Below are 144,179 nucleotides of genomic sequence, written 5' to 3'. Positions count from 1 at the left end.
AAATTTAAGTCAGCATTTTCTTACAGTGGTACCTCTCCTATAGGGGAACGTTCGAATAACGTTAGACAAATGTTAGAAAAATGTTACAATAATGTTAAAACGTTTGAAAAACGTTAGAGCAACGTTAGAATAGCGTTAAAATAAAGGAGAATGTAAAAGTAACGTTACAATAACATTAGAGCAACGTTAAAATAATGTTGGGGGAATGTTAGAATAATGTTAGGGGAACATTAAAGTAACGTTAAAATAATGATAGGGGAATGTTAAAGTAACGTTAGCATAACATTAGAATAACGTTAGACCCAGAAACTCTATATGCTTTGACTAAAAAATACACAATTCAGATGTTGGTTTTTGTTCCTTGTAAAACCTTTACTAAGTATATGGTTCAAAAATGGATGCAAGATGAGCCTGAATGCTGTATTTCCTTGTATCGTTTCCATTAGACAAATGTGTACTGTAATCCTTCTGTGGATCAGTGACAGTTGCTCCCCATGCTTGATTTTGTGACACCATCTGTGTAGGTGAGATGTTGTGAAAAACAAATTAGCATTAATTAGGAGAAAAATCCTTTTTTATTTGTCCCTCACAGTGTTAGTATATATATTATATATCATTTTAGCCTTTCTCATAGTTTGAATTATTTTTTATTTTTGTATTTTCATTTTACTTTAAGTTTAAAGTAATTTTATATTTCAGTTTTATCTTTAGTAGTCTATTTAGTATTTACTTTCAGATAGTTGCCAATGTAAAAAAAAAAAATCATTTTCATTTAGCTTCAATTTTTTTCCATCTAATATTTATATTTTATTTCAGTTTTATTTAAATGACTTAAATGATTTAAATATTTAAATAAAATGTTATTTTAATAGTTTTAATATTAGTAAGCAACACTGTTTCCTTGGTACAAGTTTCAGAGGGTTTTTAATGCTTTGATTTAGAATAGAAAAGAAAATGGAACAGTTTTACACTCAGGAGAGTTTCCTCAGGGAAACCTATGGACTTTAAAATTGAAATTCGAGTGATGCATTAAGCCAAGAGGAAAAACTACAAATGAAGACGCTAGCATATTGCAACTAAACAAGGGCTCAGATTCATAATGAGAACAGTGTTGAGGACATTGCTCACAACACTCAGAACCTTCCTTTAAGGTTTAAAGAAGCATTATGTGGAGGAAAACTTGTTCTTCAGTAGACCTGACAAACAAAATTAGAATGAAGCACATGCTTATACAAACCTCTGCATTATTCATCTCTGCCATTTCACTTTATTCTTCAGCTTCAATGCCCATGTCTTAATGAATAAAAGCTTGCTTTCTTCCTTTTGTCACACTTTGACAGATGGATTGGAACTTTAAATCCTTTAGGCTTTAAAAGGTTTTTAATCAAATATTTTTTTAAGATAAAAGCTTTTGATCCAAAATAACATGCGTTGAGAGATATAGGCAAAACAACAACGTAACACATCCAAAGTGTGCTATAATTGACAAAATGCTTACATTTTTCAACAATAGGCTCCTAATTATGATTTATATGTATGTGAGTTTCCTCTTGTGAAAGGACTGCTAAAGGATTACATTTTCAGCCATGTTTAGGATCAAGTTCGCATGAAATACCAACGCTATCTCACGACCAATTCGTACGAATTCATACGAGTGATAAAAAGGTGGCTAATTCGTACGAATTCGTACGACCTCACTCGTACGAATTTGTACGATTTGTCTAAACCCATGTGATGGGTAGGTTTAGGGGCGGGGTCAGGGGTAGGTCATTCGTATGAATTCATACGAATTGGTAGCCTAGAAATCTAGACGCACCCTAGCGGCAGCAAAATGTATTTCGCAGCCAGGTGGGTCTAGCAACTCTCAATAGACCTTCTAGCTGGAAAAACCTAAATTGGGTCAGGCCAATCACGTCGTGTATAGAGTAGGCGGGGGCGGGCTTAACATATGACGACAGAGTCGCGACGGCTGCTACTTGAAAACAAAGAATGACGGCTGCTGATGGAGAACAACGGTCTTTCAAATCGGCTTTGGCCGCGACTCTGGAGGACTTGTAGTTAAGTTTTTCTTTGAGAAAAGAGCAAAGAACGGCACTTAAGTCATTCTTAAAAAAAGGAAGATGTGTTCATCGTTTTGCCGGCCAAATATGGCAAAAGTTGAATATATCAACTAGCTCCGCTGTTGGGAAAACGCTCTGGTTGGTTGAAGCGCTGTCCTATTGCGTGCAGAGGGAATTTGAAAGACAGCCGTTTATCCCGCCCCTCGGATTAAACCGCGTCTATGATGAGTTTCCAGACCTAACATCTTGATGTAGGTCTGGCTTGCCAGGCTAACGAATTGGGCAATTCGTAAAATATGTACGATTTAGCAAAAATCGTACTAATTCGTACGAGTGAGGTCGTACGAATTCGTATGAATTAGCCACCTCGTAGAATTTGTACGAATTGCCGTGAGATCAGGCTGGAAATACAGTAAGAAAGTCATGTTGACATACACATCCACCCATTCCACCCTTTCTGCATCACAGTCTTCAGGCTCAGCACAAGGACTTCTGAAAGATCAATTACAGTGGGCGAGCAAAACACTACACAGGAAATTAGGGAAAGCATAATTTATTTACATGACTGCGCTATGATTAAAGTAGCCTAGAACAACAAGCAGCAGGGAACTGATTCCTTTTTTTATCATCTCTGTTTTCGCCAAACAGTGCAAGGAACAATCAAAGAGTTTGCTTGGCTTTGATCTTGAAAATACATATCATGTTTTCTCATCCGAGCATGACTGTCGGTTAAATATGTTTAATCGCCCCCAAAGAAAACAGATTATCAATTTTACGTTGGTGCCTTGTTTGTTCTTGACTTCTAATAATTAACTAATAATGAGATGGCAGCGCAACTGTTTATAGGCTCTGTGCAAATGAACCAATTGCAATGTTAATGTGAGAAACTAAGTTTATTTTTCCTCATGCAATCAGCACATTTGTCTTTAAAGAAACATCCTCTGGCAACGATACTGTAAATAGCTGTAAATGTGACTTTGACTGTCCTCAGCAATGATCACGTAGACACTGACAGTCCTGTCAAACAAAATTTACTTTCAAGTCTTTTCTACACTCTTAGAAAAAAAAGGTTCAATGGGGTTTTGTATAGAACCCTTGTAACAATACTGACATGGAAGCAGACGGGGAAAAAAATGATGTAGAGGACCCAAGTGCAGTTTATTATAATGGTGATAATCCAAAAAAAACGTGAAACATAAACCATGAGTTAATCCAAAGCATGTAACACAAAATAAACATGAGTTAGAAACTTTACTAGAAACCATAATCATGGAACAGCATTCAAACTTCAATACATGACAAACAAAGTAACATGGCAAACATGAAGGCTTAAATACACAAAGACTATTGACAACAAGGAACACCTTAGCAATCAAACATTGAACCAAACAGAAAGTGACACATAATCAGGAGAAGCACAAGACATGATCACATTATGGCAAGGGAAACACATGAAAAACAGAAAACTGTGAGAATAACAAAATAAAACACATACTGTAAAAGGTGAACCAAAACCCAAAACAGACGTGACAACCCTAGGGTTCTTGACTCAGTTTTAAAGAACACTTTATGTCAAAGAGGTTCTATAATGGAGAAATGCCTTAAATGATTGCTTGATTATTTCATGTTTAACAGTTTTTTTTCTAGTGATAAAGTATGTGTACGAGTTGTTTAATTCATAAAAGTAAAAATGAATCAACAAAATTAATTAAAACTAAATCCATAAAATCGTCCCATGATGGGAACCCATAATATGAAGCGCCTGACAAAAACCTTTAAGGTTCTACACCCTACAGAACTTTTCTTCTATAGTAGTTTCTTTATTACAATACATGAGATCTTCAAATACCATAAGCCCTCATTTTTTTGTAATTCGAAGATATTCTCTCTGTATATTCAGATGGGCCTTTCTTTAACACACAATATACATATTCATTACGTGGCTCTCTAGTACTTGATTCTGATTGGTCAGTTGCAGCCTTCCGCAGTCAGATGTTTCACTGTTGCCATGACAACTCCGAATATCAAATAGCTCATCTGGGTAACCTAAATTGACGCTACTTTAATGTCTCTCATATCTGCTAAACAAGAAGCTGTGCCTTAATGCATTGTTGTATTTTATTTATTTATTATTTTTTGCAAATGTCCATGCATACTGCATTCATTATCAAAGCACTTAGAGGTTAAATTGAGAAAGCATGGTAAACAATTCACTGAACAGCAATGGAGCCTATTAACATACTGCAACTTAGAACCATTTGCGAGGACACACAACATTTATAGTGATATGATGGCATGGCATATAATATAATATGTGAATGTAAACAATAAGGAGTTTAAACAGACAATGATTTTTTTAATAAACCAGTATATACATTCACAACAGCAATTGTGGCAATGGATTCCTATTATTGTATCCAGTTCTATCCTTCCCAAGGACTGATCTGAAATAAATATAAACGGCCTCTGCATGCCTTTTAAATCTGTTCAAAGTCAGTTACTTCAAAGAGATTATTTCTTGCCACCAACAATAATACAACAACAAGACATACAACCGAAACCCATAGGTATAGTAATGTACAGACTGATTTGACTAATTTTATTTATGGATATGAGATTTTTGACATCTGCATAGTAACTAAGTTATAGGAAAGTAGCAGTTTTCTGTATTGCAAGGGGCCTCACTGTTATTTTCTCTTATTGTTGATCTTGTGATCAATTTTTATCTAATCTTATTTGGCATCTCTGGTTCAGTTCACATACTTTAATCTGTTTCTTGGTGTTTGGGACTTTTATGTCCTATGGATTTTTTTATTTTATTTTTAAACCAATACATTTCAGTTCTTTCATTTTTGTTATATGAAGGTCACATTAAAACAGACTTTCAGTCTTAAAATATTCAAATTCATCTTAAACATATGAATATTTATTTTAAATATGATAATCTAAACAAAATAACAAAAAAAGTCATTTCATTTGTGTAAATTATTTCCATATTTTTTACATTCTACAGTGCCCCCTGGAAATCTGGTTGTAGCCGTTGATAGCTTCCTTCCCATCCAGGTAGTGTAGCCACTGTTCCTTTAACTTTGAACTTGCGAACTATGCTTCCAACAGTCTCTAGGAACATTTGGTGCTTTTGCTATTTTTTGTATCCTGTTCCTTGTTTGTGAAGGGCGATGATATCTTAACTTTTTGGACCATTCTGTTGACTTAGCCATGTTTCTAACATGCAGTCAAACGTGACACTCAACAAACCTAGCCAGTTCAGATATTTCATGTGTTTTAGCTCAAGTACACCTGGTGCAACTAATGAGGCCCTTGATTAGTTGCATCAGGTGTGCTTCAGACAACAGATTTGCACATTTGTGCTGTTGTTAGGGGTTTTATTCAGGGGTTGAAAAATTTGCAGCATTTTATAATAATCTGCAGAAGACATTAAAACTTGCATTTTCAGTTCAATTTGGGGAAACCACTTGAAACATTTGTTGTGTTGAGCTATTTCAATTTTGTTCGATTTGTTCATTGCATCGATTACAACTGTAATTGTGTATATTTAGGATACACAAATGCTAGCTATAAAATTAAACTTGGCAAAACAAAGTCAGGCATTTTGTGTAAAACATTTTTTAAATGTCATTCCCACTATGTTATCAGACACAATACATAATTTTCTGTGACAGAATTCATTTGTGATGCATGTAAATACACTGTTTATTTTTGTTTGCTTAAAAATATATTTCCCCCAAAAAAGTGGCTTTAGTCAAAGAGACACACCTCTGCAACACCCTTTGACATATAAATCAAAGTCCTAATAACTGGAAAATTATCTTGACAGATTTTTAATCTACAGTGTAATGGTATGGTCAGCTTGTTCCTCAGGCTTCTCTTACTCAACTTTGCCCCTTTCTCTCATCCTATATGTTTGTGTTGAGTGATAGAGGCAAGGTCAGGCTGGATGTCCTGAGGTTTATACATCTGATCAGTCCCCCACATCAGCTCTGTGACTCAGAAAGCTTCATAAAGGTCAAGCTGTACCTAAGGCTGCAGAGAGCCATTTGCTAAGTATTTGAAGAACAGGATTAACCTGGTCACAAGGGTACTTTACTGATGTATATTTGCTAAATTGTTGCAAAGCTGTACATACCGTACACAAGTCATTTAGTGTATGCCGTATCTTAGACTTATTTTATCTGAATGCTCTTATGAATATCCACCAGCTCCCATGTGGCTTTTAGCAATCTTGCAATGTTTTTTTTTTTTTTTGTCATTTTACATTAACTCATAAGAGATGAAAGGTGCTTTGAAAAGCAGCATCCTTGAGAACTGCTGGGCCTGCAAACCTCTATTGAACCATGAACCCCTATTCTGTGGAAATTTTCTTACCGCTAATGGATTTACTTATGCAGCACACAAAAGTCTGGGGTCGTAATATGATTTTGTTGGGATCATCACTATGAAGGAAAAGAAAAACGCTGCCAGATCTTTTTGAAAACATCTCTGCATGTAGGCTACACTAGTAAACGCTAAAAGCTTTGAGGCAGAGTTATTACTGTTAACTAAAACAAAAACCATAAAGGAACATTTTTATTATAAAATAAACATCAACTGAAATAAAATAAAATATAAAAAAAGCCTAAACAAGGCAACATTTCTCATTTATGTTTAGTTTAATTTGAGGTCCTAAAACTAAAAACCAAAACTAAAAATTACTAAAACTTTAACTAAAACTAAAATGAAAACAGAAAATATAAAATATAAAAATAAAAACTAATTCAAAATATTAACACAAACTACAATATCAATGTTATTATACTGCTTAAAGGTCTCACTTCTACAAAAACAGCACAAACATCAATACTGCAACCATATGCATCCTCAAATAATGATATAACCAATATACTGAAAGATAAATGAGAACTGGGTCTGCCATGCTCAAATGTCAAAAAAGAGACACCATAAATGCTAAAAAATATATAATAAAACGGAATGTTCCAGTCCTTGATTCTGATTGGTTGAGCCGCGTCCAAAGCCGTTGTAAATTACTCAACAAACATAATGTGACCGCATTACATTAGTATTACTGCGTAACTGCCGTTTGTGATTCTTTGTTGCTGCATGTGTTGCTTAGCAACCTCTTTGGAACTACATGCTTGGCGGATGAATAAATGTGTTATAACCTATTTTTTACAGTCTATGGTTATAACGTTATAGTTCAGTATGGCGTACCACAAGGCTCAGTTCTGTTGCTGTTCACTCTGTACATGCTACCCTTGGGAGATATCATTAGGAAGCATGGAATTAGTTTTCACTGTTATGCTGATGATACTCAGCTCTATATTTCTTCACGCCCTGAAGAAACTTACCAATTCACAAAATTAACGGAATGCATAGCTGATATAAAAAATTGGATGACTAGTAATTTCCTACTACTTAATTCTGAAAAAACAGAGATTCTAATTATTGGACAAAAAACTTCCTCACGTAATAACCTAGAATACTGTCTAACACTTGATGGCTGCTCTGTCAAGTCTTCATCGTCGGTTAGGAACCTGGGTGTGCTCTTTGATACCAATCTTTCATTTGAAAGTCACGTGTCTAGTATCTGTAAAACCGTATTTTTCCATCTTAAAAATCTATCTAAATTACGTCATATGCTCTCATTGACAAATGCGGAACAATTAGTTTATGCGTTCATGACATCAAGGCTAGATTATTATAATGCTCTTATGGGTGGTTGCCCTGCACGCTTAATAAACAAACTACAGCTGGTCCAAAACGCAGCAGCTCAAGTTCTTACCAGAACTAGGAAGTATGACCATATTAGCCCCGTTCTGTCAACACTACATTGGCTCCCTATTAAATATCGTATAAATGTTAAAATATTGCTGATTACTTACAAAGCACTAAATGGTTGAGCGAGCTCTTATCACATTATAGTCCTCCATGTCTATTGCGATCTCTCAAAATTCTGGACAGTTGATAATACCCAGAATATCAAAATCGACTGCTGGCGGTAGATCCTTTTCCTATTTAGCACCAAAACTTTGGAACAGTCTTCCTAACATTGTCCAGGAAGCAGACACACTCTGTCAGTTCAAATCTAGACTAAAAACACATCTCTTTGACCTGGCATACACATAACACATTATAGACTTCTAACACATTATATAATTCAATGTTAGGCTGCATAGATTAGGTCAGCCGGAACCGGGAACACTTCCCATAAATCCTGATGTACTCGTTGCATCATTAGAAGAATGGTGTCTACGCTAATATTAGTCTCTCTGTTTATCCCGAGGTTTACCGTAGTCCGACGGATCCAGGCCGTATCCAGATCTGATGAAGGACCTGCGCCTGGACGTGACGACAGCGCAGTCCTGAAGTGTCAACTAGTCTCTCCCCTGTGAAGGCCTCCTTCCCCTCCCTTTACTTCTCTACAGATAAAGCGTTGTCGGGATAATTCCGTTTTGCGTGGCTACGCGGAAACAATACAAATTCTGTATTATAAATTTTAAGGCCAGACAAGTAGTTTGTTGAGGGCTGGTTTGTAGGGAAGGACTACACGCCTGCGCACATACAGTACCAGTCAAAAGTTTGGAAACATTACTATTTTTAATGTTTTTGAAAGAAGTCTCTTATGCTCATCAAGCCTGCAGTTAAAAAAAACAAAAAAAAAAAAAAAACAGTAATATTATGAAATATTATTACAATTTAAAATAATGGTTCTCTTTTTTAATATACTTTAAAATGTAATTTATTTTTGTGATGCAAAGCTGAATTTTTTGTAACAATATACACTACCGTTCAAAAGTTTGGGAACAATAACTATTTTTTTTTAAAGAAATTAGTACTTTAATTCAACAAGGATGCGTTAAATTGATAAAAGGTGATGGTAACGATTTATATTGTTAGAAATGTTTTTATTTTGAATAAATGCTGTTTTTATGAATAAATGCTGTTAACGTTTTACTCATCAATGAATCCTGAAAAAAGTATTCCAAAAAAATATATTAAACAGCACAACTGTTTCCATCACTGATAATAACTGAGTATCAAATCATCATATTAGAATCATTTCTGAAGGATCATAAGACACCAAAGACTGGAGTACTTGCTGATGAAAATTCAGCTTTGCATCACAAAAATAAATTACATTTTAAAATATATTAAAAAAGAGAACCATTATTTTAAATTGTAATAATATTTCATAATATTACTGTTGTTTTTTTGTTTTTTGTTTTTTTTAACTGCAGGCTCGATGAGCATAAGAGACTTCTTTCAAAAACATTAAAAATAGTAATGTTTCCAAACTTTTGACTGGTACTGTATATTCAAACGTGCATACCTATAGACTGAACTCGTAATACGCATGTGCACGCCATCAGCGTTCTCACAGGTTCGCGTTTTTAAAGTTTGCGCAGAGAGAACTTAAGAGTTTTCTGTTAAAACGGTGTCGTGTTAGCGGCCCCTAAGTTAATAACTAATGATCGTTGCGATGGAAGTGAATCAATCAAAACTAACTTTAGCTGGACAATAACTTTATTCTAGAGCTGCTATAAAGCCAAAACAATCTCTGTTATTTTAATTTCCTATTATCACTGTACAATCTACATTGTTAAAAGTGCTATATAAATGAAGATGACTTGACTTATATTTTTTGTTGCTGGTGTTTATTTTATGAATGAAATAAATATTAAAATAAATATTTTTATGGAGTTTTTATAAAAGCAATAAGCCCCACAAAGCCGTGTTTTACAGTGGATTTAGAACAGCTCCGCGTCGTGCCTAACAACGCCCCTTAGCTGTTCTAAATCCACTGTAAAACATGGCTTCACGGGGCTTATTGCTTAAATATATATATATACATAAAAGCACCATATTACAGCTTTTTAGAAACCCGATAGCTCTGTTTGAGAAACAGGCATTTAAATCTATTCACTTATTAATATTTGTGATCTGATCATTGAGTCAGTGAGTCAACACTGAATCAGTCCGATTCATGGATGAATCATTGTTAATGTTTATTCTTGGACAGCATGTCAAAAAAATATTTTCCACTCTTCCATTTGGTAAAGTGGCTTATGGAAGGGAGATTTTCTTTAAATAAATGCCAATGTCAAAGCTTTCGCTATTTCATTTCTCCTTTCCCCCTCAGTCTGTAAGTGGAAAACAGGATAAGTCAGAGAGGGTTGTGAACGGCGGGTGACCATGCAGCTCTACTGTCTTAATTTGGAGGAACAGTGCACTCTCCTAAAGCACAGACAGGAGAGGACAAGAGAAAGACAGTCAGAGACTGACACATGAATGACAGACTTGTAAATGCAGAGAGCAATTCATTAAACCTACCTAAGGCTTGATGAGCCAGAAGTGAATGCGCAGATGTGCCAATTTGCCAACTGTTCAATGGCCCAAGTGTAATCATTAATCATTAAACTGATAGAAAGTTTCTTTTTTTACTTTTAACCAGACAATGTTAATTAAAATAGATGAAATAAATTTGAATGGTTAACGGAATAGCAGGGATAATTGTAGTTTCATGTTGTGACTCATTTCAAGTGACCAACCACAGTTCTTTTCGCTGTTACAGGAGGTTTTAGAGCAGTTTTTCTGAAAAAGAAGATACCACAATTACATGCTGGAGTGAAAACAATTTGCATAATGCTGTGGTAGACTCCGTGAAGACTTGAAAACAGCAGAAAAATTGCAGAAAATGCATATAGGCTTTGGATTTTTCATCATAGTTCTGGCTGTCCAAAAGTATAGACTATTTCACATAAATTTGAAAAAATAAATAAAAATGATATACCATGATGTATTTTTTTCAGGACTCTTTCATGAATAGAAACAGCTTTTATCTGAAATATAAATCTTTTGTAACATTGTAAATGTCTTTACTGTCACTTTTGATCAATTTAATCTGCCTTTTCTGAATAAAAGTTTTCAAAAAGCATTTTAATTATCCATACTTTCTCTATAGGTCTCCCTCCTTAACTATAAAAAACACATTCTGGTGAGTTAGGAATCGGTTGGAGGCTTGGTTCACTTGGTTCTTTAGTTCACTGGTTTAAATGCCTGACCCACATTCCCATCATGTAGCTGTGTTCAGATGTGGAGAATCAAATGGGGCGAAAACAAGTTTGTCAGTTGCTTGTCACGCTAGACACACATCCCTGGAGAATCAAAAGACATTGTAGTAAGTTAGAGATAGTCTTTTATCTTTCATTCAATGTTTTCAGTTTAGATTATTGCAACACTTTGTTTTAATAATCAATGAATGTATAAAAAAAAACGTAATTCAGGTAAACAGTAAGACCTTTTGAAAAAGGTCACAGAATTTCACACCCATTAATACTGACTAAGACTATTGATTTGGAGTATTGATTAGGATCGTACTTTCCCTCAAATATGCTGGTGAAGCACAATGAATAATATATTTCAACAATCCTACTTCTTCAGACTAAATGTATTTTCTGCCTTCACAAGATTTTTATTCAGTATTACCAGAACAATTTATTCTTTGTTTCCTTGTATTGAACAATTTAAATTTCCATTGATTTTAAACAATGAAACATATGCAGCAGCGCTGAATGCAATGCTCAAGGCTGCACAGACCTATCTAGAATATGGATTAGGCCATGTCTCCTATTGGAAGTGACAAAAAGAATATTCTGCAGTTCTAATATTCTTCACAATCATGTTCTGTACATACAATGGACACCATGCTTTCATATGCAAATCATCAGTCTCTTTTTGGTTAGAAGTGACTAGATAATGACTAGATTGTTATCATACCCACAAGGGACCTGAGCAACACCAGAAGACTATGACACATTTCCCGGACGCAAGACGGTTAAAAGGGGTACAAAGGGCTGTTAAGAGTAACAAAACTGCATCATGTACAAATTTATTACATAAAAGCTTGTGAGGAAGTCTGCAGTTGTGTTATGTTTATATATATTCCCATTGATTTTTCCTAAATCACATTGTCAGAATGGGGCAGGAGCATTTAATCTTCACCATTACAGTTAACAAGCTCTGCTTTCAAGACCCCTTTCATAGACACATGCATTCAGTCATGTATGTGCTTATGTATAAGCCAATAAACTTTCCTTGATCTATTTAGATCCATAACTTGTTAGTGAGCTACTGGACAAAGATGCCCTTTAAAAAAGCAGATATAATGTCTATCTCATGGCACTATCGGGTAATGTGGAAGCATAATAGATGTGTTTGTGTGTTTCAGTTGAAGATTAAAGAATGATAGCTAGGCTCAGATTTCAAAGAGAGTAAAGGGAGTGTTGTTTCTTTAAATATCCCCCAAAAAACTTCTTCTCTTCACTGTGATCTCAGTGCAGTCTATATTTCACATTAAGCAATACTCTTTTGTGTATATACATTTAGAAAAATAGGAGTGATATGTAAAATACATCTAGATTCTGACAAATACAAAGACTATAATAGTACCATACCATACTACTACCAGTACCATATACATACAACTAGTTATCGGCCAATAAGAGATTCTTATTTCATTCACTGCAATTGGCCAATAGATTTTCCAATATTAGCCTATTTCCAATATTGTATATTTATTATATTTATTATGCATGCACATTTACACTATTTTACACATAGTTTACTTTTGGCATCATTTAACACCCTACAACACTGTAGGAGAATCACACCAAGATGTAAACATGGGATCGATGTTGGCATCCAAAAAGATGTTTATTATAAGAAGATGTGCAAAAAGTGGAAATAAATATGGTTAAGAGCACAAAAAAAGCAAAGGCTATTAATAAAAAGAGTCTTAAAACAGTATACTCCCCTCTTCAACAAGAACATCACTGCACTCAAGCAGCGCTGTACAATAACTGTCACGATCCACTCACAGGAAAAGAGGAGAAGATCCAATAGCAGTAAGTAATATTTATTGGGGAAATCCGTACTTGTAAACAGTCCAGGCAAAGGTCAAACTCAATGTAAGCAATCCAAAAATACACGAACAGAACAAGACACAGATGATCAACAGACCTCAAAGGTGGTGTGACGAATAACAAGGACTCCGTAACAAACACTAAAACAGACAGGGTATAAATACACACAGAACTAACAATCATGATGGGGAACAGCTGGGTACAATGAACAGTGATGAGTGCAGACAAGGATTGTGGGAAATGCAGTTCCTAATGAGAATAACACCTAGGGGGAAGTGGACCTCTAGTGGACACCAAGGGAACACAAACCAGACACTGTGACAATAACCTTGTACAAATTTACTCTAAAACCACTAGTCCCTTGCTACTAGTGACAGCCATCTTATATACATCTTACCCGCTCTTACTAATTTGAACACACCATTTTTTAATAGTACCTCACTATATGTACTGAAAAAAAATGACATGATCAATAAATCATGACAACATGTGTTTTTATTCTCATTAAAATAAGTTAAGCCATTTTAAACTTTTTTTCAGTTATACGAGATTCAACTCATTTTTAAGTCAGTTTTCATTTAAGTTGAAATGACTTATACAGTTGATTGAACTTAAAAAATGTAGCAAGTTTTTTTTACAGTGTAATAAATAAATACATAAGGTGATTAAGAACAAGAGTAAAAAAAAGATAAAAAGGATGGATAAAACCAAAACATACATTTGCACAAACGTTTTCATAAATTAGCTAAAATGAGTTCTCCCCTACAGGTTCGCACTTTCTTTAAGTCCACGCCCACTCAGCTAAAGTAGGAAATATAAACCAGAAAACCCCACGTAATTATTATTAAATGCGTAAGAACAGTAAGAATACAGTGATGGATATTGTACTGTATATGTGATGCAAACTTACAAATTGAAATTTACTAAATTCATGAAGCAATTAAAATAATGTATTTTATTTTAAGATTTTATATATATGTGTGTATTATAATTTATTAATAAAATAGTACATAATTTGTATATCTGCCATTTTCAGAATTTTAACAAGTCATATTCCATATCGAACAATACCAATATATTCTGATCTCTAATGTCATCTGATAACCATTATGGTACCGATATATTGTGTTTAATGACTCAAAATCTGCAGGGAAATTATGTAAATGACAGCTCTGACTGGATGGTGGCACCACAGGAACGTTCCCTTCTGTTACGTACTGCTCTGAGACACAAAGGTTGTGGATCCAAATGCAGTGTTTATTTGAAAGGGTAATCCAGATAACAGGCAAGAGGCACAAAGTAAGCAGTCCAAACAAACAAACAGGCAGGCAGGCAGGCAGGGAGGGAGCACAGGCAAAAGGGTAATCCAGAGACAAGAAATCCAAAACCAAGAGACATAAAACCAGGAAAACGCTCAGAGATGCAGTGTAAACAACTAACAAGACTTTGCAGGGAATGAATGTGAAAACCAGGCTTACCAGTATATGGGGTGAGCTAAACAAGGTAAAGACACACAGGTGAATGTGATCATGGCTGATTAGTCTGGGCAAAGGATTATGGGAAATTCTTTCCAGGCTTTCCTGCAGCTCAGTAGAGTAGAGTGTTGGCGCTTGCAATGCCAAGGTTATGGGTTTGATTCCCAGGGAAAGCAAGAACTGATAAGAATGTAAATGTGTACCTTGAAATGCAATGTATGTTGCTTTGGATAAAAGCGTCTGCCAAATGTAAATGGGAAATGTAGTTTGTGGATGTGTGGTGATTGTAGGGGTTGGAATGCCCTCTGGTTATCCCGGGCACTCTCAATGGTGATCGTTACACCTTCATTAGTGACTATCCTAAGGCAAAGAAAAATAATAGTCCATTTCACACTTTTAAGGGCCCTTCAAAAAAATAAAATAATAAGGCACTGGTATAACATCAACTGTAATATACAGAAATATCTGCGATTTATGTGTTGCTTGCAAAAACCTAGTCAGCAGCAGGGTTTAAACTGGACGATGCTAACAAGCCAAACCTTGACCCCTTGGTGTCACACCAAGACCTAAATAGACCTAAAAAAGTGTGAGACTAGCTCAGGTGGCTCAAATTAATGCAATATGGCGAGGATAAAACAGGCTCACTAGTCTGGAAACCCCAGTGAAACTCTGTTATCGGGCACAAAAGGACCAGAGCACAATAAACTGTGTCCCACAGACCAAGGTGTGTCGGTAAATTAAATGAGCTCTCACTAATTAAATGTGCCATATGCTCCTGTGCTCCTAAAACAGCATATGCTCTGGGAAACAGTTGTCTGTGAGAATGAAGCATAGAACTGTGTGCAAAGAGACACCACACCACTTGCGTATGGGATTTAGTTCATTTGATGTGCATCTGGTTTTAACTGGGTTTGTAGGAAAAAAACTAAGGCACTGTGATGTTGGATGAGCCCTGAGCCACTGCAGCTCTGCTGGGATCTGATCACATGTTACATCTGAGGTCTGTTTTAGATGACACTCATGCATCACACGCTTAAAGAAACAATGAAAATAAAAGCCTGTGGATTGAATTTAACATGCCATATATTAAAGCTGAAAGTTGTAAAAATTTTCCATGATGGACCAAGTGAAAAGAAATAGATCACTCGAGATTTTCGTGCACACTCTCACTTGCTTTTCAATGAAGGCTAATTAAACACCACTGTCTCAGAAGCTCTACAGAACATCAATTGTGCCTTTGTTGTTGGTCTGTCCTCACCAACTAAATGCTATGAAGCTCTGGTAGTCTGGTCGATTGTGTTCCCATGTACAAAAGCTAGGCTTCTCAATCAATGAGCTATCTAGCTCAGATGCATCAGCTGGGATTATCAGTGTTGGGACTTGCTTTGAGCCAGCCTAGAGTAAACCCTAATTAATGTCTGGCTTTTAAACAAAGCTCTTTTTAAGGATGATAAGATACAGAGGGTATTATGATTAATTCACAGTGAAATGAACTGATTTTAAGTTGTTTTTATAGCAGGGCTCCAAACTCATTTGATCAGTCTGTAAACTTAATTATAGTTCAGGTGCATGATTAGCATTAGAGTTTATCGTGGTTCGAGAAAATGGATCAGAGAAAAGCTATATGTGATGCTGGAAGCTATGACTAATGAAATGAAGTCGAAAGCACAGATGGAGTATTAATATTAATCAGGATCTGTCTGAAAATGGACAGATATTCAAATGATCTAATTAGCCATAGATCAAAACAAACAAACATCATAGTTTCTTCTAAATTTGTTACTGCCTTCAGCTTGTTATATTAATCTGGATATGCTTATAAGCACCTTAGTTTCAAACTCTTCTCAGAGAACAAACATTGTTATACCTATATCATACTTATAAGGGCCATTCACACCAAGGATGATAACTATAACCAGAACTGTTTTACAATCTGTAAACCAAAGGTTTTACTTTTACAGTCTTAAAGTACAGTGCTATGCATAAGTTTAGACACCCATGCTAAAGTTGACTAAAAAGAGGAATAAAAATTCATCTTTTGGAAATTGAACTTATTGCCTTAATTAAAAAAAATTGGAAAAATCCAACCTTTAAGGACACCAATTTTCTTTGTGAATGAATAATGTATCGTAAATAAATAAATGTTCTTCCTTAAAATACAGGGTGCATAAGTCTGGACACCCCATGTTAAATTCCCATAGAGGCAGGCAGATTTTTATTTTTAAAGGCCAGTTACTTCATGGATCCAGGATACTATGCATCCTGATAAAGTTCCCTTGGCCTTTGGAATTAAAATAGCCCCACATCATCACATAGCCTTCACCATACCTAGAGATTGGCATGGTTTTATTTCACTTAGCCTAATAGCTGGTTTGATTTGCATTGAGAGATGATCTTATGAAAAGTACTCCATGCCAATCTCTAAGTATGGTGAAGGCTATGTGATGATGTGGGGCTATTTTAATTCCAAAGGCCAAGGGAACTTGTGTGGGTGTCCAAACTTATGCACCCTGTATTTTAAGGAAAACCACTTATTTATTTACGATACATTATTCATTCACAAAGAAAATTGGTGTCCTTAAAGGTTGGATTTTTCCTAATTTTTTTAATTAAGGCATTAAGTTCAATTTCCAAAAGATGATTTTTTATTCCTCTTTTTAGTCAACTTTAGCATGGGTGTCTAAACTTATGCATAGCACTGTACTTGTGAAATGTCTCAGTTTACATATGTAACTCGACGCTGCTTCATGGTGTTGACACTATGGGAACGCTTCTGCGTGACCGGTGTCTGAAGCACATGTGAAAACATGCCAATCTTGATTGGCTGACATGATGTCAGGTGATGTAGCATAGCGTGTCAGTAAGACCATAAAAGGGCACCTACGTCAAAGAATCCCCAGCTTATTTGTCTTCAGGAAGCCATTTGTCTGTTTGCATTTGTGTGATATCGTTCATCATATATATTGTTTGCAGAAGCGTTCTTATAGCATCAACGCCATGATGCAGCGTCGAGTTCCATTCGAAAAGGAACTGCTTCTATTTTGTATTTTTCTCATTTAATTTAGAAAAATATATTTTACAAATAAAAGTTTACTTGAACATTTAATATGAATTTGAATAACTATAACTATAAAGTTTTAAAAATTGTTCTAATTCTATAGAATAGCAAAGTACTGTACAAACCACAACTATAACGATAACGTCACAGAGGAACAATATTGTTGGAATGACTTTCATAATGACTTTTTCTAGGTGAACAATAAAAACTTTGACAGCCAATCAGAATCCATCCGACTTAAAACAACTCGAGCACAATGAATCTCTGACTCGCTCATACATGTTTCTTTCCAAAATTAATCTGTGTTTTAATGAACTGGTTTCAGTGATCCAATGATTCACTCATAAAATGTTGCCACCTACTGTATTGGCGTAAAGATGTAAAAAGTGTAAAAGTTCCAAGGCTGTTGGACTGTGTATCAGCAATATTGGAAGGCCTCTCATCCAATCAAATTTGAAGAACCAACTGTATATTGTGCATTAGCAGATCTTCTTGGATATAAACATAATTTCATATAAAATGACCCCATACTAAATCTGAACCAATAGAGCTGTGTGCACTTGGACTGTGAAGGATTACTGGCCTATTTTTGCCACAAAGCTAGCCCATATCTTTATATCTGTCTGAATTATATGTCATACCCTCCATAAAACAGACTACAGAGATAGCAATCATTCAAAATTTATCATAACAGAGCTCTCTGATTATATTTACAGAATTCAATTATTCTGACACAGACAGATGGACTGCTTGTCCAGGAGAGGGCTGTCATTTGTTACCTTCAACAGTTGTGTCAGGCTGAAGGGCTTCTGGAACTCAACTTCTGAGGCTACAAACAAAAGAACAAAAAATATGATGGCATGGAGTTATAATCATAATCAAATTGCCAAGTGATGCAGGGTGTGCTTACATAATGTATAAGCAATCTCAAATTTACTGTAGTTATGAGTATATGAATCTGCAAAGTCTAATAGTTCATAATCATTAATGTTAGAAATTAATAATTCACTGGAATTTAACTGGTGGAGACCCCAAAATGGGTCACAAGTCTGTTCTAAAAGGGTCTAAATGCCATTTATAAATTGCAATTAAGCAGGTAAGCATGCACAGTTAATAAAAAAAAAAAAAAAAAAATGCTTCCCATATCTTGAAACCAATATTATCGATTTGACTGTAATGACTTTTTTTTGTTGTTGTTGTGATTTTCCTTTTATTGTGACAGGACAGTAGAGAGATGACAGGAAACGAGGTGGGAGAGAGACAGGGGATGGGATTAGGAAAGGTCCACGAGCCGGGACTCGAACTCAGGCCGCCACAGCGCAAAGGCACTACATGTCGGCGCACTGACCATGAGGCCATTGGTGCCGACACACTATTGACTTTTGTACACTGGAATACATTTTTTTTTTAATTTTCTGCCACAACATTATCCGTTAAGTTTCTCCTAAAGTTTAACCCTAAGACACAACACAATGCATTGCGTATTTCAAAATATGAATATGATCCCTGTGAAAAATCAATACAGAAAATTCCTTCATAGTAACATTGGGACGTATTTTTATGGGTTTTTCTTGGAGTGTAGAGCTGCTTTTGAAGTTGTTTCATAATTGATGAACTTAGCAACATTGACTCTCATTGAACAGAACTGAATCAACAATGGATCTGGTTTGAGCTGAATAATGACTCTATTGAGCTTTTTTTTTGCCGAAACTGTGTTTCATAATTGATGAACTTTGCCACATTGGCACTGTTATTGAACTGAAGTGACTCACTATTAAGCTAATTGAACTGAACAATGACACTATCTTCGAGCTGTTTTTTCCCTGTCTATTACTATGAAGTTGCTCACTTTTTGTTGAAGTAAAAACAATTTGTGTTGTATAAAGCACTATATAAATGTGAATTGACTTGTGTTGTTGTCAAAATCTGCGTGTCCATTCAAACAGTATTCTGCTGCAAATCCATGTGTCACTTGGTAGAGACAAATTAGGCAGATCGTGAGCTTAGAATTATTTTGTTACTAGTTATTAATAAAATAAAAAGGTTCCATCTCACAAAACATAAACCGAGTTGGGATTATAAGGTTCTATCTCCAGTAGATTCAATATCCAATCAAAACTCTGAATGAACACGGACGGACCAATCAAAACCCACCTCTTAGCTCTGTAGCCTGGACACAGAGCTAAGGGCTGGACATTATCCTGGACATTTGAAGCCGGCAAAAGATGGCATTTCCATCTTTCTATCTTTTTTTATAACGAATCAATCGTTCTTTCTTTCTCTCTTACTAATCTATCTATCTATCTATCTATCTATCTACAGTATCTATCTATCTATCTTCAAACTGTTTCTATCTATCTTCAAACTTTATCTATCTATATATCTATCCTTAATAACTATTCCATCTTTCTTTCTAACTAATCCATCTTTCTTTCTTTCTTTCTTTCTTTCTTTCTTTCTTTCTTTCTTTCTTTCTTTCTTTCTTTCTTTCTAACTAATCCATCTTTCTTTCTTTCTTTCTTTCTTTCTTTCTCTTTCTAACTAATCTATCTTTCTTTCTTTCTTTCTTTCTTTCTTTCTCTTTCTAACTAATCTATCTTTCTTTCTTTCTTTCTTTCTTTCTCTTTCTAACTAATCTATCTTTCTTTCTTTCTTTCTCTTTCTAACTAATCTATCTTTCTTTCTTTCTTTCTTTCTTTCTCTTTCTAACTAATCTATCTTTCTTTCTTTCTTTCTTTCTTTCTTTCTTTCTTTCTTTCTCTTTCTAACTAATCTATCTTTCTTTCTTTCTTTCTTTCTTTCTAACTAATCCATCTTTCTTTCTTTCTAACTAATCTATCTTTCATTCTAACTAATCCATCCATCCATCTTTCTTTCTTTCAATGGTTATATACATTTATTCTTTGAAATGTGGGGTTTTATTTGTAAAAGTGGAGATAGAACCTTATAATTCCAAACAGAATCAGAGCTCTCAGAATTATAAGGTTCTATCTCCATTTGGGCCATCTTAAAAAATCCCATTTCCAAATGTGCCAGGATTTTGATATTCTATCCTCAAAGTACCTGTAGGGTGATGGTCTTGTTGAGCTATAATAGTAGGTTATACTACATAACAGTTTTGCCAGCTGGGATGTAAAAACTTTGATGCTCAATATCTCAGAACTACCCTAAACGGAGATAGAACCTTATAATCCTAAGCTCACGAGATGCTATCATGAACAGGCTGTGCGACATGCCTTCATCCTCGAACACCTTTAAAGAGAAGGAAACCAGATTGTAATGGTAATATTACTAATTAGTAATATCAATACATTTCAGTGTTTGAGTTTAATGTCATTTTTTTCCCCTCTTCTACAATAAACGTATGAGTTCTAGATTATTCTAACTGCTGATTATGTTATGCTATCTTCTTAAGATGAGTTTATAAATGAATAACTACATTTTTTTCAGTTTACTCAATGTTATATTTGCAAGCGTAGTACACAATTTAGCTTACGCTTAACAGCGTTTGAGCACAGCCACTTTATTGGCTCGCCTTCCCGCTCATTGGAGGTCAACACCATTTAACAGATGCAGCTAATAGCAGTTGCTTGAGGACACCAAACAATATACTTTCTCATAAAAATAAATTATTAGTGAAATTTACTGTCCTCTAAAAGGCTCAGGAAAAATCCTAGCTTGACAGTTTCATCACCTTCACTATAGATATTACAGTGAACCAGTTTAGTGCTTGGTTTCAAGGAAGTCCTGGAGAGAGCTTTCCGTTAGCATTTCTGTTCATTTCAAGGGCAGTAGCTCGGCTAGAACAGGAAGTATGCAACTTGTAAGACAAAGACTGTGCTTTTGCATATATGGTAAAAGTCGGTATGCTAAATGTTAGTAAAAATATTTGTAGCATACTAGGATATGTATATGGACTCAAATATGAAATAGACATTGAAAACTCTTCTGATTTCATGGGGTCCTTGCATAAAACATGTCCTATATGATGATTTCAGTATTCCACAATACCCATCACTCCCCCGGAGACATTTCAGTCAGAGAGTTTTCCTTTCTCCCATGTGTGTGTAATGTCTGGGCTAATAAACACAAGGTAAATGTAGTCAAAAGACTTCCCTGAGTGAAGTTGAGGCTGAATTATGGATGAGTTGTATGAGTTGTATGAGCTGTATGGAATTCATTGTGGATTTGCTGACAGTTCTGGTGCACCTTGATCCAGAGGGAGAGAACGAGAGAGAAAGAGAGAACATTTGGGGAGAGAAGTACAGTAAATCCTTCCCCCCTCATCCTACTATAGTCACTGCGATATAGTGCTAACCCTTCACTAGTCCGTCCAATCGTTTTATCCACAGTGTGAATTTACTGCAGGCTATATTCCTGTATAGTAGTTACCCACATTCACTGTTTTGTGTGTATATATATTATCATTGAGAAATTTTTAATTGCAAAAATTACACACACCTGTTGGGTTTTCATGTTTTACAGTTTGTATATTCTATCCCAAAACCATAAACCTTCCCATCACAGAAAACGTTTTGAATTATTACATTTAAAAAAAAAAAAAAAAAAAAAAAAAAAACACCACCACCAATGCGCAGCATTTTGCTTGTAAAATGTATAGTTAGCTGTGCTAGTGGTGCATAACAATTTGCACAGTACAGAGCAATCCTCGACTGATTATTCCATGAATATTCCTTTTAAAAAGCAGACATTTCTTTACAATAGACTTCGGCATGAGTTTAATCTGCCAAGTGTTGATACCTTTGCATATCTGGTTGACAATACACACTAAAAGTTCACAAGAAAAACTACCACTCGCTCAACGGCATTGCAAATACCTCAGCAACCCTTAATTATTTATTAAAGATTATATTGTTTCTGTAATATATAATAGTCCCATGTATATTGTAGATGTCAAGTTGGTATATAATGAGCTTATTCTCTCCATATAATACAGTGGAACCAATTGTGTTCTGTGACACATCTGCTGGGAGTAAATTAATTAAAAGTAAATCAAACTTCCCATCATAATGGTGACTTCAAACGAAAGTCTTCACACTATTATTCCACAATGCGGTATATAATATGTTGTTGTTTTTATAGTAATTTGTTTGTTATAACAGAATATGACCTACCCTGAATTACAGTAATACTCTGAATGCAATATTTTATTGTGAGAAATAACCTGACTATCCTGGCAATTTTCTTTAGTGTTTTGTACAAAACAACAACAACAAAGAAACCCAAGAATATCCAAGCTTGAAAATTTCAAGGGGCAATAATGGAAACAGACTGCTATGCTGTCAGAATGAGTCGTCTCATCGCATGCTGCAGTTCACACGCATATGACGCTGCAGCATAGCTATTTTTGACACATATACAATTCGTAGTATAATGGTTGAAACTGAGCATGTGAGTATGAGTGGCTGCTTAACCGTGCCATTTACTGTCACAACACAAATTACAGCTTTTAACCGAGATATACTGACAGAAACAGTGAGACATTTACTCACTAGCTACTGTATCTGCACTTTGGAGAATATTATCGTTTGAAAAGTTGACTTGTAGGTAATCATCTTTTCATGAAGGGAAACAATTCTAGAAATGCCTGGAATGTGATTTAAACAGAAAATAAAGTGTGGGAGGAGTGAAAGTGAGGGTGAAAAACACTGACAGAACAGATGCTAAGTTTGCATAGTCGTATATGCACATGGAAACTCACACACGCACACATACATACACCTACACACCCCTTTACCGCTCAATCCTGTTCTCAAGCTGCATTTCTTCCATTCCTGCACTCAGATTCTCTCCTTTTTTAGCAGTGAAACATCATGCTCTCCTCCTATGGCCCTGGGCCCACTAGACACTATAAAAAGATACTGGCTCATGAAATATAGAGAGTGTTCGGGATTCAATTTTATGGTGCCTATTACTGCAAATTGTAATATGGCTAATTACTCCTCGCCGTGTAGGATTGCTTCAGCAATTGTCTCGTGCCCCAATCACACGAAATTTCAAGCAAATGGCACCTGAGGGGCGTCAATTGAGCATTCATTATTTTAATTATGTGGACTTATGATTTACCTTCGCAGACGGAGAGAACAAGGCAATTTGAAAGTCTTAGCCTATGATTTCCTCATGGGTACCGAATCTATTTTGCACAGCTTTTCAGATGTACCAGTTTGAGACAAGCTAGAGAGATAACACTTTTTCTTTTCTCAAACCAATGTCGTTATACAGATAAATGATCTGACGATTATGTCTTGGCCGTTCATAAATTACATATTTTTATTTGTACCCCTCTTGCAGCTTATTGCCTTCAGAGCACTTGCCAAATCGGTCTTTGTGAATCACAGTGTTAAGCACAGTTAGCTTGGAGAGTTATTCATCTTAAGTTTTACTGCGGATATTGAAAATCTGAGAATGAGATGGATGGAGTTGCATTTTAAGACTAGTATGATGGAGGGGGCAGAAAATATTGGATTTATTTCACACTTTTTAGGACTGATTCGATTATGGTTCATCGCTAATTTCAATAAAAATGGTTGCCGTATGAAAGTATTGAAGTATTTCTACCGTGTAAAAATCACAATTTGACACATTCTATAAATTATTAAATGACATGCTCCAAGCAGAGCACAAAATAGCAGTCTGCATTCTGAATGTGAAAGAAATATAGTATAAAATATGTAAATATAGTAATATTTTGTACAACTTTTGCTACATTCATTTTTCATGTTCATGATTTCTGCAGCAGACTTATTTTTCTCTCCCACAAATCCGTGCCTGACCTTCATGTGATCAGTTTTCTAAGAAAAAAGGGGTCATCCGTTTCTCTCTCGGCAACAGAGCATATGCTAGACTCTTGACCTGTGGCCACTTCACTTCCATCTCTTCATGCTAATTCATTACTTACATACACAAAAGCACACTGTACACCCCCCACGCATTGTGGATTTGCTCTGAACGTTCGTTACCGCCATCCTCTGAGGTCTAAATTTGTCAGCGGGGTTAAGAGGGACAGAGGGGGCTGATATTGGCTGAAGAGATGGGCGATTAACTGTGTGGCTGACTCAGGCGGCTGGTGTCTTTGTATGTCAGGGCACGATGGAAAAGCCAATGAAGCAGTTCTCAGAGGGTGTCATAAACTCTGCTTTATTGCTGGTTTGTGTTGCCTTTGCAGATTAAGTTCAAAGAGAGATGGTTTCTCTTCTCCCTCCATCTTAAATCCCATTTCTATTGAGTTTCTTCTATGGATATATTCTCAGGGCCTCTGAGAAATAACCCTGCAGTCAGCAGCTGCAGGGTTGAGAGTGATTGTAAATGAGGGAGGATTACTCCCTCAGGGTGCTTTTAACCCCTTAGACTCTGGATAGAAGTAGGCTATGTCCTGACATAGAACCCAGTGGTTACATTTAGCTGGGCTTTCTTTAGATGATAGTGACTCATCTCGCAGTATCTGTGTCTTAAGGTGATTTTGCAGCCATTTACTCACGATGCTTCTCATGAGTCAGACTTGTTTTTTTTTTCTTTGTCCAAAACATTAAGTAATAAAATTGGGCTCTGTCATGAAATTAGAAAATCTTTTATTATTTTCCAGCTACTTTTATAAGTATATACTACACTACAACAGTGAGGTGTAACTAAAAATAGTGGCTATAGCTAATTAACTGCATTGTTCAGTATGACGCTGGTTCACTCGGTAGTTTAAAATAGTGTCAAAAAGTACAGCATAGTAGTCTTACAAATCACCCCCGTCGCTGTTTTTAAACACAATTTGTTGCAGCCAAAGCTTAAAAACTGAGCAAGCATAGGTAATAATAAACTAAACTCACCTTTTTCTGCCATAAGCAGCACTAGGAAGTCCGCTTTATTTTTAGTGAACGAGAGCAACCGATTCATTCCTTACGCAAAACTGCCTATCTATCTATCTATCTATCTATCTATCTATCTATCTATCTATCTATCTATCTATCTATCTATCTATCTATCTATCTATCTATCTATCTATCTATCTACTGATCTATCTAACTGTCTGTCTGTCTGTCTGTCTATCTATCTAAAGCTGCTTTCAGCTTCAAGATAGATAGATATATAGATAGATAGATCGATTTTAGGCTAAGTGATTTCTAATTTTAGTAGGCCTAGTTTATTTACTTTGATGATTTTGTGTTCATGTTCCTTGTGAGTTGATGTTCCTCTGCAAAGTCTGGTATCCAGTCTAATATCAAATGTCGCATGAGTTTATAGTTTTACTTAGAAGTAAAGTGACTAAAGTCCACGTTGAAAAAGCTAATTTGGCTCGTTCTGCTTCTATAGTTAAAACCGCAATGTTTAGCTACGCTTAGGCTACATAATGTGATACCAAGAAGCCAGAGCTAATTCTTAGAAAATATATTTTTGACATGATTAGCATATTTGTTCCTGATCTGCAGCCTATAGCCTAATATATTGGCAAGCTCATTGCTCATACATTGATCTCTTTATCTCTTCCTTTGCTCTTCTGGCAATTTTATATTGATATATTAGTTAAAGGGGTGGATGATTATGATTTCACTTTTCTAACTTTAGTTAGTGTGTAATGTTGCTGTTTGAGCATAAACAACATCTGCAAAGTTCCAACGCTTCAAAGCAAATATTTTAAAGGTGAACTATGCAGGGATTTTTTAGCTTAATTTACCTTAACTAAACAGCTTCTGATACATTGGAATGGTTATATGACTTTTTTCGGGTTGAATGGTGGTCTTCTCACACCCCCCTAGCGCCTTGAGCGGAAAAACCACCCTTGCAACTTTGGGCCGGCGTACCTCAGTGGACATGGCTCCGTGCGTTCGCAAGCTTCTTTGAAAACAAATGCACATGACAGGAGGGAGAAGATGAGAGGGGGGCGAGTCGCCAAAGAGTTTTGACGACAGTGTTGTCAAATATCTATTCCGAAGCTGTAGGGGGAGCTCTAAAGAGAAACATCAGCTACATAAATTCTTCAACTATCCATTCAGAAATGTACTGTTGCATTCTACATGTTGTCACTTCTTCATGAGTCTCTCCATCATTGTATGACTCCGGTTTGAACGTGAAGGCTAAAACAAGTGTTTGAAATTTTCAGTGCATGTCTGTGTGAGGTAAAAGGACACAAGCTGTTGTAGCTCCGCCCTCTGTGCTGGGAGCAGCAGCTCATTTGCATTTAAAGGGACAGACACATAAACGGTGCGTTTTTGCTCACCCTCAAAAAGTGACAATTTTAACATGCTATATGAAAATATATGTGGGGTATTTTGAGCTAAAACTTCACATACACACTCTGGGGACATCAAAGACTTATTTTACATCTTGTTAAAAAGGCATTATACCACCCCTTTAACGACTTGTTTGTTGTTAGCATACTTTGTTACTTATTAAAAGCTGATCATTATTAACTAATTTACTTAACAGTTCATGGTTTTATTATTTTTATGATTCATTTTTATTCTTTACTAATAAATCAAATCATTTTGATTCATCACTTCTCCATCTGACTGGATCTCACTGCATCAGATAGATAGATAGATAGATAGATAGATAGATAGATAGATAGATAGATAGATAGATAGATAGATAGATAGATAGATAGATAGATAGATAGATAGATGGATAGATAGATAGATAGATTCATGTTTATGTGCCTTATGACAATATGTGAGGAAATAGTACTGTCATCAAGCCTAATGCTATCTATCATCCACTAAATGTTAATACCAGGCATCTTTGCTTTGAAAACAAAGGGAACTGACAAAAAGAGAGTCTGAACCGCATGGCCATATCCCTTGGTAATCACTATTTTGGTTTCCAAGCTGAAGCTGGACTGCTGACGTTGAAAAGATGATCAGCACTTCACCAAATGCTCCAGCCTCAGCAGAACACCACGAATGTCAAGTTTTAAAAGAAAGTAGAAAATTGATGAGAAAGCAGACCATAGAAAATATCATAGAGAAGCAGCAAACACCTACATCAAAACCAATGCTTCCGATTCATTTCTATTTGTCACCAGTCCTGCTTAATTATTAATAAAAAAGGTCAGTGTGTTTGTGTATTACATAGAAAGCATACAGTGAGGAAAATAAGTATTTGTACACCCTGCTATTTTGCAAGTTCTCCCACTTGGAAATCATGGAGGTGTCTGAAATTGTCATCGTAGGTGCATGTCCACTGTGAGAGACATAATCTAAAAAAGAAATCCAGAAATCACAATATATGATTTTTTAACTATTTATTTGTATGATACAGCTGCAAATAAGTATTTGAACACCTGTCTATCAGCTAGAATTCTGACCCTCAAAGACCTGTTAATCTGCCTTTAAAATGTCCACCTCCACTCCATTTATTATCCTAAATTAGATGCACCTGTTTGAGGTCGTTAGCTGCATAAAGACACCTGTCCACCCCATACAATCAGTAAGAATCCAACTACTAACATGGCCAAGACCAAAGAGCTGTCCAAAGACACTAGAGACAAAATTGTACACCTCCACAAGGCTGGAAAGGGCTACGGGGAAATTGCCAAGCAGCTTGGTGAAAAAAGGTCCACTGTTGGAGCAATCATTAGAAAATGGAAGAAGCTAAACATGACTGTCAATCTCCCTCGGACTGGGGCTCCATGCAAGATCTCACCTCGTGGGGTCTCAATGATCCTAAGAAAGCCCAGAACTACAGCCCAGAACTACACGGGAGGAGCTGGTCAATGACCTGAAAAGAGCTGGGACCACCGTTTCCAAGGTTACTGTTGGTAATACACTAAGACGTCATGGTTTGAAATCATGCATGGCACGGAAGGTTCCCCTGCTTAAACCAGCACATGTCAAGGCCCGTCTTAAGTTTGCCAATGACCATTTGGATGATCCAGAGGAGTCATGGGAGAAAGTCATGTGGTCAGGTGAGACCAAAATAGAACTTTTTGGTCATAATTCCACTAAACGTGTTTGGAGGAAGAAGAATGATGAGTACCATCCCAAGAACACCATCCCTACTGTGAAGCATGGGGGTGGTAGCATCATGCTTTGGGGGTGTTTTTCTGCACATGGGACAGGGTGACTGCACTGTATTAAGGAGAGGATGACCGGGGCCATGTATTGCGAGATTTTGGGGAACAACCTCCTTCCCTCAGTTAGAGCATTGAAGATGGGTCGAGGCTGGGTCTTCCAACATGACAATGACCCGAAGCACACAGCCAGGATAATCAAGGAGTGGCTCTGCAAGAAGCATATCAAGGTTCTGGCGTGGCCTAGCCAGTCTCCAGACCTAAACCCAATAGAGAATCTTTGGAGGGAGCTCAAACTCCGTGTTTCTCAGCGACAGCCCAGAAACCTGACTGATCTAGAGAAGATCTGTGTGGAGGAGTGGGCCAAAATCCCTCCTGCAGTGTGTGCAAACCTGGTGAAAAACTACAAGAAACGTTTGACCTCTGTAATTGCAAACAAAGGCTACTGTACCAAATATTAACATTGATTTTCTCAGGTGTTCAAATACTTATTTGCAGCTGTATCATACAAATAAATAGTTAAAAAATCATACATTGTGATTTCTGGATTTTTTTTTTTTAGATTATGTCTCTCACAGTGGACATGCACCTACGATGACAATTTCAGACCCCTCCATGATTTCTAAGTGGGAGAACTTGCAAAATAGCAGGGTGTTCAAATACTTATTTTCCTCACTGTATATAGGCTAGACAAATAAGCATTCAAAACCGATCATTAATACTGCTACACCAGTTGTCCTGCATAATACTTTACCATAAATAATTTGTCATAAATAAATAATTAAATGAAACGAACACATTATGTATCATTATGAACCACCGGTTCCTACAGTAATGAAGAATAATTTATTTCACCATAGATTTTCTATTTTCTCTGCATATTTATTAACTGGCAGTGCGGCCGAAGAATTGCATTTAATCATCATATACCTGAGATGAGTAACAGTTTGTTTACACAGCATTTGTCCAAAATGTAAAAGTGTTTGCAATTAATGAAATGATTCACATAGAATTAATGAATTGCTTAATGTACAGGATGGCATGAACAACAACACAAAGTTACCAAGACATCATGAAATTCAAGAGTATTTTAAGACTAAAGGCACAATTCCATATTCCCACACACCATAATATCTGCATTTCTATTCTCAATTTTTTTCTGGAGAATCTGAGTATTGTTTATTTGAGCCCAACCTTCCAAAATATGATGTGTTCATGGATTTAGTCATTTAATCCATGATATGAACTAAAACAATAATTAGCAGAGCCACATTAACCCAAGGGATCGAATGGGCTGCAGCCGTGCTCAAGCTCAAGGGGGCCCTGTGAACAGGAGATAGCATATTAATTAAAGCTGCAGTCCGTAACTTTTTTGGGTTAAAAATGATCCAAAATAAATTTTTGAGCAAGTACATAACCAGCCAGTGTTCAAAACTATCTGCTTGCCTTAGCTCGATTCAAAACTGTAAGCTTGCAATAATGTTTTTAATTCCAGTGGTACTGATGGATTTCCGCGGGAAATTCGAGCATGTCTTTGCGTCATTACATCACACATAAAGGAGGAGTCTCGGCTAGTAGGCTATATTGCGTGTGAGGATGTTGGAGGTGGAGATTTATAGCCTTTTCTCACAGCACTTGATATAATTAAACTTATCAATTTAATGGCGGATCCAGAAAGGTTCAAACGACAATCACCAGTGACAACTGGAGATTCACCCGTTGTAAAACGCAAAAGACTTCGGACTTCGGAGTGGCTAAAGAAAAAAAAGAGAATGCAACCGGGCCCATGCGAAAACAAGGATAAATATCGGAAGGGCTTTTGAAAGGTGGCGTGAACTCAGACGCAGAGGCGGCTTTTAAAAACAGACGCAGAGGCGGCTTTTTTCTGCTGGACAGGTAAGACATCGCTTAAGTGATCGTTAGATTTAATCAGCGCGATTTACTGCAATGCTTTTTTTCACTTAGTTGGTCAGAACAAAAGTGGATGTTAGTTACTTGTTCAGGTGACATTTTCCGGTGAAAATTCTTATGTTGGTCATCCTTCCAAAAAGCAGAATCTGTGATTCCGAATGACAGTATCCACACCGGCGTGGTGACTGACAGTCACACATTCTCCTAAAAAAATTGGATTCATCCGCGCTGTGCTGTGCCGAGGCACAACCCACGTAGAGTTGATAATTCGCGGATAACTGCAATTGCAGATTTCGAACAGAGATGGCGACAAAGAGGAAAAACTACAAGTCGGCAAGTCTGGCAGATTGAGGGGACTTAGCCAAAAATGTTTGTTTACTACTCTCATGCCCCTCCCCCACTACCACCAAGCACCCTCCCATCGAGTTCGTGCTCGTCAGTGCGTGTGCACCAGATTTTCTGTGAACGCACCCGTCTCTTCAGCATCGAGGCATAATTTTCTTTTCCTTGGTTGTTTTGGACCTCCTAGCTCTGGTTGTTAATCGAGGAATTGGAAGCTTGTTAGTAGATTTTCTCTCCGCCATCACGCTTCGTACAATCCAACACACCTGCGAACTTCAGCCGTGTGCATGTGTTATTGTAACGTGCGCGAGATGGGAGGGGGAATCTGTGGCGTGTGCACGAACTGTGACTGACAGTCAGATCTCACACAACCCTGCGCTGATTGGACCAGAAGAACCGGGAGCGGTGGATTTTTGTAAAACAAATAACAGGCTCCAGGTGGAAGTAGAAGCGCGTTTTTTTTTCAAAAACTGGCTGATTTATGTTGTTCTGTCGGAGCATAGTGTCGGTTTCAGTGAATATGATAAAAAAAAAAAGTTGCCGACGGCAGCTTTAAATCAGGAATTTGATTTGTATTCTGTAGTTTTATATCTGTTATCCTCAAATTGCAAAGTAGCTCGATAGCTCCAAAGTTCTTTTCCCAATGTTGACACTGCACTTAGAAGTAATCCCTGACTCTGACATACAAATTCCCAAATGCCATCAGAGAGAGATCATTTATGACGTTGGGGCTTCTAAAAAATTATTTGAGGTGGATGAAAACGCATTGAACTGTCTGCCAGTGATTTAAACTGAACAACATGACCTTCTGTGCCGACTTGATTTTATTAGGGACTTTGCTTTTAAAAAGAACATGGAAAATGAGTTTTCAATGGCGCTGAGTGGCATTTCAGTCATTTTAGATCTCTGCTTGACTGTTTATGGGGTTGTAAGGGCATGTTTGCTGATCAACATTCATACTTAAGGCCATTTATGGGCTCGTCCAGATAACACATGCTCTTGACTTCATTTGACCAGCTTTGGCATGTGTTGTCACTGGCAAGTCTGCTGTGCTTTTTGTCGATAATCGGTAGTGGTTCTTTGGTCACATCAATGCACATTTACAAGCTGAAAATTATAGACATGGATGCTCTTTTATCATTATGCTATTCTAAAGTCCTGGCTCATGAATATTAATTACTTTATGTGACCAGGCACTTAAAGGGATAGCCCATCCAAAAATGAAAATTCTGTCATAATTTCTTCAAACCTGCATGACCCAAAACAAGATATTTAAAAAAAAAGTTGGTAACCAAAAAGTTTTTTTGTTACTACTGACTTTTTTTTGCATGAAAAAAAAAACACATCTGGAAAAACACACACATAATATCTAATGTTCCAAAAAAGAAAGAAAGTCATAAATGTTTGGAAAAATATGAGGGTGAGAAAATGATTTTCATTTTTGGGCAAATTATACCTTTAAGGAAAGTTACAAAGCACACATAAACCTAATTATTATTCATGAGCTAAATTTCCCCCAAAGTAGTATCCATAATGTTGCATGCATTTTCATGGATGGAAGCAATTAACACAATATTATGTAACCAAATATACTGGTTATATTAGCCCTGTTTGGTTCAACGTATACATTGAATGCAATATAAGTCGCTTTGGATAAAAGTGTCTTCCAAATGAATCATTAGTTCACATAAAAGTTAACTTCACTACGTCCTGGGCTCCATTAAACTTTTTGTAATATTCCTCAGTTCATCTACAGACTGGACAAGCTTATAGCCTAGTAGGGCAAGAGTTCTGTTACACAAAGATTGAACTGTCTTAACAATGTCAAAGTTCAGATGTACTCTCCAACTCTGAGCTGTGGCTTTAGAGTCTCTTGTGGTGGAGTACTTATAGTTCCAATCGGAAGAAGAAGGGATGGTGCCATTGGTGTTATGAGCAATCCATGTGAGAACTTTTTGATGCAAGTCCAGCCCCAGAAATCGATATATCTCCTTGACCTTTTCCTCAGGATTCAAGGCCAAGTCTTCATAACGCACCAATAGATACCTCCCTCTCAGCCATGTGGGGTTCTGCAAGCCGGTCTCCACAGAATACTCAATATCTCTGCACGTACTTGTTATCTGCGTCAGGTCCACGTACCGCGGTTGGCGGCCAGTGGCGTTCCAGATCTTCCAGGCCCTGAATTTGCCTACAAAAGCAGTCATGCGGGATGCAAGAATGGCTCTGGGGTCTCTCACCAAATGGACGATTCTCAAATCTAAACGGGGGTCTTCTGACAGCGTGCGTAGGTCGCCTACCTCTGGGATACGAACTGTTTTTATAACCACGTGGCTTCGTGCTTGGCAAGCCTGAGAGGCTAGAGTGAGGTTTAGCGCCTGGCACTTTTTCGGGCACCAGGATTCATCCGGTTGCCCTGCTAGAATCTCCTCGCCACCCTCCTGGCAGACAGGCGGCGTGCACAGGGCATGGCTGGAGCTGCGGCGGAAAAAGGTCCCAGTCATGTGATCCTGTGGTTCAGGGCGAATGTAGCTCTCCAGGAAGCTGAAGTCACAGTTGTAGAGATTGAGCAGGAGGTCTCGGTAGGCCCCCAGAAGAGCTCTGCCATCCAAAGCCCTTTGTAGGCGGCTACTAGAATTGGTAAAGGCCTGTTGCACATGATAAAGAGGCTCAAAAACATAAAATATGCCAGGATTTTGATTGAAAAGCTGTCCGGTAAAGGAGGAGCCACTACGGGTTTGTGCAAACAGAAGGATGTGCTTTCGAGCGGTGGCAGTGCTACTGCTAGTCTCAGCAGGGACATGGATGTCATTGCAGAGAGATTTCCATCTCTGCTCTGGGGAAGAGAAGTAGAGAAAGTGAGATAATACGGCGCTCTGAAACCACAGAGGACATTATAGGGCCACAAAAGACCCAATTAGTTCAGCTTTATCTTTAATCAATCAGTTATTTGGGTAAGAAAAAAAAAATACCTGGAGCTTTAGTTTGGGGGAAAAAAGTTTCATTTTAACAAAAACTTTAATAAAGTGCAATTTTAAAAAACATATCCTCACAGCAGAGAGAAGATGTACAGCAATAATAGTTGTTTTGAAGACTTGAATTGCCTCCTTCTGCGATGGTAATCATTTCACCATTTTGGAGCATTATGTGAAAAGAAAAATAACGCATAAAACTGAAATTTGAACAATGGCTGCATTTCTTCACATATGAAAAAAGATGATGTGACTTTTGCTCAAAATGAACAATTACTATATATAGCAGGAGGGTGAGAGAGACTGATAACGAGTGTAATTACGGCTGATGAGAGACTGATTGCGCATGGCACATTAGGTTGTGCGAGTCGACGCTTTCTGGAAGTGCAAACAGCTGGTCCGTGAGGACATATTACGTTAGATTAATGATGAGATAATTGTAGAATTAATTATTGATATTCCATCTCTCGCTCCTTACAGCGGATGCGATGGGAATTTCCAGGTTGCATTTCTACCAGTTCTCTGCTAATGTCTTTCCTTACAAACTCACTCATTACAGAAGTGATGACCTGAGAGAGATAAGCCTATAGAGAGAATGCCATCCGGAACCTTCAGCATAATCTTGTCAAACCAGCTAAAGCTACGTCTATAACCAAGCATGAATTTTAATTGAATTTAAGTCTCTATACAAACTATAATTTAATGGAGGGCTTAAACTGTGCTAAAAATGAATCCCGGCACTTGGACTTGAATGCAAATGAAATTGAGGACATATCGCAGATGGGTCATTGCTGTTATTCAGTTTTTGAGCTTTAAAAATTCTAAGATTAATTACACAATGGCAAGAAAATTAACAGAATGAGCCATGTTTAGAAATTTTAATCATACCATAATATCATGTCATTTTTTCTAACAACATTAGATGCTTTAAAGTGTGAAAAACCAACTTCTAACAAACTAGATAAACAACTAACCAAAAAAATGTGCTAAATTAACAGAATACATTATGCCTTATACTACTGTAGGCTACTTGCTGAAAAGTAAAACTGAGGATATGTGGAAACTAAAAAATGACTACCGATTAAAACAGGTTTGTTTGAAATATTTTGATTAAAGAAACAAAATGAAGGTATTAAAAATCTAGAATATTTCTTAAGGAACTGGCAGATATAAATAGTGGAAAACCTTGCTGATTTGTTAATAAAAATACATGTAAATAAAATCCATCAGTAGGGTATTGTAAACCTGATGCTATTTGAATAAAAACCACACATTTCCACTTCCAAATTTCATTTTCCATTCTGGGGGTGACAGTACTATTCTGGAGGAAAGCTCATACAATGTTAAATGTCACTGTGAAAATCTAATTCTTCATGTTACAGGACAGTGACTCACCTTTACCCTGTCGTCCTTGGCAGTGGGCGGAGTCTTGGCATGGGCCACTGAAGGAGTCATGGAGGGAACGGATGGCAGTGTACTGCACCCCCAAGGATGTGCACACGAGAAGCAGTAGAGTCTTCCACGAGCACTCCATACTTCTCCGTTACCATCACATTCTTCACTCTGTGAGGAAAGCATGCACACTTACATTTACTTTTATTTTGCATGGCTTTTACTATAATAATAATATAGCATTCAGGAAGGATTACACAGTTTTTTTCTCTCAATTTTTAGACTTAAATGCAAGTGCATATCAAGAAGATTTGTTTAAAATATGCATCAAATTGCAAATAGTGTGTCTGCTTTGCATTTGATAATCATCACACTGAGTGCTTGTGGAGTTCCATCACAAATAGGCAGATGTGAGATGCATTATCAATGTGGGAGCTAAAACCTAAACAAGGAGTTGTTCGGAATTGGGACTTTAATACATATTTTGATTATTCTCACAATCACAGAGTAGGCTACTTGGCCCTATTTCCATACTATTTCCATATTTAAATAAGTGCAAAACCATAACCACAGTAATAAAGGCTGCCATTTCTGTCACCTGGACTAGTGTGAAATAAGTTGCTTTTTAATAGTTGACAGCAGAATGATTTTTGAGGCTCATTTGAGCCTAGCAAACAAATTACAAAGTTGATACATCCGAGTAAGAAATAATTCAAATAGTTTGCCAAATTTTGCCTATTATTCTATCATTGTGGTATAAGAGCATATAAAAATGCTGACGTTGTTTTACATAAAATGAAAACAGAAAAATAATATTAAAAAAACTACAATAGTATCTCAGTGATCTTAAAATTACACTGTTCCTGTTCAAGCAAGCAGTTCTTGGCCAAAATAAGCTGTGATGTGGACAAACATTTGTCGTTTTGTCAAAGATCTGTCCATTAGCATGTGCTTCGAAACAATAATGTGAATTCTTCTACCTCTGAATGCCTATTATTCAATTCAAAACTTTTAGAATTGCATCTCAGTGTTAGTCATAGATGACAACCCAAGCTAGTTGGTCTTTCTTCAGCTAAAAAATAACAACCGTTCCACTTTTAAATTGCCCAAAACCTGCTCCAAATCAATGCGTTTCTGCAGTTTCCAGTTCACGCTGGTTGAGGTGTTGCTATTAGAAATGCAATATCTGCAACATATTCTGTGCCTCTCATCACAGTCTCATTTCTCTTCAAATGATGGAAAATACCATCTTAAATAATGCAGTGCCTATTTTAGCAGCGATGTATGTTGCCAAATGTTTCTCTTGAGCCAGCCGTTAAGAAACATTTCATCAATCAAAGGTGGCACAAAATTGGCAGTGATGGCCTCCAAGTACAATTTTCTCTGTTATTCCATGAATTTATATGGTCTGTGGTATCAGTGATTTTGTAAGAAGAAAAGTAAGAAGCAGAAATCCCATTTCACACATTCTCTTCTGCAGCTAATATAAATTAACAGCCATGTCAGAAAAAAAATGTAGCATGGGAATTCTGGACGTTTTCAGAATTTCAAACACATTGTTAGGGCATACACTTACTGATATGACAATCAAGCACTCAACAAACTCCTTATCAACGAACAGCCATTTTGGTTGCCTCAGGTTCCTTGAACTTTGCATGAAAAAGCTCTTGCTGGCCTGCTAATTGAACATTCAATGAGGTGGTTTCCCTGTGCTCTTCATTAGTCCCTGAGAGGGGCTAGTCACCACTGCAGCACACTCTTAAAATAAAGGTTTTAATTGGCATTTATGGTTCCATGAAGAACCATTAACACCCATGAACCTTTCCATTCCACAAAAGTTATTTATAGTGGGAAAGGGTTCTTCAGATTTTTAAAATGTTCTTCAAACTAATAAAAAATGTTTATTTTAAGAACTGCTCACTGAAAGGTTCTTTGGGGAACAAAAATGGTTCTACTATGGCATTGCTGTAAAAGAAACGCCTTTTGGAAACTTTATTTTTATTTTGAAGTGTATAATGACAGTTATATACGGCTATTGGCACAAGAGAGCTGTTTTACTAAAGCACCATCAAGAGACTGATAAGATTGTTTTGTTTCTGTGACGTTGAATCCATTAATCTTACAGCTGTGTGACCTGCTGGTCACATTTTTGTGAACCACTGGTTGGGTCAACTCTCATGTTTTCTGATAACTGCACTTTCTTTTATAAGAAAGAGGCCAAGAACACATTATGATGGCTCTTGAAATGATAATAAAAAAAGAATCAATCTAACATATACTTCAGCGTCTAGATTGCAGTAAAGACAGTCTTTCTCTCTTCAATCATAGAGATATTGAAAGCCTCATTGGCTTCAGCTTTTATAGGACTTTCAGGCTTGTCTCTTATACAATAAACTCTCTTATGAATCTGCTTTTTCATCCAACAAACTGATTACCATATTGGGAATATAGGATGTAGGGGGGAAATTTATTTCCATCAGGTACACATATTGAGAGCTACGATTAGCTTTCTCTGCCATTTGACAAAATCGCTCCAGCCACATCGACCAACACAATCAAGACATCATGCACTATCAGACATGAAAGTGCTACTGAAAGAAAATTGATATCTATTCATCTGTCACATTTCTCCCCTGTAAATGTCTTTGGGTCTCCTGACCTTGCTGTGAATATACTGTCATAATCTGCTTTAAAAACTCATTACAAAGATGACAGATGCTTTCACCTCACCTAAATGAGTAGAGAATTAATTAAATATTTGAATACTTAGGAGTACAAAAAATCATCTCAAAACTCACCACAATATAAACTTAAGTTTACTCCCTGCCAAAAATAGAAATCAATGTTTTGCCAAGTTCTCAACCTACAGTATACATGATACGTCTACAGCACATTTTTGACCACACTGAATTGAATCACAGGAATGAAAAGACTTTTAACTTTTGTTTTTATGACGAGCAGATGGATTTATTCCCTTGCAAATTTACCATTAAGATGTTAATACAAGACTAGAGAGATATGGAGGATTCCAAAGAATGTTATTTATATGTGTCCAAACTCTTTATGTGTGTCTACATGCCTACAGGCACAGTATTATTCAAGGTTAATGTGTGTTTATGGTCAATATAGCTATAGGCAAAACACTAATGTGAGCGACAAATCAATAATATCCCAAAAGCATAAATCCTACAGATACAGTATCGATCAATAAATAACCATCAACAAGTCTATAGTGCATTACTAGCCTAAAATGGTTTGCTAATTAAGACAGTCTCATAGCCTGACCAAGGTATTCATGGTCTCCAAGCCTAACCTGCTGAAAAGTACCCAAAAATCCCCTTAAAACCAGCCAATAGACCATTATGACCAGGGCTGGAGACCATAATAAGACTGGCAGTGCAGTTTAGTCCGGTTTGCAATATTTTTTATAGAAACAACATTGATATGGTATAATGCATAATCTTTTACTTTTCTTACTGTATAATCCTGTTAATTGATTTAAAAATGATTTAAATATTTTATCTTATTACACTTATAAAACGAATCATACTTAACTCTTTTAACAATGCTGCCACTTTAATTACACAAATAACTTATTAAATATTTTACAAGCATCTTACTGGTAGGCTATAGTGTAAATGTCACTGATCAGAATCAGGACTGAGCTATTCGCAGTTTACATTTCTAGTTTAGTTCTCAGACTGAACTGAACCCAGCCACATCTGTCAAGAGCATCACTCACACAGCCTCCGCTGACACAACTTCTTGCCCAAGCTCCGGGAGAGGATGTAGGCTATCAATCATTTGCAATAAGTTAGTATGATCAGTATTGCGGGTATAATTTACACAGCAGACACACAACAAAAACCTAATGAACGAATTTAGATCGGAACGGACAGTGAGAGGACGATCCACGGATATCTTACCATTCACGATGCGCTGAAAGATTCCACGCATGGACTCGATCCAGTAAAGTTGTTATTCAGATAGTCCTGGTTCTCGAGTCAGCCCACCTATATATCAACCAAATGATACGTGTGCTGAGCGTCTGTAAGTGACAGATGGATAATGTTGGCTTTCTGAAAACGCAGGGGGTGGGCAGCGCGCGTGGATAACCAGTGGGGTTTTCTCTTCCTCTGTCATTGGTTTGTCTGCGTTCTGAAACGGGCATCAGAGAAGACAAGATTCTGGTTGCTTGTACCTGACGTAGGCTACTACAAACCAGTTGCTTTTTGACTTTCCTTTTTTGAACAGTTCATTGCTTGTAGCCTACCTATATAAGGGTTCACTCAAAAAGTTAATTTCTGGTAGGCTATTTATTTACTCATCTTCATGTCGTTTCAAAATTTGATGATTTACTTTCATGAGGAACACAGATTAATCATCCAATGTAGCCTAGCCTATTGATCAATCTTTTTCCTCATGCAGTGACAATAAATGGTGATGAAATAGCCTATGCCAAGCAAAGGGATCCTAAGCTATATAGTCAATAGATCAAGTTCTTCAAAAGTAGCCTAATAGCTTTGTGTAAAGAGAGCGACATTATTCATTATTTCCCTTGTGCGTTACACACCAGAAAGCATCAAGATATGTGGCGTTCACGTTTGCACGTCTTCCGGTCTGTATTTTCACAGCGATCTTGCGTATTTATGAATGAACGGCTCGTTTTAAAATCTTCCCGGTCGATTGACATTAGTTAAGACATCTGCTTTAAACACTACAATACTCATGATAACTTTCGTTAACTTTAGGCTACATTAAGTAAATCCACTTCAAAAGCTAATTACTCCTGGACAGCAATGCCATAGAAATATAGAGAGTGACCGCAAAGACAACAGTCTATGGCTGCGCCCTCGTTTCTCTGGTGCATAAGGTTACGAATTCGAGAGATCGAGTAAGCGAGTGTAGGCTACTGCATTTACAGGTCAGTCCTATAGGCCTATTCATAATAAAAAGTCCGCTGCGATATCTTGTCCTTTTAACAGTTTCGGCCTAAAACGTGCCCTGAAACGCTAGTCATTTGTCAGTTGAGTTGCGTCTTGCTTTCGATATAAAAGTCTTCTCTACTTGTCTGACAGACTCACTCATTAAGATAGTATTCCCGATAGCCAACAATACATTGTATGGGTCAAAATGATGGCGAAATAATGTAACTAATGTTACTGTTCACTGTTTTTTTTCCAGCGGAAGGAAGGCTTTTACTAATTTTACTTCATGAAAGTTGCATTGATACATATTTTTTGGCTTTAATATTTGTATTGTGTGGTAACCGCTATATAGTGCTGTATCGTGAATAATTAATAATAATAATAATAACAACAACAATAATAATAATAATACAATTTATTTAAACATTATTTAAGGAATAACGTTATGTTTTTTTTGTCCATGGTTTAATTTGGTAAATCTGTTTTGCAACACTTCCCCAAAAAATAAAGGGATAACAGTTTAAAATTTGCGAGTACATTTTAAATGAGCTGCTTTTTACTTTTACTTGAGTAGATTTTTAGACTGGTAATTTTACTTGTACTTAAGTAACATTTCATTGAAGTAGTAGTACTTTTACTTCAGTTGAATATTTTATTACTCTTTCCACCTCTGACTATAGCAGTATAGTCTTAAACAGTTTGTAGTTCCGCCAATAAGCGACTTTTAGCGACTTTAGTTCCAGACTTTAGTTGGCAGGTGTATTCCTTGCACATGTGCTCTGTGTCGCGTGGGCTGCATCTGAAAACGCATAGGCTACTTCCCTAAGCTATAGTAGGCGAAAAACAGTATGTGGCAAAAGAAGTAGGCCTATGTCCAAATTTACAGTACTCATAAAAGAGTAGGCAAAAAGTACCCGGATGACCTAATTCTTCCGACTAGATTCTGAAGTGCACATACGATGGACACTTTATCCCATGAGGCCACGGGAGAGGATTTATGAATGGCAGTGAAGCAATGGCTGCGTCTGAAATCGCATATTCTCTTGAGTAGCCTAGGTTATTTTGAATAGGCTATCAAATTTAGTAATTAGTAATTAGTGAATTACTACTTCACAACCGCTAAAAAAAGTATGTTCTATTTAGTATGACGCTAGCTGGTTGTGAAGTAAATACATATTCAAAATAAGAACCTACTCAAGAGAGTATAGCATATGCGATTTCGGACGCAGCCATGGCTACCAAAACCACGGACTTTGATAAAGACCCAGCTTTCCCTTAATTATTTAAACGGCGTGAGGAAAACGGTGTTCGGGTTTACATGAGTTTCAGAACACTGCTTTCTACAAAAAAAGAACAAGAAAAAAGTTTCGGCTCAATTGAATCTGTTCTCTAATCACTCATAAACAATCCAAGAGAGTCATGGCAGATTTTAGTAAATTACAACTTAATCGTGTTCCTCACACTCTCTCTACCATATGGCTTCAGAAGAATAGTGTGCATGAGTCATGCGGATTATACTTTTATGGTGATTGATTTTGCATATTTATGGAGACTTGATGCCTTCAGTCACTATTCATTATTATTTTCCTGCAGAAGAAAGTCAGGTTTGGAAGAACATGAGAGTGAGTAAATGATTTTTCATTTTTTGGTGAAAAAAAATTCCTTTAAAAGGCGAGAAGTGTTTAGCAGCTTGCAACATTAGGTCAAGGGTCATAGGCTAATTGATTCCAAGGGAGAATATATATGGCCTGTATACCCTGAATATCTAATTTCTTTTGCCATATGTTCTTAATTTTTTTATCTGATTTGTAATATATCATGAGTTTGCAGGCAAATGAAAAACAGTCCAACTTCACCCAATTAATTTTTAGCAGTCTAATAGACTGCAAAGTAATTCCTCACCAGGTTCATGGATATTGTAACAATTAACTTAGACATACTTCGTACAAAGCTCTGATTTTATTAAAAGCACAGACTAACCCAAATCTACTATAGCTTTAAAAGTATCATCAGTGATAGACTTTGCTGGAAAGCTGGGATACTACATTCTGATGGCCATTATAACAGCTCACTCGTCTTTATTGATAGACCCCACCCCAGATACCAGGCTTAAAATCACCTCAGGGTAGTTCGCCACCAACACAGAGCATGAAAAGATTAGCACAATCACACGCAAATAACCATGCAACAAGCTATAGGTGCAATAATTATACACCCACAAAGCATAGGGAGAAAGACATGCAGCCCAAGGCAGAAGGAAACTGAACCTGCAGGTTCACCAACACCCTGAGGCACACATGACCAAAACGTTATTTACCTTAGGCCAGGGTTCACCAATCTCGGTCCTGGAGGCCGCTGTCCTGCAGAGTTTAGCTCCAACACACCTGTTTGAAAGTTTCTAGTATGCCTAGTGAGACCTTGATTAGCTGGTTCAGGTGTGTTTAATTGGGGTTGGAGCTAAACTCTGCAGGACAGCGGCCCTCCAGGACCGAGATTGGTGAACCCTGCCTTAGGCAGCTGGACCCATAAAAACAGATGAATAAAGCTAAGGAATGCTTTAAGAGATGGGAATCAACAAGATGAAAAGAAACTGGCTATTGTAAAAATAAAAACCTGCACTCTTAACTGTCAATTCAATGCACTAATTATATCCCCTATCCCGTGTGAATTTTATAATGAGGAATTTTCCTATACAAATTCAAGCTCGAAGTTTTAAGTTTTAAATTATTTTAATTTGTGGGTTTTCCTCTGTACATTTTGTGATATGAACACGTTTAATCAGCAAAGAGTGTAATTAATGTTTCACATAGAATGTTGCGTTATTTAATAACCCTTCTCTGTTGATTTATGTTTTTAGGTTTGTCAACCTCATTCATCATTTGAACAGCCATTATCTCACCTACTCCCATCACAATCTTGTTAACATAAGTTTTAATTGATGGACATTCCTGATGATCCTCCCTCCTTAATTTCAGTCCCCTCAGAAAGCAAGAGGACTTCTGCCGCTAGTGTTTTTTTTGTCCTAGAACTCACTCCTAGCTCATAGTGTTTGTGTGTGTGTCTGCGTTTTTAGTACGGTTAGGCTGTTCCAGGGCTATTTTAGGGGCCATATCCTGTCTGCACAAATACTCTTGGTTGGTTGAGTTTATTATTGTGATTTTTTTTTATTTAGTGTACTGTTGCTGTATGGCAAAGTCACATTGCCTCATGACACATATTTGAGTTATAAACATGGCTCATCTCTAGGAACTGATATTTTTGGAAACATACATATGTGTCATGATTACTTAATGAAAAAAAGAAAAAGAAACTGGACACTGAGATCTAATAGGTCGGTGAACATTTTGTGTTCCCCTTTCTAAAAAGGAAAACGGCATTCTTTCATGCATGCATTTTTATTTAAAATCAATAGGCTAAAAGGTCATTCCTGTAAAGTCTAATGGCCAGTTCCATCGCCAGAAACGCAATGTTTAATTTTCTTCACAAAAAATGACACCCCCCAGTGGACATGCACATCATTACAGGCCTGATAAAATCTTGCAGCTTTTTTATCAGCAGGGGTGCAGCAAGCATTATAACTGAGGGGGGTGACATGCCTTTCATACGCTTCAGGTATGTCTTTCAACCATGCTGTCATTAAATGAGTTACACAAGACACTCAGATAACCTACAATTAACATACAAGACAACCTTAAACAGTAAATAAAATCAAACTTAGGTATTAATGACTAATATAAAATTAATATTAAGGGATAACAGAGTTTTCAAAGTGTTAGAAATAAAGGACAGAAGTTACATGATGTGTGTCATTTGTGGAACACAGTGTGTCTTTTGGCATAATGCATAATGACAGTTAGGATTTTGACAGCCTATTTTGACAAGTGAAAGCAGATGTGGCCCATCTAAAAACTTGCCTGTCTAACTGGTCTACATTACTGGATGATTCATAATTAGGGACTTCGTTATGAAACATTGACATACTGTAAGAACAGAAAGGAAAACAGTATAATTAGATGCGTCACAATGCTTCGATCAGGCAAAGGGAGTCTAATCAGTTTTTTTTTTTTTAAAGCACTTTTATTTAGTCCATCAACACCTCTTTAAATGTTTCTTTGTGTGTCACTCAGCATGTTCTGCACGATTATGTTGCTGTGACATGTTCAGTTGGTTATCAAGAACGTTATATATTCCAGAATCCCTTTTTAAACATTCAGCAATCAAGGTGTTATTATAAAAAGAAAAATCCATTAACAAAGCACTGGATCATTTAAATCCATTGGATGCATTGAGAACGCACCCGTGTTGTAATGAAAAAAACAAATATGGATTAAAGCTTTCAAACAAGCATGGCCATAACTCAAATGCTTTTAATATTTCACAAACATATACGTTGGCAGTCAGCCCAGCCTTGGTGAGAATGCGTTGGTCGTATCATGCACATTAACAGAGCTGTTTCTCTAATCTGTGTTTCCACACAGGACCACCAATGCAGCTTTACGTGACATAACCGTGTCCATCAAATCCGTACTGTGCTCTCTAGACACCATCAGCCTTTCTCTGCTGCTGTTTACACAGCCAGCTGTTAGACTAGGATGTTACATCCAGCAGTAGATTCAAACTCTGTTGACACATTAATGGAAACCGAAGAGAAATTACAACAGGAAATGTACTACACGTCCCCAGTGAGGAGGAGAATTAAAATGTTTACGGATGTGTTTGCACATCTATTGTTTATCATTACCAAGATCTCTGTCATGGGAGAGATGGTGTTCTAACGGTTCATTAGCACTAAATGATCAGACGTGATGCCATTTTGAACAATAAATGCATACATACTTTATAAAGCATATAGTTAAAGCAATTGTTCACCAAAAATGTTGTCATCATTTACTCACCCTCACAATGTTCTGTAGGACAAAAAAGAAGATATTTAAAAAAGAATATACAAATATTTAAAAAAGATATATGTAAAAAAAAGTGGAATGAGGGTGAGTAAATGATTTTTAATTTTTGTGTGAACTATCACTTTAAGACCCATATGTTTGCCTCCCTATGCAATGAGCTTTGATGCAGGCTTTATGGTGTGTTTATTTTTAAAGCGCCATTTGCTTACTGTGTGCTCAAGATTTGACAGGGAAACAAACCAGCCGGTCCTGTCTTCATTGCACAAGAAAATGTCACGTGTTTCAGCTGTTTTACATTACCCTCATGCCTGAGACTTGCACACAGAAGGCACTTTTGTCATCCATTCTAGCATTTACAAGAAGATTAATTGTCAAATGTGTTGAAATTGAACACTGTTTTGCAGCACTTAAACACACTTTTGAGTAAGTCTTACAAATATGCTTTCCCTCCTTCAGGTTGGTTGATGATGAGGTGAAAGACAAAGGTGAAATTGTACCATAAAGGTATAGTCTACTGAAAAAAGAAAAAAAAAAAGAAAGAGAAAATTCCATCATCATTTACTCAATGTGTTCCAAACATGCATGATGTTCTTCTGTGGAACAAAAAAGTCGATATTTTGAAGAATCCTGGTTTACTGAAAAGTTTTGGTTACCATTGACTTTTATTATGTGGGGGAAACAGAAAAAGAAAGTCATACGGGTTTGGGATGTCATAAGTGTGAGTAAATGACAACAGAAAGATTTTTGTTTGAACTGTCATTTTTTGGTGTACTATCCCTTTACATTGAGTAGTTTCCCCTAATTTTCCCACTTACATTTTTCATGAAAATAATGCACAAATGATTGTGTAAAATAAAGCAGTGGAAGGATCAAGAGTAGTGACCTCATACTCTACGTCTTTGGGGATTTAAGTGCTCTTCCTTCCTCTTCAAATAGTTCAAGACCTCTTCCTTGAACAGATGCAGATCTTTTCTTTCTCATTTTTATAAACACCACAATACCAACCAAAACAGCCAGTGCTAATAGGCCTCCAAGCCCTGCACACACAATATATTTTGTCTGGCTAGTCTCAGGTTTAGGTTCAGGTTCAGATTCAGATTCAGATTCAGATTCAGATTCAGATTCAGGTTCAGATTCAGACAGTCTACGAGTTGACTGAAATTTTAGATTGGTGACTTGCATAAAGAGACACATGTCCATGTATTCTTCCTCCATCACCAATGGATGGAGTTCCACCTCATCCTCTTCATAACCACCATCATCATTTAAGTCAGTATCCTTATCATCATAGCTCTCGTCATTATCTAGCAGCACCACGCACCAGTACGTCCCATTGTCCTCCATTTTTGGATCAGTAACGATGAGATTGGAATTTATCTGTGAGAACATTAACCGACCCTGTAGGTCTTTAGGTGGAGTTAAAGAAGGATCCCCCGAGTCCATTATTAGGATGTCCTGCTTACCAGTGTTTCGATACCACTGAACGCTAATGTACTCGACTTTATTGCTAATTGCTGGTAAAGACATGAAGTCACATTGGAGGAGCACATTCTTATCTCCTGCAGAAAATGAAATATGAGTTGACTCAAGCAAGGGGCACACACTCACAACATACTCTTCAACGAGAAATGTAGAGAAACATTTATAGCTCCCAGAATGTTCTGAGGTGAGAGAGTGAATTACTAGGGAATAGTCTTCTGAATTCATGCTTGTCGACACGGATATCTGATTCTCGGTTTTCCCTTTGAGGTGTAACGGTGCAGATGAGTTAACTTGTCCAAAAGGTGTTTTCCAGTGATTCTGTCTGAGGTGGTCTACTGAACATGTAAGGACTATGTTCTCCCCTACAGAACGATAAACACTCTTCATCTCAGGATCTTCTGGTAGTCCTATGGTTTGGAAACTCCTGCATTGCTCTCTCTCCATGACCAGGCAGAAAAAACGAGGTCTGTCCTCAATCAACTCATCTGAAACATGTAAAGATGAGCCTTTGTCATGCACCTGGATAAGGCTTTTAAACTCAGCTTGTAATGGCTCCAAAGAAATCTGAGTATCCATTAACAAAGAAATGTTGTGCACATCTCTGTACCATTTTACTGTACCGTGTTTTGTGGAACCCATATTACATACCAGATCTGCACCTGTTCCAGCTGTCAGTAAAATTTCCTGTGAGCCGAACTCCTCGTTGCACACGTAGAGATAGTGTTTACGATAATTTTCCATAGTGTTACCGCTCCAACACTCTCTGATGTAGGTTCCAGAGTCGGAGAACTGAAGATTTGTGATCTTCAGACCAAGCAGCCCTTCATATTCATTGGTGGTATTGATCCGACCCTTAAAGGCATCAGGTGGTGAAATTAAGGGTTTTGTGTACTGACCCAATAGCTCCCTTTTTCCAGCAGTCAGTCTGTACACAGCAATGTCATCACCAAAGCAAAAACCCATCTCCAGAACCCCACCAAGCTTTTTAAAAATGGGCTCTGGGTCTTCTTCGGCGAGAGTACTCGCCAACAGCAGAGCAAGAAGTATCACAATGTTCCTCGTTTGGATCATCCTGTTCTACTTTGTCCATCCGTGAGAGTGCTTTCTGCCTGTTGCCTTCCACATACTCAGAAATCTGAGTAACCTGTTTCTAAAGTTTGGCATTAAGATCCACCCACATTGGGATGTTATCTTTCTTAGGAGTTTTTTTTCCCTTCTTTCGTTTCTCAGGTGCAGGTTTTCTTGCTTTGCTTTCCTCATACTCCCTTATAACCCAGAGCACATGGTTATCATTTATCTTTCCATTCAAGGTTCGTCTTTTAATCTTGTGTGCAGTTGTTGAGGGTTTTATCTCATGAATCAAGAAAATTTGAAGCATAGCATTGACAAACTAGTTTGCTTTCTCTCTCTTTAGACTATATCTTGTGTATGTCTTTGAGTATTTATTCCAAGAAAAACTACAAGGCACTCCAACCACATTACTAATGAAGCATAACTGAGAAAATGCTCTGTGTTAAAAAATAAATAAAGCAATTCAGTCTATTAGATCATTCTCAGTGGAAACTGAACATATGCTTTTCAGATCACAGCTTCAGTCAACCATTTCAGCAATGTTCTGCAATAACCTGATTGTTTGCATACAAGGAAAAACATTCACGAGTGTAGATCTTGTACTTACAACATATTGCAACATACACATATCTGGCAGAGTGATTAAATCAGTAAATAAAGTGTACTGCCATGTCTAATTGATTGTTTTATTATTAATCACTCAAGTCAAGTTTTAAGTTGGGTTTTTTTTGGAACTTAGTCATCATGACTTTAAAGTCACAATGGATTTTTTTTTTTACTGCAGTATTTATTATAAATGATGTATCCCATCATCATATCATTTTTTTTTAAATTCAGGTACCTTCATAATCTTTAATCAAAATAACTTCCCCTCACTCTTGCTGCTCATCTCTTCTAATTTTTTCTCTGATGAGTGTTTACTGGCTTGAGGGCGGGACAACCTGTCACTCATGACCTTATGTGTGACCAGTATGCCCCCAAAATTATGTTTGAAAAATGTCTAATATGGTTTCTCAAAAACGTTTCTTTTTGAGAGACAGAGAATTAAACGTGAGAAAAATTAGTAATTGCCTATCCTTCAAAACACTGAAAATCATTTGTCTTAACCTGTGCCTTGTGCAGTTAGGCCTACCTGTAGTCTGTGGGGGCCGTGTGAACGCAAGCTCTTTGCTAGTCGCCAGATTGTAGAGACTTCAAGGGTGGGCTGAGTGAACAGTTTGAGTAGGCAGGCATGATCCAGCATTGTGATTAAGCTCCAACTGTGACTCACTCTCCACTGCCTTTCAAACAAATTGCTTTCTGTGCTGATTATAGAACTCAGTCTCTGATGCCATTTTAAGCAACGTTTCCATTTCGAAAACACACAGTCCCTTAAAGGATGTTGTTAAAAATATATCAGAATTAGGCTCTCTATTTGCTTGAAATAGTTTGGCTGCCATTCATAAATGTTCAAATTATATTAGTACCAGTTTTGACTATTTTGTAGTTTAGGTGAATGGGCAATTCGTATTTCTTTCCGCTGTGCAATCTATAAATCAAAATTTTCTCCCGCACTGAGGGTGGCGCTGTTGTGCTCAGACCGTAAGGCCGTCACACTGACTCACTCACAACAAGAACAAGAGGTGCTCCTATCTTACTCATAGATCTTACTGAGGAAGATGTGAGCGCTGTCACTACAGTACAGAGGTAATAATGATCAGTCTAATTTACTGTATGAGCACGTTTCAGATGTGATATTACTGCGACTAATACATGCAAGCCGTATTAGACTGTGGAGTTGGTTTCTTTATTTCAATGTCACGACTTCTGTTTTGTAACAGAACACCCCCTTCCCCCTCATGTCCTGTTCAGTTTGACTTGTTTGTGTTTGATAAGTGTAATAATAATCACACTTATATGATTATAATCACACAATAATTATAATAATAACAAAATTGCATGTCTTACCTTTTTCATTCCTTTACTATATATATTCTCTCTCTCTACTCACATTTAGTTACCTTGTTTTTTAATGTTTATAAAATGCTCACCAATGATGCATTTATTTTTATTAAAAAAACAGTAATATTTTGAAATATTATTGCAATGAAAAATAACTGTTTTCTAATTTAAACTATTTTTTAAAATGTAAATTATTCCTGTGATGGCAAAGCTGAATTTTCAGCATCATTACTCCAGTCTTCAGTGTCACATGATCCTTCAGAAATCATTCTAATACGATGATTTTGGTTCTCAAGAGAAATTTTTATTATTGTTATTATTATCAGTGTTGAAAACAGTTGTTGCTGCTTCATAATTTTGTGGAAACTGATACACAACCATTTAAAAGTAAAAACAACAACAACAATATTGTATTCATCAAGGACACATTAAATTGATCACTAATGCTACAAAAAAAAATCTATATTTCAAATAAATGCAGCCTTGTTGGGCACAAGAGACTTTTGTTTCAAATATTTGATGGAATGTATGTATTGGTATGTACGAAGGAAAATCTTGACATATAAAAATGTCTCGTAGACTGCAAATATTTTTCATGTTGGACATTTCAAGTATGCTATTCTCAGTCATTTTAGAATACATTTCATTGAACAAAAGTGCCCCTTAGTACAAGTTGAGTCATTGATATTCTCTACTGTTTCCCTAGAAGCCAATGACTCTAAATGTTTTATGCGAATATCTTCTAAAAGATATACAAAATAAGAATATCTTATTTTGTCAAGTTTCTTTCTGTACACCAGCACATAGATTGCATAAAAAACCTCACACAATTTTAAAAGGTTTCTTTAAAGGCCTGAAAGACCCTAAACAGAATATGAGGGTTAATTAATAGTTTTGTCTCTTTCAAATTCAAAAGCTATTGGGATGCCCTGGTCCCTCAATGTATTTAGTGTTTTTCTTTTAAATCTCAAGAAAAATATGTCTTGATCTCATTATAAAGGAACCATCTAACTGTATAACTTTTTCTGTTTGCATATCTAACAATGGTGTTGTGTAACTTCCCAGTTTTCTCCAAAGCTAATATCTAGTTATCATAAGTAAATTATCTTACAGAGGTGTTGTTATAAAAACCCTTGGCTCTTTTGTAATATTAGCATTTTGCGGGTGTTACCAGATAGAAAGCTAGTTAATATCAGCTGGCAATAATTAAATGAGTACCAGGGCATGTGTATCAAGTGCATCTTCAAAAATAACATCCTATGGGTAGATGGTTCGTAGTGTCTGAATTCTGTTCATTAAACTCCAAAGATTGTGCATATGACATCAGCTTTGCATAAGTACATATGAATGAGGAAGTGTTTTATTCAAATAGTTTGAGACATTCTGAAATGTTTTTCCAATTATTTCAGGCATGTCACTCAATTACCCAACGGTCCCACCCACAGATGTTTAGATTGTGCAAACATGTTGCGATTAGTCACGACATCACTGTCTCTCTACTGCCAGCGGGCTCAACTAACAACTTCACTCCTCACAAGGCCCAACTCCTCGATCGTTCATGAAGAGAACCTGCTTACCGTAGACGCCTTATACGACTTGTCCGTAGACATCAGTAAAGTCCGGAAGGTGAAGGGTTGGGTGTTGCGGCAGAGCCCCGTATACGTGAGCGAGGCTGCCGCCCTGCTGAGGGACATGGGGGCTAGCGGGCCTGTCATCGCCCGTGTTTTGGAGCTCCATCCTGAGGCCATCCTCTGCAAACCTGAGCAAATGGAGGCTCAGAAAAAGCTGTGGATGTCTGTGTGCGCCAGCCAGAAGGATCTGGTCGGAATCATTGAAAAATTCCCTGCCTCGTTTTTCTCCTCGTCCTCTGATCACGACAACCAGAAGGCCAACATTGTGTATTTCCAAACGCTGCATCTTAACAAGCGCATCATTAGCAAACTCATGGCCAGCGCCCCTCAGAGCTTCAGCCGACCCATGAAGCAAAACGAGGAGATGATCCAGACCCTGCAGAAGACCTATTTGGACTTGGGTGGGAGGGAGGACAATCTGAAGATCTGGTTGCAGAAGCTGCTTACTCAGAATCCCTACGTGCTTCTGAAGCCCCCCGAGGTCCTGCGCGAAAACTTAACGTTCTTGCGCGACAGGGGCTTCACCAGCAATGAGCTCTTGCGACTGCTTTCCAAACTGAGGGGTTTTGTTACTGAGCTGAACCCTGAAAGCATGAGACTCACCCTCAGCTACTCACAGGAGACCCTGGAATGCACAGAAGCAGAGTTTAGGGAGGTCGTACTTCAGTGTCCGGCCTTGTTATACTATTCTGTGCCTATACTAGCTGATCGCTTCAATGGACTCCTCACCGCTGGAGTAAGTATGGAGCAGATCATGGAGACTCCCACAGTGATAGAACTGACAACGCAGATAGTTCAATATCGCATTCAGAAACTGCACTCTTTTGGTTATGATGTACGCACTGGCAGCCTTGAAGTCCTCAACGGCACCAAAAAGGACTTCGAGATGAGCTACGGGAAACTGCGTCTCAGGCGAGAGAGGCCACTGTTTAATCCAGTAGCTCCACTGCGAACCGAAGATTAAATACGGAAGCCCGTTTCCACCACAGAATTAAAAAAAATAAAAAGGTAATTGTGACTTTTAATCTCAATTCTGACTTCATTTCACTCAATTCCAAGTTTTTAACACAATTCTGACTTTTTCTTGCAATTCCAAGTTTATCTCTCATAATTGTTTTCTAGTTAAAGGGTTAGTTCACCCAAAAATGAAAATTCTGTCAGTAATTACTCACCCTCATGTTGTTCCAACCCCATAAGACCTTCGTTCATCTTCGGAACACAAATTAAGATATTTTTTATTAAATCTGAGAGCTGGCTCACTCCTCCATAGACTTCTAAAGACGTTATAACTTGCTGGCCCAGAAAATGTATTAAAGACATTGTTAATATAGTCCAAGTGACTACAGTGGCTCAATCTTAAGTTTATAAAGCGACGAGAATACTTTTTGTGCGCAAAAAAACCCCAAAATAACGACTTTATTCCACTATTCCTTTCCTTCTCTCTGGGCCTCGAGTCTATAAACTTATAAACTTAAGATTGAGCCACTGTAGTCACTTGGACTATATTAACGATGTCTTTAATGCATTTTCTGGGCCAGCAAGTTATAACGTCTTTAGAAGCCTATGGAGGAGTGATCCAGCTCTCAGATTTAATCAAAAATATCTTAATTTGTGTTCCGAAGATGAACGAAGGTCTTACGGGGTTGGAACAACATGAGGGTGAGTAATTACTGACAGAATTTTCATTTTTGGGTGAACTAACCCTTTAATATTGCTCAATTCTGACTCTTTGCTCAGAATTGCGACAAATAAAGTCAGAATTGTGTTTTTTAATTGTGAAAAAAATCCTAATTGCAAGTTTTAAACACATAATTCTGACTTAATTTGCTAGAATTCCAAGCAAAAAGTCAGAATTGTGATGTATAAACTTTATTTCTCATAATTGTTTTCTAGTTAATATCCCTCAATTCTGACTTTTTGCTCGGAATTTGCAATTACGAGTTTATATTTAGCAATTTTGAGCTAACATCTGGCAAGCCCGACTTATCTCGAAATTCAGACTTTCTTCTTCAGAATTGCAAGTTTTTTACACACAATTTTGACTTTATTTCTCACAATTTTTTTCAATCAGAAAAAAGTCTGAATTGTGAGATGAAAAGTCACAATGACCTTTTTTAGTTTTTATTTCATGGCTGAAACAGGCTTCCGTGATTAAGATTGTAAGTGCTAAATCTAATACTAACTGTGGTTTCCTTTGTTTTCTGTATGAATACATTTATTTATTTATATGAAAAGGATAAATGATTGAAGATTCTGTTTATGTTGTGGAAGTGATTCTTTCCAAATAAATGTCAACCCATATTGTGCTCAAAGAAAATGTAATTTCTCGACTTTACTACATTGTAAATGTACATTTTGCCATTGCGAGTCATTAGTTGTACTGTCATATACAGACATGATATGCCAAGAAATTTATGTCGCTTTTGAAATTCCTCATCAGATTCTCTAATAATGAACAATATAAAATACCTCTCGGAGGTATGCATTATGCAGATAAATATTCAGATCAATGAATGTTTACCCGTATGCTGCCAAATCTCATTTGCAAGCATTTCCCAATATTTTGGCCTCTGGGCTGCATTTTGAGATAATTTTGTGCGTTTTAATGATTAGGCTAAAGACTTTACTGGAATCTATAATGAAGTTTCATTACATATTGCCTTGTGGCATCTGCTGTTTACACGGTGGACTTTATGATTTCTTTAATGGTGAGCTATTAAAATTCTCACAAGCTTCTCATAGCCTCTGTGAAATCAAAATAAGGATGTTTTTGAGCTTGATTAGAGCTGATATTAAAATTAATTTATGCATGACATTTTTGGGCAGGTTTCATTCGTATTTATCGCCATTCTGATGTTTCCACATCTCCAGATTTTCTGCCTCTCTCTTTTGTTCTCCATTCTTTGTCCACTCCTAGTGTACGGCGCCGACCGGATGGCTGCTTTATCCTGCAAATGACACTTTGAGTTATACCCGAACACATAGGAGGTTAATAAGCGAGGGTATAAATAGCTCTTTTTCATTTGAAATGTGACAGTGGGTATTATTAGCAAATGTTACACATTGATTTTATGGGGCATAACTCAGGGAAATTATGAAAATAGATGACACATGCAATTAAAGTCTATAATTTCCTGCCCTGGACTTTGCATGCTGGAATATTAAGGTGGTAAATATTACATGCTGAGGTCATGCTGAAGCGTGCCGCTGTCCTCTGTGCAATCTCTCCTAATCAGAGTGGTGTCCAGAAAAATGTGCTTTTTGTAATCCTGAGATCATTTTTACAGATGTCAATGTGAACATTGTGGATTAAAAAATTTAAACAAATTGATTTATTAATATTTATTATGTTTCTCCTAAATTGGTATGACATTGTAGCCATTTTGGATTTATTTAAGCTCTATTCGCCTTTTATTTTAGGGTGAGAACATTTTTACTCCAATATAAAGTGTCAATTTAACATTAAAATATAAAAAATATACAGTGGGGTCCACAAATGATTGCATTTACATACATGCATGCATACAGAGATTTACTATTTATATGTATTATATATAACTACCGACAACTTTTCTTCCAAATTTAAAATATTGTCATTTAGAGCATTTCTTTGCAGAAAATGACAACTGGTCAAAATAACAAAAAGGATGCCATGTTTTCAGACCTCAAATAATGCAAAGAAAAACAAGTTTATATTAATGTTAAACAACACAATACTAATGTTTTAACTTGGGACGAGTTCAGAAATCAATATTTGGTGGAATAACCCTGATTTCCAATCACAGATTTCACGCGTCTTGGCATGCTTCTCTACACTTTAAAATATTATTTTCATGATTTGTTATCAAAACTTTTTTTTCTTTTGTCAAATCAACTTAGATAATTAATATGGTTCAGATAACATAATATTTTGAGTTTCTGTTGATTAAACCAATCTCCATAGTATTACCTAAAAAAATTTATTTCAATGAACTCCAAATTTTAAGGCAACCAGGTAACTTACTTTTTTTTTTTTTAAAGGTAAACCAACTATATATATATATATATATATATATATATATATATATATATATATATATATATATATATATATATATATATATATACAGTGAGGAAAATAAGTATTTGAACACCCTGCTATTTTGCAAGTTCTCCCACTTAGAAATCATGGAGGGGTCTGAAATTGTCATCGTAGGTGCATGTCCACTGTGAGAGACATAATCTAAAAAAAAAAAAAATCACAATGTATGATTTTTTAACTATTTATTTGTATGATACAGCTGCAAATACCTGAGAAAATCAATGTTAATATTTGGTACAGTAGCCTTTGTTTGCAATTACAGAGGTCAAACGTTTCCTGTAGTTTTTCACCAGGTTTGCACACACTGCAGGAGGGATTTTGGCCCACTCCTCCACACAGATCTTCTCTAGATCAGTCAGGTTTCTGGCCTGTCGCTGAGAAACACGGAGTTTGAGCTCCCTCCAAAGATTCTCTATTGGGTTTAGGTCTGGAGACTGGCTAGGCCACGCCAGAACCTTGATATGCTTCTTACAGAGCCACTCCTTGGTTATCCTGGCTGTGTGCTTCGGGTCATTGTCATGTTGGAAGACTCAGCCTCGACCCATCTTCAATGCTCTAACTGAGGGAAGGAGGTTGTTCCCCAAAATCTCGCAATACATGGCCCCGGTCATCCTCTCCTTAATACAGTGCAGTCGCCCTGTCCCATGTGCAGAAAAACACCCCCAAAGAATGATGCTACCACCCCCATGCTTCACAGTAGGGATGGTGTTCTTGGGATGGTACTCACCATTCTTCTTCCTCCAAACACGTTTAGTGGAATTATGACCAAAAAGTTCTATTTTGGTCTCATCTGACCACATGACTTTCTCCCATGACTCCTCTGGATCATCCAAATGGTCATTGGCAAACTTAAGACGGGCCTTGACATGTGCTGGTTTAAGCAGGGGAACCTTCCGTGCCATGTATGATTTCAAACCATGACGTCTTAGTGTATTACCAACAGTAACCTTGGAAACGGTGGTCCCAGCTCTTTTCAGGTCATTGACCAGCTCCTCCCGTGTAGTTCTGGGCTGATTTCTCACCTTTCTTAGGATCATTGAGACCCCACGAGGTGAGATCTTGCATGGAGCCCCAGTCCGAGGGAGATTGAGTCATGTTTAGCTTCTTCCATTTTCTAATGATTGCTCCAACAGTGGACCTTTTTTCACCAAGCTGCCTGGCAATTTACCCGTAGCCCTTTCCAGCCTTGTGGAGGTCTACAATTTTGTCTCTAGTGTCTTTGGACAGCTCTTTGGTCTTGGCCATGTTAGTAGTTGGATTCTTACTGATTGTATGGGGTGGACAGGTGTCTTTATGCAGCTAACGACCTCAAACAGGTGCATCTAATTTAAGATAATAAATGGAGTGGAGGTGGACATTTTAAAGGCAGACTAACAGGTCTTTGAGGGTCAGAATTCTAGCTGATAGACAGGTGTTCAAATACTTATTTGCAGCTGTATCATACAAATAAATAGTTAAAAAATCATATATTGTGATTTCTGGATTTTTTTTTTTTAGATTATGTCTCTCACAGTGGACATGCACCTACGATGTCAATTTCAGACCCCTCCATGATTTCCAAGTGGGAGAACTTGCAAAATAGCAGGGTGTTCAAATACTTATTTTCCTCACTGTATATATATATATTTTTTTACAGTCTAACAGCCTTTCATGTTGCTGTTGGGTGACTTTATGCCACTCCTAATGCATCAATTCAAGCAGCTTGGCTTTGTTTGATGGCCTTCTATCTGATCGCATGATAATGTTCCCGCAGGACAATGCCACACACAGCCAGGCCAATAAAGGTGTGGATGGAGGACCATCAGATCAAGACCCTGTCATGCCAAATCTCCAGACCTGAACCCCACTGAAAAACCTTTTTTGTTCCTAGCTGCCGGCTCCATCTAGTGGGGAAAGTCTTTCTCTGTCAATGTACTCTGGACATACATTTATTCCAATATATATAAAAATAATATCCCATTATTTGTGGTCATTAAGTTGTTGCACACTTAAAATTTTCATTTGGTTTAGAAATTAACTTTAATATAGCACCAAAGATTAATTTCACAAAAAACAAGTCTAAGTTAAATACACATAACTGAGACCTGCAGTAAGGCACTGAGTTCGCACAGCAGATGGTATGTAGGCTATACATAAACCATATATGACTCCTACTGTGTCCCATCCTTTGATTCACGTGTCACCATGGTGACAGTGAGATGAGTAACAGTGGATCTGGTGAGTGGTCAAACTGTTGCATGTGTAATTGTGAGGGAAGTGCTTCTCATCACTGGCAGCATTGTCTGAGTCCATCTGCTGTTTCAGATCATGTGTGGAGTGATTTCTTATGTAATAACTGAGCAAAAAAACACAAATATTAGGAAAATGATGTTCATAGGGTTTATATGAAGAACTAGCTGCTTTGAAATGGTTATTTGGACGGTGAAGTACCGTGTTTTTCTGTGCAATAGTGCAGGTCTGACATCAGAACCCAGAAGTCTAATTCGCTGCTGGTTCCTTCAAGATTTTCCTGTGGGGTTTATCAATTATCAGCCTGTGGTAAATATAACTTTACGATACTTTGACTTTTTGTTCTACAACGTACACAGCACACATTCACACCCAAAACGGTCTAATCTAGTTACTTATTAAAGGGTTAATTCACCCAAAAATGAAAAATTCTGTCATAAATGAATCTTCGGAACACAAAAGATCTTTTTGAAGAAATCTGAGAGCTGTCTGTCTCTCTACTGACAGCTACGCAACTAACTCTTTGATGCTTCAAAACGTTTTTAAAACTAATCCATATCAATTGAGCAGTTTAGTCCAAATTTTCTCAATAATTTAATTTAATTTACGCATTTATTTACTTATAAACATTGATCAACGAACATTAGCAGAAGCTCAACCAAACCTGCTTTGACGCACGAGAACAAACCTCATTGGTTCTTACAGAAGCTCAAAAGTGCTGCGTAACACGAGAATGAACCTCATTGGTTTTCGCATGTCAAGCAAACATGCTTGAGCTTGTTTAGCACAACTGATGTGCGAGTTGAACGTTTATGTGAATACAAGCCTAAATTCAATCTGTACATCATTTAAAGCAATCGTTTCTCTTCAGATTTGGACTAAACCGCTCAATTCATAGGGATTCGTTTTACGATCTCTTTATGAACTTTTCAAAGCGTCACAGTTTCAGTTGTGTAGCTGTCTATAGAGGGACAGAAATCTCAGATTTCATCAAAAAGATCTTAATTTGTGTTCTGAAGATGAACGAAAGTCTTGGAACAACATGAGGGTGAGTAATTAATGACAATTTTAATTTGTGGGTGAACTATCCCTTTAACGTACGTTTTCAAAACTGAACATACCTGTAACTGCATTTTTGTTCAACCGCAATGGGTGTGTGCAGTTCATGTTGTAGAACAAAACATCAAAGTATCGTCAAGTTATGTTTACCAAAGGCTTTATTTTACACATAAAAAAACAAAAAAACATTATAAAACCCCAGAGGAAAATCTCGAAGGAACCAGTGGCGAATTAGACTTCAGGGTTCTGACATCATACCTGCACCACTCTATATTGTTAGATTCTATAAAGCTGACATAACTGTATTAAAACCAATAAAATGCTGTAAAATACGGTTTCATACTAAGTAAACATCTAGCAACAACAACAAATCAAGCATCACGTTTGACAGTCTTGATTCCAGTCCTCAGCTTCGGTTTTAAGCTTCTTTCTTGAAGACTTGAAATTGAAATTTAATATCATTTTCTTCATGAATTTCATCTGGTACTCCGGGAAAGCTAATATAAAGAAAATATACAAAGACAAATCAAGGTTATATAGTAACTACAACTGAAACGAGAAGCATAAAAAATACATTTTCATCACTGAAAATTAAATAAACTTTAACTCAAATAAAGTAAAATATAAAAAACTTATTGTAGTATCTCAATGAGGTAAGTATTATTATTGAAACACAAATAATAAATCAGAGGATTATCCTACCACTTTTGTTTTCTGAAAACGTTGCGGTCAAACTTTGGGAAAAACACATCACAGTCAAAGTCGGCCATGATGTTGGTGAGATAGATGAGATCACACCATGGATGCTCAAGACTTTCCTAAATAGCACAGTTACAAATATAAACTAAATCACTGTATTAATTAACATTTGCAAATGTAAACATTGCATAAATCAGGCTTCTCACCTTATACACTTCTGGGCCCCCTAAAACCCAGATGGTCTCCACAATGTGACATAAAGGAGGCTCAGAAACCAGGCGGATTACTGACTCAAAATCCTTACACAGATAGTGGGCACGTGGAGGATCTGCACTGAAGTGATGCAAAATAATCAAACGAACTTGACGTACAGTAAATAAACACAGAAATCATAGTATACAGTACTTTTCAAAGGTTTGGGGGTCAGTCGATTTTTTTAAAGAAGAAAAAAAAAACGCACCAAGGCTGCATTTAAAATACAGTAAAAACTGTAATATTGTGAAATATTATTACAATTTAAAATAACTTTTTTTTTATTATTTTAAAATATTTCAAAATGTAATTATTCCTGTGATCTTACCGACCCCAAACTTTTAAACAGAAGTGTAGATGCATAAAATTGTTTAGAAATGAATATGCTTACTTCAGCTTCCGGCTCAATACTAAATTGATGCAATTGGCCAAAGGAAAGACTGTCTCAGGACAGGAGAACCAGGAGACTCTGCCCCAGACAACCAGGTTCTTCTTCCCTGAGGTGCACCAAAATAAAATTCTTTCATTTATTTTTTCTTCATACTATAAGAATTAAGATCACTGTGCCAATTAGAATATAAATCAAACCAAACATTAAATGAACCTTACCAGGTGCAGACACAGCTGTAATTGTATCCAGAAAGAACTGAAATTCTTTTCTGTGAACAACATGAGCACATTAGACATATTGTATGCCATTTGGATATATTAATACAACTTTGATAACTGCATAATGTGCAAAATGCAATTTGAACTGCATGACAAATATCTTTGATGCGTTTATAGCTTTCAAAGAAGAAGGGCTGTGTGCCTAAATCAGAGTTGAGCCAAGGTTATCCTGCATGCACTGATTTTATTTAATATTTATGGCTGAACAGGCTTATACCAACATAATATTCTATACCAGAAAGAATTTAAAAAAAAATACCAATTGGTTACAACAACCACTATACTATCTGTCTGCATGATGTTATCTCTTATCTGGAATGGGCGGGCATTGAGGGGCTCAAAGTTTCCACCTCTCTAATTCAAAAACCTGCTGACAAAGTTCAAAGGCATGACCACGAATAGGACACTGAATAGGACACTATAGGGCCTCAAAATCAATATTTTTATACAGTCCAGAATAAGGTCAAGATCTCTCTGACAGACACAGGTAATGATTGATGTTTTTAAAATCCATGCTAGGCTTGTTTTATGTTCTAAAACAATTTATATAGCTAATATATCTAATTTGTTTCACAACATATGTCATAAACCACGCTAGACTTGCATGTGTTTCGACTGTTTTTACTAAACTCTTCCTTGAACGTACATGCACATACATAATGACCACCGAGAAAGCTTGTTACTAACTCAAATACTATAACGTTACATCATAACATACATGAGATTTTTGTGCCTCTAAAAAAGTAAAGAGACAGCGAAGTGTAGGCTACATCGAATGTTCGGTCAAATATTCGTCAGACGTCGCGTCGTTTATGAATTCATCTGTTTATTCAGTCATGTCTTATATAATTTACCAAATACAGGTATTCCAACGGGATAAAATTACTGAATGATTTGGGTATCTCTTACGGAAGGCTCCAGGGAAGCTGTCCGTTCTTTCCTATGCCCATGTTCCTGCAGGCAGCCGCGATGAGCCGGATTGGTTTGCACATCTCCTCCCCTTCGATGTTCATCTTCATCATTTACGACTTTCACTAAAGCTTATCTGGTTTCTTTCTGTTACAAACTACCGTCGTCCATTGGGCTTTGTTTTCATCCCTGTCGACCTCAGACCCAGTTAGATTATGGGGCTTTTAAATATCTGTTTGGTTCACCATGTGATATCCAATGGGAGTGGCTGGATATGGTTAAAGAACCAGAAAAGTAAGAAAAAAAAAAAAATAATAATTAATAGGCTACTTGATTATTTGCTAATATTCGAATTCTTTCTTTTTTCGTGCTGCCTACAGCTCTAAAAAAGGAACATATTATATCAACGTCACCTTTATCAACAACACAAAGAGCCTTAAATTGTCTTATAGCATGTTTTGATGATTCAGATTATTTTATTTAATGCCATGTCAGCACTCAAAGCTATTTTCATGGCAAAAATACAATTACAAAAATACAAATATCATATAAATACAATAAAAATCAATAAAAATGAAATAAACACAGCAAGTCATATTATATAAGATTTTTTAAATTAACACATGATAAAAAATCCAAAACCTTTTCAGGCATAATCTCATTAAATATGTCCTTAAGTGAAGTAACTTCATAAAAGAGCATTCTGCTTGTAATAAGTCCAGGACAATCCAATAAAATATGTTTAACAGATAAGGGAATTTTACAAAACATGCATAGAGTTGGATCTTCACCCTTAAGCAAAAAAGCATGGGTCAAACTTGTGTGACCCATACGACATCTAGTGTAGACAACTTGATCAAGTCTAGTTTTAAAATTGATAAAAAGTCTGTTTGTAATTTCCGGATTAGTTCCATACAATTTATTATTCTTGTACATATTCCACTCTTCTTGCCACTTATTTAAAATATATCGATTAATAATCGGTCTCATATCTGAAGGAGGAATTTGACATTCATTAACTTCCTGATTAAGAGTGTCCTTAGCAGCTGCATCAGCTCGTTCATTTCCTTAAAGTCCAACATGTCCTGGAACCCAGCAAAAGTTAATACTGAAGAACTGATTTAGTAGATAATCCACTTTTGTTAAAGGGATAGTTCACCCAAAAATGAAAATTCTGTCAGTAATTACTCACCCTCATGTTGTTCCAACCGCGTAAGACCTTCGTTCATCTTCGGAACACAAATTAAGATATTTTTGATGAAATCTGAGAGCTGATCACTTCTCCATAGGCTGCTAGGTGGCCCAAACTTGCTGGCCCAGAAAAGTTATTAAAGAGATCGTTAATATAGTCCAAGTGACTACAGTGGCTCAATCTTAAGTATATCAAGCGACGAGAATACTTTTTGTGTGCAAAAACAAACAAAAATACCGACTTTATTCCACTATTCATTTCCTTCTCTCTGGGCCTCTAGTTGGTTCGCGTAGTGTTTTTGTGCAGCGCGTCTGTGTTACACGTCACCACGTAGGCTCACTATTGGCCGACGCTGGTCATGTGTGTGATGCGTGATGACGTATAACACAGACGCGCAGCGCAAAAACACTACGAGGCCCAGAGAGAAGGAAATGAATAGTGGAATAAAGTCGTTATTTTTGTTTGTTTTTGCACACAAAAAGTATTCTCGTCGCTTGATATACTTAAGATTAAGCCACTGTAGTCACTTGGACTATATTAACGATCTCTTTAATAACTTTTCTGGGCCAGCAAGTTTGGGCCACCTAGCAGCCTATGGAGAAGTGATCCAGCTCTCAGATTTCATCAAAAATATCTTAATTTGTGTTCCGAAGATGAACGAAGGTCTTACGCGGTTGGAACAACATGAGGGTGAGTAATTACTGACAGAATTTTCATTTTTGGGTGAACTATCCCTTTAAGATGCAGTCCACTAAAGGATCATGTTTTGATGAAAATCTAATGTACATTGTAATTAAACACTCCTTTCATTAAACAAAAGTAGAAAGTGACAGACCTTTACATTGTCACAAAAAAGATTTCAAATAATAGCTTCAAATAGCTTTTTTTCTTGAAAAATATTTAACAGTTTCCATGTAAAACGCAGATATAAAGCAGCACAACTGTTTTCAACACTGATAATAAATGTTTGTTGAACACCAAAACATCATATTAGAATGATTTCTGAAGGATCATGTGACACTGAAGACTGGAGTAATGATGCTGAAAATTCAGCTTTGCCATCACAGGAATAAATTATATTAAAAAACAGATAAATTATTTAAAATCCCAGTAATATTTCTAAATATGATGTTTTTTCCCCTCAAATATACAGCCTTGGTGAGCACTAGAGATTTCTTTTAAAAACATCTTGTCAACCCCAAACTATTGAACAGTATATTGTAAAATATACATTTTTGGAAAGAAAGGACTTTAATTTTTGGAAAGCAATGTGTTTTCCCTGTATATCTATATTTTAAAATGTAGTAATAAGGTGTAATCTAGGGAAGTAATCTGATCACGTAAAATAGATTACATTACTAGCCAACACTGATAATGAATGTTAAGAAAATTAAAATTTTCAATATCAATATTTTACATGTGAATACTGATGAACATGCTTAAAATGATCTAATAATTCCCAATCATCTCATAATAATTGCAATTTACTAACAGGTCTATCATATTTTAATGGTGATTTATAAAGACATTACAACAATCCCAAAAAAATCTCATATAAAAAAATATAACAGTGAGTCTGTAAATAAGCAAGAAAAAGTTATGTACAATGTTTTACAGACTGAATTACTTACAGTATACGTTTATATACATAATAGGCCTGGTTTTCCAGTAATCGTCTTGAAACAAATCCACTTGTGCTTAAGAGCAAAAGGCCTCATTGATATAATTACTCCATTACAAAAAGCACAAATCTGACAAAATATACAGATTTTTGCTCTGGACTTAACAGACATGTTAATGTGTCTATTTATAAATTACAATTGAACATTTAGATCAATCAAATTCTTTGACTTGCCAAAGAGCAACTAGTTGAAACATTCTCAATTGGGGGATTGCATACATTTCCAAATAAATCCCTCTTAATATTATATAGAATTGTTTAAAACAGTTATTGCCAAAACAATCAGATAACATTGCACAGAGGGACATCAAATGGTATGCAACATATACACACTTGGAAAGAGAAACCGATGAATGACAGTAGGATAAATACTATTTGCATAAATACTACAAAATATTTTCCTCTACAATTCTTCAACATACAGCTGGAAAAAAACGTACCTCCACGCTTGACCTCAACGCAAACTCAAGCTTTACAAGCAGAATGACACCATGCCAAAGCATAAAGGGCAAAGCTAAGCATGGATTGGTTGCTAACGGGCATGCGGATACGCTGTCCATCATGCCACAGGTCCCATCACTAGACTGAAGAGAGGTGTGTGTATATCCTTGCTTCAGTGGTGGCTAGTAACTATATTGCCTCTGAAACTTCAAAGCGTGTTCTGATGCTTGTTCTTCACTATGTCGCTTCAAAGTACTCGTCCCACTTCCTGAACACACACACACACACACACACAAAAAACAGCATGTGAGGTTATATATTTTGTTATACATGTTGCATTCAAAAGTTTGGGGTCAGTAAGTTTTTTTTTTTAAGAAGAAAGTAATATTTTATTCAGGAAGGATGCATTAATTTGATCACAAGTGACAGTAAAGACTTTAAATACTGTTCTTTTGAACTTTCTATTTATCAAAGGATCCTGAAAAAAACATCATGGTTTTCACTAAAGTATTTAGCAATCAATGAAGTATCATGTGACACTGAAGACTGGAGCAATGATGCTGAAAATTCAGCTTTAACATCACAGGAATACGTTACATTTTAAAATATATTAAAAATAGAAAAAACGATATTTTAAATTATAAAAATATTATATTTCACAATACAGGTAAAACTGGAAAAATTTGAATATCTTGCAAAAGTTCATTTATTTCAGTAATTCAACTTAAAATCTGAAACTAATATATAAACTCATTACATGCAAAGTGAGATATTTCAAGCCTTTATTTATTATAATTTTGATGATTATTGCTTACAGCTTATGAAAACCCCAAATTCAAAATCTCAGAAATTTAGAACATTTTCATAAGCTGTAAGGCATAATCATCAAAATTATAACAAATAAAGGCTTGAAATATCTCACTTTGCATGTAATGAGTCTATATAATATATTAGTTTCACCTTTTAAGTTGAATTACTGAAATAAATGAACTTTTGCACGATATTCTAATTTTTCGAGTTCCACCTGTATTACTGTTTTAATGTATTTTTTTTGCATTGGTAAGCACGAGTTTTCTTTCAAAAACATTTAAAAAAAATCTTACTGCCCCCAAAATTTTGAACAGTAGTGTAACTGTCCACAGATGAATAGCACTGATTTTGAAAAGTCTGTGCTTTCATCAACATAATCCTTTACAAACATGGTAAGCCCTTCTTTTCAATGGAAGTTGTGTGTTTAAACAAGTCTGTCATTGAGAACAGAAAAAAAAAAACACAGTATGGAGCCGTTCAATTAAATTTGATGCCACAGTAAGACAAAACTGCATTGTGGTTCAAAACAGCTTGATATGAAAATCTGTTACGAGTCCTCTGAGATGGTTTGGACAGAACTCACCTCTTTGTAACTGTTCGTGAACTTGTCCAACGATATCACCATCTGAATGACCTGGTTTGGAAAGAAAGACATGGTATTCAAGCAGCCTATGAACTGGTTCACACTTCACATGCAAGCAGCATTTATTTTATTTCAAAATCCAAGCATCTGTGTCAATACACACCTAGCTGTGGCTGCACACTGTTGACAGGCTGTTGATCACATGACACTGTAAAAGGTGGGAACTCTGGTTGAGAACTTGCTCTTGATGGGTGCACTGGTAAATAAAGGGAAAATATTTCAACACAAACGACTGAAATTATCCAAACTGCCAATAATACACATAATGAATAAAAGTGCGCAATTTTACAAAAGGGTTTTACAAAAACAGGGGTTTGTGAACCCCTCAAGTATATTAATAACAATTTGTATTATTTAATATTATTATTAGTATTCAATTTGATTGGTTTCCTAAAAAACCCTGTGTGAATGTATTGTGGACTGAGACACCATCACAACTAAAACCAAGTCAAAAATAGAAATAATTTAATTATAGAAATTGAAGATGCATGACAATGTCATACCTGTAATGTGAGTGCTCTCCTGTGAGTGGTCTGCTGAGGAAGGACCTGCTCCATTACCATCTCCATTGTTGGCTGTGCTGGATGGAACAGTTGCAAGGAGGCCTGACAAGCATTACGAGAAGATCCATTAAAACCCAAGATCTCACAGCAACAGTGGCATTTAATTTGACATATCACTCAACAAATGGACTCTCAAGTAAAACTAAAAGTTCAATAGTTAAACTAGATTTTTAAGAGTTTTCTTACCAAGGCCCCGGTAGCAGGACAGCTGCTGGTAAATCTGCTTCATCCGCTCGATGTTTATCCTGCTGGCCTCAGCGTGATTAACCATGGGTTTGGGGTAGTGCACTCCAATTATGCACTTAGCGATCTTCTGAACACTTTCTGGGGCATTCCAAGGTTCATAGATGAATTTAGCAGGGAAGCCCCTCAATATGGGCAAATACCGCCTGTAATAATAATAATAAATAAAAAAAGCTTTAACCAAACTTGTATTTACAGTGAACTTAATATTAGTATGTAAACAAGGGTTAAGACTGAGCGGCACCTTATATAGTCTCCATTAGGGTCGGTACGTCGACCGAAGCTCACTGGACAGTAACAGTGAAAGAACTGCTGGAAGAATGAGCTGCATGAAAGCCACATCCAGCTTCCTGCGTTGACGCTCCAGTCAGCATCCAGCAACAACTCTTCAAACACCTTTGAAAACAAACAATATCGATATAGATTCTAATGCAGAAAGCAACAGCAGATCTTTTAATGAAATCCAGAGCACTATGTTTCCATCCACCTATTTTATGCGAATTTTATGATTTCACATAAAATGCTAATTTTTTAATACAATATTCCAGTTTTGCGCATAATTTTAATTTGCAACTTTAGATGGAAATAGAGCTACTGATGGCAGTACCTTCATGCCCTCTTCCCAGCTGATCCACAGGTCTCCACGTGTGAGGAAGCAAGCAACAGCGTGCCTGGCCAGATGGTGGATCCACCCCTCCTGCCTCAACTGGGTCATTATGGCATCAATCCATGGGAAACCAGTCCGGCCCTCAGCCCACTTCGCCAAGGCTTCGGGATTCCTGTCCCACGGGATCTGCACGCAGATGGGATTAAACTCCATTTTGTCGAAGTGTGGGTTGTTAGTGGCAGCCGTGTAGAAGAACTCACGCCAGAGCAGCTGACCGTAAAGGGACAGTGGTGGGACGCTGTTCTTCTTGACCTGCGATCGAAAAGCCAATTATGACAATGATGAATAGTGCCTTAAATGTCAGAGTAAGACAGTGTTGTACTCTTTACCTTTCTGTAGAGGTCTGTGAGTTTGAAATAGAAAAGTCTGCAGGACAGGCAGCCAAACCGGAGGTAAGGGCTCAGGCCTGTGGGGCTGGCCAGCAAGGAATTAGAATTCATTCTGGGACGCTCAAAATTAGCCACCCAAGCCTGCAAAAAAAGAAAAGAAAAAACCTTAGGAAGTAGTTCACATACTACAGTTCAAAACGTTGGTGTCAGTAAGATTTTATGTTTTTGAAAGAAATCTCTTATGTTACAGTAAATCCCGTAATATTGTGAACGTTAAGTAAAAACCATTTTATATATTTTATTCCTGTGATGGCAAAGCTGAATTTTCAGCATCATTACTCCAGTCTTCAGTGTCACATGATCCTTAAAAAATCAGTCTAATATGCTGATTTGGTGCTTAAGAAACATTTCTTCTTATTATCAATAGTTACGTTTACATAATTTGACACTTTTTGTTTCAAATCATTCCAACTGACGAATCCGAACGCTTACATGAGTGCTAAATAAAGTGATTGGGAATGACTCTGTGCTTCCGTGTTCGTAAATATGTCATGCGCCAGGTCAGAGTTCACTATTCTGCAGGCACTAGACTCGTGTACGGCCGTTACCGGAAGCCAGTGATTATAGTTTATTAAAGTTATAAATATGGATATTTTATCTGTATTTATAACTGTAAGACAATGTAACAGAGTAGATGCTTACCTTCCTCTCCAGGTGTCTCTCTAATCGAGTCAGAGCTTCAGTCTCTCCACCAGGCCACACAGCTGTTGACAGCCCCTCTGTTTCAAAACCTGAAGCCACATATACTGATTCAAAATCTCATCTACAACAGACACATGCACACAATGAAAATTTAAGGAACACGGGTGTCTCACCGAGCTCCTCCAGTGAGGGTACGCCAAACTTGTCATCATGGTCTTCGCTGATGGGTGTTACGCATTTGCCCATGACTTCAGCCGTGATAGTCTCCGCTGAAATTTCCACAGGATCCATTCTGCTGATGAGCGTCTGAAATCGTTTATAGGTGAGAGGAGACTGTCCTCCGTTTAACTCTATAATCCTAGAGACAGAAAGAGAACGCATGAGTCAGTGATTAGGATCTATAAGCAATATTATCGGATTTTAGTGTTGTCAAGATATCAAAATTCAAAGCCAATAAAAAGAACTTGCATGATTTCTCAATACAGCAAAAGCTATTATGCTTTTGAACACGCAGACAACATTATATATATTAACATAAATATAAAATTACATTAAAACATTGAGTAAACACTGTTTAATAAAAAAGATACAGGCAATGTAATAGATTATTTAATATTAGGGGTATTAATAATACCCCCCCCCCCCCCCCCCCCCCGATGCATCGCAATTCTCTCTCCAATGATTCTGAGCTCAGTTTTTAACCAAATGAGCGATGACGCCGAGTGTGTTTTAGAAACACCTTTATTCTGCTAGCTTCCAATTCCTCACACACACACGCCATTTTAGGCTTTGATAAAATAATCTTTCATAAAGTTCGGAAAGGTTGAAGTGACAAGTCACATTTTTATTGTGGCTGGCAGACAACGTATATTTAGACCGTGGTTTGTCTGTGTTCTGTATTTTTTATTTTAGAATTCGAATATTTAGCACTTTTTGACATTCAAATGACAGATTAATAGAACTCTGCATCTGTGTGATCTCTCAATATCTGTCTTCATGACATTCTCAATAAAGAGTTAAATACCAGATATGATGGGTAACAGCTTCCCACAGGACTGCAGGCAACTACGTGGGAGTCATATGGGCATATGGCAATGACTAGATACACTCACTTGTCCAGATCATAGAGTGTGTGGGAGATCCTGACGAAGACTTCCACCCCTGCCTCACTGGCCAGCTTCTTAATGGCTGCATCACGATCCTTCCCGAAGGGCTCGGAGTCGTACTCATATGACAGCCGGCTGATTTTCCACTCCTAAGCAGAAAAAAAGAGAGAGGCGAATCAAATAATTGGCACAGCATAAACACACATAGCAAGTCATGTGCTGGCTTTACAAAAAACGGTCGACTAGTCTCAAGTGGTCTGTTCGTTGACCTTAAATAGTCTTGGAAAGACATCCGTGGGTTGTCCCCTTATGACAAAGAGGCGAGAGTTGAGTTTGCGAAGGCTGGCGTCCAAGTCCTCAAGACACTGCAGCAAAAACCTGTAACACAAAGAATAATCAATCAACATTTAATCTCAACAGTCAGTGATGAGCAAATAAAACAATACTTTAGATAGACAAAGTTATTCATTTTAATTTCTTGCAACAACAAAAGAGGGATTTTTCTGACATTCTTGCAGTCAAAGCAAGAGTCCAGCAGAGGGCACTAACGAACTATCAGTATGAAAAGCACACTAGTTCCATTCTGTATTACATGGGATGTGTTCAGAATGCCAAATATTTCTTAAAGCTACACTGTGTAATTTTTTAAGTTAATTCTTAGCAAAAAACACTTTGTTCTTTCAAAATTATATGTGCTCATTAATGTGTAATTACTTCTACCAACTAATCAAGTATTCTCGTGAGCGTAGAATCTGCCATTTAGAATACATACGAGCGAGTCGCTCGAATGGCGGAAGCCATGTTGCGCCTCCATCTTGAAAATACATTAGCCAAAGAGGGACATACCTGGAAATTCAAGCTTCGCCTTTCGCGTTTTTACACTCAGTGGCACCGTGACGAATGCGAGGGGGAGATTACTCGCGACTGCCGGCAGATTTGAAATAATACGGCCACCATAGGAGTTAAAACGCCCTCGGAATGGGAGGGGCTAGAAAGTAATATTCAGTTGGTAGTCATAAACAATTTCACCGCTAGATGGGAGAAAGTCCTACACAGTGTAGCTTTAAAATAGAAAGTGAAAACTTTTTAGTAGCTTGCTACACTAGTGTTTCTCAGCCTTTTTAATTCCAAGGCCCCTCACTGTCCACAACTTTTCAAAACTTAATCTATGGGTGCTGCTAGATTCTGTTAGGAAAGTGTTACATTTCAGGATTCCAGTTTTAAAAGCTGAATGTTCTTCAGGGATCCCACTCATTTTAACCAATAAATTTACATGACTCTTCCAGTCATATGCGATTTCCTGGATGAGGATTAAGAATATTTTTACTCATTCTTTTTAAAAATGCCCATGGAGTTTTAAGACTTAAATCATTTACAATACTTTTGAGCCTCTTAAATGAGTCTACCTCATTTATCCAGTTTTCCAAGGCTGTGGGGTTTTTAGCTGTTTCAGCTTACTTTAACAGTCACCGTTTTGTTGAATGACCCAGTTAAGACCACTTATACCTGGATTGAATCAATAATGAAATGAACACTGGACACATTTTAAAATAGTATGCATGATTTTCTTTTTGGCTGCACTAAATATATAATGTAATAAGGGTATAATCCTGTCTGAGGCTGAGCTAGAGTTGTGTGTTCAGCAGACTAGAGGTCCCTCTTGTGGGACTGTATATTAGTAGCATCCAGTTGAGCCTGTCTGCAACCCTTCCTCGAGACGTCTGATCCCCTACAGCACGTCCCGGTCTCCAGGTCAAGGCCATTTCAATTTATCTGCATATGCAAACACATATTGGCTTGTGCTACATAAGCCAGCATTAACCAGAAAGTACCAGCAAATGTTTAGTGTTTTCCAGCACAAATTTTACTAGGCATACATTAATGTTTGGGGTCAGTAAGAATTTAAAAAATAAAATAAAAATAAAAATAATTCAGCAACAGCAAGGATGCATTACATTGGTCAAAAAAAAACAGTAAAACCATTTAGAATGTTACAACAGATTTCTATTTCAAATAAATACTGTTCTTCAATTCTGTAGAATTAGGCTAAATAAAATCGTTCACAGTCTTGTCCTTTAAGTGTTTACTAAATATGTAAAAAAAAAAAGAAAAAAAAAAGTATCAATACTTTATCAACAAACATTTCACCATATTTAAATCCTTTCTTAAAATCTGTTGTTGTCATGACAGGGCATGCATTTCATAATTAAGACTTTATAGTTTCAGATTTAATACATATTTACCATTTTAAATGAAATTATGCTTCTGCATAAATCACTTCAGATGCAGTTTCTGATCTGCATTTGCATTGTAAAGATGGTACAGTACAAATGATTGTGACAACGAACTTATACACGTGACCAGCCTTTGCATGGGTTATAATTTTGATTATAGTTTAGCAACTTTAAAGAAAAGTGGTGGCATAATGTGGGCGAGATGCTGTTAGAAGGATAAGGCAAGTAGGTCAGTGCTGACAGGGAAATGAGGTAATAGCATATACTGACACACTGACCTACTTCCTCACGTCCTGCACCGGTGGAGAGGAGAGTTGGCTGAGCTGTACGTTACATCAGAACTCTGCTATGAGGGTGACTGCTCCAGGATGTCCCACCACAAAGTGTGCTAGATACATCTGTCCAGCACTAACAAAAGGCCATATGGCAGTTTCTTACTGCAATAGTCTGAATTTACTCTATTAATCCTTACAAAATGGAAAACAATCCCAAAACTTACCTAAACCAACATAAACTTAATACGATTTTTATTTTATTTTTTAAATAACTACATAAAATAGGGCTATTCATGGCTGACAAGTTCATTTTTTATTTAAAAGTAAGCTGGTCTTACAGCTAAGAGAGTATATTAAAAAGAGAGAGAATAAAATAAAATAAAATGGCACAGCTTACAGAAACTCTGCTAGATTTTATATTCATATTTCGACAAAATATGACAGAGGTCACGAGAGATAATTTTCACCATTCAGATGCAGACCTGCACCCAATTCAAGTCTTAAAATCATCTCATCCAAAGATTTTTTTCAACATTAAAAAACAAAAAAACATTGAAAAAAAACGTGCAAATATCACCATCACTAATGTTTTAACATCTTTCCCACAAAATGAACTAGTATCTATATTTTGTTAATAGTGATCCAATAGTGACTAGTATCTTTATTCAATTTCACTATAAATTATAGATGGAATAGTACTAGTCACTATGTAAATAGAGAATTAATATTAGCATTGATTAGTGTATATACAGTATATAAGGAATAACGGATAGGTGCTAGTGATTGAGTATAGTATTATATATAATATAATTATATAACTGTATACACATTACACATTAACATTTATGCCAATGAATTCTATGTGGATCTGTGGTATTTCACTTCACTTAAGTAGTAGGCTTATGTATTCCAGATGTTGCTGGTACCCATTCCAATTCAACCAGAAACTGTATTAATACTTATTTTTAGTCACAACAAGTAACTATTCTAGTTTACTAGTGCATGGTTCAGATAATAACTGTTCACTTCAGACAAGTATGTATTCCCCTTGTTGTTGGTACCTATTCCACTATTACTAGAAATTACTCATTAGGTAATAATATGTATTACATGTACTGTATACTAGTATCCATGCCTTGTAAAAATGTATTCAAATAACCAATATAATTTAATAGCTAATTTTTCATTGGACTGGTTATTTGTCTCTTCAGGGATGGTGCCTAGTACTAGCAAAGGACTAGAGACTAATTTAACAGATGCTTGTCAGTTAAATTACTAGTCCCTATGAATAGTTATAAGGGAAACCTACCCTAACCCAAACCTAACCCTAACTTACTAGTTATAACATGTACGTACTACGTAGTATAAACATAAGTATAGACAACTTGGCTTATCATACGTGCTAATGTCTGATCCCCTCTGTCCTCTGTCTGATCCAAAGGAAACTCACCTCCATCTGCTGATTCCCACGTTGGACGATCCTGCAAACCAGGGGTCCAGTATGTAAACACATCTCAGGGTATCAGCTCCTATTACAGAGTCTAGCAGTGATGGGTTATCATGGAGCCTTAAGCCCTTTCTGAACCAGTGGATCGTATTGACAACCATTACTCCAAATGAACTGCAGTCCCTTGTGAGTTTACGAATGCTCCAGCTAACGTTACTCCCAAACTAGGCAACACCAGACTTCTCAATCCCGGTAAAAAAAAAAAAAAAGTAGATCCGGTGACGTCTTCTTCAGCCTTGTTCAAGAAAAACTTTTCCCATGTTGAAGCTGGATAATGAATCACGCAGCGAAAAATCATATAACGTGTCGTTAGTTGCTTTACATACGCTGTGATTGACACGATGCGCGTGCCTCAGCAAATTTAGAGTGTGTTCAAAATATACGCCGTGACAAAACAGTCAACTCTACTGTAAAATGACGGAATAATATAATATAAAAAACACTCATAGGAAAACCTTAACAAAGCAAGCACGCGAACGTCAACATGGACAAGAGAAGACAGAAAAAACAGCCGTTTAATGTATTTTTACTAAAACATTAAATAAATGTTTTTTTTAAGATTATATCCATATGTAAGCATACGTTCTCTCCATATAACAATATGAGCGTCGACTAGACACGAATATTTAAACGAAACTTGTCCTTTAGTTCACCCGAATTCACCCCGTGAACCGTCAGCCATTAGTCGACTCCGCCCACTCATTGACGCAAACTGGCTCCTACGCAGCTGATTGGTCAGATCCGCCCGCACACGTATTAGAACCTCACGTTTCTGCGGCGTGCTCGCGCGAACCCTCACTTTTCTTTCACTGTCAGATACGATTAGTTCTGTGAAGTCAGTGAAGTCAGTAACTCTGACCACGATACACAATGACCACTTAAAATAATAGTGCATTTTAGATAAATACATAGGAAAAGCTTGTTGTGACCATGTTACTGCTCGATTCTGATTGGACAAAGTGTGAGTACCCGGATAGGCACATGAACAGAGGTACAAGGGAACAGATGGGTTTTATTATGAGACATATTTCTGCACTAGTGGTAGGACATAATTCACTTCAAGTGTATAGAATATTATGGCCACAATTTCACTTAAACTTTAAGGTAAACTAGTAGCAATCTAATAATATATTATAATTGTATAATTTAGTGGTGACTGGGGCTAGTTGACTAGCTAGATTTTGAGTCAGAAGTCCAATAACTAATAACATACAGTTGCATACGTCATAAAATTACATACAGTAATTTTGTGTGTTGGTTTCAAACACCTTGTGTAAAACCCTCCAAAATCAAATGACAATATTGTCATATTTATGTTGTAGATATGGGTAAACAACAAGTGAATACAATAAAACCACACTGGCATACATTGAGGCAATAACTAATTGTGAAAGCAGGACTAGAGAATGTCAGTCATAAATGCGTGGTCAGGGTAAGTTGTCATGTTTTAAAAGTTGTGTTTTACAATTGTTTGTAGGCCTACTGTCTAAAATTTGCTGCAAAGACTCTATAGTCTGGCAGGTTCCTTTGTGTCTAACTAACACTCATAGAATGTAATTCATACGCCCTATTATTGGGGCATGTTGTCATAAAAAGTGTATCTTTTTCCTGGGCAACAACAGTGGAAATGTTTGATCACTTTGTTGTATATTAATGTAGCTTAATATGTTGCAAAGAATTATCGCGTTTCAATCTGCTATTACTTTTCTTAACATCAGCAAAGCGCATTTGGTACAAATCTTGTATTTGGAGGCAATGAATGTCCTGGTCGAAAGATCTTTATATTGATCAGTGTGGGGAGAGAAAAACATTGCAATTCACAGTGGGAACTACAACATTGATCCAAGACACAATTAGTTTATTGATTAGGTTTGCACTTGCCTTTAGAACATTAACGTACAATAAAATAAATGAGGCAGTTCATCATTAAAAGTTCAAGCCTTTCTGCTACTACATTACTGCTGATTTAAAATTAGCCTACTGCTTTTCATTTTAGTTGTTAATCATTGAAATTAGTCTGGACCGACCTAATTGTCAACCAGCTATAACATATATCTTTCATCCCTTATACAATTAGTGACAGATTTCAAGTGAATGAGTTTAATTGTAATGCCACTGACTCATGTCTGAGCTCAGTTTGTTGAGTGAATAAGACATGATGGTTTGGTTGAAGTTTTGTTGAACACTAGATGGCAGGCTATCATAACAATATGCTAAATTCAAGTGCATATCTCAAGTGAAAGTTCATTAATACTCGTTAATTATGACATACAAATTAATTATCAGATTAAAAATAGAATTGTAATGAAACTATGATGTTCAGTGTCTTTGTTACTCTAGGCAAAAACAGCTTTCAAACTGTTGTTTCCCTTTTAGTCTCAGGTTTCTGAAGGGATGTTGTCCGAAGAGGTCAGTGTTGAGTAAAATATGGTCCCCTCTTTATCAAAGCCAAGTTGAAAATACTTAAACGGTGAAGTGTATTTCAAGTCGAAAAGTGTTCTGAATGCTTTCTTATGGTATGGTTACTGATTCATGCTGTAGTCTTTAAACATAAAAGTCTTAACTATTTTAATGTGTTTTTCTTGGTGCCAAATAGTTACTGCATTCGTCAAAGCTACTAGGAAAATAAGGAGTACTTGATGCGCAAATTCTGTCTTTAGTTTTACATTGAAAACATATGACCTTTACAGACTCTGGGAGTGAAGTTTACAAGAACCCTCCATTCAAGATGACTAATATATTATGCATACTCTTTATTATTAATGAGCAGGAATCTCGTTACTCTGAGCCCCATCTGAAAGGGAGAATGGGGAAGAGGACAGGTGTTCATTTGATCCCTTGCTTTTTTCCCCTTTAAACATGCTGCCCTGCTTGGTCTACTGGATCGGAGCAGTTTCATGCATGCTGACTACTAGTTGTATAGAGTCTATCTATTTGTTTTGGCCACTTAAGACCACTATATCTAAAGCTCTGTTTCCACTCCAGAGACCTATTACAGTTGATTTACTGATAGTATTCTCAGTAAATTAAATGATTTATCTGATCAGAGTCAAAATAGTTTTAAACGATATAGTTTAAGAGAATTGAAAGTTCTGGAAAAAGTGGATTTTAATGAACAAGTCGATAGTAAATGTAGTTAATTGCCACTTTACATTTATCTATCTATCTATCTATCTATCTATCTATCTATCTATCTATCTATCTATCTATCTATCTATCTATCTATCTGACTGTCTATGATCTGCAATGGTATTTATATCACAACACAGGGAAATTCCTCAGACATTATAATACTTTATGCAAGTGGGTATCAAAATGGCAGTTTCATTCTTATACTGTCTGACATCTCTCCATATTTTTAGAGAGGATCTCCAGATCAACAGAAGTGCATCATGCAGTACCGTGCACATTCAAAAGCAACTGTACGCAGCAATGGTCCCTTAAGCGTATTGGATGCAGTACTGTATGTGGCTCCTCCTCCAACTGACGCTTCACAGCCTTCAAACACACTGGTGTGTGCCATAATAACGCCACTGCTCCTTCAAAGTTGGGGGCGCATTTTCAACAGTGAACGCAACAATTTGGAAACTCGCCTATGCCTTTCCAATAACAGTGGACAGAATAAAGCCGTCAAGCAGTGGCGTTTGTTTACAAAGGAACGTTTCCTTTTGCTTTCAACCTTGTGGACAATATGAAGTGCAGTTATGGCAACAAGGGGTAAATCCGTGAGGACCCTGGAGGATTTGACGCTGGATTCGGGTTACGGTGGAGCCGCGGACTCCTTCAGGTCATCCAGCTTGTCTCTGTGCTGCTCCGAGGCGCACATCTCCTATGCGCATGGAGGGCACTGCTGGCATCTGACCGACTCCATGCGCAGTCGACACAACAGCCTAGACACCGTCAACACCGTCCTGGCCGAAGACGGCGAGACCCTGGAGTGTTCCGGACACTGTGCGAAACTTCCCGAGCTTGAGGATGTGCCCTGGAGCCTCGGGGAGGTGGAGAACGCGCTCAACAAGGAGGAAGAGTTGAGATTCGGGACCGTGTCCGCGGATCTGCTGGCGCGTCTCTCCGCGCTCGTGAGCCGCGCGCTGGTGAGGATCGCCAGGGAAGCGCAGCGGCTGAGTTTGCGCTACGGCAAGTGTACCAAATACGAAGTCCAAAGTGCCATCAAGATGATACTGTCGTGGACCATCTCGGTCAATTGCATCGCCTCATCGCTCAGCGCGCTGTCCATGTACAACATGAGCACCGAGGATAAATTCAGCCGGGGGAAATCGGAGAGATGCGGCTTGGTCTTCTCCGTGGGGAAGTTCTTCAGGTGGATGGTGGACGGCAGGGTTGCGGTGCGCGTCCACGAGCATGCGGCTATATACCTGACCGCCTGTATGGAGAGCCTCTTCCGAGAGGTGTTCACCCGGGTGTTGAATAGCTCGGTGGTGGAGAAGGATAACGGGATTCCCAAATTTACACTGGAATCCTTTGAGCAGGCTCTGAGCAATGATGCGGAGTTGTACGGCCTCCTTTTGCCCTATCAGCATCTCACATGTGGGAAAAATGCCAATGGTAAGTTCTGCACTTCAAAAGCAGTTCAGCAGTCTCACAAAATTAACAGATAGTTTTTCTTGTTTTATTCTGGGACAGGGTAAACACTTGTTTATGTTTTTATGCCTCACGTTCGTTTCAGATTTTAATTATTGTAATGTGGTGCTGGAACTGATGGAAAAATCGTAACTGGCTATGATGTTCATTATGTCAGTGACATTAATTTTTGGGCCCATTGCCCAGAGACTGACATCATCTCTGTGTATATATTATTACACAGCCTCAATGACTGTGTTTACGTGCACAAGAATATTACATTATTAATCAGAATTCGGTGGTCATACTTTCTGGTTATGTAAGCATCATGCAAATACATTAACCTGATTGCCATTGCCAGGTTACGCCAATATTCAGGTTACGCCAATATTCAGGTTAAAGATGGTTGTGAAATGTCAAGCTATTGAAGATGGGCATGTAAAATTGGTTATTGGCTGCATTTCCATGCACAAAAATTAAATTAGCTCATTCCGTTGTATTAAGGACATGAATGGGATTTAATGAGCTGATTGAGTTACTGTTAAAAATGACTAAAATGGAGCATAATAAATGACAAGATCATACTTAATTTTCTTTTACGGATGCCAGAATATGGACCTTAATTGCAAAATAAGCATGTAAATACGGTAATTATGATTTTGGCCCTCAGAGATAAGGTATAACTTAATTTATCTGGGATGTGCTTTGATTTATGTGTGCTTGGTCATATTAGGCATTAGACATAGTTTGGTTGTGTGTGCCTTCTGTATAATTTAATGATGTGTTAGGGAGTGGTTCATTTCTAATACCAAGCTCAGCTGCATTTTCCATGGGTAATCAGCTCACAGTACCATCTTGTTCCTCTTAATGTATCATTTGTACAGTTATGGTAATCGTACTTATGAATGTGTCATCCAGAATGTTTCCAGGCTGTAGTTTACATGCAGGATAACATAATCCAAGTGATTAACCCTGGAGCAAAGGGACTATTCAATGTATAACTTCCAATAATGCTTGTGCAACAGTGTGGACTTGACAGTATTGCAGCACCAAAGAGAGTGATGATGTCATTGATTTAATACAGCTGCCTGGCAGAGGGGTTTTTCTACTGTAGTCTATTGGTGTCCACACACATACTAACCTATACACATCACCACATATCAAGTAAAGTCTTCATGAATGACGAAACGAAGGAATCTCAGATTAGTTGTAATGGACATAATGGACGGACGTCAGTATCCCATTACAGAGTGCTCTCACCTCTGTCGGAATGCCTCATTTTGCATAGATTAAGAGGTGAGCGTTTCAACAAACTTAATTACGAGGAGATTACATCTCCTCCATAGTAAGGCACATTTCTTCCTCAAGGGTGATTTCAAGACGGGCTGCCAGATAATAGCCCAGCCTTTGTTATTCTCTGGAGAGCTGTTTTAATTGCACTAGGGGTTTATTTTGAGAAACACAGAGTCTTCTTCCCCTTTAAATTAGTTAGAGTTAGAATAAGCATACATTTTAGACATGCAATTGTTACACAACCTCTTAATTTCCTTGAATATGCATAACTGCATTACATCCCTGTTTAGATGTGGAGGCAGTTGGTTCAGTTGCAGAGGTGGCCTGCTTTGAGTTACCAGAGCTGTTGTGTGCCTGTGTCTGTTCTGTGCCAAGCACTGAGGGTATTTTAGTGTATGTCTGTGTGTGTGTGTGTTAATGGAGGCAGTGTTAGGGAGTCCAAGCATGACACGGCTCTAGTTGTACCAGGCTGCCCCAGTACACAGCAGGTTCTTTACTGTCTGGAGCTTTGGGTGTCAGGGATTTCTTTTGCAGCGGGTTTGCTGGAGGCATTAGAACAATTAATGGTAATGTTGGAGGATGAGGTAACAGTGGAGTCTTGGTTTCACAGATTAGTGCTTTAATACTTTAAACACATGTCTATTTTTATCTGTCAGGAATCAACAATCGTAGTCGGAATTCTAAAAGCTAGGCCTATCAGTTGATTCTGATCTTAATGACTCAATTCAATTTGTCACATTCAAAATCCATTGATGTCTTGACTGATCTCTCAGACAAATGAGTTCTTGTCTCAGAAGAATGCAGGCAGTGCTGTGTTCACTTTTTTTCCAGGATCTTCTGAAGGCTCTTGGCCGTCCGATTCTCTGCCCACAGACTTTTCTGAAAATGTATGATAACATCACTACGGAATTTGCATTCTGCAGTGTAGCAATCCAGCAGGAAAGACAATACAGATAAAAAGCAAAGGTAACAACACAGAGACATCTCCTGGGGTGAGATATCTGCCTAACTTGAGTCTATAGGGAACAATGTTTAATGTGATCGACTTGTGCAAACCTTTGCATTCCAAAATTGCACAATGATGTATTTTAAAGGTCATCATAAGGTTGGGTGGATGACCAATATCTCATCTCTCCGAATGACACATTTTATGTCACAATACATATATGACATGACAGTATTTATGTCATGATGACACATAAAATTATGACAAAATAGTTTTTAATAGAAATTAAAGCCTCAGATGGTTTATATATTATATTTTTGATTATTTTCTTAGTGTTGCATACTTGCATAGATAATGGGCACTACATTAATTACTGTATATGTTTAAAGCAAATCATTAAAATTACAAATAGACAGGCAAAAATGATATATTTTAATAACAACAACAATATAATAATGATAATTTTTTATTATTTTATAACCCTAATTTTTTTATATATTATTTAATGATACATTTTGCATTATATATAGATAACGTACTACATTATAATCAAGTTTGAGACTCATTAATATTATAAGAAGACAGTGGACAGTATATTGTATAATAATATTATTTGAATAATAATAATAATAAGACGAAAGTGACTCAATCACATGATTTTTTTAGTTCCTGTTTCATCACTCTGACACTTGTTCTGTCCTGCCAGTTAAACTTTTGTGTTTATAGATACATTAGAGAGTGAAAAGTACAGGGGATGATCTTCTGTAGGCATGTGATGTAGCATGTATGAGAGCGAAGCCCAATCGCACAGATGGCTCTCAGCATGACCGATGTGGCAGGTCCTGAGAGAGGAACACTTCTCTATTCATCAAAATTTACTGAGCTATGAAACATAATGAGCTGGGCATTACACACCGTGTTTCTCACTCGAGCACAAGTGTGTGCAGATTCACCCACACATGCACACATTCCAGCTCTTGTAAATAAACAGACACACATATGGATGCGTGGCAGGAGTGAGGGCACCCACATTCACACAAACACACATACACACACACACACACTCATAGACAACATACTGGGTTAATAACGTGACGCTCATTTTTTTAATGTAGATCTATTCATTTAAATTAAATAATTTATTATTTTCCAATGTTTTAATTTTAATTAAACATTTTTTATAAAAAAATAATAGTTATACAGACCATGATTCATGATTCCAAGATGTTTTGATCAAGTTCTGAATTTTTTATGGGGCAAAAATGTCAAGGTCTTATAACCGTGTCTGAGATTGTTAAAAATCTCATTAAATGTTTGAAATTCTAGGGCGAAAATATAGTTTGGCATTATCTGGTTTTTCAATTATTTCTTAATAAGAATTAGTGAAGTAATTTTAAATAAACTTTAGTCTGCCGAATCAAATGGAGTAACTAACATGCGGGAAGCTGTGTTCTTGTCGTAACAACAACAAAAAAATGATAGTCAAGGCCAGCATGTCAATAATAATAATAAATATGTATATAAAAAAACCTTAATAACTTGCAGATAATGCTCTGGCAATGCACATACCCTAAACATCTTTTCTAAATTTCCCTACTGACTAGAATGAGATTACAAGCAGTCCTCACAGCAAATTCATGATAAACAAAGGCGCCCAAGACCATAGGAAAGACCGGATCTTTATCAATGTAATGCCTAGACTGAAAAAGACATATTTGTGGTGACTGCTATCAGCTGGCTCTTGGCAGTAGACAGTAATGACAAAAATCAGTTTGTAGAGCAACATAATGAACACATTCACACAAGCCCAAGGTCAGACAGAGGTCAGACAGCCTCCTTCAATAGTAATCGATACCACTAAGGGTTTCAGCTCACTGGATTGTCACTATGTTCAATAGTTATTACAAGCTTCTGTTGCAATATCCACTTGGTATTCCTATCATATCCTAAAGGAATGTTCCGGGCACCATTCAAGTTAAGCTTTACTGGTTGCATTTGTGTCATGCTTATCACAGGCAACTCATTGACTCGCCATTCGTTTGCTGAATACAAACAAAAAACTTGTTTGCATTTACTTACAATGGCAGTCTATAAGGGCATTCTAGCTTTATGTATTGTTTGTGCTTATATTAAAGGGATAGTCCACTCAAAAATCTAAATGCTGTCATCATTTACTCGCCCTCATGTTGTTCCAAAGCTATGCAATTTTTTGTTCTGCTGAACACAAAAGAAGATAATTTGAAGAATGTTGATAGCCAAACAATTTCGGTTACCTTACTGTAACATATACGTTGAAATATTGTAACACCACATATTGTTTGACCCAAAAGATGTGCTCTCAATTTTTAATCAAGAGTTCCTTTCCAAAGGGAATGCTGAATACTCTGTGACATCCAACACCCACAACAAGACAACACATTCAGTTAAGCTTTATTGCGGTAGACCTGTACCTACCCCTACCTGTTTGATTTGTCTCTACTTATCTAGAAGATGACATTGCTGCTCACATCCTGTGGAGATATATTTTCTGTTAGTGAATAGATTGGTGATCCTGTAAAAGAGAAGGGACATAAAGAATGACAGAGATAGAGAGAAAAAGAAAGCCACTGTGAATGTAGTGGTGCTCAGATGAAGAGGTACTGCAGGGAGCCAGCACACACAAGGCTGATGTAATTCAGAACTTTTTTAGAGTGGAAGGATTCATAAAAAAAACACCTTTTCATGTTAGACTATACTATGGTGTGCGTTTTGTCTGTGTGCATGTTCATGAAAGATTTGTGTGTGGGAAACCACCACATGTGCAAGATTGCATTTAGAAATGTGCACACCAAATCAAAACAACAGAAACCATAGTTCATATTAAGGTGTAAAGGGTTCTTTTACTTTAGACTTGGAAAAGCAAAAGTCTGTCATCCTCTGTGACCGATTGCTACAGCTTCATCCTGTGTAGTTGGCATATGGTTTATATTATTTCAAGGTATGTGTGTGCATGTATTTTTTTCTTCTTTCATGACATTTTTATTGCAAACACATGCTCCTTCCAGAATAAGACATTTCATGTAAAAAAGGGGCCACTGCAAACATGATAAGGAGTCCCATGTATCATCATGGGTCACTTTCTGGAGAGGACGGACACAGATGCGTTCAATTAACGGCACAAATAGCCTCAATATTAAGTTTAGAAAGAGTCTACTTCTTCTTTTTTTTCAATGACATAAACGAGAAATCAGTGTGCAATCAGTGAGTTGGTCTGTTGTACTTGGTTCTGCTTTCCATTAATGTGGCTACTTATTAAAACACTGCTTTGCTGCTTAATGGCATTAGATATAGGTTGAGACATTTATCAAATATAGCAAAGCTTTAAAAAGCTGAAAGCATTCTGACCAAATTTGGGTTTAGTATCTCAAGCCCTCTTGAGCGACCATCAGTTCAAACTGGCAATTTTACATTCACATTTATTCATTTTGCAGATGCTTTTATGCGACTTCTACTCATAATTTTAAATCTGATGGTATATGGAACCAAATTTCCACCCGGATTTTAGTAAAAACATAATTTTTTTTTTTGAACAAATAGTTTTTATTAGATCTTCTACAAAATTTGGTCATATGGAGTAAACTAGGGGTTGCCAATTCCAGTCCTCGCGCCTCCCTGATCTGCACAGTTTTTATGCCTCTATTATCTGAAACATCTGATTCAGAACATCAGCTCATTAGAAGAGAGCTCCATGAACTCGGGTGCGTGCCAACTGACAGGGTCCCTATGCAGTGTTCACTGCGCCCTACTCCTTGAGCATGGATTATCTGTTGAAGAACTTATTTTGACAGCATCAGAGACTGACAAGGAAGAGAAGAAATTGGTGAATATAGTCGTTATTTTAGTTTTTTTGTGCACAAAAAGTATTCTCATCGCTTCATAGCATTAAGGTTGAACCACTGTAGTCACATGGACTATTTTAACAATGTCTTTTCTACCTTTCTGGGCCTTGAAAGAGGTAATAACGTTCCTGTCTACAGGGGGGTCACAAATCTCTTGGATTTCATCAAAAATATCTTCATTTGTGTTCCGAAGATGAGCAAAGGTCTTACGGGTTTGGAACAACATGAGGGTGAGTAATTAATGACAGAAATTTCATTTTTGGGTGAACTAACCCCTTAATAAACATGCGTATCTGTATAAAAATTAATTATAAATTGCACTTAATATAATCTGTCAAGTTCAAAAGCCCTAAACTGAATGATAAATTTACATTGGAATTGTTAATATGAAAATAAACGTAATCATGATAGTTGACTTGTAACTGTCGCATCTCACACACTTTACACCTACAAACAGCCGCATATAAACACACCTGCTTCGGTGATGGCAAAATACACTTTTAAGTCCACTTCACAGCATACTTAAGGTTGAATGGAACCCATCCCTCAACTGAGCATGTCAGATAAGAGAGACATACAAAATGTGCAGAGCTGGGATCCGGGAAGCTAGAATTGGGAACCCCATGGAGTAAACCAATGTTCCAGCATTTTAGTATTGGCCATTTTATTGTACTGCTGTGTTTTTCCAATACTTTAGTCTGTTCAGATCAAGGTTACCTGAAGATCTGTGTTTGTGCATATTGGTCGTTCTGTTCTTGCACTTTGTGTTTATCCATTTGTGTGTGTGTGAATCTTAGCCATTGGGAAAATTTTTGTAACTGAGTCATTAGAATATTCATACTTTATGCCCCGGTCATGGAATCTTGGCTGGCCTGGTGTCTGATTAAGATGATGGATGACAGAGGGTGTGATTTATGCAAACAAAGAATTACAGTAAGTTATGACTAAAATACTGTGGGACAGTGTTTGAGATTTCAAGCACATCTGAATCACAGCATAATTTTATTGTGAGGACTTTTTATGACCTTTGACCTTTTCAAAATGACATCCAGTAGAGGTGGTCAATCTCGTCAGATATCTAAAAATCAATCTCTACATTACCGTTTAAATGTTTGGGGTCAGTAAGACGTTTTATAGAAATTAATACTTTTATTCAGAAAGGACACATTAAATTGATCAAAATTGACAGTAAAGACATTTATAATGTTACAAAATAATTATTTTGAACTTTCTATTCATCAGAGAATCCTAAACAATGTTTTTAACCGATCATAATAATAAATGTTTCTTGAGCACCAAATCAGCATATTAGAATTTCTGAATATACATATACTATATATATATTAAAATATGCATGACGTTTTTAAATTTTATATCACCAGCAAAATTATTTAGAATTTATCGTGCTTGAATATTCAAAATATTGGCCAGCAATAATAACCATTTAAAAACATGTTTTTAAATGGTATCTTGTTGAATTTTTGTTATATCACATGCTTAACTGTCATGACCCATCCTGTCATCTGCTTTTAGTAACTCATTAGTCTCTTTCTGTTTCATCAAAAGTTCCCCCTTTTTAGAATTTTCTTGTAGTTCTCTTACAGGAAGTCTTTAAGGAAGTCCCCCTATGATGTTATAAACATTTTTCAGAGAAGTTTGCGTAATTTTACTGGTTTCAGGTGACTTGTCTTTGATGTAATTAAGGGAAGTGGTCCACAAGCAGATGGATCATGTTGTGACCATTAATCACACGCACATGGGCGTCATGCCTGAACGCTAATGATGATAACCAGTTGTTTGAAAGTATGACTGATGGTTTTCATTTCTTCAGTTATGTAATACTTGATATATAGTCTCAGCTTTAGGTGTCTCACTCTCTGAATTTAGTTTACAATGCCACCTTGAGAAAGTACCTAACAAGGGCGCACACAAAATAAAATTACTACATGCCCAGGCATGTTAACAAATGAGCACTATGTAGCACGTTTGCTAATATACGGCATCAGAGATGCAAAAACCTGTAAATTCTGACCCACATGCTGTGGTCTTATCTTTTGCACTGTCTGCGGGGCCACCAGAACACAATTAATGACTGTTTACACACACCCTTAGGTGTTTCATTGCAAAATGAAGTGCTATGGATCATGCTGACTAGGCTAACTCACTGCACATCTGCGATTAGCCCTTATCTCCACATCAAAATACTGCCCTGATGTGGTTATAGCTGCAGTTTTTCAGAAAGGTATCAACTGAGTCTCAAGTTACTCACTCTATCCTTGCCATCTAAAGCTATAAAGCTATAAGTAGGTTTCTACTGCAGTATATCCAGAAAAAAAAAACTAGCCTGCCATTTTCTATTTGTCTTCAGAAAGTATGCTCCCAGTTGTGTCTTGTGCATTTTCCTTAGGAAGTGGGTTGTAAGCGCCTCCATCACATAAGAAAGAAGTGATCTTCCCGTGTGTCTGCCTGACCAACCAAAAGCCTTGTGGTGAACGGTCAGAGTTCCCAGCGTAAAAACGTTTCCATCCAATTTAGTCCATTCACTCTCACAGCCGAGGCCGAAAGTAGGGCAGCCAATGGCTAAACGCTGAGCTGCCTGAGTAAGCTTTTATGCGAATGGAACGATAGGGCTGAAGCTGGCAGTCGTTTCGACCTGGAAAGCATAGTGACGTATAGTCTAATCAAACATACTCACTGAAAATCCACTCACCGTAGCTTCACATGCACCAGACCGCATTCTTTAATAGCGCTGTCAAAAAGAGTGACCATCTGGAAAACAAAGTATTGGTTGGAGTATGTCATAAAATGTTGAACTTTTCCTCTCTGCATCAGCTCAGGAGCGCACTACCAAGCTTTGCTTAACTTTGAAGAAGTTATATGATGAAGAAATTCTCCATCTTCTGAAATAAAATAATTTGATGTGCTATGAATTATGAAAACACACTGCAGCTTTCAAAACTTGAAACTTTGTTTCAGCACGGATTGTCATTTTGAACTGTCAAAATGTAATCGAGACTTGGCGAACAAACTGTTTTTTAAGGATGGAGCTGTTAGAAACTGTATTGGAGCTGACAGCAAACCCAAAGTTCTATTACTGATTTTATGTCAAAACAAAAGGTGGTTCACATTAAAGTCTTAAAGGCACAGCAGCATACAAATGAAATAAAAATGACTGTTGTCTTTTATTTCATGAGTTCATGAGGTTATGAGAAAAGATTAAGATTATTTACCAAAATGTCTCATTTTGTTCCACAGTTAATTATTTTAATATGTTCCTTGAGGTTAACTTATAATGTTAATAAAGATTTGTGCACAAAAAAACACAACAACAAGAATATGTGGAAAAACAATTATATTTAACCCTCATTCTGACCCTCTGTCTGAAATTATCCGTTTTTAAGGGGCGGCTCCTTTAAGACTTGTCAGTAAATGGCCACTTTTATGATTGGCTAACGTCATTGCATAGGAAACAGTATCAACGCCCACTCGCTATTGAACGTGAGTAAGTGTTTTGAAAATATCCATATAAAACCGTCATTTACAGATAAAGCATTATGAAATCGTTTGCTTAGGATTTTTTCGATGTAGCTCCTGTCAGATCCAAAACAGCTGACTACTTCATCTTTCAACAAAAGGTTATTTGCAAACTCTCCATTACACTGGGCAGTCAAATTCTCTGAACAAACATTTAATCCTCCGATGCGATCCCGAACGGCATTAAAAATAAACCATCCACTTGTTGACACTGTTATCCTTCGGAAGTCTCTATGGAAATAAACAAATGAGCTGTTTAAACAGGACGCATCAAAGCGAATGTTCCTTTACCCTTCTATTTACTCTTCCATTTGTCCTATTCTCGACAGACTCAAGTGCGTGAAGTAAAGTGAAGGGCATCTGTTTACTATATGCAGTGTAGACAGCATCAGATATTATAATTGGTTTTATTTTCTTTTGACTTGACACTCGCAACGGCAGTGGGCGGGGCCTATGGTGAGATGATGTAAAACTATTCGTCAATGTCTTGCTCTGGAGGCAGGCATATGCAAATGCATTTTGCCCTAAGTCCCCCATTGTCCAAACGAGTCGTTTTTGGAGCTTGATTAAATAAATGGTGTTTATAATGAAGAAGACTTTTTAAGCTATGAAACTTGCAAGATGTTTTAATGGTATGAAGACCTCTTATTTCTCAAAGATCAAGGCAAATTTGATTTCTCATGTCATGACCCCTTTAAATTTTTGCCTGAACTCTTGTTTTAATTCCACAGGTCAGATAGGGTGGACAATGGTCAAACAAGCTCAGGAATTATGTTTTAATATTTTAAGTTAAGAGTGAAAATAATAAGGAAATTAAAGAGCAGTTTTGGTTAATTGTAGAGGGTTGAAGCATCTTATCAGTGACTCATATACAACACTGTCCTCCCACTCTAACAGGCATTCAGAGGTGACAAACGTGCTGATTTCTGTTTCTTTATTTCTCAAGAGAAGTTAGCCTTCGTTACAATCCATGGCAAAAGAAAATTCCATGGTTGCGCAAGATCTGTCAATCTTTTGCTATTGTTTTAAACCACACCTGCCAAGAAAATAGGACATCAGATGATTGACTGATTCTGCACCGATTCACTAATCTCAAAATATCTCAGATTGAAACTAAAAAAAAAATATTTTAAAGGAAGATTTGACTAATTTAGAAATCAACTTGTGGTTATCATATGACCTATATTTGATGAAACCGTTTAAAAGAAATTTCTTTAAAAGAAGAAGTAGGGGTTTATTTTGAAGAATAGGAACATTGTGGTTTAGGATCAAGGTCTTATGTCTTGTCAGAATAAAAACGGCAGTACATTCAGTAGATAGTGAGATGCTTGTCTTTGTTGTTTCTGTCAGCAGTCCATATTTAAGCAATATGTTTCAAGGGATCATGACAGAACTGGTTCATATTTAACAAATATTGTTTTTCAGATATGCGGCAAAAAATATTTAGATTGTCCAAGCCTGAGGTGATTTAAGGATGAATCACTGTCATTTAAAATTGCTAGCTGGATCAAATGGATTCTAATGAGAAATAATCCATATCCGATGATTGAATGTTCCACGACTTTGCAGCATAATTGGCCTCTTTATCCAAAACACAAACCAGTGTCTGTATTAATATCAGATCAGTGGTTCATTAGCAATGAATGTGAATCTTACCACAGTTGATTTTGATGGATAACGAGTTATACTGCAATATAATGCGCAAAGCATACATAAGAAAACAATACATACACTACCGTTCATAAGTATGGGGTCAGAACTTTTAAAAAAAGAGAAATTAATGCTTTTATTCAGTAAGGATGCATTAAATTGATACAAAGTGACAGTAAAGGATTTTACATTGTTACAAAATATTTCTATTTCAGATAAATGCTGTTCTTTAAAAATTGTATCACAGTTTCTGCAAAAAATATGAATCTACACAACTGTTTTAACACTGATAATAATAAGAAATGTTTCTTGTGCACCAAATCAGCATTAGAATAATTTCTGAACTTCTAAAGGATCATGTGACACTGAAAATAAATAACTTTTTAAAATATAGTGTATTTTTGATCAAATAAATGTAGCCTTGGTGAGCATAAGAGACTTCTTTCAAAAATATTTAAACATCTCAAAATTTTTAACGGTAGTACATATCAAAGTTATATAAGATTATAAACTGCATTTCACACTGTTACACCATCACCAAATGAAGTCGTCAAACCTCGCTAGAGTTTAAAAAAGGTCTGTTTTGGTGATTTTGACAGATGTTTTTTGGGATCCTTGCCAGAGTTTTTCTCTCGCTTGCCTCTCTGGAGACTTTTGAGTCTCTATTTAGAGTATGTCGATAGATGTTTACACAAAAAATAGCTCAACACGCTAAAGGGCCCACGTGTCAAAAGAAATCAGCGAACAATAAAGCTGTGCCCCTGCCAATCCCTCTGGCTTTTGTTCAGAACTCATGCAACCAGCCCATCTGTCCTGAGATGCTCCCTCTGAAACGCTCCTGCCTGGCTTCCTTTTTATATTAATCTTCCTGCCAAGCGCAGCAATTCCCTTTGGTAGAGTTGCGCTGTAGATTGGAAAAATGTGTTGTGTGTATGCTAATAATGAACCACGCAAAAGGCCTTTGTGATACTTCATCTCCATCTCTGAAGTGAGATGCTTTTAAGGTAGGTATGCCTACATATAACAGGCTATTTACTTCTGAACCTCATGACAGGTGTTTTATTTGGTATAGAGTGCATGTGAAGGGATTCTGCGATCGTAGTTCGGAATAAAAATGCAATACTGCACTCATTGACTGAACTCTCTCCAACTGAGGTTCTTGTGCAAGAGGCAGCAGTGCCTGTCAGCTGTAATTCTTGCATTGATATTGTTGTTTAACATCGGTTTCTTATACGCTGCCTTTGACATGGTGGCCTATCGCCTTAGGATGCATTACGCAGAAGAAAAGAACGAGCTTGTTTGAATTACGTTCTGCATGAGGGGTTATGCCACTGCTGCTCTTCCATGTTTGATGGACGTGTTCTGGCAGCAGTCTGTAACAAAATACAGAAGTTTCAGAAGGAATAATACAGATTCTTGTTGGTTAAAGAAAAACAAAAAAAATAGATGGTCATTGTCTATTTATTTCTCAATTTCATTTCCTCGTTTCGTGTATTCAGCCTCCAATTCTCAAAATGTCTCTGTTCCACAGAGCATTGTGACACTACGTTAAAGGGATAGTTCACCAAAAAATGATAGTTCACCCACCTCATGATTTACTCATTCTAGTAAATTTAGTCATCCTAGGTATATGTGACATTCTTCTTTCAGACAAATACAATCGGAGTTATAGTAAAAAATGTCCTGGCTCTTTATAATGGCAGTGAATGGCTGTTTATGTTTTGAAGTCCATAAAAGTGCATCCATTCATGATAAAAGTGGACCATTTTAATGATGTTTTTACTACCTTTCTGGGCCTTGAAAGTTGCAATGACGTTGCTGTCAATGAAGGGACAGAAAGCTCTCAGATTTCATCAAAAATATCTTAATTTGTGTTCTGAAGATGAAAGAAGGTCTTACGGGTTTGGAACGACATAAGGGTGAGTAACTAATGACAGAATTTACATTTTTGGGTGAACTTACATTTTCTGAAGCAAAGCGGTGCATTCGTGTAAGAAAAATATCCATATTTAAAACTTAATCAACTAAAATAACTAGCTTCAGGCAGACGGCCTACGCAAGTTGACTTGCACCAAAAGAGGAACACTTGACGCGAAATATGACGTAGGATGTAGGAGTAGCGTAAGCTTTGACGCCTCTCGCAGTTCAAACAAACAGGGCTGGGCAACAAGCTCCTCTGACATTTCTCTTTATATGACATTAATATTAATATATTAATATTACAAGGGTAACAGCTAACACTGTTACACGTCAATGCGTCATGCGTCATGTCAAAGGTTACTCTTTCGCCGTAATTCGATGCGTACGGCCATCTGCCAGAAGCTAGTTATTTTAGTCGATAAAGTTTTAAATATGGATATTTTTCTTACACAAACGCATCACTTAGCTTCAGAAGGCCTTTATTAACCCCCCAGGGCCGCATGGAGCACTTTTATCATGAATGGATGCACTTTTATTTACTTCAAAACATAAACGGCCATTCACTGCCATTATAAAGCTTGGAAGAGCCAGGACATTTTTTACTATAACTCCGATTGTATTCGTCTGAAAGAAGAATGTCATATACACCTAGAATGACTTGAGGGTGAGTAAATCATGGGGTAATTTTCATTTTTTGGGTGAACTATCCCTTTAACACTTCACATGCCTACATATATGGCTTATGCCTATTGTATTGTATATAGCTGCACTTTTTTCTGAACCCCAGTTTTGGTCAGACGGCTTTCCTATGTAGTGACTGATTTGTAGCCAGGGTCATTATTTCCTGACCTGGGTTAATATCTGCCATGATCCCTGTTTGTTTGACCACATAGTGCTTGCTCTAAAAATAAACCAACAGCAGGCAGTTCCTCCCCTACTGCTCAGTTCACAGTGCATGTGTGATTTAATACATGTGATGTGAAGTTTTGCTGTGCTGTTATCCGGTGTGGCCTTATAACTATTGATAATTAAATGTAATATTTGATACATAAAGTAAAAGTTAGTGTGAGCAACTTTTGTCTGTTGGCCAGAGGGTATGGAATGAGTCATAGAGGATAATTTCCATTATTTGATAAGGGACAATGAGGACATGCTTGATTGGTTCGTTCACTTCATTGTTTTGTCGTTTAAGTCTAATGTTAGTCATTCAGTGCCAGTGGGAGAGCGTCAGAAACATTTAAATTCCATTTCAGCAGCACGAAGAGCTATTACGATTATCCTCCTTTTGTTGTAATTGCTTCATTTACAGTTGAATGAAAAGAGATGATTTATTTGTGGTCAGATACAACCAACATATAGTTCAGTTTACATTGGGTAAAAGATTAAATGCATTGGGTTTGGGTAAAGGAAATTCACTTATACCAGTCCTGGGTCTGTATTTATGATTAATATACGACATATTCCGCTAAGCTTTTACTGTGGCTCTGAAGCTTTATTTGCCTCTGAAGTCACTAGTTAACCCCTCCTATAGGAACAGAAACACAGCATGGAACATTTCATGTCTGTGGCCACAACTCACTACATGACTGGAAACCATTGAAAGAATCTCTTGCTAACACCCAGCAAACTGACATCATCCCTTAAATATCCAGAGTAAACAAAGTTTCCTACGCCACCATGGAAAAACTCCCATGTGCTCAGAGTATGTCTCGCAAATATTGTAGAATTTACAGCCTCATTATGTGTCATCGATTCATAAGTAGATGGATAAACCGCCCACTATTAGGCAGTGTAGCAAGGTCAGATGTTATGGGAAGAAGGAGGCGGGAACTGGCGAACAATCAACAGATTTTAATAAATAAATAAACAAATACAAAACGAAATGCATAATATAAAACTAATAAATGCATTCACATCATTTCAGAATTACCATAGTTACAACTTGACAACTTCTTCTCTTGAGCTGAAATGACTAATTTCTATGGCAACATTCATTAATCACTACAGCAATTGTATTAGCTTGCAATTTTTTTAAACATTTTTTTACACTTTTATGAACCTTATTCGTCAGTGACCCAAACATACAGCAGGTAGCACTGGATATAATAAATAGGCTGTGTGTAGAGGTTGTTAATTGTCAACCATTTTATTTTTACATGTCAGAATAAAGATTGATATGTGTAATATTTAAATGAATACATTTAGGCTATACAAAACAAGCTGTCAGTCTGTGTATTAGTGGTGGGGAGCTTTCAGTGATTCTTTCTGCATGTTACATTGTTACGCCAGTAGGTGGCGGCAAATTAATGTCTTTATATTCATTCAACTGATTCCTTCAACTGATTTGTTCGAACACACTGATTCAAGTCCATAACAAGTGTGAAGGGTAATTCATTGAATTGTTCGCTCAACCGATTTGTTCGAAACACTGATTCTTTCAGGAACGAAACGCCACTACACTGGGGTTGCGTGGAGATGCGCAAAGCTGCGCTGCTACTTTGTTTGGATCTACACTGCCAGTTTTGTATCTACAAATGTAAGCTACCCAATATAGACTTGTGTTGTGTAAAAGCAATGTCGCACTCTCAGTCGTGCTGTTTTTTTAGGGCTGTCAATTTAAACATTTTATTTATGAAAAATCTGATATGGTGTGAGCGCAATGTAAGCCCAGGTTGTGGGGATCTGGATAGTTTTTGGACAGCTCCATGGCTCAATGGATGAGATGTCTGCCAATGCACTACATAACATTAGTTTACCAGGGAGCACAAATTCAGAAAGGCCAATGTAAGATGTCCAGGGCATTATCACTGATTTTACTGATTTTTTAATTAGGTCTGCTGAGACATTAAAATGACTTTGAAAACATTAAAGAAACATTGAGAAGACGTTTTGCCCTGATGAGATCTGTAAGATGGAGCGGAGCCAATCCACAAAGTGAAGCTTGCTGACATTGAGTTTCTCTGTTACTGAACAAACTTCATCCTGAGTGTGCGATTTGATCTCTAGAGACTGTATTTGTTCCTGCTCTCATAGATATGCCCGTGCTAGGCTGCTTTCCCACACAGTTGTCAGTGCCATATGGAAATTATTTCATCAATCCACCTGGCAACTAACGAGGCCAAAAGTGATAAGAATATTCCCTATAATCTTACTAGACATTTGAGCCTTTGTGTAACTGACAGGGGTTCACTTTTCAATTCAGCACAGCTGTCAGCTGTCTGTGCATTATGTAGAGGACATATATGTATTCAATGTTCATGGTCCTATATATGATATTCTGGAGCATCAGTGATAAAAGCAGCTTAGGTCAGATATGTTAGTAAGTGTACAAACATGTCATCAACAGCCAAAGCTGTGGCTGCCATATTTGTGGCTTACTCATTACTTGGCCAAACCCCATTATGCACTTGACCTTATGGGAATATCAGCAAACTAAATGTATTCAACCAGGATGGATAGGTGTCCAGTTTTTCTCAACACAGTCTCAAATTTCACCCAAAAAAATTACTCACCCTCATGTCATTCCAAAGTCGTCTTTTCTTGCCCACTCTTGTCAATATAATGAAAGAAAATGTGGACCAAAATGCTCTAAAATGACAAAAAAGCACCATTAAAGTGTCATGAGACTGTGGGAAATGCACTGCCTATTTTGTCTTCTGAAGCCATATGACAGAGAAAATAAGAGAAGTAGCAATATCCATTTTGTGACGAAATCATTCTTTTGAGTCATCTTTTGAATGAATCTTTATTTCTTTTCACAAAACAGTCTGAATGATTCATTCACAAATTGGACCTATTTGGTAATCAAGTTCAACTCGGAAGTATTGATTAACAGTAAGTTATTGTTATCTGTTTCTCACTCAAATTGATCATATGTCTTCAGAAGTCTTGGAAAACAGGTTGTTCCCTATGAACCACCTTTATGATTCTTTGGAATGCTCTAGTCCCAATTCATTATGTTTTCATAGAAATGACTGACACATGAAATGAGTGACATCATTTACAAATATAGTATTATTTTGTGTTCCACAAAAGAAAGAAAGAAAGTAATTTGGGTTTGGAATGACAAGATGAGTAAATGATAACAGGAATTCTTTTTTGGCTTAACTATTTGCGCAGTAGATGTTCTAAAATCAAGACAAATTTCAGACACGTGAAAAGGGTTTCAAATATGGAAAATCATTTTCCTGAAAAAATGTCTGGTCAAATAATTACAACACTGTATATATTACTTTTGCCTTTATAAATGGATGTGAACTATTTTAATACTAAAGAAGATCCAATTAATTAACATAGCACTGAGGTTTCTGTGATCAAGTGCGTTTTGTGAAGGTCATGGAGGTTTTTGTGTTTTGTGGTTTGGAAAACTGCTGATGAAGTCAAGCTGTCCAGCTGACAAAGGACTGATTGTATTTCATATGCTCCAGCAACAAATCTCATGCTTTTTCAATGCAGGCAAATCTTATGCTTTATATGCAGGTGTGTTTAAAAAAAAAACTATTTTGTGCCTATATTTTATATCTATTAAGGGTAGCCATTTGGTACTTTTCCCAAGGATCAATGTCAAAGTTATCATCCAAGACATTCCACATGGTTAGATCATGACTGAGGTATAGTGATGTACTGGTGACTGAAGAGGTGGTCATACTGTGAATTTGTCAAGACCCACCTGCACTATTGGTGCAAAATAGAAAGTCATAGAATATTAAGTTCTACTCAGGTATGTCATTGTTTTTCCACTGCTGGTAGATAATGTAACTACACCATCTGTCAGAAAGAGCTTTTTTCTCTATTGACGATTAGATAAATTCAAATGCATGTATTTTGCATGTATAGCAGAGAATGTACTAGTGCAAACATGTTTAAAGTGTAAAAAGGACAACTGAAGGTTATGGGTGTTCTTGTGTTGTCATCAGCCAATTAAATGCTAAGCCCCCCCCCCCCCCCCCCCCCCAAAAAAAAAACAGAATGAAAAATGTTTAATTTCAGTAGCTTTTCTTTATATAATATATGTGACATTTAAGTTATTAAACATGAATTGTTATATTTATGTAGTATTGATCATTTCTATAAAAATGGGATAGATATTGACAATCTTAATTTTTTGTGAGGCCTATAAAATTATAAAATTATAATATATTAAAGGGGTGGTACAATGCCCTTTTCACAAGATGTAAAATAAGTCTCTGATGTCCCCAGAGTGTGTATGTGAAGTTTTAGCTCAAAATACCCCACAGATATTTTTATATAGCATGTTTAAATTTGAGGGTGAGCAAAAACGCACAGTTTCCCTTTAAATGCAAATGAGCTGCTGCTCCCAGCACAGGGGGCGGAGCTACAACAGCTTGTGTCCTGAAAAATTCTAAAACTTTTAGCCTTTTATGTTCAAACCGGAGTCAGACAAAGATGGAGAGACTCAAGAAGAAGTGACAACATGTAGACAACATTTCTGAATGGTTAGTTGATGAATTTATGTAGTGTAGATATCTTCTAGTCATTGATTAGCATATTCTGTCATGATAATCTATAAATCGCGTTCCCAGGGGCAGGGTTTATGTAAATTTAGGGTTTGTGATATCACTAACCCGGGAGGAATGTCGTGTAGTCCCTACCAGCTGTTTGTAGTTCTTAAAAAGCAATTTCTTTAAAAGAAAATATCTCTCGAAAATAACTGAATTAATTCGGGGTTTTTTCGCCTCATTTTTTTCTTGTTATTTGCAAATGAATCAAGTTGTTTTGGTACAAAATTACATGCTGAGAACATAAAGTGTGTTTCTTTAAGTATGTGAACTTTAAGTATTTCTTTAAGTACGTTATTTCTAGCACTTTCACTGCAAGTGATTTGTTTTTTCACTGGCAGTGAAGTGGTTTGTTGTTTCTTTCATCACTTTGTGTAAAATAATTTTTCATTACCATGTACTTCTGGAGGATGAACAGGGCTCATTTTTGTTCATTTGCACTTTATTACACACTCCAAGCGAGCAACAAAACCAAAACAGTCTCGTTATAATCAATGGAGCTGTCAATGCTCCAAGCATGCAACATTGATTATGTCAGTCTCAGTGTAGACAGTGAGTGTGTTAGCCTGAATATGAACTGTAGACCTCTCAACAGAAGCTTCACTGCATGATCTCACATTTCCTGTTGAAACCCATTCAATAAAGTTTAAGAACAGAATTAAAAGCAGAAGTGTAGAGAGCCACAATTTAGCCCAAGGCTGATGTTTTGTGATATGGGGATAGATACTAATACCATTGTACAATCACTCTCGTGTGACATTGCCAAGTCGCTTACTTTGTTTCAGCCAAAATGGTACGTAGATTGAATTAAGGCCAGAGATGGAAGCTGAGAACATATACTTGTCCACAAACTGTTATGGATAAAAATAGTGATTTTTTTTCTGCTATAGATTTGAATCTGTTTAGTTACTTTTGGCCGTCTCTCAACTGCAAATTCAGGAAGTCTGTAATTCTATCAGGTTCACTCAGTCACCGAGACCCAAGAGACGGACGGTGAGTTCAAATCCACTCAGGTCTGTTACACAGAACAGTATTAAGTACGGATGTCATGTCTCGGCTCACAGTCAAAACGCGATCATGTTTAACTACTATAGACTTTTCCCTCTTGGAAACATTTTGGTGTGTTTTGAATTTTATTAAGTTTAATAATACTATTCTAAACTTAATTTGCCTTTGACATTTAAGTCGCTAGGTCACCCAAAAACTGTCTTTACTCTAAAAAAATGTTTTTGTCCATGCTATTAAATGATCCAATGTTATTTGGGCGCCATTGAGTTTCATATGTTTCTTTCAGTCTTGCCAGCTCAATGACTTTGTTGCTAGATTAGTGACCTTTTCAGGGGTTTTTTTGCAACACAAGGAGTTTGCATTTTTGGGTGAACTGTCCCTTTAAATAGCCAAGAAAAGTTAACAAACCATATGAACATTTGGTCAAATTAATGTTGCATGTTAACCAAGCCCTTGCTAAGCATCTAAATGCCTCATTTCTGTTCATTCAACGTCCAAGTTTACAGTGAACTATAAAAGTTGTGTTTTAGTAATTAAGATTAGGTAAATGGGTCTAGTCTTTTTTCTGTAACGGTGAACCTTTCCCATTCTCCACACCTCTGGAAAATCAACAAAGCTTTCCCAATTCAAGCACAGTAGTAACATTAAGCTGGTCTCTGCACCTCCAAAACGTCTTTTATTCTTCAGGCATTTTCTACAAATCTCGTACCTTGTAATTACAGCATGAACTTTTCCCAGTGTTGTTCTTCACTGTGCTTTCATTGCTCATAATTGCAACAATCACTTTTTATGAAAAGTGTGGTTTGGACCGTTCTCTTTAAGCTTATTATGTGTGTTGATTGGGTGGGAGTTTGGGGGAATGAGGCACAATAAGATGAGAAGGATGGAGGACATGAAGTGAATGGGGTATTGCTTGTCACCGAAGCAGAAGTGGTCCTTTACAACACATGCTGTCACTTGCACATGCTAATCTGCAAAGCTGTTGCTCGTGGGTGTAAACAATGCCAAAGCAGCGTGGCACCCACATGAAGTAATAACAGGGCGATATTTCACACGAAAGGTACAAGCTGACTCCAGATGACGTGTGTATTTCTGTGAAGTCGGTTTCGGTTGACGACTGCTTTAATGTGCGCTTCTAGTATTTTGAAGAAATTGTGTTTTTTGTGTGTCTAAATCACTCTGTTTTGTCAGAGTGGTTTTTAAGGAGACCTTTAGAAATGTTGTTGATTAACTCTTTCAGGGAGCGTTCTGTAATTTCTGTGCTACAGTTTTTAGTCATCTTTCTTTTAAACATGTTTATGACAGCAATTTTATGATGGGAACTCTGTTGCACAATTGAATTAAGCCTATGATTTAGTGTTGAATGATGTCACTGCCACAGCAGAGTTTCAGTAAGTGGATTTTGAAGCAGTTCTGTGAAACTGCACTGATACCAAAAGTGTCACCCAACAGCAAAATTGCATTGGAAACGTAGGGAATAACCTGGAAATACTTCTGCAGTGCTGGTTAATGTCTACAGACAGTGAGGATTAGAGCTGGAGTCCAGGGGTCAGGAAGTATAAAAAATAACTAATCTCATTGATTTTAAATATGTTTTGTTACTTGACATGTAATCTGTTGCAGGATGTACTTGGTCTAGCCTTTAGAAACATTCCAAATTGGACCTCAGGATTGGAAGATCACCACCCAGATAAGCAAAGTCAAGGTCAATGCATCACAGGAAGTGCTTAGCTGTTGACATCATCTATAATATAGGGAGTTTTGAAGGGTTTGTAGTCTCTTCTCCCCGTTACGCTAGCATTTTTCATTTTTTATTTGATGAAGTTCACCAAACACACACACACACACGGTTTTGAAAGTGTAATTATTTCATGTCCTATTTGAAATATTTCTAAAAACTGAAACACACACAAAAAAAGTGTATTTATCTCCCAATTACACAGGATTAGATTCTAGCATTACATTTTTTTTTTTTTTTACCCCATCAGAATTTTCCAACATATCTTTTATTAATTTAGGTTGAGTCATTCTTGTGTGATAGATTATGTAAAATTTTACAAAAACGGACTTAATAACCTTCTAAAGTACAAGGCATGACGCATATTGGCTCAAGCTAGCCATGTAATTAAAGATACTGTAGCTGTTAATACAAAATCTTTTCCCCCACAAATTTAACATTATTTTGATCCACCCAAGATTGGACTCAAATTTCAAATTTGGAAACAACTCCTGGAGACTGGTCTGATTTTCTTAGGGGGTTTCCACCCTCTTTTCAAACAACATTAGCTGTGACCTCTTTGGCAGTCAATTCAGCATTATGTAATGCATGTGAATATGCCTATTGAAACACTTTTAGCTTGGCTTTAATGTATTTGGCTATCACAAATAAGAAAGCCACAATCGGTCATCAGAGGTCTAAAAACAAGCCTAAAAACACTTTTTAGCTTGAAACATTGACCTTGAGATGTGAATTTTGAAAAAGGTTCTGCAGGGAACCTTGAACTTTAATCTGTAGTTAAGAGGCTGTTTCCAATAATATTTTTCATTAATGTGTTGCATAAACCTCTCCCAGTTTTGGCTCTCAGCTTGAGGAGTTTGTTCAAAGGGGAGGAATAAGGCAAGTTGAACATTTGGAAATCAAATTAACACGCTTCATCTACTCCGGGTCTCTGGGTTGGAGTTGGTTTCTGCTAGACTGCGAGCTGGAGCCAAGCTCAGAGCTCTGAGTCAGAATACGCTAGTGGAGATCCGCTTCCAGCGTTCCTCACAGCCGAGATCATGTCGAACAGAATAATACTTACACTTTTGTTCCATAAACACAGGCTCTGTTGTCTTAATGGATACGATTATCTCCGAGCCCTCTTGCTTGCCATAGAGGGGAGCACCAGCTGTTGTTTTGCATGCTCAGCTAATGTCGTATATTTTGTTTACAAAGGTTAGAAAGTGTGTCTCTGAACACACCAGAGCTGATTCACACCATCAGTCAAATTCATTAAACAAGCATATTTTGCAAGCTGAGCCCCAAATGCATCTTGCCACACAGTTTATTCATAAGAATTAAAGCAAAAGATATATAAAAAAATATATAATAATTTCTTTCTTGACATCTATATTCACTTTGTGTGTATGAAAAGGGTTTTTGCAATGTTAAAGTGTGAATGAGGTGCTATGGTGACATGCTGTTGAGAACGTTTGAGAAAACTTTTCCTTGTTTTCCCATCACATTGCTATTGCTTGATGCAGTTGTGTGTGTATTTATACAGTATACGTGTCTATGTGTTTGTGTATGAGATGAAGAGAGCAACAGTAATGTGATGGTAATGCTATTATGCCTGGAGGAAATGCTGTGACAACAAGGATGCATTTGTGAGTGACCACCTGCATAAAAATATGAAGGAAGACTAAAGTTCATATATGTACATGCTGATTTTGCAAGAACAGAAAGTTTTACTTTGAAATAAGCCATGGCACCATAAAATTACCAGGTCTAATCATTTTGCTATGAAAAGCTCATAAGCTCATTTCTCCAGTGTGTATGACAGGTTTTATTGGTGGATAATCCCAGAAGTTCTGTGTTCGGAAGTTATTGAGTAGCTGAATAAAGAGGTCAAAGTCATGCCCTTGTGGAATCTGTCTGGCAGATTTTAGCAGTTTTCCAAAGAACTGGACTAACCTTCATTCACAAAGTTCTACTTTATCTGTATTGCAAGATACAAAGTCACAGCTATAAGAAACAAAGTCGCAATTACTGTAGCTTTTTGTACTCTGTGGTAAAAATGGGCTTTCATAAACAAAAGTGTAGTACTCTAATCTCACATTTCACCACATTTTAAATCCATTCTACAGACTTCTACCCATTTTCCTTTAAAAATAGAAAAAAATTTCAGCATAGAAAATAGCTATGTTTATGCAACCAATAATTTGTTAGTTATCAGATTGATGGCTCAATCGGACTGAAAAGCCTTCATGTAAACATCTCAATCATGTGAATATCTCAATCATCTCAATCTGAAATAATCCGACCAATAGGAAAACATTTAAGCGTCTAAACACTTGTAAACACTTGATTCAATGCAGTGCCATGATATGTACGTTTACATGCATTACGAACACGCATATGTTTATTTGCACCATATGTCTCGCAAACTGGTCAGTGGAGGAGACTGAATATTTACTAAATATTTGCTTAAAAAGCTCCTCTGACAAATGACTTTTGGTTGGGTTTAACCAAAAAAGTTTGAGAACATCTGACCTAATGTAAAAAATCCTGCACATTTCACTTGGCCCTGGCCAAAACTCTCATTTTTGTCTTAAAAGGAATCGACTTTTTCTTCTTCCCAGAAACAACGTAGATTGCAGTAACTGAATAAAAAATAGACTGATGAATGACAACGCATGAATGTTGTTCTTAATTGTATTAAATGCCATAGAATCTGGCAGACCTTGTAAAAAAGTGGGTGTAACATCAGAAAATTGTAGGAAACTATTAACTGTTGCGTAATTATGCTCAGTGAGTCTTTTACTGGAACTCATAAAAGATGTGGACTTGCAAATGCCAATTTTAACTATTGGATTGATTGGTTATTCTTCTGTGCTGTTTCAGAATTCCCTCATTAGGCATCAATCAAACCATTATCTGACGTCATGTGCGGCCCACGTTAAAGAGCCAGTTGCCCAGCGTGCCTGTCAACAAAGTCAAAATGATGAATCCTGCAGATACAGTCAAACAATTACTGTGCAATTTGGAGCCCAGTTGCATGCAAATTACCTCTCAGCACCGGGAAGAATGCAAAGAGTAATGGGTTCCGACTAAAAAAATAAAATAAAGTTTCAGATACGAATTCCTCAGAGGAAATGCTCACTGGAATCTCCTCCGAACTGTTCAACAGTGTACAGTGTAACCATGCCTAGAGATTGGTCTTCGTGGGGGTTGGCTGATAACACGCTGTCCCAGATTGCTGAAAAGAGAACAACGTGTGTTTTTGATTGTTAGTGACAGCAAGGCTTACTTCAGCAGGGGAGAGCGGGGGGCAAAACTCGTGCTGTTTTAGTGATGTAATCGGGGTCACTGCAGGAGGTAGTGCTTTTTCCAGAGTTTTCCAGAGAAAAGTACCACAGGCTATCCGGGCTAGCGATGACACACACTTAGTTCAGTATCACTTTGTTGCACGCTGCAGGCAGACACAGCATGGTCATTACCCAACATCCATTCACAGAGCATGTTTCCACTTGTAAACACAACCTTGTTTGTGTTTTAGTGCCTTTCATCTCTTCTGATAACAGTTATTATCAGCTTTCGCGGAGATTAATATCATTTCTGCCTGTGTGAATCATATTATTTTGAGGTTTTTATCAATAACAAATGCTCCCAATGAAGATTACTGAATTTCCAATAGGACATTTATTCATTTGGCAAGTCAATAATTTACAATAATTCCATACAATTACAATTTAGATTTGAATGCAACACTGATTCTAAAGATGCCATAGTGAACAAAGTAAATAGAAAGATCATAACACTAAAAAATACTGGAACCGGATGACAATCAGTTGAATATAGAGCGAAACGTATACGGGGCGACAAGTCTGATTCCCAAAGAATGACTCTTATGAGCCAGTTCTTGTGTAGTTTGACTCCCAAATTTATGGCTTTTATGAACCATTTCTTTTTATTGAATCAAAACCATAGAGCGTGACCAGATCAGTTCAACTGATTCCCAAACTAATGATTCTTAGGAGCTGGTTCTTTTTAGTGAATCAAAACCATATAGTGAACCAGTTCTTTTTACTGAATCAAACGCTTACCGCATACATTTAACCTAGGCTTGTGAACACATTTTTGTTTGTTAAGTATTGTTATTTAATATATATTTAAGACCATACATTTGCATTTATGCCATGTCTAAAAAGGCCATCATTACATGTAAGCACACGTTTTGCTTTAATTGTGGTAAAGTATTGATTGATTTATTTCAGTAATTTGGCAGTGGCATTGAGAAGACCTGTCTGGAACGGTTATTGTTTTTACATTTTATGAATTCTTGTGGCTCATAAATTGCACACTTAACCTTGAAAAATCATGTCAATGAAGACTGGGAGAAAAAAGCTTTTGAGAGCTCTTGTTTATGTGACCTGCAATTTAAGAACCATCTTGGATCATTTCGAAGTCAACACACAATCTGTCCATCCATCATTATTGTTAATAGGACTTTTATGGTGAATGTTGTTTATGTACATGTCATTTTTTTTTCAGTTTATGTCATCTTTTTATTGGCCTTGTGTTTGCTTGTCCTAAATACGTTCTAAGTGCCTTCAGGGTGACCATTACATTAAATACTAGGCTAATACCTATATTTTTTGGGTCACAGAAAGTGATCAGTTGACTTAACTTAAAAAAATTGAGGAAACCTGTTGCCTTAAAATTATTAAGTAAATAAACTTTATGCTTAATCGAAAAAATTAAGTAATGTGGAATTGTCAAGTTCACACAACTTAATTTTTTCAATTAAGCATTACGTTTATTTACTTAATAATTTTAAGGCAACAGGTTTCCTCAATTTTTTTAGGTAAGTGAACTGAACTCTTTTTACACATTTATTTACATCTTTACTCCAGTTTTCACTGTCACATGATTCTTCAGAAATATTCTAATATGCTGATTTGCTGCTCAAGAAACATTTCTTATTATTATCACAGTTAAAAAGAGTTATACTGCTTTATATTTTTGTGTTTTTTAGGATTCTTTGATGAATAGAAATAGAAGAACAGCATTTGAAATATAAATCTATAATAAAAGTCTTTAATGTCACTTTTGATCGATTTGAATGCATCCTTGCTGAATAAAAGTTTTCTTAATGTGTATAGTGTATGTATGTGTGCGCAGTTGCTTAGTGGGAATGTTTAAGTGTTTGTGCTGACTGTTTCTCTGACAGTCATGTGTGTCTTAAATTCGAAAGAAAGAGACATGTGAAGGCCATGCTAACCCTTACTCGGAATTTGTACTCTGCATTTAACCCATCCAAGTTAGTGCACACACATTAGGAGCAGAGTAGTGAGTAGTGAACACACACACTGCAAACCGTGATACACACCCAGAGCAGTGGACAGCCATTATTCTGTGGTGCCCTGGGGAGTGGTTAGGGGTTAGGTGCCTTGCTCAAGGGCACCTCAGTCATTTCCTGCCAGAATCGAGCCAGCAACCTTTGGGTTAACAGTCAGACTCGCTAACCATTAGGCCACGACTCCCAACAGACATGCCGTCAGTGACAAATCCGTGGACCGATCCAACTTTCTGATCACCAAACAACTCAGAGCAAATCCCTGGAGATGATTCCAAAAACCATTAAAGCTCTGCGGTCAGCCAGCACTGGAGACATACTGCACAGTCACACGACGCATGTAGACATAGCCGCATCTCTCCCTTCAAACTCCTCCCTCCGTTCCCCAGAAATGCAGCATTCCTGGTTCTTATTGCCGTACATATGGACTCCATCTGCATGGGGCTGCCATAATTCAGCATGTGTGATTTAACCTATTACAAAACTCTCTCTTGTTGTTTCGATTGTCCAGTACATGGTTAAAATTATATTGGATGTGTTCATGCAGGGAGTAGTACATAACGCCATTGCACAAGTCTCTAGTGTGTCACTGAAATACCATCTTGCACAAGAAATATTGGATATTATTTTACTTATGTGTGGGTTTTAACCTAGCGTAGGGTTAGTAAAGGAGTTGACCAAGCACATAGCTGCGTGAGTGTAATAGGTGTTGTGGGTGTAGGTTTACATTGTGTGGCTTGAATCACTTTCTAGCTTTTGCATTCTGGCATTGCTCTGTGAGAAATCCAGGGAGTTGTTTTTCCACATTTGTGCTTGGAAAGAGACAGAAAATGTGTGTGTGTTTTAATCTGCATTCTCAGGCTAAGAGAACAAGCTTGGCTTCACAGGCCTTTAAAATAGATTTAAATACAGACTCTGAGGTCAGTGGCGAATCCACACTCGGCACGCGTGCATGGGAAAGCTGGGAAAACTCTGGTATGTCCCAGCGGTTCCTCCCCATTGACTGCCCAAGCACACAGCTCTTCTAATGTCCCCGTTAGCCTGTCAAAGCGCTTTTGTTAGACTGGTCCACTGTGAAGCATGCGATAAGTTCTGTAGTGCAATTCTGGCACCCTAGAGGTGAAATGCAAATCATTTTATAGAGCCTCGATCTGAGCCATCCTGTGGATGATGTGTTTTCCAAACCAAAAATGGTGTGTTGTGTGTTGCCAATGTGAATTCATTAGGTTTTTACATTGTTGCAGGGCTCTGACGCCTGTACACCCACAATCCTCAGCTGGTTTAAACCTGGCAAACGCCTTCATTAGACGTTCCCTCGTATTCAGCGACTTGCATTGAAATCTGCTCGGTTTGTTTAATAAAAGTAACAGTTTTCAACGTCGATTCTGCTGGTGTTTTGATAAGCTCAGCGGTTGTTTAGCGAAAACCCTTGGCAATTTGAGGCCAACCAAAAAGCTTTATTAAAAACAAACTACATCACAATGTTTGACTTATCACTCTTATAATAACACACTCCAGTTGTAATGTGGGCTCTAAACCACAGCCCCAGATCGAGGTCTGTATCTTTTATAGTCAAATGTCATATTTTTCCCCCCCAGGTTTGTTTATTGGTTTTCACTCTTCACACACACACACACACATACGCACACACTTATATATATAACTAATTAATCACATTTTTCTTTAATTAATCGTGATTAATCGTTAAAAAGTTTTTAATATATTTTTATATTGTAATAATTTCACATTTATTCTCCAAATTAATGTAGAAACAACATAAATATATTTCAAATATTTGTTTGATGACATCTTTTTTTTCATGAATGAATGCCAGTATCACTGATACTAGTCCTGATACTGACGTCTCTATTAGATAGATTTTTTTTATTGTATTAATTAATTGTAGCCATTCAACATTATTGTAACTTTACGCCTTTAATATATCAGGCCTCAACGCTAAGGATTTTTCTACTGGCCCAGTCAGACCAGTTTAGATTTTTACTTGCCCTGCCAAAATGCCCCAAAAGAGTTATTGTTTTCATTGTTTTTGACCCATGTAACTTTCTAAACAGAACATTAAGATTTTCAAGTATTCAAGTCTAACAGGCAAATATACAGAAATTGGATAAAGTTATTAAACACTTCACGTTCACAATCTTCGCTGCATAAATTCTAAATTAAATTTAGATTTATCCTTATTAAAGCTCCAAATGTGATTCAGTCAAGAACAGTGATTGATTTTCTCTGTCTTTTGTTGTTTTGATTTACAGTAATGACAGACAGCAGCAGGTTTATTAGGCTGCTGTCACTTTAAGACCTGCCGCACATGACACAGATCTGGCACACATCCGATTTACTCACAACTCTTTATGTTCATTTAAGACTTTATTTAACTCATTTAAGACTGTGCTCGCAGGGATACTCGACAAAACGGGCACTTTGGGCTACTTTTGTGTTTTTGTCCGTTCAAGCGCTGTCTAAAGCGGCTTTCTGTGCGCACAAGTCGTGTGTGTGTCACATAGACAGGAGATTCACTGATACTGCACTGGCTTCTCTTTCACGTCTTATCGCGCTTGAATAGTTTAAAAGCATTTGCAAGAATAAGTGTAATCATATAATGTAAAGCTAGCCAAAGGATGACGAAAAAAAACGATGCTGCATTACAATAATTGCGTTGAAAAAAAAATGACAACCCTAATACATATATAGTAAATATATATGAACATATAGTAAATAAATAAATAAACAAAGGTCAAATGTCTTAAATGAATCTAGTGATGTCCGGCAGACAGTCAAAATGGAGAAAATGTATATCATAAGTTGAAAAAGAAAAGCTGGAGGCTCTATTTTTCTCAGTTTCCCTATGTCATCATAAACTGAGCTCTTTGAGAATAGAGACTTTGTGGAACGGGTATCACTTTGGACACACTTTTAATGGTTTCCAAACCCACAGGCCTTTTGGATAGCGAGCTGGAGCGAGAGAGGTCTTAATCTGCAGTGGCATCACTGGAAGATTCTGCACACTTGAGGAAGACGAATAAGGAGCTTGAGGGAAAAACTTTTCACATCATGACCTGGCATCATGATCATTTATTTATTATTATGCAGCATTATGCAAATGCATTTTCACACTGATCGCCATAACTGATTACAGCCACGAGTTAAGTGGTGGAGGCACTGTATGAATGACAGTATGGTTTCAGGGTTTAGGCTTTTTTTTCTGCACCCTGATGCTTCGGTTGTTCCAGTAGATCAGTTCATTTATTTACTCTTAATAAAATAAACATTTCACAATCTTTAATACCGACAAAATGCTGATTTTCTTCTTCTTTTTAATCAGTTACTTTTTAATAATTTAACTGCAGGTAATTATTTTTGTTGCCCTCAGGCTGCCTGACCACTGAATAACCTGCAAAATATTAATACTAAAATATTAATATTATTATTCTAGGTTATTTTCAATTATTGACCCACTCAGGGATCTACAAAGAGAAACCTCTGATATATAGAAATCTTTTTACAGTGCTCTGTTTCTGTTTTGTTTTCCCTGTCACTGTTTTGAGTCATTCATTCTCATTCATTATTAGTCATGGTTTCTGATAAGTACTCACCGGTTCCTTGTTTCGTTAATAATCTTCCTCTGTGTATTTAAGCCCTCAGTTTTACTCAGTTCATTGTTTTTCATTAACACATTTTCTTCATTTTTGCAATTACTCTTATTTTTTTGTTTTTGCTTTTAACGTTTGTCAGACAACATGACATAAAGTGTTCTGATTTTGTTTGAAAGAAACTATTACTTTTATTCAGCAAGTGTGCCTTAAATTTATCAAAAGTGACAGTAAAGGCATTTCAAATGTTACTAAGGATTTCTATTTTAAATAAATGATGTTCTTTTGAACTTTTATTCATCAAAGAAACCTGAAAAATGGATCACGGTTTCCACAAAAAAATATTATAAAAATATAACTTTTCAACATTGACAATAAGAAGAAATAAGAAAAATCTCAAGAAGAGCACCAAATCAACATATTAGAATGATTTTTGAAGGATCATGTGATTATGAAGACTGGAGTAATGATGCTGAAAATTCAGCTTTGCCATCAGAGGAATGAATTATATTTTAAAACACATTTAACACATATATTATTTCACATATTACTGTTTTTACAGTATTTTTGATCAAATAAATACATCATTGGTAAACATATGAAACTTTAAAAACATAAAAAAATCTTATTGACCCCAAACCTTAGAATAGTTTATTTTCTTAATTTTACCTTTTAGGTTATCTATACCTTATTTTTGTGAAATATTTTAGCTTGAACTATTTTCTTTAAAATAACTGTTACGTGTCCTCATACTTTGTTATCTAATGTGTTTATCTTCATAAATTACTAAAAATTTATTTTTTGGGGGGGATAGGCCAACTGAAAATTTGCCATAAAATGTTTTAGCACAATTTCTTTTTGAAGCATAATCATACAGAACAGAATTAGGCAAAAACTTGGAAAGAAGTCAGGTTTTTAAAGGGTGTGTGTGCGTGTCTTTTATCGCCTATAGCCTACTGTAATTTGAAAAGTTTACCCTGACCGTTGTTTGAGGAAGTGGAGCTGAGAGGAAAGTGAGCGAGATGCCAGTCTTACCACCCGTTGCTTTAAGTGTTTCAGGCTGGCTGTGCATAAGCCTGGCACACTCATCAGTCACAGAGACCCGCTGAGAGTTTTAATAAGAGCTCTGGACTCAAGAGATTGTACGGAACAAAGGGGAATTTTGCTCCCATCTAGGATCTTATGCACCTGTCAGTCAATCTTCATTGAGCTGAGACTAGGGAAATGGAGAGCAGGATCTTATTATGAACATTTATGAACATCTGCAGGACTTTGAATTAGTTTGTATAACACATGAATACAATAGCAGCATACTAGGCCCAGGTCAGTGAGGTGTGGTCTTGCATTGCTAAACACCTGTTCTTCCTCCCATGCCGCAGGCAAGTAACCATCACTCCACCCCTGCCTTGTCTCCATGGCAACCTATTTCAAATTCTATCAGGATGCGCCTTATTTTTTTATTCCTCCTTGAAGCAAAACACACTTACTGTAAGATGGTCTGTACAATCTATATCACAGTAATTACGAAAGGGTGCATTTTTTGAATAATAATAACATGCCTTAAAAGACCTATGATGAGTCTGTTGAGCGATATATTACTCAATATACATTATGATAAGCAACATACAGTACTCTGTCGTCATATCTCGCCGGGAACTGATTAAAGATTTACATCATTCTCTCTCTCAGGCAGCCCCCTAAAATTACATTTGCCTCACAAGAGTAAATGAGATGGTTCAAACGAAAGCCCCTCTGTCAGTGGACAACAAAATAGAGTAATTTGTTTCAGCCACATCATAATTTAACACGCCGTCGGCTCCAGGAGTGTTTGGCAACAATGGAAGTGATGAAAACACAAGGATGAGAGTGAATCCAATTTTCGAGGAGCCCAACCATTCTGTTAAAAACAATAACCAGTGTGATTCAGACACTAGCGGAGTCTCACCTCGGTGGTTCGGCTGTGAGCCGGGATGAAGAGTTTTGTGGTGGTGCAGTAGTGCTGAACAAGTGAGCCCTCAATCTAATGCTGATTTCAGCATCGCTGTGTGTTGTTGAGTCTGTTGCATTGGTTCAGTGCAGAATCCTTACTTTTATCATCATTTAAACATTAGCATTAAGTTGTATACAAATCCATGTTCCACAAATAGAAGGCGGCAGTTCTTTACAGTAATTGCTGGATGTCCAGAAAGGTGATACACCTCCCTTTCTCCTTGTGAGCTGACAAAACAAGAGGCCGGCCAAGTTTCTTACCTGTTACCGCCTAGGAGGGAGTCTGTGAGACCTGTTGTGTAGTTTACCTGTGTATTATTAAAGGGATAGTCCACACAAAAATGAAAGTCTGCTATATGAAGATATTTTGAAGAATGTTGGTAACCAATTTGGGTTCCCATTGACTCAGTGGAAGTCATTCAGTTTAATCATTTAGTTACCAACATTCTTAAAAATATCTTCCTTTGTGTTCCACAGGAGAAAGGGCCCTGTTTACACCTGGTAGAAGCATTTTCATAGATCGGATTACAAGTGAATGATGCTAAATTGGTCAACGGGGTCTAAAACGCTTTGAGCTTGTCCATTTTTTACCACTTCAAGAGGTAATCGAAAGGCCACAAAAGGCCGCCTACACTCCGCATACCGTGTAAACATTATGGGAAGCGCTCTCGCCAGACGGGATTCAAACCTTGTTGACTGAAGACCCAAGTTTGGTTTGAAAAAGAAAAACGTACCAAGCACAGTTTCACCATTCCTGATTTCTAACACACACTCACAGTGTTTGGCGTAAGCTGACGAAAGTTGCTGCTCTCTCTGTATGATTTTCCGTGTGATGGTGCGTGAACTTATTTCAATCCATTAGATCGAAAGACCCACCCGTAGATATTCATTTCCCGGAGGGTTTGTGTTTTTGATATGTCTTTAATGCACTACAAGTTGCTTTTGATACAAGGTTCTGCCCAAATCAAACCCAGAGTCTTGGTGTTGCTTGGATTTAACTGCTGCATTTTCCCTGACTGTACATGATTTTTTTTCTTTTTGTTTAATTCTTTTGTGCAGGAATCCTCAGTTTGCCGGACAGTTTGAGCCTGCACAGGAACCAGCAGCGCTCAAATAAATCTGGAGACGCCTACAGTCAGTCCGAGCAGCGGACTATTGAGCAGTCCCTGCTGGCCACACGCGTGGGGAGCATTGCTGAGCTCAGTGAGTAACCAAACATCTATTTTTCAACTTAAATTGAGCTCTTCTGCACCATATACTTTTTTTTTCTACTAATCATTCCTTGCTCAGAAAAGCGGAAGCTGCTATCATTCTTTGGTTTAATACTAGTTTGTGTACGTGTGTATGCACACATCTGTTTAAAGAGTTTCATTCAGTAGAAGTTTTGTTGGGTGATCTGCAGCTCTGTTTGATTTGCATGTAAAGCACATTTTCACAGTGTTCAGGAACCGCTGCATGGTGGTGTAGAGTGGTAAAGATATATATTTAGATGCAAATTCATTTCGTTTGAAGTAAGAATTAGCCCTAGGTTGCAGTCATTTCACACCAGAGGTATGTGTTTAGTAGTAGGAATCCATCTGCTCAGGATTCAGGTCTCTCTCTCTTACCTCAAATAGGCCTTTAGCTCTCAACATCCCATACACACAATCCACTCTCATACAAGTGCCATACACTGTATTTGATTTTCCCATGAATTTAATGCAGTGCTTTAGACATCTGTTTTTAAAAGGGTCAAATCTTCAGCAGAGCACTTAGACAGCATGCAGTTTATCCTTTGTGCATTATCAATCTGGTTCTTCAGTACAGTGCAATGTCAAATAATTAATTAATTAGTGTATATATATATATATATATATTTTTTTTTATGTACAGTACCATTTTGGAAACATATATATATATATATATATATATATATATATATATATATATATATATGTAAGGGATAATGTATAGCGAGGCGGTTGTTATAGCGAATAACAACCCCGACAGGCTGAACTGGAGTGAGTCTTGAATCAGCCTGAAGAGGTTGTTATTCACTATAACAACCGCCTCGCTATACATTATCCCGCTTATTACATGGCTACCTACAAAATAAATCAATAATTTGACACAAAATATTGATTTAAAAAGGAGTTTATTGATTTAAAAACGATTGTATTGCTTCCGCTAAAGAAAATAGTCCATTCCGCGTCCATAGCAACGCTCTGTTTTTCATGACAACGGTGTGTTATACTTCGCAGCGGTCTGTTATCAAGAAATAACAGACCGCATTCTACATTGGTATTCAACCAAGCCATGTAATAAAAAAATAATAATATATATATATATATATATATATATATATATACACACACACACATTTATGCATTGTCTTAGCTGTGTGCTTAGGGTCATTGTCCTTTTGGAAGGTGAACCTTCTGCCCAGTCCGAATGCACTGGACAAAGTTTTTATTAAGGCTTATATTTTGCTGCGTTGGGCATTCCTTCTACTCTGATGAGTCCCCCAGTCCCTGCCGCTGAAAAACACCACCACAGCATGATGCTGCTGCCACCATATTTTACCATTGGGATGGTATTGTGCAGGTGATGAGCAGTGCCTGGTTTCCTCCATACATGATGCTTGACCAGATAATCTTGTTTCTCACAGTCTGAAATAGTCCTTTTGGTGCTTTTTTGCTAATTCCAAGTGTGTTTTCACGTGTCTTCACTGAGTAGAGGCTTGAGTCTGGCCATTCTGCCATAAAGCCCAGATTGGTGGAGTGCTGCAGTGATGTTTGTCCTTCTCTAAATTTCCCTAAACCAGAGTGACCATCAGCTTCTTAGTCACTATTCTGACCAAGGCCCTTCTCCATCATTTGCTCAGTTTGGCCAGGAGGCCAGCTCTAGGAAGAGCCCTAGTTATTCCAAACTTCTTCCATTTAAGCTACATGCTTCTGTCATTCTGTTTTTTGCTCTGCTATGCGTTTAGGCATATGCTGAGTGTCTTGACAACGACATATAAAAATATAATAGAAATTTAAAATATAATTTTTGCTGGAATGTTCATCATTCAAGTGTAGCTCTCAGCTGTGCCCAAATTTCCATTGTTTTTTCCCCCCTGCATTTATTTGCATACTGAATTATGATTGGACTTCTTTCTTGCATATTTTTGAAAACTGAATTGTTATGGCTCTTGTCTTCCTTGCATATGTTTAGCCAGTTATAGTTGCCTGTACACTGCATATTAACGTGTGATGCGCAGCCAACTGAAAACATGATGCATGCTGAGTGTCATGACAATGACAGCATTTCATTTATACAGAAACAAAGCCTTAAACTCATTCTTGCCCAAAACTTTAACACTTTTCTTTTGCTGACTTGCAAGCATGTTATTTCCGTTAGGAAATGCAAATCTGATTAGATATAAAGCTCTCTTACTTAGGAGAATGATCATGTAATTCAATATATTTTACAGCAGAAAGCTTGTTCTATTTGGGAGAACATCGATTTTAAACGCAATACTATATGTTCTGCAGTACAGAAATATTCTTAGCCGCAATGCCTGCCTTGAACTCGGCAAGAACAAACACAATCATTCACATCCAATACAACAAATACGCATGGCCCAGTTTAATATCTGAAAAGTAAACGGAAAACATACCATAGCAAGCCCACAGAAGCAGATACATGCACAAAATGCTGCTATCTGCTCCTTTAAAAATGCATGTGCTCTTCAAATCTTAAATATCAAATATCCATTAGTACTTTTTTATAGACAGTATCCATGGAGATTTCCGTAAAATGCTTAGTCTATTTCCAGCTCTTCTCTTCTGTCTCTCTCTCTCTTTCTCATGGTTGTCCCCAGTGACCCTGCAGGGGAAGTTGAGGGCAGTTTGAACCCTGGTTAGGGACAACGGTCCTCCCCTGCTTTACACATCCAGTACGCTGCCTCCAGCAAGGGCAGAAACAACAACTGTCACATAGAGAGTCTTTCTGCATTTGGACAGTCACAACAGAGCACTCTCTTACTCAAAGGGCAGTGTTTATTTTAAGAGAAAGCTGAACTGATCTAATTATACAGTTTTATTTTTATAATGATATAAACGAGTTTTTGTGTGTATGTTGCTGATTTTTTTTTTACAGGGTTTGCCTGTGCAGAAAGCTTTAAAATATTATAAACTTAATGTGAACAAGACACCAAGTCTGTATTCATAAAATGTTTCATAATATATATTACGTAATGTATAACTGTAGCGTGCTTTTTCAATATGCACGATTAGCAGTAGGATCATGGTTATAATGAAGTTCAAATCTGTAAGTTATTAAACTGGAATGGAAGGCATTCAGACTGTCAAAGTCACTGCCTCTCAGGAAATCCTTGTTATCTGAAGCACATATGACCTTTTGTAGGCTTGTCACAATCCTCTCACAGCCGTACATATCCAGAGGGAAGTCTGAAATCTCCTATTCCATACGGTAATTGTATTTTAATATAATTACACTCTTATAAATCCCATAACATCAGAGCACGGCAATAGATTATATCTTTCTATTACGGTTCATAGGTTTTTATGTGTCACTCGTGAGCCAGTTAACTAGAATACATCTCTCCCTGCAGAGCACTAAAGGGTCCAAAGGTCAATGCATTAGAAGCCTTTTTTGTCGTATTTGTCTCTTAAATATTCGTATCTCGTATTGTGTCCTATTCCCTCGCCGGATTTGCCTGGAAAAATAAATTTTCCTTCTGGGGTCATTTTAACAGTGCTTATTTTAATGCAGATTGAGTAGCTTGCTGACTGAATAGAAAAGATAAGTGGTGGATATTTAAATTTAGTTTTCTATTATTGAAAATATGCTCTCCCTTGTAAATAAGTGACAAATTAACTCCAGAGAAGCTAAGCTCATTTACACTTTATGGGCTTTTTTTTCTTACATACTACATTTGTTCATGTAATGGTTTGGTTGATCTAAATAAGACTAATTCTCTGCTTTCAGCATTTGAGTGTGCATACAAGAACTTTACTTTTGGCTATTGTAGTTACTTAGCCATTAACAGCTAATTGGGAAATGGACATTTCTGCATTAGTCTGACTGCACCGATTCTAAAAACAGCCCTAAAGGAGAATCAACTCTTATGCAGAATAAATAGCTGTTTAAATGTCTCACATTAGGTCTGAATGAGACCTGCACCACAGTCAGGAGGGTTTTTTTTTTTAGGTTGGCCAGAAACCAATCAAAGACCTTTGTGGCTAAATTGCCATCATTGAGTGTTTCCATGCCGTCCATAATATTTTTTTCCCCCTTTTTCCTAAAAGGCTCTGTTTCCTCCCATAGCTCTGCTAATGCATCTATTCCCTCTTGCGCCATAAAACGCTCATTACATTTCATTGCTCTGGAGCACCGCTGTTGCCCAATGACTGGTTCTTAATTGTTTATCTACACTTTTCTTACAGCATATACAGTAATTCTGCTAAGCAGTGAGTTTTCTGTTGCAGGAACTGCTGTAGCTTTGATGGCTGCTGGAATATGTTTCTTTGGCATGTCTGGAAAAGCCAACTGTATTATATGGGTGTGATGAGACCCAGACCAAGTGGTATTTTTAACAGAGCAATAAAAGAAAACTATAGGTGAAACTCATGAAAAGTGTAAATATACAGTATCAACTTCAAATATATGTAATATATCTAAAAAAAATGCAAAACTCAAATGGTCCTATATTTTTTAAATATTATAAAAATATATATATTATAATTTTGTTTCATCACTTCACAGAACACAATCCCAAAACTTCTGTGGCTTATTTATATGATTTTGAGCAATTTGGAGCCGACTTTTCTTGTGCTTTTGGGTCAATAATTGTGTATGTCTTGGAGTTCTGGCATGGAAACAGCATGTGTTTAGTACGCGCCTTACTGTTAGAGTTGTCAAAAAAATAATGATAATATTGTGACGCTTTAAGTGCTATTGAGCGGAATCTTAAACACCTCTGATTGGCCATTGTGTTCACGCACTCATCGGATATGTCCGTGATTGGCTACAATGATCAACGCACGGGAGTGTTTGAGAGAACACTGATGTGTTTGAAAGTGTTTTAAAAAACATGCGTTTTAAACGCTCCCGTCTGTATCTGTGTAAGCACTCGGTGAAGAGCGTCATTGATGTGTATGTACGACATGTTTTTGAAGCGCTGATCATTGTAGCCAATCACAGACATCTTTTTTTTAAAACATTTTTAAAATTTCAGTACCGAAGTCGGTACTTTTTGACAACTCTACTTACTGTGCAAGTCTTGCTGCAGGTCTTTTGCAGTCACTCAAGGGGTTTTCTGAATCTGCCTTCTCAGAAATCTGGTTGCAGCCATTGATAGCTTCCTTTTTCTGCCCCATTCAGGTAGTGCAACCACTGTTCCTTTAACTTTGAACTTAGAAACTATGCTTCCAACAGTCTCTAGAAACATTTAGTGCCTTCGCTTTTGTATCCTGTTCCTTGTTTGTAAAGGGTGACGATATATTATCTTAACTTTTTGGACCATTCTTTTGACTTTATATTTCATATTTCTAACATGCAGTCAAAAGTGACACTCAACAAACCTAGCCAGTTCAGATATTTCATGTGTTGTAGCTCAAGCACACCTGGTGCAACTAATGAAGCCCTTGATTAGTTGCATCAGGTGTGCTTGAGACAACACCTGTTTTGCAGATTTGTGCTGTTGTGAGGGATTCTATTCAGGGGGTTGAATAGTTTTGAGACTGCAGAAGTCATTAAAAATTGCATTTACAGTTGAATTTGGGGAAACCACTTGAAACATTTGTTGTGTTGAGGTATTTCAATTACTTTTGTTAGATTTTTTTCATAGCAGACAGCTGAAAGCTTGTCAATTTTTCCAATAAACCTTATGCGCAATGGTGGTTGATACTTTCGATTACAACTGTGTGTGTATATAAATATATATTAATTTCTCATTATTTTGGTATTTCCTTTTTTTTATGTTATACTCATGACGTGCAATTTTCCAGACATTTTAAATAAAACAACTACAGTTAATCCAGTGAATCCCAGTTTGACGGATCAAAAGGACCAAAAAATCTGTTCTCTCACATAAAGCCAAGCAGAGCACCTTTCTCTCTCATGGCCTTTTCTTGGTAATTTATGTCTTGGCTCTGGGAGGACAGCCAATCGATTCTGCTCAGTTTTCACAGTAAAACACCATTCTGCATCCTCCATTCCCAACGTCTCATTCTCAGTCTGGTGATGAAGGGCACCTTCTCTGCTGTTACGCATGAGAGTATCATATTTAACCCAAGACACTCAAGCAAACAGAAAATGTTCTGCTGTGTTGGTTTCTTACATTGCCATGATTACTAGCCTGCAGTACCTGTAGATGATTAGCCCTCTTGGTTGGGAGGTTTACGGTCATGATTAATCGTCGAAGACCTTTTGCCATTGCTGTGTTTGTTTAGCTGGTTAATCTTGAGCATATCTCTCAGTCAGTTCCTCTGCTGCCCCTCTGACTTGAGGAAATGTCACACGCTATCATGAATAAGAGATGAGTGTCGGTCACAGAAGTGCCCCAGGTGGCTTCCAGTCCCTCTCCTCCTCTCGAAAGCCTCCTGCCACCACCTCTGACTGCTAACGCTGTGCGTTTCTGTGCTGACAGGTGTATTCTTATACGCTTTATTGTTTTGTGTGTGTACTTTCGTGGCTCCTGATAATGTATTCTGCATAATCCTGTAATTACTGTGTATAATTACAGTGCATATCTTTGCCCTCCGCTGTCATATAGTCCACATAGCTTCCTCCCAAACTCATCAGTATTCCCTCTTTATAATGGCACAATTCTTGCTTTGTTCTGTCATTATTTACTCGCGCTCATGTTGTTCCAAATCCATGAAATAAACTATTTTGTCTATATAAATGAAAGTCATTGGGATCCAATAAAACTTTAGATACTTTCATTTAATGAAAAACAAAACAAAAAAACATTGAGACCTTTTTCAGAATGCCATGAAAGTCACGCAGGTTTGGAACAACGTAAGGTTGACAGAATGATTAGAGAATTTTCATTTTTAGGTGAGCTATTTCTTTAAATCTGCTGCCTTGGCAAAGGAAATCAGAATTACAACAGTTAAACAAGCCGTTTATTCTCTAAATTAATGCTTATCTCGCACAGGCGGCCTTGTTAATTCATTTGGAGTAACAGAGGTGCAAAATGTTCTTGAGAGAACAAGTGTGAGTGCTGCAGTTATTTAGCAATAGATGAGGCTGTTTCTTAGTGTGCCTTTCAGAGTCTGTTATTGACTGTACTGAACACACTGCTGTTCAGTTGAACGCTTTCAGAAGAATTAGGTCTCATGGACTAAATGAGACCGTAGATGATCTGAAAGTTTCACATATGAAAGGAAATAGTCATTGGAGCGAGATGGAGAGTGTTTAATGTTCTGTGTAATGAATGCTGAGCTTTGTGTGACCTTGTTTGAAAAGAGGTTTGTGACCTCTTTCTCATCCATCAGATAGTGTGCTCTTTACAAAAAATCTCATGCAAACATGCACACAGTTGTAGAATATCTTTGTATGTGGTTTACTAAGCTATACATGCAATATATATATATATATATATATATATATATATATATATATTGTGGAGTTTTACCTTTGCTATTTGAGCAGATAGGAACAATAAAATATATTTAATGTAATCTCTCTCATTCACCGCTATAGAAGTTTACCCAACTATGACGACTTCCGCTTCTGAGAAACCCGGAAATGTGAAAAGGGTCAATAATTCAGCACCAAATTAGTAAATTTCAGTGATTTCTGCAAGATAATGAGACACTAAAGACTGGAGTAATGACTCCTGCAAATTCAGCTTTGCCATCAGGAATAAACTGCATGTGAAATACAGTATATTAAAATAGAAAACAATGCTTGGTGAGCAAAATACTCATCTTTAAAAAATACTGCACTTGTAGTATATGTATATACAGTAGTGGCCAAAAGTGTCCAGCCTAGGAAAATTTACATCTTTACCCTTTATTCAAATTATAAAAATTTTGTAAGCATATTGCATATTTGTGCTTGGAGTCAATTGTTTTATTTGTGATAATGCAATGGAAAATGCAAAATTGTGTGGGCATAATTTTTTAGCTGGGCTCTCATACAAAGAAATTCTAAACACTTGCAAAAACAAGAGAGAACCAACAAAATATTAATAACTGATTATGGTGTATATGTATGTTTTTCCTGTGAGCTTTTTGTTTTTCGATTCATTGCTTTTGCATAGTAAAATAAAACCTGTAGCTGTAAGTTACCCCCTTTTTTCTTGCAATTTTGCCATGCATTGACAAACATTTGTGAAAAAAATGGGTCGTTCTGAAGAGCTTAGTGAATTAAAGCATGGTACTGTGATAGGATGCCACCTTTGCACTAAGTCAGTCCATGACATTTCATCCCTGCTAGATATTCCATGGTCAACTGTAAGTGGTATTATTGTAAAGTGGAAGCATCAGGAACAGCAGCAACTCAGCCACAAGGAACAGAACGGGGTCACCAAGTGCTGAGGCACATGGTGTGTAAAAGTCGCCAACAGTCTGCTGATTCCATAGCTAAAGATTTCAAAACTTGCACTGGCATTAATATCAGCACCAAAAACTGTGCGGCGGGAGCTTCATGGAATGGGTTTCCATGACCGAGCAGCTGCATGCAAGCCTCGCATTAGTGATGCGCGGGTTGTCTCATAACCCGCGGGCCGGGTAAAGAAATTGTCACTTTATTTGCGGGGCGGGTTGGGGCGGGTCATTAAAAACAAAATAAAATAAAAATCCATATATGTTGCATGCAATGTCCAGCCTATATTAAATATTTGGGAATATCAATCTAATCATATTTTAGTAGGTTCTTTGATAAGGCCGTAGCAATGCAACTTGCGTGATTTCCCCAAACCTTTGGCGTCAGGTGACACAGCTCGCGCAAAGCAGCTCGCGCCAAGCAGCTCGCGCCAAGCAGCTCCCCCCGCCAGCCACAACAACAAAGACGGAGAAATAAAAGTGAAGATGGAAGATGAGGTGCGGGAGAAATTGAGGTCGGGATTTTACATAATTAAAAGAAAAAAAGGTGAATGATGAATTAGATGAATACAAACACTGCATTGTAAAAATTGAAAATGTTTAAATCATTATCTTATTAATATGACCTGATTTATGGTTCATATTCAGAATCGTCTGTTATTGCCAGTTTACATGGCGATGTTTCCAAGCACTTTCAGGCTGAAATAAAGGCTGTTTTCATTTACATTACAATGCCTAGTAGGCCTATGTCTATTTAATGATCGCGGGTGTGGGGCGGGGCGGGTTGTAAAAATAGATACAGTGGTGCGGGGCGGGCTGGGGCGGGCTGGGGCGGGCCAAATAATTTCATAAAAGCGGGACCCGCGGGTTGGAAAAAAAGCCGACCCGCGCATCACTACCTCGCATCACAAAGTACAATGTCAAGCGTCGGATGGAGTGGGGTAAAGCACGCCGCCACTGGACTCTAAAGAAGTGTTCTCTGGAGAGACGAGTCACGCTTCTCTGTTTGGCAGTCTGATGGGCGAGACTGGGTTTGGCAGATGCCAGGAGAATATTTGCCTTGACTGCATTGTGCCAACTATAAAGTATGGTGGAGGAGGGATAAATGGGGCTGTTTTTCAAGGGTTGGACCCAACTCAATATCTATGGACCCAACTCAATATCTTAAGCCTATCTTGCACCCAGCGCAATTGACTTTGTACACCGACGCATGTATCATTCCTATTTTGCACCCGCGCACAGCGGACTTTTCCCTCCACAGACGCACGTCGGTAAATTAGGAAATGAACTTGCGCTCCCGTGGGCGGTTCAGCGCAAAGAGGAGGCGTGTTCCGGCGCAAACAATCCCTGATGCTATTTTGCAGGTTTAGAAAACAATTCCGTTTTGTTATTCATATGCTATTTTAAGGGCGCATGCTTGGCCATAATCAATGTAGCGTGTGCACAACGTGCATACACTTTGCTTATCTCATCCAGCCTACACACAGACGCAGCAGTTCTCATTTTTAGAAAACCATACATTATTACAAGGACAAATATTTACACACGAGGGAAATCATTGTTGTGTCCATGAAGATGTGAAAAAATAGGCATAAATCTAGCTTACACATTTACCCAACTTTTTATACGCCTGTTTAACCGAAGCTAATTTGGGTGTGTTTCTCCCATCCCCATACAATGTCACTTCTCTGTGTTTTACGGCCCTGACGAGAACGTCAGTCTCCTCGGCTGTGAACCGCTCCTGGCGCGCGCCTGGCAAATCCGCCGTTATAATAGCAATCCGCCATGGAACAAGCGTGCCTGCTCTTAAAGGGAATGTGAGATGTCGCTCTGATTGGTTTATTTCACGTTACGCCCAAGCCACACCTATGAATAATGAAGCTACTTCAGACCAACCCATTTTAGATTTGCGTCGGGCGCAAGAGTCATTTATCCCGCCGGTATAATAGCAACAGCGCCCAAGACCCGCCCACAAAGTTACTTGCGTTTCGCGCTTGATACTTGCATTTCAGTTCGTTAAAATCGGGCCCTAAGTGTTTATAAGAATGCGATGTCATTAAAGAATATAGGCTATATGCAAATAGAATTTGATAGAATTTGTGAATTGAAATAAAGTAATTATATATAATATATTATTATGTAAATTAGTATTAGACTGATATATATGGTTCTGACGGGTATGGCAATGTTACATAACGGGTTTGGGTAATATTCATTTTGATGGACTGGCCAAGAATTTCATTACTGACAAACATGCTGCCGAGGACCTACAAACAGCTGACTAGCAGACAGTGATTGACGGAGTTGCTAATTTTTTTATGCTGTAACGTCAATGCGACGACAGTACTGTCCTTCACCATTTACATCATTCTCAGCAAACCAAAGGTCTCTTGTGCCCCGGCAGGTGATTTAGTGTCCAGAGCCATGCATCACCTCCAGCCTCTGAGCATAAAGAACCACAGCAACGGCACTCCGCTCCCTCAGAAGAGCAGCCTGATCCACTGGGAGCCCGAGGCTTTATATACGCTCTGCTACTTCATGCACTGCCCTCAGATGGAGTGGGAGAACCCCAACGTAGAGCCCTCCAAAGTCACCTTACAGACCGAGAGGTGAGGGGACTTCCACTGTACCTACTGTAGGCGTTGCAAAGTGTCTGGGTATTTTTGTTAGGGTGGTTTCTGATTGATGCATTCGCTCATGGTACTTACCTTAAGCCAAGTAGTCGTTTATTCAACTTGACATTATAATATGATGAAATGCAGAGGAGTATAAATGTGAAATACAGTGCAACAGACTGCAAGGCAAAGGTAATGCAATGAAACATTGCCACGTTATGAATAAATGCAGAGTAGATTAAACACTACCTGTATCTGCTGGAAAATGATAACGTCATTTTAAAAGATATTAAATAAGTGAACATTTATTGGTTTATTCATTTGGTAAATTTTTTAACTTGTTTGGTATAGAAATTCTCAGGATACATTGTGTTGATCAACTGCTTATAAGAAAATAAAACAAATCATTTTCATCTTCCAAGGTCATGAAAATGTCTGTTGCTAGTTGAGCTGCATAAATCAGTTGCTGTGATATTAAATCTAGCTTTTGTCTCTCTGAGATGTAGGTGTTTAAAGACCAGTGTTGTTATCAATAATTAAAACTAACTGGTAAGAAACATGTTTTGTTAATTGAAACATAGCTGAAATAAAATAAAATATAAATATTAAGTGAAAAACTAAACAATTTGAAATGTTGCCTTGGTTAATGAAATCAGTTTAAGTTGAAGTAGGCTACTAAAATTAATAACTGAAATAAAACTATTTGGAATTATAAAAAAAAAAAAGACAAAATCACTAAAATTTTTACTAAAATTAAAATGAAAGCTGGAAAAAGTAATAATTAAATTAATTCAAAATGTTAATCTATAAATAATGCTAAAATAACAAATATGTATTTGTTAGAGAACAGTAATCTCATTTTGTCTCCCCCTGCAGGCCGTTTCTAGTACTGCCTCCTCTGATGGAGTGGATCAGAGTGGCTTTGGCACACACAGAGCACCGCCGCAGCTTTTCAGTGGATAGCGATGATGTTCGGCAGGCGGCCAGACTCCTGCTGCCCGGGGTGGATTGTGAACCCCGCCAGCTGAAGTAAGCGTGATGCCATTAAATTAACATCCAGCTACCAGATATTGCTACCCATCATGAGTGAAATGGAAATGGCTCATAAACAGTCTGTACAGGGAAAACAAGCTTAGTCAACCTCACACACGCCCTTCATTGCACCATAACTGCTGCTTTATTGCTATTAAGCGGAGTGTTGTAATGAAAGATTCACACTTACGTGAATATTTAAATTGGAATGTGTGACTCAAGCTTTTTTGATGAGGGTTAAGACATCAGAAAGATGTTTGTGTGTGTGTGCCACAGGACGGATGACTGTTTCTGCGTGTCACGTAAGCTGGACGCTGCCTCCACCGAGGCTAAGTTCCTGCAGGACTTGGGCTTCCGCATGCTCAACTGCGGCCGCACTGACCTTGTCAACCAGGCCATCAACTTACTTGGGCCCGGTGGGATCAACAGTATGAGTGAACAGGTTAGAATGAGTATCACGTTTTCAATTCAGCACTAATGATAACAGACACGTTCATAAATACAAGTACAAAATCGCATCAAGTTTATTTTAAACAGTATGGTAGGGTAGGTGTTGTTGACTTCTTGATGACCACATTATTATGATTCGTCCATGTGGGAACACCTTCCTATAATATTCAAAACTTGAGATAAGTTTTTTTATTTTTTATTAATACTTTTATTCAGCAAGGACGTGATAAATTGATCAAAAGACGTTTGCATTGTTACAAAGCTTTTATATTTCATAAACTTTCTGCCCAACAAAGAATCCTGAAATAAATTGATCACAGTTTCCACAAAGATATTAAGCAGCACAACTGTTTTTAACATGAATAATAATAATAAATGTTCCTTGAGCACCAAATCAGCATATTAGAATAATTTCTGAAGGATAATGTGATGCTTAAGACTGAAGTAATGATGCTGAAAATGTACAATTTTCAAATATATTTCAAATTAAAAACAGTTACTTTAAATTGTAATAGTATTTCATAATGTTTACTGTACTTTTGATCAAATAAATGTTTCACCAATATTAAGTGTGACAATAAAAGACAATGAAAATCAATACATATTTCCTCAATTAAATAATTGGCTTTTTGGCTAATTGTTCAAATATTGTCTGGAAAATATTTTTACATTTTATATCAACTTTTTATTGAATTTATCTAAATTATTATTATTATTTTTTTACAAAACTATTTGCAGATTTGTTTTCTTTTAAAAACATTCTCTGTCGGTAGAATAAAATAATCATAATTCATCTCAATTTAATTAATGTAATTATCCAGCAGGAATTAAATAGTTAAATCAAAAATATATATATGTTGAATGTGAATGCAAAAAAAAAAAAAAAAAATGTTTAACATATTTCTTTAATATCCTAGATTTACATGTTGACCTTGACAGCCCTAAAACAATATAACAAAAAAAAAAAAAAAACATTTTGCAAACTGTCTCCTGGGGGTTTGAAAAACTGTGGTAAGTGTTGTGTGTTGTAATGGTCTTTGCCTGGTCTTATAACCTAAAGTTTGCAGATTCAGACTCCTGAAGCGGTTTGTCCATGAGGTAAAATCACCAGTAAAAATGCAGGTGCAACTCCAGGTGCAAAAATGTAAATGGATAAAAGCAACTAAATGTAGATAAATGTGTAAGCCAGAAGGTTGCAGACTTTAAGAGCTTGCACACATTACTATATTTTCCCTATATGGAAGCCCAGAAAGAAAAAGTATTTTGACGGTTGACTGTATTAATCAGAGCCAGCTTTTAGAAACATCCCAGTGCTCTTTCCATTACTGATTGCTTTGCTCCATTTTCGACCTCAGGGAGTGGAAACGTTTGCCATTACATTTGTTTCTTAGTTAGTTCACTTGTTATCTGATTTTCCAACTCTCGATTTGAGTAGCATTAAGCTTTTCCAGTAGATTAATTATCAGCACAAGAAGACTCTTTCAGTGTTTGAATTTCGTCCATATAAAATAGAGCAATGTATTTGAATGAATCCTGCATAACAATATGGTCAAGTTGCATTCTGTCATTACTCCACAATCAGAAGATACGTCTGGTGTATGCTCAGTGTGGTCTTCTGTGTTTTCCAGGGCATGACCCCTCTGATGTATGCGTGTGTCCGCGGTGACGAAGCCATGGTTCAGATGCTGCTAGATGCAGGAGCTGACATCAACAGTGAGGTTTGTGACTACATCTCTGCTGTGTTCTTATATACACATTATGTACACTCATCCTGCTCGTCATGTAGTTTCATTTGTAGTGTTTGTGTTTTCTGTGTTGTGGCACAACAGGAGAAAACTCAGACTTCTTTGCATGCCCATCAGGGATTCGTCAGGGTAGAGTTCTGCTTTTTGCTGGAAGTCACTGTCACTCTAGAATCTAGTACAGACAGATTTCTCAGTAATACACACACTGAGTATTTGTTTCTATTTCCAGCAACGTCTCAGAGATGTTTTTTTTAGCAGAAGTCATAGTTTTAGTCACCTGTAGCAGAGACATAATATTGTTTGCAGCTGTGTCATAAAAATGTGAAGAGTTTATTGACGTTTGCTATGAATCGGGTGCTGTTTTCCCTCTCGCAAAGCCTTACACCTTTAGAAACATCTCACAAGACTTTCGACTTGTTTGTATAGAAAATAAGGCAACATACTGATGTTATGAAGTTAACCTTCAATTTTTAAACTTAAGAATATATATATACATAAATTGACTCATTTGAATGGAAGATTATCTGACCATCTGTACAAAGGGGATCATGATCATGAATCAGTATCACAGTTTTGCTTAATGCTAGGGTCGGCAATTTCAGAGAGACTAGCAATAGCAAGCTAGCTTTGTAAGCATAGGATCCCACCCTCCCTGAGTGTCTCTGAAGCCACGCCTCCTTCAAAACACGTGAACACACACAGTCAGAGCAAAGTCTGCAAAGCGTCACGAAAGATGTCGTTAAATAAACTCATGTCTCAAAGCACATAACATTACAATAATAATGAACAGAGCTCTGACTTGTACCTCCTGACTGCTGCAGATTCATTTTGGTGTTGATTCGAACCGAATGCGATGATTGGACAAACATTTTGGTCCTGAGACTTATTGGTTGCTATCAGGATGTGAAGAGAGATTCAAAGAGTATAACAGTGTAACAGTTTATGAAAAACATTGCCTACCCCTAGCTTTAATTGATTAATGATCTAAAATAGTGTAGAATCGTAAATATTTCTTCTTCCTTGAACTTCTTAATTTTTTTATTTTTTTATTTGTCAAAATCCTAAAGCAAACATCAATGTTAATTTCCAAGTTTTAATTAACACAATCCCAGTTTTTTCTGACATTTGGACCTCACTATATAGACACTGCCTTTCAAATGCTCACCAAGGCTGCATTTATTTGATTAAAAATACAGTAAAAACCATAATATTGTGAAATAGTTTTAAGGCCCGTTCCCACCAATAATGATAACTATAACAATTACTATATTAGCGTCCGCACCAACGAATGATAACATTCTGTTTATTATAAGCACACACTACAGTTTTGTCGTTCATCAGCTGGAAAAACGTTCTGAAAGTAATTGCAATGATATCATTCCTCTTGTGTCATCATTATCATTATTGTTATGGTGTGGACTTTGCTGTTCTTTAAAATTGTAAACAATTTTTTAAAACTATACCTTTATCATCCTTGGTGAGAATGGGCCTTTATAATTTAAAATATCTTATAAACTATCTTTTTTTTGATAGTTTAATTTATTCCTGTGATAGGAAGGCAGAATTTTCAACATCCATTATTGATAATAATATTAATATTGACAATATTATTATTATTATTATTATTATTATTATCAATGTCTTCTGTTATCAGAAATCATTCTAATATGCTGACTTGGGGCTCAAGAAGCATTTCTTATTATTGTCAGTGTTAAAAAACAGTTGCTGCTTAATATTTATATGGAAACCATGATCATTTTTTCCAGGATTCTTTGATGAAAAGAAAGTTCTAAAGAAAAGCATTTATTTGAAATAGAATTATTTTGTAATGTTATAATTGTAACGTCTTTACTGTCACTTTTGATCAATATAATGCATCCATGCTGAAGAAAAGTATTAATTTCTTTTTAAAAAAAAAATCTTGCAGACCCCAAACTTTTGAATATATATATATATATATATGTGTGTGTGTGTGTGTGTGTGTGTGTGTGTGTGTGTGTATATACTGTATATGAATATGCTGTGCAGGCAGCTCCTATAAAGTGGCAAAAAGGTCAAAGCTCCTCTCCTATCTCCATATTTTCAGCTGAGCGCAGCGTCTCTGCGCTTTTCCCAGGACAGGTTTTTAAAGGTCTCCATCTCTCTCATTTGTGCCCTGCTCTGTCCCCTGTACCTCCCGTAGGTGCCAAACACAGTGCAAAAGTACCCCTCAGTCTTCCCAGAGACCCGGCAGGCTACACCTCTCACCTTCGCCATACTTCACCAGCACATCCCTGTGGTGCAGGTAGTGACCTCTCTCTCCCACCCGACCTTTCGGCAGATTTTTGAGCCAAACAACTGAGTCAGGATAAAATTCCTGTAGCGTATGCTTCAGTTTTCTCCTGAAAACCTTGTCTGCATGAATTGGAGTGCTTGGTGCTCTCTCATTTTATCATTAAATCATACAACCATTATGATTCATTATGTGTTTGCTTATTTCACTGTCATTGTCTCTTGGCTGAGCTAATGCCTCTTATTAAAGGGACAGTTCACCCAAAAATTCAAATTCTGTCATCAATTACTCAATCTTATGCCGTTCCAAACCTATAAGTCTTTTTACCTATAACACTGATGATTCAAAACATTCATAAAGAGATTGTAAAAGAAATCCATATGAATTGAGCGATTTAAGTCTTCCGAAGAGAAACGATCGCTTTATGATGAACAGATTTAATTTAGGTTTTTATACACATGTATAAAGTGCTCTGTGTAAGTTAACAGATCAATATTTATATGTGAATGAAAACCTTAATTAAACCAGTTTATTTTATAAAGCGATCGTGTCTCTACAGAAAACTAGGATTAAACTGTTCAATTCATATGGATTTCTTTAACGATCTCTTTATGAACACTTTGTACCGTCATAGATTTGGGTGAATAGACTTTCAAAAGAGGGACAGAAATTCTGTCATTGAAATTTCTTCATTTGTGTTCTGAAGGTTTGGAACGAAATGAGTAATTGATGACAGAATTTCCTTTTTTGAGTGAACTAACCCTTTAATCTCAGCGGAAAGTTGATACACTAGTTAAAACCTCTCTCTTTCCTTTTATCTCAGCTCCTGCTGGACGCTGGAGCTAACGTGGAGGGCTCTCTGCAGGACGGGATGGAGAACTACACCGAGACGCCTTTGCAGTTAGCTTCCGCTGCAGGTAAGAAAGCTCACACTGCAGACTGCGGACAACAGCGCCACTTCCTTCTCCAATTACTGAATTAGGCCACAAGAGAAGACTCAGCAGTTTGTTTGCTGTAGGAAACTTTGAGCTGGTCAGTCTGCTTTTGGAGAGAGGAGCAGACCCCATGGTCGGGACCATGTACCGCAACGGCATCTCCACCGCACCACAAGGGGACATGAACTCCTACAGCCTGGCTGCTGCGCATGGACACAGGTAACACGCACACACGCACCAGCCAAATACACACACACACACACACAGTCTCGTAATTTATTAATAAAACCTGCAAAATCGTATCATCCTCGTGCTGCAGGAACGTGTTCTGCAAGCTTCTGTCGCAGTCGGAAAAGGGGAAGGCGGATGTTCTATCTCTGCAGGAGATCTTGGCTGAGGGATCAGAGATGGAAGAGAGGAATTCCCTCAAGATTGAAGCATCCCGCACAGGGAAAGCCAAACTCAAAGCTCTAAGAGAGGCGATGTATCACAGCTCTGAACATGGTTATGTCGACATCACATTGGACATCAGAAGTCTAGGTCAGTGCTCTTATAGTATATACAGTAATAAAAGAATGGTATTACAATGAATTTGCAGAACTTAAGTTAGAATTTACACAGTGCTAATGCTTACAGTACATGTAGCTTAAGGTTATGAATAGCTTGTTAAGGTGTGCTATTGATTTACTAAACAATTAGACTATTTTGGACAAATAAAACTGGCACAATTTGCATGGACCTGCATTGAAGGAGGGACCCAAGTTATATCTGGACACCATAATATTTGGGCTTTTTTGGCTTGTGCCAAAATAATTTGCATAGGCAAGCACTACAGATATTTTATTAATAAAATGTAAAAATGTACATACAGTACACTCCCATTCAAAAGGTGTTGTGTTTTTTAAAAGAAGTTAATCATTTTATTAAGCAAGGGTGCATTAAATTGAACAAAAGTGACAATACAGAGACATTTGATATCTTACAAAAGATTTCTTTTTCAAATAAATACTGTTCATTTCTCATTAAAGAATCCAAAAAAAAAAAAAAAATTATTGTGGTTTCCTAAAAAATATTAAGCAGTACATATGTTTTCAACAATGATTATAATAAGAAATGCTTCTTCAGCACCAACTCAGCATACAGGTGAAACTTGAAATATTTGTGATAATGGCTTACAGCTTATGATAATTTTCAAAATGTGGGGGTTTTCATAAGCTGTAAGCCATAATCATCAAAATTATAACAAATAAAGGCTTGAAATATCTCACTTTGCATGTAATGAGTCTATATAATATATTAGTTTCACCTTTTGAGTTGAATTACTGAAATAAATTAACCTTTGCACGATATTCAAATTTTTCGAGTTTCACCTGTATTAGAATGATTTCCGAAGCATCATGTGACACTGAAGACTGATGCTGGAAATTTAGCTTTGACTTCACAGGAATAAATTATATTTTAAAATATATGAAAATAGAAAACAGTTATTTTAAATTGTGATAATATTTCACATTATTACCGTATTTTTGTAAATGCAGCCTTGATGAACATATTGAGACTTCTTTCAAAAATATTTCCAACCATAATTTTGCCATAAATCAAAGTCAACTCCACATTACTGAACGCATAACATTCCTACTTGTTAAAAATTAGAAAGGTGATTGTCATGTATTCTGTGTGTATCAGGCGTGCCTTGGACGCTGCACACTTGGCTGGAGTCCCTGCGAACTTGTTTCCTGCAGCACCGGCGGCCGCTGATCCAGGGTCTGCTGAAAGAGTTCAGCTCTATTGAAGAGGAGGAGTACACAGAGGAACTCATAACACACGGCCTCCCACTCATGTTCCAGATCCTGCGTGCCAGCAAGGTGAACTAACACACAAGCAAAACTTTCAAGCAAAAATTTCTACATTTGACCTCATATTTCTTCATCTTGCAACATGGTTATTATAGTTTTAAAATGTCACTACGTTTATTTATTTATTTTCTTTGTATTTTGGTTTTTAATTTCAGTTCACAGTATACACATAGTGGTTCATAAATACAGGTTAAACTCGAAAAATTTGAATATCATGCAAAAGTTCATTTATTTTTCAGTAATTCAACTTAAAAGGTGAAACTAATATTATATAGACTCATTGCATGCAAAGTGAGATATTTCAAGCCTTTATTTGATATAATTTTGATGATTATGGCTTACAGCTTATGAAAACCCCAAATTTTGAACATTTTCATAAGCTGTAAGCCATAATCATCAAAATTATAACAAATAAAGGCTTGAAATATCTCACTTTGCATGTAATGAGTCTATATAATATATAAATTTCACCTTTTAAGTTGAATTGCTGAAATAAATGAACTTTTGCACGATATTCTAATTTTTCGAGTTTCACCTGTAGTTTTTCATTCATTTCATTTTTGTTTGAGCCAATTATAACAACTAAACTAGATATACAGTGAGGAAAATAATTATTTGAACACCCTGCTATTTTGCAAGTTCTCCCACTTAGAAATCATGGAGGGGTCTGAAATTGTCATCGTAGGTGCATGTCCACTGTGAGAGACATAATCTAAAAAAAAAAATCCAGAAATCACAATGTATGATTTAACTATTTATTTGTATGATACAGCTGCAAATAAGTATTTGAACACCTGAGAAAATCAATGTTAATATTTGGTACAGTAGCCTTTGTTTGCAATTACAGAGGTCAAACGTTTCCTGTAGTTTTTCACCAGGTTTGCACACACTGCAGGAGGGATTTTGGCCCACTCCTCCACACAGATCTTCTCTAGATCAGTCAGGTTTCTGGGCTGTTGCTGAGAAACACGGAGTTTGAGCTCCCTCCAAAGATTCTCTATTGGGTTTAGGTCTGGAGACTGGCTAGGCCACGCCAGAACCTTGATATGCTTCTTACAGAGCCACTCCTTGGTTATCCTGGCTGTGTGCTTCGGGTCATTGTCATGTTGGAAGACCCAGCCTCGACCCATCTTCAATGCTCTAACTGAGGGAAGGAGGTTGTTCCCCAAAATCTCGCAATACATGACCCCGGTCATCCTCTCCTTAATACAGTGCAGTCGCCCTGTCCCATGTGCAGAAAAACACCCCCAAAGCATGATGCTACCACCCCCATGCTTCACAGTAGGGATGGTGTTCTTGGGATGGTACTCATCATTCTTCTTCCTCCAAACACGTTTAGTGGAATTATGACCAAAAAGTTCTATTTTGGTCTCATCTGACCACATGACTTTCTCCCATGACTCCTCTGGATCATCCAAATGGTCATTGGCAAACTTAAGACGGGCCTTGACATGTGCTGGTTTAAGCAGGGGAACCTTCCGTGCCATGCATGATTTCAAACCATGACGTCTTAGTGTATTACCAACAGTAACCTTGGAAACGGTGGTCCCAGCTTTTTCAGTCATTGACCAGCTCCTCCCGTGTAGTTCTGGGCTGATTTCTCACCTTTCTTAGGATCATTGAGACCCCACAAGGTGAGATCTTGCATGGAGCCTCAGTCCGAGGGAGATTGACAGTCATGTTTAGCTTCTTCCATTTTCTAATGATTGCTCCAACAGTGGACCTTTTTTCACCAAGCTGCTTGGCAATTTCCCCGTAGCCCTTTCCAGCCTTGTGGAGGTGTACAATTTTGTCTCTAGTGTCTTTGGACAGCTCTTTGGTCTTGGCCATGTTAGTAGTTGGATTCTTACTGATTGTATGGGGTGGACAGGTGTCTTTATGCAGCTAACGACCTCAAACAGGTGCATCTAATTTAGGATAATAAATGGAGTGGAGGTGGACATTTTAAAGACAGACTAACAGGTCTTTGAGGGTCAGAATTCTAGCTGATATACAGGTGTTCAAATACTTATTTGCAGCTGTATCATACAAATAAATAGTTAAAAAATCATATATTGTGATTTCTGGATTTTTTTTTTTAGATTATGTCTCTCACAGTGGACATGCACCTATGATGACAATTTCAGACCCCTCCATGATTTCCAAGTGGGAAAACTTGCAAAATAGCAGGGTGTTCAAATACTTATTTTCCTCACTGTATTCCATGTTTCACAGACTGCAGTGCTAATTTCTTTTTCTTTTTTTAAGTTATAGTTAATATTGCTGTCACATTTACCGTCTGTCATCGTTCTGTCTTCGTCTTCACTACAGTTCCCAGAATCCTCCTTGTTTCCACACCTGAACTCACTCCCTTCATTACCCACCTGTTCATCATCATTATCTGCATCACCTGTCTTGTGTTCATCTGTGTGTGTATTTAAGTTCCTGGTTTTCACTCTTCACTTGTCGGTCAATGTTTATGTTAGTGTTAACGTCAGTACTCTGAGCACACGCTCCCTGTTTCTTGTATTTGCTATATTTGAGAATTAAAACCTTTGATTCATCATCTTCGTGTTCGCCTCCTACATCTTCCACCCAAAACCTGACAGATTGACCGACCAAAGAATATTATGGAGGAGGACGCGTTTGATGCGTTTCTGTTTAATCAGAATGGGAGTTCATTGGAGGAATTTGTTGAAGTTTACCTGCATCTGCATCAGGATGTATACTGGGAGGAGGAATTTTTGAAGCAACGGTTCTGGAGAGGACTTGAAGATCCACTAGCCCAGGTACTGCTGCTCAAAGATTTAAATCTAACTTTTATTGAGTTTATGGACAGAGCTCTTTGGGTTTGTGGTTCCTCTCTCACCGTAACACCCGCCGATCCAGAGTCAGCCGATCCCGATCAAGCTGAGCCTGCACTTCACGCCAGTCCAGCCGAGCCCACACTTCACGCCAAATCTGCTGAGACCAAAGTAGTATGCGTCGTGCCCGCCGCCCCTGAGACTGTGAGTGTCATGCCCGCCGCGTCTGGGACAGCAAGCGTCATGCCTGCCAGGTCTGGGTCTCTTCACATCAGGCCTGACACCAGATCGGTTTTTCACAGACTACTATCGAGCCTGGCAGATCCTCCGCTGATGTCCATGCGATCTGCCAAGATGGCAGCTCCTCCAGAGTTTCGTCCAGCCATCGCCTGCCCGGTCCCGCCCAGCACAGAGCCTTCACCGCTGGTCCCGCCCAGCACAGAGCCTTCACCGCTGGTCCCGCCCAGCACAGAGCCTTCACCGCTGGTCCCGCCCAGCACAGAGCCTTCACCGCTGGTCCCGCCCAGCACAGAGCCTTCACCGCTGGTCCCGCCCAGCACAGAGCCTTCACCGCTGGTCCCGCCCAGCACAGAGCCTTCACCGCTGGTCCCGCCCAGCACAGAGCCTTCACCGCTGGTCCCGCCCAGCACAGAGCCTTCACCGCTGGTCCCGCCCAGCACAGAGCCTTCACCGCTGGTCCTGCCGCCCAGCACCGAGCCCTCATCGCTGCCCAGCACCGAGCCCTCTTCACGGTCCCTATCAGCCCAATCAGAGACTGTTTTTAGCCATCCTTCTCCTGTACCCAGGACTTTCCCCAAGTATTTTTTTGGGGGGGGCCATATGCCTCCGTCCTGGCCACTCGAGGGACCACAGCCACCCGAAGGGTCCTCACCGCCGGGGTCGCCTGAGGGGACATCACCGCCCTGGCCACCCGAAGGGTCCGCACCGCCCTGGCCACCCGAAGGGTCCGCACCGCCATGGCCACCCGAAGGGTCCGCACCGCCATGGCCACCCGAAGGGTCCGCACCGCCATGGCCACCCGAAGGGTCCGCACCGCCATGGCCACCCGAAGGGTCCGCACTGCCAGGGCCTTATCCTCAACCTGCACCGCCTTGGTCCTGTCTTCAACCTGCACCGCCTTGGTTCTGTCTTCTGTCTGCACCGTCGTGATTACCTCCTCCTCTGTCTGTCCTGCCACCATCCTGGAGTCCGTCCTTCTGAACCTGTTCCACCTTCCCGTCACGGACTCCAGGATGCCCACCCCCCCTCCCGTATGCTGCCTTCTTCGGCGCGGGACGCGCCTTGCGGGAGGGGGGAGTAATGTCACATTCACCGTCTGTCATCGTTCTGTCTTCGTCTTCACTACAGTTCCCAGAATCCTCCTTGTTTCCACACCTGAACTCACTCCCTTCATTACCCACCTGTTCATCATCATTATCTGCATCACCTGTCTTGTGTTCATCTGTGTGTGTATTTAAGTTCCTGGTTTTCACTCTTCACTTGTCGGTCAATGTTTATGTTAGTGTTAACGTCAGTACTCTGAGCACACGCTCCCTGTTGCTTGTATTTGCTATATTTGAGAATTAAAACCTTTGATTCATCTTCGTGTTCGCCTCCTACATCTTCCACCCAAAACCTGACAATTGCATTGAAGATTTATAGTTTTATTTTTATTTTAACTAATTAAATTCATTTTCACTCCCAGTTTTCATCTTCATAATTTTGCTCTGTTATGGTTAACTAAAACTACTGAAAATCATTCATTTAAATAAAGCAAAAATATATAAATATTAGAGGAAAAACGAAACAAAAACTTAAAAAATAAAAATGTAATATGTTGCCTTGTCAACTAACTGAAATAAAATAAGTTGAAGTTGAAGGACTAAAATTACTACAACTGATTTAAAAAATATATATTTAAAAAAACTAATAAAAATGACAATCACATAACAAAATTACTAAAAAAGTAAAAATAAAAATAAAATCCAATACAAAATATTAATTATTTAATGCCAAAATAACACTGATTTTGTTAACAATAATACCTTATTTGGCAGACACATTCATTCAGAGCATGTTGCACTTAAACTTTATCAGTATGTGAAATCCTTGGGAATCAAACCTGTGATTTTGGTGTTGCTAGTAGCTTGCCTGAGATATATGATTACTTCTCTCAGAATCTTTAGAGTCCAGAACCCTGGGGAACACATTGGTTCTTCAAAACAGGAAGTGAAGGCAGAAGCTCACATAATTTGAATTGGGCGTTCTATTGACGTCCTCCCACAGTGTTATGTAATAGTGAGTTTTGCTTTGAAACCTAGGGTGCTAAACAGAATCCTTAGACACTGACCATTATATCTACTTCACGTCAATATCTACTCCCTCTACAGCATATTAGACAGTACAGGAAGTAAAGATAAACGTGGACTTCCTTCCATTGGGGCAACAGTAGGTGTATGTGTGAGTGTGTTTGTCAAGGTTGATCTATGGTGGAGTCAAGGAACCTTCCTCTGAACCCTGCAGGGATGACTGACAGATTCCGCTCCCTGCTCAACCTTCACAAATAATGTGTGTCTGGTTGTTAGTACAAAGAGTGAGAGACCAAGAGAAGAAACTGCGGAGAGAGAGAGAGGAAATAGTGGTGCTGTGCTGACAGCAGGTGATTTGTAGAGACAGAAGCAGGCCGGGTGAGAGAAATGTCAAGTTGATGAGGAACCTTTAACAATCTTTCAGAGAAGCTGATCGCTCAAACTGCCGAGGGAGCGATCTGACAGGGATTTAAGCATCTTCCTGCACGCAACGCGCTCGTCTCACCTCTATAACAAAGTACCGATCCCAAAAAACACCATGCATTGATACTTCTCAATAACAGATGCTGTGATTTTGCTATGCAAGCTCACACATATACATGTTAACCCTTACATTTGCATTGCTAACACCCTCAAGCTAGTCGAAATGTTTTGTTTTCTAATGGGACTTGATGAGAGGGGTCTTACACTTTACTCTTTCCCATGGTTTGCAGAATGAAGTTATTAGTCAGCAGCTGGCTGTTTTATTTACTCAGTGCTACGGGCCGTATCCGATCCCCAAACTCACCGAGATCAAGAGGAAACAGACGTCAAGACTGGGTATGTAGCACCAGATATCAGGTTGTGCCGTGCTCTCTGTAAAATACAATCAACTGCAAGCTTTTTATGACCAGAACAAATGTATCTTTTTGAATTAAACTGAGCACTCTCTTTGTTAATAAAATGTCAAGTGAAAATGTCATTTGTGAGTGGTTCTGCCATTAGAAACATATTTTTAAATGCAAGTTGAAAGGATTGTTCACACAAAAATGAGAATTCTGTCATCATTTTCTCACCCTCATGTCATTCCATACCGTGTGACTTTATTTCTTGTGTGGAGCACAAAAGGAGGCATTCTAAAGGATGTATCGCAATTAAATACAGTTTTTATTTTAATTAATTTCCATCTGCATTATAATTTTGTTCAGTTTTGCTATGGTTAAAAAAAAAATGAAAACCAATAAAAGTAATTTCCGTTAATATGAATAAAACTGAAACAAAATATAAATATTAGATGAAAAACTTAAAAATGTTAAAAAATAGTTGCCTTGGCAAGCTGATATGAAAGGTTTCAGTTGAATTAAAAACTCAAATTAAAAGCTAATTAGAAAAAAATAATAATAACAATAGAAAAAATACATATATATATATATATATATATATAAATGGTAAAATAACATGTCCTGCAATTAAAAAAAGGGAGTGACGAACAGACCAAAACTGAAATTGTTCACTCAGCGAAATGAGCTGCAAGAGTCCGATTCACGGACAAATCATTGAGACCACTTTTGTGAACTGGATCAAACAATTAATTCAAAAGATCTGACTCAAGAGAACAATACATTCACAGAACAAACTTTACTCTTGCATATATTACAAGGAGATCTAGGGCTGATTTTCAGTAAATAGAGACTTAAATTTCAGTTTCTGGCCTCAGTAGACTCAATTCACTTTGTCTACTTTTGTGGTGCTTTTGCATCTTTAAAAGCTCCATTCCCCTTTCCCTATTCTTTGTAACTGGATGGAAAAAAACAACCAGAACTGTCTTGAAAGCATTCTCGTTTTATGTTCCACAGCAGAAAGAAAGTAATATAGGTTTGGAACATTGTGAGAACTGAGAAGTAAATTTCATTTTTGTTTGCACACTTTGAGCTCTATTGACACAGCAACTGTGGCGTGCTGTTGATTTCCACAGATGACAATTGTGATTAGTAAGAATGCATCTGTGATATGTTTGTGTGTCAGATCCTCATTTTCTAAACAACAAGGAGATGTCAGATGTGACCTTCCTGGTGGAGGGCAAGCCATTCTACGCTCACAAAGTTTTGCTCTTCACTGCCTCCAACAGGTCAGTTGATGTACTGCATCAAACTAAAAGGAATCACTGTATAATTGCATGCAGTGACGTTTAACTTGTGTTTTGTTGTTTGAATTACAATACCTTATTAATGACACAGATATGAGGCATAATAACAGCTTATTTTCCTTTATAGTTACTCTGTATAGAGTATGTTATGTTTATCATTGTTTTAACTTCTCCTTCTTATACCCAAGGTTTAAATTGCTTCTAGCAAACAGACCAGCTGCTGAGAACACCTGTATCGAAATCAGCCATGTCAAATACAATGTATTTCAGGTACAGTCTGGCTCCTACACTAATGCTCTGAAAAGTCTTGTTATTTTTTTTGTAACTTTTATTGAGAGTGAAAGCTCATTTTTATATTGTGGTCTGTTGCGTCTGACTGATGCATTCCCTTATACTGATGCTTTCCCTTATAGCTGGTGATGCAGTATCTGTACTTTGGTGGAACGGATTCACTTCACATCAGAAACACTGAGGTTATGGATGTAAGTATTATTAATTCCATTTCAGTCTTTATGTTATCTAGAATGTTTATATTTAAAGGTAGGGTAGGCAATTTTCGGAGAGGCTAGCAATAGCGAGCTAGCTTTGAAAGCATAGGATCCCACCCTCCCTTCAGAGCGTCCTTCAAAACACATTAACACGTACAACAGGGAGTAAACAAAAGTGTCACTTTTCAAGAGACGGCGTTAAACTACCTCATGTCTCAAAGTGCATAACATTACAATAATAATGAACATAAACAACTTACAGAGCTCTGTACCACCTGACTGCTGCGGATTCATTTCGGCATTGATAATTTTGACATTATAACGCATAAATTTGAGTCACAAACCACTCTGAGTATAACGTCACAGGTTTCCATCTTTTCCAAATTACAGTAGTTATGGCGTAAGCTTGTTGTTTTGGTTCAGGCTGGGTGACTGACATCTAACTCTGCATAGTAAAATCGGATTTTACTGTGTATAATATATGTACAGTGTTTAATATATTTTAAAATTTAATTGTATTCCTGTGATGGCAAAGTAAAATTTCAGCAGCTATTACTGCAGTTACTTGAGAATCATTATTACCAATGTTGAAACAGTTGTGCTGCTTAATATTTTTTAGTGGAAACCATGAATCTTTTTTTTCCTGGATTCTTTGATAAATGACAAATTCAAAAGAACAACATTTATTTTAAATAAAAATGTTTTGTAGCATTATAAATGTCTTGACTCTCACATTTAATGCATCCTTGCTGTCAATAAAACACAAAAAACACAAATTTTATACTTGTTTATTGGCATTTATGGTTATATCAGGCTAATATAAAATTAGCCTTATATTGAGGTTTATATTTTTATATTCTCAACTTCTCTCCGTTCCCCAGCTCCTCTCTGCATCTAAGTTCTTCCAGCTGGAGGCATTACAGAGACACTGTGAGATCATCTGCGCCAAGAACATCAACACCGAAACTTGTGTGGAGATCTACAACCATGCTAAAGTAATGGCAGTCTGTTTGTTACAATCTCACATTCTTAGATTTAATTTTCCAATCTGGCATGTATATGGAATATTCTTTACATTCTCAGTATTTTCTTTCCTCTGCTTCTCTGTTAGTTCCTGGAGGCGCCTGAGCTGTCGGCCTACATCGAGGGCTACTTTCTGAAGAACATGGCAGGTCTCATAGAGCTTGAGCCATTTAAACAGTTGCTCTATAACTCTCCGGTGGAGAACTGCTGCCCCGACGTGTTGCACGACCTGGAGAAGACGCTAGCCACGCGCATTCGCTCCATTCATCTGTCATCCTCAAAGGGATCCATCGTCTAAAACCTCCAGACCTCATCAAAGCATGCTGAGATCCTAACACGTGCACTTCCTCCAGGACTCTAGCAGTGCGATCTAAATGTGTTCATTCATGGGCAGTAGCAATGCACTCGTAGTTCTCCATCTAAGACGTGTGGTGATCTCTTCTCAACAGACTTGATCTGTGTTTTAGGTTACAGCCATAAAGGAAACAATGCCATTTTGCAAGTCGTCTGAAAATGGAATAACACTTGTGACAGATAATGGTTTTGTTAGATGCAGTACCTCTACTAACCTTGGAATATTAAAGCGGTATGAAGGAATACAGCAGCAAATGTGATGACCCAAAAAAGTGGCATTGTTATGATCGCTACAGCAAGCAGGTTCCACTTTCTGGTATACGACATCATGGCTTAGGGGTGCAAAGAGTTAGTCCTCTGGGATAGAAAACAACTCAATCATCGTCAGCACTGATTATAGATGTTACTAAATATGCTTCCTAGATTTGTATTTTCGAGCATTGAAATGATGCCTCTCAGTTGTACAGATATTGCTCTTATTATCAGCAACCATGTGTGTAAAATGTGGGCGGAGAATGTGGCTGCCAATGTAAATATCCGATCGAAATCTCTCACATGGAGCTGTTGATCTCCAGCTGTAAGTAGATGTATATAAAACGTCATCATCGTAAGACTTCCATCGAGAACTCACAATAATGTACAATAGAAGTGTTCTTGAAGTCTTGTTAACTGTTGTAAATGTAGATGAGCATGTAAGTATTTTCATGCTTGGGTTTTGTTGGTGTCGTCATGTCTTGCATTGACTTTACACTCTTACGTGTCACGTGTGTGTGCGGGGGTCTGTTTTGTCTGGGAAAATGAATTATTATCAGCATGGAGTTGCAGAATTGTAGCTGTGAATCCCCTGACTGAAACGACTGATTCAGAATGTGCCTGCAATACGTTCTGATGTGCTGTGTCTCTAATGACATTAGTCACTCGGTGACTAAATCAGTGTTCTTTATAAAGATTACTACAAAATACTCATGCTTCTTGTCTTATTTTATAGTCAAGGGATATTTATTCTGGATTTTTTTTTTATAGGCTGGAGGTCCATCTTTTTTTCTTTTCTTTTTTTTGCTTGTGTTGCAGAACCCAGATTTTACTGTATATTAGACATCAAGTGGTGACCCAAAACCAGAACTATCTATTGCACAAAATAGGTTTCTAAATGAATATTGAATTTCAGTGGTTTGATGCTCTCTGCAACCTATAATAAACATTTTCTCCTATACCTTTTAAAATGTAAAACACCTATTTATTTTATTTTTTAATTAATAAATATGTTAATTTAATTTATGTTTAAAAAAATTATGTTTTTTGCCATTTATTAGACCTTGTAGCCCCGCCCCTTTTCAGCGCTGCTCTCGTCTTTGCTCTCGTCTCGTTGTGTTCTGTCTTCGGTTTGTAAATGAAGCATGAATCTAATCAGAGCCCGTCATATTAGACATTCTCTGATCTAATGGATTTATGAATTAACCGCTCATTTTAAAATCTTCCCGGTCTACTGACATTTGTTATGGTATCCGCTTCAAACATTACAATGCTCATGATAGCTAGTTAACTCTACAATAAATAAACGCACTTTACCAGCTAATTACTCTTTGACAACGATGCCATAGAAAAACAGAGCTACCGCAAAAACGGAAATTCAAAGACAAATTTCTAAAGATGGCTGCATGAGCGCTTGTTTTTCTCATGGGTTCTCTTACACAAAATAAAAAGGTACGTTAATTGCGACTTTTACCTTTACCTTTTTTTCCTTGTAATTCTGACTTCTTTTCTCTGAATTGTGTGATATAAACTCGCAATTGCGAGTCATAAAGTCAGATTTTGACTTTTTGCAATTAGTCGCAATTAACGCAATTAGTCGCAATTAACTTTTACATTTCCGTGGTGGAAACAAGCTTAGGGGATAGTGGGGTGAGTTGTGCCAGTTTTTACTCAAAGTGACTTTAAAGTGAGGCCATGGCAGTAATGCATTCAACTTAAGGATGTACATATATTTCAGGATGTGGTGCATCCCTGAGAACAATAACTTTGGATTTGAAATAAATTGTTTCAGAAATATAGCTCTTGGAAAAAAAGTGGTCTCATGGCACAACTTGCCCCTGGTGCGGGGGAAGTTGTGCCTTTGGGGGAATACAATGGGGGTAAATTGTGCCAGTGATTTCTGAAGTAAAACAGAACATTTTAATGTTATGAACCATAATGCTATATGAAAGCAAGATAAATTCAATACAAAATTACTCATTTAAGGTTTATTTAGATATTGTCACCCTGGAATACCATAGCATGCGTTTTTCCTACTATGGTCAATTGCATAGGGATTTTGTATTGAACATAACTCTGGATCACAGTGTCATAGAGACAAGGGGGCGGGCTCATTTTACTCAGACAACCAATCAGTCCCTCAGGATCATTGTGAAGCTATCAAGCTACGCCCTAGCAACCATTTAGAGCACCATAGCAACACAATATATGATATTTGTGAATCATTTCAGGCAAAAAGGCTTTGGCAATAGATGCCTGTTGACAGTGCTGTTTGTCAATTATGTAACATATAAGAATAAAGTGACTAGGCTCATTTCTAAACATCCTATTGTGATATAGGCCACTTAAAAACGGAATAAAACTTCTCTTTAATAACATAGTGCAAACTCAAAACTGAAATCAATGTTAGCTAAATTAAACAAATAACAGGCAGGCCCAAGTAAAACAATGATGAGGCATGCCCATCTCCTCACTTCTCAAGATTATCCCCTGTGAGTATGTAGGTCTAGGTGGTCTGGATCTGGCACAACTTAACCCAGGCCCTTTGGCACAAATCACCCCGGACCCACAAGTTTGAAAAACTAGCATGATCCAGCAGTTAAGAGCTAACATCATGCTAACTGTATAGACTCATTGTGTAGCCTACTAAAGCACTAAAACATGTGTGAAATGTTTTCAAACTTGTCTATAATTGTTCAGACACTACAATCAAAAAACCTTAATCATAGAAATTTTACTTTGAAAGGGAAAAAACAGTTTTTTGCACTAAAATATGCTTAACTCTCATGCCATGTGTCTCTTCTTTGGAGGACGAGTAAAAGTGATTGCTTTTCAAAATGATGTGGTCACATGACCAATTTCTTCTATTGTTTTCCAGAAACAAGGGTGGAACTACTTCCCCCCCTGGCACAAATCACCCCACTCTCCCCTACATAGAAACAAGCTGCCTTCCATAATAATTGGCTATTTATTTTGTTATTATAATATATAAAATTAATAAATAAATTGCAACTTAATTTATTAAATAAAGAAATAAAATGGCAAAGAGATAAATAATTTTCTCCTATACTTTTTAAATTTAATAAGGCTATTTATTTTGTTATTTCACGCATGACTATGGTTGGTTTTATTACTTGCATTTAGCATTTCCACCCTTAACCTATGTCCAGGATCAAAACAGACCTGTGAGCCATAGGCTCCTCACCAGCTGAGAACCACTGAGCTTAATAATGCTGCTTGCTGGATTTTAATGCTGCTAGCTGATTTCTCTTGATTTCTGAGAATGTTTTTTGTAACTTTGGAGCGCAACTCAGCCCTCAAGTTGTTTGCACTGTGTTAAAAAAGACTTAATCTCAGCAAACCAGACAATGTTTACAGGCACAACAGATGTGATTGAGGGAGAGGGGCAGCAGGGGAGGAGAGAAACATGAAGGAATGCTATGAAAAAGACGGGGATATATGAGTCAGAAAAGTGAAAAGAAAGTGGGATTTAAGGAAAAGGAACAAAAGAAGCATTGTCCTTTTATGTGGGAAGTGGTTACCAAATGGTAAGGGGTCTGGGCTGAAGAGACACAGTTTGCAGGCTAATATAGAAAGGACCTGCGAGTTAGAGATGCCCTCCATTATGCCTTTTAGTTTGTTTTACTTTGACCCCAGATTGCTAATGATTTACAAGAGCTTTATGAGAATATTTTTCATATTTTAAAGGTTAAAAAGGTAGGGTAGGCAACACTTTTTGTTATTCTGGTTTAAACTCTCTTCACATCCTGATAGCAATCAATAATAGAAGGTCTAAGTCTAAATATATATATATTTTTACTACATATATTTTTCTGTGGAACTCTCAGGACCAAAAAAAAAAAAAAAAAAAATGTCCATCCATCCATCCAGACAGGCAGTCCAGTGTCCTGTCTGCCTGTCAACATATGTATTTCCACCCTGCTCGCGCAGACATCACACGTCATCAGCGTGTAGTTGTAGACAGTCAGTCACCGGGCGGCG

At 37.3% G+C, this 144,179-nt stretch overlaps 6 protein-coding genes across 11 annotated transcripts; 2 read left to right on the top strand and 4 right to left on the bottom strand.

Moving 5' to 3' along the window:
- Positions 1 to 29,411: 29,411 nt before the first annotated feature.
- On the bottom strand, positions 29,412 to 39,204 carry LOC311089983 (carbohydrate sulfotransferase 1). The gene is made up of 3 exons (XM_084125050.1): positions 39,091 to 39,204; positions 35,168 to 35,335; positions 29,412 to 33,636 (listed from the first exon to the last, which is right to left on the bottom strand). Exons 2-3 carry the CDS (start codon positions 35,304 to 35,306, stop codon positions 32,507 to 32,509), a joined length of 1,269 nt encoding a protein of 422 aa, XP_083981176.1. The 5' UTR covers positions 35,307 to 35,335; positions 39,091 to 39,204; the 3' UTR covers positions 29,412 to 32,506.
- A 4,276-nt stretch (positions 39,205 to 43,480) lies between these two features.
- On the bottom strand, positions 43,481 to 47,615 carry LOC311089980 (uncharacterized protein). Of its 2 annotated transcripts, none has more exons than XM_084125047.1 (2): positions 47,127 to 47,615; positions 43,481 to 46,963 (listed from the first exon to the last, which is right to left on the bottom strand). In XM_084125047.1, exons 1-2 carry the CDS (start codon positions 47,547 to 47,549, stop codon positions 46,955 to 46,957), a joined length of 432 nt encoding a protein of 143 aa, XP_083981173.1. In that variant the 5' UTR covers positions 47,550 to 47,615; the 3' UTR covers positions 43,481 to 46,954. The 2 variants fall into 2 exon arrangements, with proteins under 2 accessions (XP_083981173.1, XP_083981172.1); XM_084125046.1 differs by having other exon boundaries at positions 43,481 to 44,982; positions 45,559 to 47,613.
- Positions 47,616 to 49,147: 1,532 nt separating this feature from the next.
- On the top strand, positions 49,148 to 53,377 carry mterf2 (mitochondrial transcription termination factor 2). Its single transcript, XM_084125061.1, has 2 exons — positions 49,148 to 49,235; positions 50,900 to 53,377. Exon 2 carries the CDS (start codon positions 50,955 to 50,957, stop codon positions 52,083 to 52,085), a length of 1,131 nt encoding a protein of 376 aa, XP_083981187.1. The 5' UTR covers positions 49,148 to 49,235; positions 50,900 to 50,954; the 3' UTR covers positions 52,086 to 53,377.
- Positions 53,378 to 57,174: 3,797 nt separating this feature from the next.
- LOC311089991 (dihydrofolate reductase) lies at positions 57,175 to 61,410 on the bottom strand. 2 transcript variants are annotated; one of them, XM_084125070.1, is made up of 7 exons: positions 61,020 to 61,410; positions 60,051 to 60,100; positions 59,833 to 59,938; positions 59,396 to 59,522; positions 59,193 to 59,308; positions 58,873 to 58,987; positions 57,211 to 57,537 (listed from the first exon to the last, which is right to left on the bottom strand). In XM_084125070.1, the coding sequence occupies exons 1-6, from the start codon at positions 61,130 to 61,132 to the stop codon at positions 58,909 to 58,911; spliced, it is 591 nt and encodes a 196-aa protein (XP_083981196.1). In that variant the 5' UTR covers positions 61,133 to 61,410; the 3' UTR covers positions 57,211 to 57,537; positions 58,873 to 58,908. The 2 variants fall into 2 exon arrangements, with proteins under 2 accessions (XP_083981195.1, XP_083981196.1); XM_084125069.1 differs by having other exon boundaries at positions 57,175 to 58,987; positions 61,020 to 61,407.
- Positions 61,411 to 63,700: 2,290 nt separating this feature from the next.
- cry1b (cryptochrome circadian regulator 1b) lies at positions 63,701 to 74,116 on the bottom strand. Its single transcript, XM_084125045.1, has 13 exons — positions 73,356 to 74,116; positions 69,666 to 69,774; positions 69,403 to 69,545; positions 68,464 to 68,648; positions 68,291 to 68,379; positions 67,589 to 67,729; positions 67,200 to 67,511; positions 66,837 to 66,988; positions 66,536 to 66,738; positions 66,290 to 66,391; positions 65,890 to 65,982; positions 65,727 to 65,777; positions 63,701 to 64,601 (listed from the first exon to the last, which is right to left on the bottom strand). The coding sequence occupies exons 1-13, from the start codon at positions 73,511 to 73,513 to the stop codon at positions 64,516 to 64,518; spliced, it is 1,824 nt and encodes a 607-aa protein (XP_083981171.1). The 5' UTR covers positions 73,514 to 74,116; the 3' UTR covers positions 63,701 to 64,515.
- Positions 74,117 to 74,252: 136 nt separating this feature from the next.
- btbd11b (BTB (POZ) domain containing 11b) lies at positions 74,253 to 140,887 on the top strand. Of its 4 annotated transcripts, XM_084125025.1 has the most exons (18): positions 74,263 to 74,373; positions 76,775 to 77,978; positions 111,456 to 111,599; positions 122,343 to 122,547; positions 123,430 to 123,582; positions 123,862 to 124,027; positions 125,664 to 125,753; positions 127,963 to 128,064; positions 128,876 to 128,969; positions 129,071 to 129,206; positions 129,307 to 129,527; positions 130,674 to 130,852; positions 136,649 to 136,754; positions 137,940 to 138,042; positions 138,249 to 138,330; positions 138,474 to 138,542; positions 139,430 to 139,543; positions 139,660 to 140,887. In XM_084125025.1, the coding sequence occupies exons 2-18, from the start codon at positions 77,117 to 77,119 to the stop codon at positions 139,867 to 139,869; spliced, it is 3,036 nt and encodes a 1,011-aa protein (XP_083981151.1). In that variant the 5' UTR covers positions 74,263 to 74,373; positions 76,775 to 77,116; the 3' UTR covers positions 139,870 to 140,887. The 4 variants fall into 4 exon arrangements, with proteins under 4 accessions (XP_083981154.1, XP_083981151.1, XP_083981153.1 ...); XM_084125027.1 differs by lacking the exon at positions 127,963 to 128,064; XM_084125026.1 differs by lacking the exon at positions 74,263 to 74,373 and having other exon boundaries at positions 76,730 to 77,978.
- The last annotated feature ends 3,292 nt before the right edge of the window (positions 140,888 to 144,179 follow it).

This window comes from Abramis brama (genome assembly GCF_963993115.1).
Source record: "Abramis brama genome assembly, chromosome: 9".
Lineage (NCBI taxonomy): Eukaryota > Metazoa > Chordata > Actinopteri > Cypriniformes > Leuciscidae > Abramis > Abramis brama.
Note: the sequence above shows the minus strand (reverse complement) of the source record. Positions and strands in the feature narration are given on the sequence as shown.

Bases quoted from the DNA above. Each gene is read 5' to 3' on its own strand.
- LOC311089983 (XM_084125050.1), bottom strand. From the start codon at position 35,306: ATGGAGTGCTCGTGGAAGACTCTACTGCTTCTCGTGTGCACATCCTTG. The intron at 33,637-35,167 runs GTGAGTCACTGT...TCTCTTCCCCAG, and splicing joins CCAAGGACGACAGGGTAAAG to AGCAGAGATGGAAATCTCTC.
- LOC311089980 (XM_084125046.1), bottom strand. From the start codon at position 47,549: ATGATCCAAACGAGGAACATTGTGATACTTCTTGCTCTGCTGTTGGCG.
- mterf2 (XM_084125061.1), top strand. From the start codon at position 50,955: ATGTTGCGATTAGTCACGACATCACTGTCTCTCTACTGCCAGCGGGCT.
- LOC311089991 (XM_084125070.1), bottom strand. From the start codon at position 61,132: ATGATGAAGATGAACATCGAAGGGGAGGAGATGTGCAAACCAATCCGG. The intron at 60,101-61,019 runs GTAAGAGATACC...TGTTGTTCACAG, and splicing joins CAGCTTCCCTGGAGCCTTCC to AAAAGAATTTCAGTTCTTTC. The intron at 59,939-60,050 runs GTAAGGTTCATT...GGTGCACCTCAG, and splicing joins TACAGCTGTGTCTGCACCTG to GGAAGAAGAACCTGGTTGTC.
- cry1b (XM_084125045.1), bottom strand. From the start codon at position 73,513: ATGGTTGTCAATACGATCCACTGGTTCAGAAAGGGCTTAAGGCTCCAT. The intron at 67,730-68,290 runs GTAAGCATCTAC...CTTTTTTTGCAG, and splicing joins AGAGACACCTGGAGAGGAAG to GCTTGGGTGGCTAATTTTGA. The intron at 66,739-66,836 runs GTGCCGCTCAGT...TTATTATTACAG, and splicing joins CCTAATGGAGACTATATAAG to GCGGTATTTGCCCATATTGA.
- btbd11b (XM_084125025.1), top strand. From the start codon at position 77,117: ATGGCAACAAGGGGTAAATCCGTGAGGACCCTGGAGGATTTGACGCTG. The intron at 125,754-127,962 runs GTTTGTGACTAC...TACCTCCCGTAG, and splicing joins GAGCTGACATCAACAGTGAG to GTGCCAAACACAGTGCAAAA. The intron at 128,970-129,070 runs GTAAGAAAGCTC...TGTTTGCTGTAG, and splicing joins GCAGTTAGCTTCCGCTGCAG to GAAACTTTGAGCTGGTCAGT.